At 40.3% G+C, this 144,179-nt stretch overlaps 4 protein-coding genes and 1 pseudogene across 9 annotated transcripts; 2 read left to right on the forward strand and 3 right to left on the reverse strand.

Moving 5' to 3' along the window:
- Positions 1–7,848: 7,848 nt before the first annotated feature.
- Positions 7,849–8,916, reverse strand: C11H6orf141 (chromosome 11 C6orf141 homolog). The gene has a single exon (XM_053914329.2). The coding sequence runs from the start codon at positions 8,422–8,424 to the stop codon at positions 7,849–7,851; it is 576 nt and encodes a 191-aa protein (XP_053770304.1). The 5' UTR covers positions 8,425–8,916.
- A 15,399-nt stretch (positions 8,917–24,315) lies between these two features.
- GLYATL3 (glycine-N-acyltransferase like 3) lies at positions 24,316–48,137 on the reverse strand. Of its 2 annotated transcripts, none has more exons than XM_024557587.3 (6): positions 48,053–48,137; positions 43,864–43,980; positions 38,973–39,080; positions 38,230–38,356; positions 29,364–29,490; positions 24,316–25,932 (listed from the first exon to the last, which is right to left on the reverse strand). In XM_024557587.3, the coding sequence occupies exons 2-6, from the start codon at positions 43,939–43,941 to the stop codon at positions 25,506–25,508; spliced, it is 867 nt and encodes a 288-aa protein (XP_024413355.2). In that variant the 5' UTR covers positions 43,942–43,980; positions 48,053–48,137; the 3' UTR covers positions 24,316–25,505. The 2 variants fall into 2 exon arrangements, with proteins under 2 accessions (XP_024413355.2, XP_045049111.2); XM_045193176.2 differs by lacking the exon at positions 48,053–48,137 and adding an exon at positions 47,457–47,548.
- On the forward strand, positions 46,828–50,420 carry LOC112302405 (tropomyosin alpha-3 chain pseudogene; annotated as a pseudogene).
- A 5,180-nt stretch (positions 50,421–55,600) lies between these two features.
- Positions 55,601–70,190, reverse strand: CENPQ (centromere protein Q). 4 transcript variants are annotated; one of them, XM_045193054.2, is made up of 10 exons: positions 70,094–70,190; positions 69,728–69,827; positions 68,574–68,716; positions 67,527–67,581; positions 66,375–66,501; positions 65,716–65,784; positions 62,797–62,926; positions 57,852–57,971; positions 57,636–57,713; positions 55,601–56,555 (listed from the first exon to the last, which is right to left on the reverse strand). In XM_045193054.2, the coding sequence occupies exons 3-10, from the start codon at positions 68,673–68,675 to the stop codon at positions 56,424–56,426; spliced, it is 813 nt and encodes a 270-aa protein (XP_045048989.2). In that variant the 5' UTR covers positions 68,676–68,716; positions 69,728–69,827; positions 70,094–70,190; the 3' UTR covers positions 55,601–56,423. The 4 variants fall into 4 exon arrangements, with proteins under 4 accessions (XP_045048989.2, XP_045048990.2, XP_024413701.2 ...); XM_045193055.2 differs by lacking the exon at positions 69,728–69,827 and having other exon boundaries at positions 70,094–70,170; XM_024557933.3 differs by lacking the exons at positions 69,728–69,827; positions 70,094–70,190 and adding an exon at positions 69,415–69,706.
- Positions 70,191–70,276: 86 nt separating this feature from the next.
- Positions 70,277–102,552, forward strand: MMUT (methylmalonyl-CoA mutase). Of its 2 annotated transcripts, none has more exons than XM_024557723.3 (13): positions 70,277–70,420; positions 73,462–73,887; positions 74,913–75,280; positions 79,414–79,571; positions 81,551–81,722; positions 82,863–83,111; positions 86,011–86,122; positions 87,677–87,792; positions 89,720–89,835; positions 91,393–91,524; positions 92,689–92,836; positions 97,553–97,720; positions 102,135–102,552. In XM_024557723.3, the coding sequence occupies exons 2-13, from the start codon at positions 73,503–73,505 to the stop codon at positions 102,261–102,263; spliced, it is 2,253 nt and encodes a 750-aa protein (XP_024413491.2). In that variant the 5' UTR covers positions 70,277–70,420; positions 73,462–73,502; the 3' UTR covers positions 102,264–102,552. The 2 variants fall into 2 exon arrangements, with proteins under 2 accessions (XP_024413491.2, XP_024413492.2); XM_024557724.4 differs by having other exon boundaries at positions 70,285–70,396.
- Positions 102,553–144,179: the final 41,627 nt, after the last annotated feature.

The raw sequence follows: 144,179 nt of genomic DNA on the forward strand, positions 1-144,179 counted from the left end.
TATAGCTACTTTTGAATATTTACTGTATGTCAGGCACTGTATTTTTAACTTACTCCTAGAGAAAAACTACGAGATTGATACTATTTATCATGTTGTAGAACTCTAACCTACAGCCTCTGGAGCAACTAGCCTGGGGAGCCAAACAGCAGCCTCTGAATCCGCCCAGGAAGATCGGGATTTGGTTCGTTACTGCCAGCTTCCCTACGGGTTTGCACCCTCCCCATTCAGGACCCACCAGAGAACCCCTAAGCCCCTCTATTAGAAGCCCCTCTAGACAGTTGACCTCTAGCTCTCCCATACTGATAACGTCCAGTCAGAGCACACATGGGGCCCTCCCTTTTTTGTTATTGTCGAAGAAAAATTGCACCAAAGTTAAACAGGTAGTAGACTTGGTCACGGTGATTGCAACAGGGGACAGAGATTGAACTCAACTCCTGCGAAACCAAAGGTGGGGAGGTTTGGGAAGCTCTGGGCTGAGCTGGTAGGAAAGCACTTGGGAAGACTCTAGGGCAGGCTGGTCACCGCCAGTACGAACGCCACCTGTTTACTAGCCGATGCTCAGGAGGCGGGGCTCGAGCCCTATCACAGAGACTGTGGGGTTAGGGGAAACTGTTTCTCCTGATTAGCTTTCCAAGGGATAGCTTCAGGAGCATAAAAGTTCCAAGAGGTTAGAAGATTTACATCTCCAAGTGCAGAGAAAGAATTTACATTTGCAAGTTTTCTCAAGTAAGTGCTCTAAGATAAGGCAGGTTGGGTGCCTGCCGGAAGAAACCCGTTTAAAGCTTAGTCAAGCTGAGGGTAGTGTGAAGGTCATTTTAATCACCATAGAGCTTTCCCACTGCCCTGCCCGCCTTTGCTTACCGCCAAGCACAGGTGATGCTGACTGACTCCCTTCCTACATCAAGCTCTGAGTATTTTTGTATCCTTTTTTGTGTGTGTGAAGGCTGCAGTCTCCTGAAAGCACTCATTCCATCTTATACTTAGAAATCTGAATTAGAATTTAAAGTAAATCCCTTGCTTTGAAGCTAACCAAATCTTATGTTTTGTTATCTACTCACTGCATGGTGCCTAAGAATTGATTATAATTTTAAAGTAAACTGAACTGTTTTCTTTTCTCCACCTAGAGACGTTACAAAGTTTTTTGCCCTAACTAAAGAGCAAAGTACAGACTAGAGTTATAAAGAGGTCCAGATACTCACCAGTCACAGCCTTTGTTTTCTTATCTGAATCAGTTGATTAAGATTCCAGCTCTGGGCTCCACCTCCCCCCACCCCACCCACATCCTAGCAATTTATCACAAGTGGCAGACAAGTCCTGACCCGTCTGCCCTTGGAACTGTTGCAATTCTGCTTTCATTAATGACTTCCTGCCCTCCTTCCCTTAAGGGGTGTTTCACATTCTTAGATAATAAAACAACCACATTTCCAAAACACAGTCATGCGCTGCATGAAAATACTGGGTCCAGAGGGGCCACATCTGAGATGGTGGTCCCATAGACTATTATGGGAGCAGAGAAATTCCCTTCGCCTTGTGATTCGGTAACCATCCGGAGTCACACTGCCAAGGGTCACCGACGTGTTCCGGGTGATGCTCGTGTGAACAAACCTCTTGCACTGCCAGTTGTCTAAAAGCACAAGCAATTATGCACGCTACATAACGCCTGACAACAATAAACGACCATATTACCGGTTTTTGTATTTACTATACTTTTGGTCATTATTTTGCAGCACAGTCTTCTACTTTATAAACAAAAAAGCTTGCTGTAAACCAGTCTGTTGTGTTACCCCGGAGGCAGCCTCACCGCACACCTTGTGTTTAGCTCGTCTTAACGGCATCATTTTCTCTTGTGCTTAACCTCGTGTTGTTTGATAAATTTAGTGCAGCCTAAGTGTGCCGTGTTTATAAAGCCCATGGTCATGTACAATGATGTCCCAGGCTTCCATATTCACTCAGCACTCACTGACTCGCCCAGGGCAAAGTCCAGTCCTGCAGGCTCCATTCGTGGGTAGTGCCCTGTACGGGTGTACAAATCATATTATCTCTTATACCACATCTTTATTGTACCTTTTCTACACTGAGACATACAAATACCTACCATTGTGTTACAACTGCCCACAGAATTCAGTACAGTAACATGCTGGACAGGTTTGGTGCACAGAAGCAACAGGCTGTACCATACAGCCTCCTGTGTCGTAAGCTGTCCCATGTATGTATGTTTGTGTGAGCGTGCTGTGTCGGGGATGGTCACACAAAGGTGAAAACGCCTCAAATGCAAAAACACATTTCTCAGAACGTATGTCTCTGTCTTTAAGCCACACATGACTCTAGTTTTAACTCCAATAATCAAGCGTTTTATTAGGAAAAACATGAGAATAATAGGCTTTTTAAAAAACTACAAAGCTTTTTAGATCTTTCTTTGCCAAGTCACTGATCAATATATACTAGACTTAACTTTTTTGTAATCTCTAAGTGTTTTCCTAATTCCACAAAGTATCATTTCTATGGCATTGTTAACAATTGAGCAGGAATCTATGAACAATAAAAAAGTTTTAGTTTTTGTAAGTGACAAAGTAGGATACAGAGCTACATACAGCAATTATGTCAGAGCTTCTCGAACTTTACCATGATCCTCCTTGGGACCTTGCAGCTGCAGACTCTGACTCAGTGGGTCTGGAGTGGGGCCTGACCTCCGCTTCTCCAAAAACGTTCTTGAAGATGCCTGTGCCACTGGCCCACAGACTGGGCCTTGAGTGGCATCAGCTTACATTAGTTTCGAATAAAGACAATACTCCAATTTTATACACAGTTTATGCTCAGAAGTGTACATGTTCATACATAAAAATAGAATGAAAGAAAAAAAAAACAGACTGGAAACATACCAAATATGAAGAGATGTGGGGTCACAAGTTTTTGTTTTCTTTTATTCCATTTTTCTTTTCTCTAGCAAAACAATATTTCCTCAAACTTTTCTACAGTGAATGTAACTTTTTGTTTTAATAGAAAGCTTTTTCTCTTTCTAAGCAAAAGGCCACAAAGTGCTGGGGAGAACCAACAAGAATAAGAGCAGCGAGTCCTATGTAATGAATCTCAAAAGCGGTGGATTTTGTGGACCAAGATTTTAAAAGAGGTTGACTTGCCTGATCCGTGGTGCTTATGTGACTGTGATATTTGTCTCAGGGTCTCCTGAGTGGCCAGGTGGCTTCTGGAAGTCCTTGCTGTGATGCAGACACCTGAGACAATTTTAGATGGCCACACTTTTTGGTGAGACAGAGGTGAGAGCAGAGAGCCAAGACCCAGCCATTCTCAGAGACATCTTAGTATTGAAGATGCCCACGGCTCCCTCAGGATTCATTCCCAGGACACTGCGAATGGGAGAAGATTCCTCAGGCTCCTCACAGGACAGGGTTCTGCTTGGATCGGGAAAATCTGTGAAGCAAATTCAATAGTACTTCAATTTATTTTCATATCAGGGAGCCCTCTGTCTAATGAAAATCTGTAAGTACATTGCAGGCATTTAACAGGGAGGTTGGTAAGTGCTTTAAAAAGTATTTGTACTTAAATTTTTAGAGGAGTTAAAAATAACCTCAACATATTTGGATGAAAGTATTGGGGTGAGGGTTCACTGTGGGGGTGCTTGCATTAGGCATGGGTGTCATTAGGTAGTTTTATTTACTTGCAGCGAGTAAAGGAGGTGGGATTCACACACATCCAAAGCTCTCTCTCCCTGGAAAGGAGGCTTAGCCATTGCTTAGATACGTCGTTTGGTTAACTCTGTGTTTTCTTCTTTGCAGCTAGTTATACTTATCAGGTGGGTTCCAGTCAAGCTAGTCCTATTTACAGCTCTTTTGGGAAATTACTGTGTTGCACATTCACGTGAGGCAAGAATGACATTTAGTAAAAGCTGGCCAGACCTTGAGACCCTTGCAACCTAACAAATGGAGTTAAGCTGACTTGAAATACATTTTAAAAGAAAGGAGATACAATGAAAACTAATTGTACCCATTCTTTTCTTCTCTTACAAAGAGAGCAGGTAGATTTAAAATCTTGGAGGGAAAACAAAACTAACAACCAGAGCATTAGATTTGAAGTCCCAGAGGGAAAATAAACCGACCTTGACGGGTCCTAAAAAGAAAGTATTCAAAGCTCCCACCAACCAACAGGCACCAATCAGTGTGTGAAACCCCCTCAGAGACTCCAGCATGGTGCATGGTAGGTTTTTGAACCCCAGGGTCAATCTTTATTACAAGATGTGGAGGTCATTTCTAAGGAATTTAAGGAATGTATTTACTACAGTGAGTGTTGGAAAAAGGTAGAAATAAGTCTTCTTTCAGCAATGGAGAGAAGAGTGAACGAAAATCACTGGCTTGAGTTCCACAGGACTTCTGGGGCTGTATGCCTTCAGCTATTTTATTAAATAAGAGACTCGAGCTAGTGAGGATGAAAGTGAACTAAAAATAATCACACTAATGATAGGGGACTCAAAAGTTGGAAAATTCTTAGTTTAAGGTAAACAGTTAATAAGCCTAGTAGGTAATGCATATGTTCAAGCTATTATTCCAGGAGCTGCAGGTACCGCCAACCACTCTCCTGAGACAGCTGACCTCCAGGGGCACAGCTGAAGATGTACGGAGTCATTCTGTTCCAGGGAGAGACGGATGCCTCTCCCCGGGACAGCTACCCCCCAGGGTGAGAATGCTGCAGTTCTTTAATTTAATTTTCCCGGAATTTCAAAACCCCTCACTGCACCTTGTTCTGTATAAAAAGGCTGGCGTGGAAGGAAATGGAAGATGGTCTGTTAGGGCACAAACCCATTCTGAGATCACCAGCCATCTGAATAAAGCGCCCATAAAGATTCGGTCCCTGTCTCTGCTTACGGAGTTTGGTATGTGACAGGCAGCATGAATACCAGCTTTTCTGGTTTCACTAGCAATGATAATAGCTAATTTTGAGCCCTGGCTGGTGTGGCTCAGTGGACTGAGCACCAGCCTGTGAACCAAAAGGTTGCTGGTTCAATTCCCAACCAGGGCACATGCCTGGGTTCCCAACCAGAGCACATGCCTGGGTTGCCAGCCAGGTCCCCAGTAGGGAGCATGTAAGAGGCGACCACACATTGATGTTTCTTGACTCTTCCTCCCTCCCTTCCCCTCTCTAAAAATAAACAAGTAGTTTTTTTTTTAAATAGCTAATTTCGAGCATTCACTTTATGCGAAGCCTTGTTCTAAGTGTTTTTCATTTAACTTAATCCTAGGGAAAAAATAATCCTATGAGATTGATAGCATTTATTATTTCACAAATGAGGACGCAGAGGCACCTAGAGATCAAGCACTTGCCCAAAGTCACAGTAAGAAGAGGTGGAGCAGTTTTAAACTCAAGAAGCTTGAATCTAGAGCTTGCCTCCATAGAGAAGGCAACCAGACGATGCTCCCGTTTTTGATCCACGTTGAAGAGGCTTTTCTCATTGGCTATAGTCAGTACTCTGTCATGTGGGGCATATGACTCATGACCAAAGTTATTACATCAGGTGTGAAATTAACCTCATAGGGGAGTCAGGCAGGGTTGTTGGGGAAAAAGAAAGGTTTACTTTATGGTGCCTTTATTACCTTTTCTACCCACCAAGCAGTTTTGGACACAGATCAGCTCAAGTGTCAGTCTCTTGGGCTGGAGCACTGACAGCGGAGACTCCTCAGCCCACACGCCTTGCAGGACTCGGGGACATGAAGGTGGCTGTGGTACTTTTCATAAACACAAGTCAGAAAACTCAGGATGCCCTCGGCATCTTTTGACTCCCTAGAAGTCCCTTGAAAGGCCCTTCCTATCTGTTACGCGAGAGGTGATCATGTCCTTGTCTAACTTGGTGCAGTTGGTTTTATCTGGAGTGATTGAAATAGGTAATTGTTTATGCTTTGGGGATGGTTAGCACCTAGATATAAGGAACAGGGCAAGCTAGTCTACATTTACATCATGTGTACAATGTCAGTACAAATCAACATGGACGTCCAGTCTCTGGTCTGATTTTTGCCCTGCACGCGCTGACCACAGGCCTGGGGCTCTGCTATGTGCCAAAGAGTGAAAGCCCTTTTTGCACTGGGGCTTCGTTTCAATGTTGTCACGAGGATAACTGTTGCCTTCAAATAGATTGCAACTGCGTTTTACATTAGAGACTGTATCTAACCTATTTTGCACCCAATTGGTTATACCGGTAGTCTGAATTTTATGATCGATCATAAAAGGTTCAGCAAACTACAGGCCATTGGCCAGATCAGGCCCATAACCAATTTCATGTGGCCTGTGTGCTAAGAATGTCTTTTACATGTTTACATAGCTGAAAAGAAATAAGAATAATAGTATTTCATGACATTGGGAAATTACATGAAATTCAAGTCTTAGTGCCCACAGATAGTTTTATTGGAACACAGCCACCTGTATTATTTGTTAAGCAGATACAGGACTAGCTGTGTGACCTCCACAAGCCACATGACCTCTGGGCCAAGGTTGGCTCATCTATAAAACAAGGACATAGTTTACCTGTCTTGCCTGCCAGGAGGCAAGAAGTGGATCAGAGTATGCTTGAGGGCACTTCAAGCTCTCACCTGAAGACAGAGGGCAAAGAGGAGGGGTGGGGTAGAGGATGGCTGAACAGCTTACTCCTCATAAGCCAAAGTCCCCCTTGTCTTGTTAATTCGTGCAGTAACCAAATACCCCCCTTGTCCAGATGGAGTAGTCCATCTCCAGAAGGAGTGCTTGGCTCCTCAGATTTCCAAACCAGGCCACACTGCTAACAGGTTAATAAAGGTGGTATTTAATAAATAGAGGAATAAGTTTGTTTTTTTAAAGTTCCTTTCATGGCGCCAGAAGGAATATTTTCCAACAGCATCAAGAGAGATGTCTTTTCAACAGGCCTTGACTACATATCTTACTACATAGGCAAGAATAAGATACAGTCGTTTTACGGCAAGCTATACATTTCTATCTGTGGATCAGATTCATCTGCAGTATTTGAACTCTACCATACTTAAAATTTTCAGATTAACAGTATTTTTACTGAACTAGTAGACACTTTGGGGTAAAGCCCTTTTCAATGGTATCTCGCTGTCGGAGCTCAGCCTGCTGTCCCCACTTTTCCTAGCCCTCTTTTTCCTTCCTAGCACTTAAACGGGGGCGGGGGAATATGTGCACAGCAGAAGGAAGTAAAAAAAAAAAAAAAAAATGTTTACTTGCTGCTGTTTTAATTTTCCCACGTATTGTTACTTTATTTTTCAGCTGTTAAAAAACAGGCCCCTCTCCCCATCTACCCCCATTCCCTTTGCAGAAAGCAGACCTCAAACTCATTTCTGCTTTTGTCTTAAAGAGCAAGTGGGGAGACAGAAAAGAGGTCAAGAGACAAGTATTGCAAAAGGAGAATTAACAACAGATTTTCATATTTCAAAATTCCCACGTTCTGTTAATTCCAAAATACCTTTTCTTCCCCTCTTGTGAACGAGGTAGGTCTCCGGCCCCTCACAGTATGTAAGCCACAAACGAGGTAATGTGTTGTTTACAGTTCTGTCTTCTTCGATGCGTGCGGGGTGCCATCAGCTGCCTCCCCACGCACCCCCGGCAGTCCCCAAAGGTCCCTGCTGCTTGTTAATTGCAGGTTGGGGCTGCAGGAGAGCATTTTCTTTTCTGGAGGATTACCGTTTGTCTGCCAGCCCAGAACTTTAATGGGCTCCTCCTTCCTGTTTAATCTCCTTGGAAATCAGGTGCCTGTGGCCCTGGAAAGATCGTCTCTCCGCCGCGTGGACTCGTGGCGCCTCTCTCCGCGCCGAGAGCGCGGGGTTCCCCAGGGGTCCGTGCGCCCCACAGCGCGCCTCACTCCTTGTTGGTGCGAAACGTGACCATGGTCATGGAGCGCTCCTCTGTCCGCGAGGCCATGCAGCCCCTCGTCCACGCGGTCCACAGGACTTCTTGTGTCACCTGGTAATCCACCACCCGCACGAGCACGGGCTTGGGTGGGGCTGCGCTGTCCCGCGGCGGGGCTCCGGCGGGACGGTCCGTGTGGCCGCAGGGACCCCGCTTGTCTCGTGGTAAGTGAGGAGCAGGGCTCTCCAGGACGTCTCCGCCCGTCTGGGAACCGTCCTCCCCACCAGCCGCCTCCTGCGGAGCAGGATCCGCCTGAGTCCCCAGCCCTCTCTCTGGGTGAAGAAGAAAGAGCACTTTGTCTCTTACCCAGGACAAGGAGTCCAGATTCTGCCCGGCCCCGCAGTCCTCGTGGCCGCTGGTCGGGCTTCCGCCTGCCCCGGGATTCGGGGTGCCCGCGGCCAGGGGGGGCCCGCGCCCCACCTCGGGCGGAAAGGACCCCGCTTGCCGCAGGCTGCGAGGGCAGCCCGTGAGATGCTTGGCTCCGCGGAGACCCGGGGCCCCCATGCTGGTGGGGGGGTCATTCATTGGTCGGTGCCTTCACTGGCTCACCCAGCAAAGTCCGCCCCGCTCGGGAAATTGCGGGACACGCAGCCCCAGGTGTGGTCGCGCGGCCCCCGGCGCCCCGCCCGCCGGAGCAGGGGCTGCGAGCCGCCCTCGGCCGCGGGGGGCGGGGGGGAGGCGGGCAGAACCCCGCCCCGCTCCGGGCCCTCGCCTCTCGCCTTGCACCCCGGCTTCTAGCCACGGCAGCCACGGCAGCACAGAAGGCCTGTCACCCTCGATCGCTGCTCCGCCCACTCCAGCCCCGGACGGTCACCCTGATGCCTCCGTCGTATTTCTGATTCTGTTTCCTCGTACTGCTCAGCTCGATCCGCTTCCCACTCTCCGTGTTTCTCCGCAGCCGAGAGGCACAGCCCCCTCCTACCGCGTGCCTTTGAATTGCCCAACAAAGGGCCAAAGAACGCGCGGGAAGGAATGAGGAAGCTTACTCTTTTTAATTACCTGCCTTCATCAAATTCTCCGGAAAAAGGGTTGCGTGTGCACTCCGCATCCACCCCCACGGTGCCGGCAGGATAATCGAATACAGATCAAAGGATCAGACTGGGGAAGGCTTCGGGAAAGGGGCTTTCGCTGGTTGTTCCTCCTTTGGAATGCAGTGGCCACACCCGTGTCCATTTGGGTTACCCTCCAAGATTACCCCAGGAAGGGGCTTAATGAGATCAAATGGAAACAAAACCAACACAAAACGCCCAGTGAACTGTAGGATTTAAAGTTTTGTGTTCACATCGTTTTTAAAATCCTGCCCCCCTCCCTCCAGGCCCTTTCTCTTTAACTCCGGGGGTTAAAAATGTACGTATCTGTGCGGAGGCTTTTGGAATCGACTCACTGCCAGGCGCTCTGTCTGCCGCACTCACCTGTGCCCGAGGTTAACGGGGGAAACAGGGAAAGGGGAGCTTGGTTTGTCATTTCCAGTCCGTTCATGGTGGCAGGTGCTTGTTTTATTAGAACCTGCTCGGTTTTCCTGTCTGCTTATAAAAATGACTGCAATAATAGAAATGTATGCTCATATATGAAGGATCAAGTGGGGTGCTGGAAGAGACATTTGGAAAGAGAGGACTTCCTGACGTCTGCCAAGTTATAGAACAACAACAGAAAGTGAGAAACCTTGGGTCAGGTCTGGCGGATGAGATGCCTGACCTTGGGCTGGCTTCTGCTAAGTCGCAACTCAGTAAAGTTTTTGAGTGTCTTAAACAAGGACTGTTCTAAGTCCTCGATACACTTAAACTCATTTATTCTTTACAACAAAGTAAGGAAGTAGTAGTCTCCTTAAGAACGTTGAAGAACAGGGAGGTTTAAGTATTCGTAAACCGTGGAGCCAGAATTCTAACGTTTAAATGCTTGCTCCTATTTTAAATTACTTTCTTGTTTTGGTCCTGGCTGGGTAGTTCAGTGGGGGTTAGAGCCTCGTCCAACACACCAAGGTTGAGGGTTTCATCTCAGATCAGGGCACATATAAGAATCAACCAGTGAACGCATAAAGAAGTGGAACAACAAATCAATGTTCCTCTCTCTCTCTAAAATCAGTTTAAATTTTTTTTCAATTTTTAAATTATTTTATTGTTCAATTACAGTTGTCTGCAAAACTTTTTTTAATTAAAAAAATTACCTTCCTATTTTAAGCCTATGACTTCATGTTCTTTCCTGTTTATTTATTTACGTAGCCAGCAATTACTGAGTGTGTGCTACATGTCAACACCTTCTTCTAGGCGAGGGGGACATCTGGGGGAGCAAAGCAAGTTGCTTGTCCTCTTGAAGTTTTCTTCTTTTTATGTAGGAACACATCAAATTCTCTGCCCCAAATTAGGAAACAACAAATTAACTTTAATATACATGAAAATCACCTGCAAATTAATGCCTGAACCTTCTTTCAGGGTATGTTCTTCTAGGTTTGGGGCAGGGCTTAGAATATGGAGTTTTATCAAGACCCTCAGTAACCCTGAAGCTACTAGTCCCTGGACAACATCATGAGAGACGTCACCAAATCTGAATGGATAATCTCTAGGCCTTTTTTTGCTGCTTTCCAATGTCACTAAGAACACTTTATGTTTCTTCCTTTCAGGAATATTGGGGCATTTCCAATGAAGAGGTCTGTTTTCTGAGGGAAGCCTAATATAAATCACAAGATTTATTGCTGCCAATATTTCAGTATTGAATATTTCACTATTGGAGGACGGGAAGCGTCTATTTGTTGAGAGACACATTCACCCATCATGCAGCATCTGAATTTCTAGACGTCAAGAAGTTGTGTGTGAATGCATGAAAAAACATGAAGAGGAAATGCTAAATGAACTAAACTTCAATGAGACAAAGTCTAAAAAGAATATAAGCCTGAGAAACAGGTAGCTTGCCTCCCGGGTGGTGGTGTCTGCCCGAAAGACTGCTGAACGGTGCTGACGCGACCCCATGTGCTTCCTCTCTGGATTGCCTATTATAGCTTCAGGCCAGTGAGGGGTAGTAAAACAATTCACGTCCCGGGAGTCTGAAAAGTCAAGGTAGACACCTTGCCTGGGTAGCGTCAAAAGAAGCCTGTCCTTGGCAGCACATCCTCCACCCTCCCCGGGACCTGGCCCTCTCTTTTCCTGTTTGGTCCAGACCTTAAGGTAAATGCCTCTACTGGACTATCGTGCTGTTATTTCAGTGCCTTTGCCTTTAGAAGGCTCGCCCTTCACTCGCATGCCTCTGGCTTTGTTTTATAGTTGGCCCGAAAAGCTGGCCTCCCGAACAGTGTTTTACTTGTGAAAAGGCAACAATAGAACAGCCCTGCTGGCAGCCAGGCCTAGTCGGTACCTACTGCACGGACTCAATGCACGTAATACAAACACTGTCCGTGTAAAGGGTCACTACAAAACCATAACAAGATCAGACCTCCCCCTCTTACGGCTAAGTGACCCTGGCTGCTTTGCTGGTGATACCGCTAATCTTTTCCTGCTTCAATTCCCTTGATAAATTCCTTTGATAGAAAAATGCCAAGGCACTGTTTTTCTGAGTTGTCCTGTTTCCTGACAAGATCTAATCAAGCACCAGCTCCTGCTTCCTTAGAATCATCTAATTTAAGTCTAAATCCTACGAGAAGCACCTCCCAACTCCACTTAGTGAAATGCCCCATAATTTCTCAAGGGTACATTTTTACTAGCTGAAGCAGGATAAAAAATCAAACCTAATTTTCAGTGCAGGTGTGTTCCTGCTGCCCCGGCTGCTGGGATTTAAAATTTGTTAATTTGGGAAGCATATAATGCCATGCCCTGAAATAAAATGGGAATATATGCCGGGGCAGGGGGAGGGTGGGGTGAAAAGTGAGGGGATAAACTGAGGCCAGGATAGATTTTTAGTTGTTTGGCTGCATACAAGTTGAGGGGACTCTGGCATTAAGAAATGAATCAATACATCTATTGAATCAATACATTAATCAAATAAATTAATACATTAACAAGGTTTCACTCTTAAAACTTAGGAAATGCAAAGAGTTGTGGCAAACGGAATGATAAAGGGCTTTTCTATTCATCACATTGGTGACAGTTCGCGTTCCTGCATCTGATTTGAAAGTTACCACGTCACTATTTTATAGAGTCCTTGGTACACTGGCAGATTAAGAGACTCTTTGTGCCTTTGGCAACAGAGTTGTCTTTCAGCAAAGGCTACTCTTAGGTTCACTCACTCTTATTGTGTCTGTTGGTGAATTAATTTGTTCAGATAATGTTTTCCATCTTTAGAAAGGAATGAGCTGGTCATATCATGACAGCTTGTGGTCACGCACACAGCATTTTTACAGGAAATAGGTCACTGGTGGTTCTCAGGGGTGGCTGTTCGTGAAGCTCAGCCCTCTACTGATTCAAATAAATCGTCTAGGGAGTGGAGAAGGTGCAGGCAGGAGTATTTTTTTTGAAGCCACCCTGCCTGAAAGGGTTAATGGATCACTAGATAATAGAGTTTATTTATTGTTTGCTAGATATGCATTCACCACAAACAACTCTGTTATTCTCGCTAAGTAAACGCAAGAATTTCTTTTTCTAGGAATTGAAAATCACATTGGGGAGACAAAACTAATAGACGGGAAACAGCCAAATTTTCTAATTTGAATGAATTGAATTGCCTCTTCACCTTTCACACTTGACTGCACATTGGAATCACCTGGAGAGTTTGTTTTTTTTTTTAAGTATTATCTGGCCCACTCTAAGAGATATTTTTTTCTATTAATTTTTTTTTAAGAAGCAGGGAGAGAAACATCATCTGGTTGTTCCACTTATTTATGCGTTCACTGGTTGACTCTTATATGTGCCCTGACAGAGCAGCGAATCAGGAGGACGCTCTCACCTACTGGGCTGCCCCGCCAGGGCCCTTCGAAGAGATTTCTGTTCAGCTGCCTTGGAGGGCAGCCTCGGGCACTGGCAAGTTTATAAATTGCTTCCTGGATGATTCTAACAGGCCACCAAGTAGGAGAACCATTGAAGTAGATTATGTTTAAGGCTATGACCCTAGGAAAGAAAAGTTAAGAATAATATGTGTATATTTTAAGCACCACAATTAGCAAAAAAGAAGTTAAAGTACAGAAAGCTAGTGAAGGGAAGAAAACAGGTGAGAGCTAGTGTAGTTAAGAAAGCTTCATGGAATAAGTGGAATTTTATCTGTATTGATTTGGGTAGGTACTCCCGTAGGGAGCTCTATGGTGTTGGGTTTAAAGACAAAGAATACTAAGTTTGCCAGTTAACTGTGACGGGGAACAGAGTTTGCCACCCCAAAATGTGCCTTTTGGGATATTAATTATTTTAAGTTGGTTATTTTTAAGAAATGAAGGACTCAGTAAGAAAGTTGCCTGCCTGAAGGAACACCTGCTTAAAGGAAGGGAGCTATTCGTGTTAGCATACTCACCTAGCAGATGGAAACCTAGCAATGCCTGTTTGTCGCCTGTTTGTTGGGTGCCTCTGAGTGCCCATTGTTTCTGAGTGGCCCAGCAGGAATTGGTTCGTCGGTGCACTTTGTCTGCACTTTCTCGCCTACCTGTGAACTGCCTACTTTCCCTTTGAAACCCTAGGCTCCTGCCTCCCTCTCCTTACTTCCGAATGGCATAGAAGCTTCAACTGCCCATGTGTCCTGGGGTCTCATATTCTTATGTACTCCATATGCACACACATAATAAATTGGGACATTTTCTCCTGTTAATCTGCCTCAGGTTAATTTGGTTATTATTCCAGCCAGAAGAACTTATAAAGATGGGAGAAAATTTTATATTTTTCCACTCCCAAACTGCAATGGATGACTCATGTAGCACTCTGAGAAGTAGCTGCTTAAATGAGGTTTTACAATTGTAATTCAGCCCTGGCTGGTGTGGCTCAGTGGATTGAGTGCCAGCCTGTGAACCAAACAGTCACCGGTTTGATTCCCAGTCTAGGACGCATGCCTGGGTCCCCAGTGGGGGATACTCATGAGGCAACCACACACTGATGTTTCTCTTCCTCTCTTTCTCCCTCACTTCCCCTCTTGAAAAATAAATAAATAAAATCTTTTTAAAAAATTTTAATTCAGTGCCAGCTGTCTGCATTATCCAAAGCTTTAAAGTATATTCATCATCCTTCTTTGCTGTCAGAGATTAGCATATAAGACCGAGCTCTCTCATTGTGTATGAGTAAGCAACTTACTAAACAGGAAATGGCTCATTAGTAATTGAGTCAGCATTTAGTGATAATAAAGAACCTGTTCTTTACCTTACATCCCTCCTGAGCATGAACAAAAGTTCAACAGCAGCATGTAATATTTTCCAGAGATAATTTTATCTTTGACTCAACAGGGGTGTATTCATATTTATTAAATATGTTAAATAAAATAATTACTTGGGTTAGTAAAATAAAGGTAATGATATTAATACCCAATCTTGATTAGGTCATACTGAAAACTTTTAAGGGGCAAGGCAATTTTTCTCCCCAATTCATTATTATTTTAATCAACGTACATGCGATCAGGTCAGGGGTATGCAGGTGTGGAAATCCTCAATAATACTTTACATCCAGAGAGACTTCAGTCCCAAGTAGCTAGTACGTTATATCAACCAAAAAGAGTGGGTGGAAAATACTGAGTCCCTTGTTTAGCAAGTTTGCCAACCAGTTGATCAGGAACGTCCATGACTCTCAAAGAAACTATTAGTAATGAATCTCTTTATCTCTTCCACATACTTCAACATTCACCCCTCAAGGGCAAGTCTTGGCCAACATGGTATAGTAGGTTGAGCTGGTCATTAGCAACCCCACTGCCTCTCTCGACATTCCCCTCTTTCTCAACTTTTATAGTAAGGACGATCTTATACTATTTTCTTGATTTCAATGCTAAAAATTCATTAAGAAATGTATGGAATTTAGCTCTTCTTTAGTTTAACACTCCTGATAGCTATCCTTTCCTCTGAGCATGCTTTGTGTCTCTTTTGCCGTTTCTCTTTCTCCTTTTTTTTTTTTTTTTTTTGCGGTTCCTGCCTTACTTTATGTGATACAGTGCAGAATTTAAGAGTACGGGTGGTGAAGCCAAATTCCCTGCATTTGATTTCTACCTCTGCCATATAGTAGCTGTGTGACTTTAGGCAGCATACTGGCCCTTTCCCTTAGTTTACGCATCTGAGACGTGGGGGTAAACGTAGCACCAATGCCATAGGTTGTTGGGGTGGAGTTAATTTGCGTGTATGTAACCTCCCTAGAGCAGTGCCTGCCACATAATAAATGCCATTTCCTCTAGAATAAATAAAGGCAGGGATTTTTGTTTATTTTGCTCACTGCAATGTAACATCACTGCTATATCTCCAATACCTAAAATAGTCCCTGACACCATTGTTGAATCAATCAATTTTCTATTTCTGCTGTATTTTCTTGCATGTTTTTCTAGATGAGAGCCCTGCTTTCTCTTTCTTTCCTCCTTGAGACCACTTCTGCATTCTTTGCCTCTCAGGGTTTCATAACCTGTTGCTGACCTAAACTGTCTCCTATGTCTGGGTTTAAGGTTTTTGAGTGGAGTAAAACATAACACTTCACTATTTATTAATAATTATTAGTCGTGAGGTTACCAATGAAGAGATAAAACAGAACTCCTTAGTGCAGGAAAAGTGAGAACAAAATAACATTTTAACTAAAATATTTTACATATATTTTATATATTTTACATACATATAAAATACATGTAAAATATATTAAATGACTTGTGTTGGTCATTTGCACACAGTTTGAGCTGAGCTGCCTGTACAATAGTTCTATTTGATTCAAACATAAAAATAGTTGAAAAAGAGTATAGCAAATAGCTGCTGTCTGCTTCACCTATATTTTCTTTTTTTAATCCTCACCTGAGGATATTTTTCATGGGTTTTACAGAGAGACAAAGGGGGTAGAGGGGGAGAGAGAGAGAGAGAGAGAGAGAAACATCCACCAGTTGCCTCCCATATGGGCCCCAACCAGGGATCACATCTGCAACCCAGGCATGTGCCCTGACCAGGGATCGAACCCACAACCTTCTGGTGTAGGCCAATGCTCCAGGCAACTGAGCCACCCAGCCAGGGCCTCTTCACCTCGATTCACTAATATTAATATTTTATCATATTTGGTCTCTCTCCACACACATACACTAGGAACCATTTGAAATGGTCTGCAAAATGTGTTTTAGATTTTATTTCTCAATCCAGAATTCAGTGAATGTTCTTGACTTGCAGTTGGTTAAGTCTCTTCGGTCTCTTATAATCTAGAGTGAAGCGCTCATCTCTGCTTTTTCCCCCCATGACATTGAATTTTTGAACAGTTCAGGCTAATTTTCTCATAGAATATTCCAAATTTGGATTCTTCTGACTGTTTCCTTATGATTAGATTCAGGATAAGTAGCTTTTGGCAAGAATTCCACATGGGTGACTCAGTGCGCTTCTCCCTGGCTCCTGTTGGAGGGCACAGTGCTAGGCTGCTCCACTGTTGCTTGTGCCAGGCTTGGCCACTGGGTTAAGATGGTGACCACTGACATCTCCACTCTAACGGTGCATTTTACTCTTTACAGTTAATATGTAAACCATGGAATGCAAATTATTACCCTGTTTCCCAACAAGCACTCATTCACTGACTTTATCATCCACTAATGATCCTTGCCTGAATCGGTTGTTAAATTGGCTATACTGCAAAAGAGCAATTTTCTTTTTTTCTTTATTTTTAAAGATCTTTATTTATTTATTTTCAGAGAGAGGAGAAGGGAGGGAGAAAGAGAGGGAGGGAAACTTCAGTTAGTTGCCTCTTGTTCACCCCCAAACAGGGACCAGGAGCTCACAGGGCATCAAACCAGCGACCCTTCTATTTTGCAGGCTGGCACTCAATCCACTGAGCCACACCAGCCAGGGCTGGGCTCAAGTATTTTTAACAGATCCATGTGTTACAATCCCCTGGCATTATTGTTACTTTTAATGCTGTTATGTCTGAAACCACATTTGGCAGGTAGGAGGTTGTTACACCAGTTCTGTCTCCTTTCGACAGGACCACGTTTAGTCTTGGGGCCTTTCCTTGCTTTCTTGCCCAAGATGTTCTTTCCCTGTCACAGACCTGGAATTAGCCTTTTCTCCTAGAGTCCTGTTTTCTTTGAAAGTTATTGGGAGACAAAGATCTGAGTATAGAAATGCTCATTGGCCCTGACCAGTGTGGCTCAGTTGGTTGGGTGTCGTCCCACAAGGTGAAAGGTCACTGGTTCAGTTTCTGGTCCGGGCACATGCTTAGGCTGCGGGTTCTGTCTGTGGATGGGCGTGTACAAGAGGGGATGCGTACGACAGGCAATCAATCGATGTTTCTCTCCCACTCTCTTCCTTCCTCTGTCTCTAAAAGTAAATACAATCTTTAAAAAGAAAAAGAAATGATCATTGGGTGCTGTTACTTGTAGGTGTTTTCAGTCAACAAAGCTAGGGACAAGATATTATTTTTTAACCCCAGGTTCATTGTTTAAAAGTCAAAACTATATAAACAGGATATCTCCAGAGAAGTTTTGCCTCCATCCCTATGTCCACTACTTAAAGGTCACTTAAAAACTAGTTTCTTTCATATCTTGGCTATTGTAAATAATGCTACAATGAACATAGGGGTGCATATATCTTTTCAAATTAGTGTTTTGGATTTCTTCAGATAGATATGAAGAAGTGGAATTGCTGGGTCATATGGTAGTTCTATTTTTAATTTTTTCAAGGACTTCTGTACTGTTTTCTATAGTGGCTGCACCAGTTTACAATCCCACCAACAGCCAAAATAAGAAGCAACCTAAGTGTCCATGGATAGACGAATGGTATAAAATTGTGGTGCATACATGCAGTGGAATATTACTCAGCCGTAAAAAATGAAATCTTACCATTTGTGACAACATGGATGGGCCTAAAGGGTATTATGTTAAGTGAAACAAGTCAGAGAACGACAAAAACCACACTATTTCACTTATAAGTGGAGTCTAAAGAACAAAGTAAATGAACAAAACAGAAACAAACTCATAGACACAGATGGTTACCAGATAGGAGGGGGTTTGGTGGGATGGATGAAAAAGGTGAAGGGATTAAGAAGCCAATTATAAAGATAGTCACAGGGATGTAAGTACATTGTAGAGAATATAGTCAATAATATTTTAATAACTGTGTGTGGCTTCAGAGGGGTACTAGCCTTATCAGGGTGATCACTTTGTAAGTTACATAAATGTCTAAATCACTATGTTGTACACCTGAAACTAATACAATATCGTGTATCATCGGTAATTGAAAAATGAACAATTTTAAAAATAATTGAGTTCTGGTTTAATTTTCCTGTGTTTGCAAAAGTAGAAATTTATGTTGATAGACACTACTCTTCTCCCTCTTTCTTACAAACACTTGTCACCTAGCTTTAAAAAAGAACTTTATATTGTGGAAGTTATTACAAATGATCTCATAGCAAACTTCCTTATTGCTTACTATAAGTCTTCCATTGTGTGAATGTATCCCAATTCATTCAAGCAGATTCTTTAGGGTGGGATTTTAGGTTGTTTCCCAGCGTTTGCTATTACAAATAATGTCAGAATGAGTAGCCTTGTGCAGACATTTGTTTTACGTTTATGGAGGAATATTTAGGTAAATTCCTGAACGTATAATTGCTTGAACAAGTGCGTATGTACTTTATTAGATTTCCCCTCATCGGAATTGGAACATTTCCTACTCACACTATCAGGGAGTGAGCGTGTCTGTTTTCCACAGCTCCACCAGCCTGGGTCCCGAAAATTTCTATGTTTGCCGGTCCGATAGGCGGGAAATGATATCACATAAGGGTTTAATGGAGTTTTTCTTTTGAGTGAAATTGAGCATCTTTTCATATATTTAAGGGCCATTTTGTTTTTCTGTGAACTAACCATGTCTTTTGCCCATTTTTTTCTATAGGGTTTAGGTATTTTTCTCTCTCAATTTTTAGGGCTTTTTATTTTTTATTTTTAATTATTTTATTGCTGTTCAAGTACAGTTGTCTGCATTTACCCCCCTCCTCTCCCCCCCAACCCCAACCATCCCCACCTCCCTCCCCTGCTCCCACCCCCTCTTGGTTTTGTCCATGTGTCCTTTATAGTTGTTGCTGTGGCTCTTTATATGTTATAGAAAATAGCCATTTATTTGTGATATAAATTGCAAGTAGTTTTTCTTAGTTTGTTATTTGTATTTTGACTCTAGATACGTTATTTTGTCCTTAAAAAATCACACACATGCACACACATTTATTTATCCAACTTAATTTTTTTCTTTAATTACTTCTGAATTTATTAGTTTCTGAATTTAGAAAGGTATTTCTTGTGTCCTGGTTATGAAGAAACTTGACTGTGTTTTCTTCTATTATTTGTATAACATCTTTTCTTTTTAAAAGTGTATGTATGTATTTATTTGTATCTTGGATCAGTTTGGAGGTTATTCCGGTATAAGGTAGAGTCCAATTTTATTTTTTTCAAATTGTTACCCAGTTGTCTCATTGTCATTTATTTAAAATGCCATCTTTACCCCAGGGATTTGAAATGTCACTTTGATTTCATTTTAAACTTTCCTAGGAAATTGTTGTTATTTGGGACCTTTTTTCTGTCTCATTGTTTGAGTAATCATGTAGTATTACTCGACTTTAAATGATGTAATCCTTATGTTATGTTTTAATATTGGTAGGGTTAATCTCTCCTTTTACCCTGTTTTTTCCTCCCAGAATTTGTATTGCTACCATTACATATCTATTTTTCTCAAAGGCCCTAGAATAAATTTGTCTAGGCTCAGGAATTTGCTGAAAAGAAATAGTGCAAAATGTAGCAAAAATTCTGATGAAACAAGAAACAATCCCAGTGCCCTCTCTTTGGAAAATAATCCAAAACGAAAACCTGACATCTGGTGTTCACTGCGGTAACTGCAGGCACTGGATGACGTCTGATAGACTTACTATGTAACTCATGCCTGCTAATAGTGTGTAAAACCTAGAGCGTATATTGCCTTGGAAAAACATCTGTTAATGGAAGAGAAAGCTACACATAATATAAGGAATGCCTAGATGTTAGCTGTTCTTATTTGTAATTATATGTGTGTGTGTATATATATATTTAAAAATCCTCACCTGAGGATAAATTTATATTGATTTGAGAGAGAGAGGAAGTGGGAGGGAGTGGCGGGAGAAACATCAATGAGAGAGAGAAACATTGACTAGTTGCCTCCTGTATGAGCCCCAACCAGGGATGGAACCCTCATCATAGGTGTGTGCCCTGACCAGAATGGATCATTGCTTTTAGACAGAGAGGAAGGGGGAGAGAGAAACATGGATTGGTTGCCCCCATACATGCTGAGCCTGGGGATGATACCCGGCCTGACCGGGGCTGGACCCACAAGCTAGGGATGTGCCCTGACCAGCAGCCTTCCGGTTACAGGGGTCAACACTCTAACCAACTGAGCCGCACTGGCCAGGGCCATAATTTTTTAAATCACAGGGGCAGGAATAAGGGGGAGTGGAAAAAAGGTCACTCCAGAAAGAAAAAGTTCACTCAACAAGTGAACAGAATTGGAACAGGGTGGGGAATACATATAGGTACCAGCACTGCTGAGGTAGGAGGGATAAAAGGAAGAGGAGAAGCTGGGAGAGGCTAGTCCCTCTTCTGTCTCATTCTTCCAGGTCAGTAAGTGTCAAAATCAGAAAAAGCAAAGAGTGTTAGAGTTGGGGCTAAGATTCCTACCAGAGACTGAGAAACTTGGGCTATTAGAAACTTGTTAAAAGGGAACTAGTATGTGAAGTGTAGCTCCTTCTTCTGTATTTTATACTTGTATTGTTTTCATTATCCCCATTGAAATAATTTTTAATGCAAACGTCCCGGGCTAGAAGGAGGAAGTAATCTTTGCAGTTAGTGCTCTGCTATTCCACCTGCTGTTTTACTTTCAGTTTTCATTTTGCTTGACGCCAGTGTTACTGAGGTGAGGGACAATAGATACAAAACTTCAGGTATCGTCATGGACAACTTAAGGAAATTTAATTCATAGTGATTTCATGTTCTTTCTCAGAATTCAAATCTCCAAACAAATTTGTGATTAAAAAGGCAAAGTGAAGAGAATCAAAACTTGTAATGTTAGATTAGATTCTGTTTTAGAGGATGTATAAATATCCCTCCAAATTGCACTGCCTTATCTTGCTCCCAAAGTTTGAGCAGGTTGAATTCTCAGTTGTTCCTGTATATTTCCCTTTAGTGGGCCTTACTATAGAAGACTGTTCCGCATGGCGTGGGAAAGGTAGCCAAGCCCCCACTAGGAAAGGCTGGGGGTGGAGGGGAGGTCCCATACACAGGACCCACACCCACGGATAGGTTCTCTCGTGGGGAATCAGGCCTGCATTGTACCCGGGCTACTTTGAGACTTGATTTTGCTAAAACTCCCTCCCCCTGAATTGAGGCAGCAAATGTTTACTGCATATCTTTAAAGTAACTTCCTACTATGCTAAACCTTTTAAGGACCAGTGTAACCAGTTCAACCACTTTTCCCTTTACATTTGCAAATATCCTTCTTTTTTGATGTAATTAGCAACATCCTCTCCTTTGTTTTCTGTAAAAGGTAATCACCTGAAGCGAACCTGTGCATAGTAAATGAGGACCACCCTCAATGTAATGTGCCCAGAAAAGCAATAAAAGCCTGTCCAGGAGGCTGGTCCTCTCTTTCACTGAGAGAGCTGCCGTGTCATCCCTTTTCCTCCATAGGATTTCTGTAGTCTGTGTGCATTTGTCTCGTCTCATCCATAATGCTGCAGACACTGCGGGCTGGTGTCCGCATCATCTTACAGTGAATAGCTGTTCTTGCTAAAATACACAGACACTTGCAAAACCTGGTCACCATCCACCCAGAGCTGAGCATGTTAACTGTATCGACTCCTTTCGTCACCTCACACCCAGCTGTGACCATACCATGAAATACTGTACTTACTCTGTCTTACCAAAGGCTCCTGCCTCGCTAGTAAAAGCCATTAGGCTGCTTTCAGAAGTATTTACCTCTTCACGGTTGAAGTTTAAATGGATGATGCGTAACTTTTCTGTAATTGCTTTGCAGCTAGTGTTACCACACACGTTTTCCGTATCAGCAATCATGGTTGTCTGGTGTCCCACACGGTTTCATTGAATGGATTAACTGTATTTAATCAGAGTTATTTAAAATATTTAGTTCATTTTCAATCTTTACAAACAATTTATATACTTGCTTTTATTCCAGTAGGATAAATTTTGGAATTGTTGGGTCAAAATTCAATCTCCCCCACTTCAGATTCCAGGCCTGTTTTCTGCTAATGGGTATTTCATATTGCAGTGTAGCTTACATGCCAAAAAGTGCATAAATCATAATTGTATAGCTTAATGAGCTTTCCCCAAATGAACACATGTAAAACCCACCCCAGTAAAGAATGAGAATACTACCAGAAAGCAGAAGCCACTTCTCATGGTCTCTCCTAGTTACTGCCTTTCTGAAGGGCAGCTACCTCAGGACTTCTCAGTCTGCGGATTAGTTTCGCCTGGTTTTGATCTTTATATAAACAAAACCAGACAGGGCGTATTCTTGTTTCTGGCTTCTTTTTGGTACATGTCTTTAAAATATTTGATAGCGCAATGGAAATGTTTTATTCCTTATATATTCTTGGCCTCAGTGTGAGTTGACACTATTGACCATCCCTGCCTTGAAGTTTTTCTCCTTTCTTTTTTGTGATGGTCACCTCCCCGCTTTCCTCTTTCTGCTGCTGCTCCTTTTCCTATTCCAGAGCCTTCCCCTTCACTCCGCCTTAAAGCTTGTCTACTCAAGTTCCAGTCCTAGGCAGTTTCAGCCAAATACATGCATGCTTTGCTACCACCTATAAGCCTATGATGACCCCTAAATTTACATCTCTATACCATCTGTGAGACTCAAATATCCTACTTGATCTTATTATTTGTATAATTCAAAACTCAGTGACCCCAAACCAAAGAATTTCCTCTGCTCCCAGTTGCCCCAGACCTGCCACTGCCCCAGGGTGTCCTATCTCAGTGAAAAATGCCACCAGCCCCGAGTTTCACAACATAGAGACCTAAAGGCCATTGTCAGCATTTCCCTCATCACACCCTACAGGCAGTAAGTTCTGACTCCTTTTCTCCTGGTTGCTCCAGTAAAGGATTCACTTCTCGTCATCGTCATTGTCAGCATTCAAAACCAAGCTGAACTTGTATCGTCTCTTGCTTAGACTATTGCAATAGTCTTCCAAAACTCATTTCCAAACCGATTAATACGTTGCTTAAAACTCTTCGCCGGTTTGTATATTATATTGAAGAAGTTACTCAAGTCACCACTGAATCAGACCCTGTGTTGATCTACAGCCCCTTTCTTCTCCTTGACCTTCTCCTTATTCAGAAATTGCTCCATGCGTTCCTTAAAAGGGTCAGAAACAGAGTTGAAACAGAGCAATTATAGCTAACATAGTTATCTGGAAGAGTAAAGAAACAAAGTTATAGGTGCCATTTGGTAGGAAAAAAACCTTTCAAAACATGGAGTACATTGCTGGGGTGGGCAGAGGTGAAAAACTCAGAAAACAATGAGCTAAAGGAATAATTGCTGCCAAAGAGTTCCAAGCTGCTTAAGAGGCCAATTAGCCTAATGACTAACAGAACAGGCTTCCGAGGCTGACAAACCCAGGTTCCGATCATGACTTGGCCACCTTTAAAACCTGCATAGCTTTTGGTGAGTCATAATACCTCTGAGCCAGACTTCCCACAATAAGGCAGTACCTTCTCTTTCACGGGGATTAAATTATTTATCGCTACTACTTGGCAAAGTTATCAGCACATAGTTAAACATTAAACAAAAGGTAGGCATATTATTATTAGGAGGAAAATAAGGCTAGAATATTGTTGCCATATATCAAGTAGGAGTAACTCATGCTTAATTAATGCCAAAGATAATGAGCATCCTTGGGGCAGAAACTAGACCGGATTCTCCCAAGAGCTTTACGGACTCCAGTTCCTTGGTGCTCTTCCCTCTGGCACCAAGGAGACGTTTCCAGGTAACCAGTGGCTCACGGTGACCTAAGCACAGATTCCCTCCCAAAGAGTCTTATTTTGTATTAAAATGATGCTCTCCTTCAGCCAGTTTTACTTTTCTCAGAATAAACACCTAAAATTTGGATTTCCCCTTGTCTCTGTAGGTGGAATTTTGTGAACCTCTGCGGGATAAGAAACCAGTATTTTCTACATGGCTAAGTCAACGTTACCCAGACCAGATAAATGCACCCAATTGCGCGGTACCTGCTTTTACTGCAGATGGAAGGACACAGCCTGAGGCCGTTGACCTCTGCCCTTGGAAGAGACATATACACAAACAACTGGAACCCAAATTTTAAAAAAAATACAAGGATATAAGACTAATGAATGTATTGATTTAATTATTGAAGCATTTAAATTTCCACAAAATAAATATGATTTAGTGAAAACAAAAAAGATTGACATCAAAACGACAACCTTCCGGCTCTGCCCCCAGCACTGATTATCTGTATACTCTCGAAGTCATTTATTTTCCTTGGGCCTCAAATTCTTCCTATGTAATGTGAGAATTAAAGTTTATTATCTTACCAAATTCTGAGTTTACATACGTGTAGAAAATATGAAAGAAAACTACTTATATATGTGATGATATGTATGTGTATCTAATCATGTATCTAATCATGTATACCCACATTCACATCTGTGTACGCATCTTAGCATCCTACGAGAAACCCAATTATAGACAAGTAGGCCGGAGTAGGTGGTGGGTAAGATCCAGTCCTACGCTGACATCATCTATTTCTAGCATGCAAACTCCCCTATCTTCATTCCTCCATCCAAGGCAATTAGGCAGTGGGAATTTGTTAGAAATGCAAATTCTCAGGCCCTACCCCAGACTCTACTGAGTGAAGGACTGTGGGGGAGAGACTCAGCTGTCTGTGTTGAGTCTCTGGCCCTGCTGGCGATTCTGAAATGCACCCAAAGGGAGAACCACTGCATCTGAATATTCTCAGGGAAGAAGTATAGGCTAGAGTCATTGGCAGATGTGAAGAGCCAGTAATTAAAGAAGAAAAAAACAGGAATGTCTGCAGGGAGGTTGGGTCAGAAGCAGTAGGAGCTGGGCTCCGGGAGACAGCAGTGTGGGCACAGGTGGATGCTACTGAGGGTAGCAGGGATCTAGAGTGGTGGTAGGAATACAGAGCAGAAGGCCAGGCAGCAGGAATGACGCCGTAGCCACATGCTCCTGTGGTTCGCTCTCACGCTGTCATTTCTGCCTCTATGCTGAGAACTGCTGGCCTCTCAGTACCTTTGCTCTGCAGTGCATCCCTAAGGAGGCTAATTCCCTGTGTTAAAGCCACAGCAATCCCTGTCCCCCAGTTCTGTGCTGCGGAAACCTGAGACATAGAGAGGTAAGGCCTCTCAGGCTGGTCCTGCATGTTTCCTCCCGGCTTTTTCAACAACTAAGATTCTCCTGATCCCAGTTTTAATGTTCTCTTTGTTGGCAGTTAAGGTGTATGTGTATCTTCAGAGAAAGGAAGAAAACTCCCGGCGGTTGTTTCCCTGGGCTAGAGGTGGCCTTGGCCAGAGAAAGCCACAGGGGTGAGAATGAGCCGGTGGAAACGACAAGGCAAGAACTCAGCACGGACACCCTTCAGGAGACCGATGGAGGCCGTGTTGTCATCGCGGACGTTGCCCTGCGAGGGGAAGCCCCGGCTTTGCAGCTTCCGAGCCAGGGTGAGGGCCACCAGCCGGCTGTAGCCTTTCCTGCGATGCTCTGGCAGGGTGTAGCCGTGGCACATGGTGGCGAACTGGTCTGTGAGAGACCAGGAAACTGCGTTTCCCTCCTCGTCCCGGACACACACGCTGGGGAAGCAGGAGATGAGGTCGGCCACGTACCGGAGACACTGGTCATTGCCGCCCCGCGACCACGTCCGGTTGAGCAGGTCAGCCTCGGAGACACTCAGGTGGGTCAGTCGCGGGGGAGAACTCATTCTAGAAGAAAAGGACACGAGAAGAAATGTGGGCTCAGGACCATGGTGTCTGCCAGTAACAACTGCTCTTTTTAGGCGGATTTAGACGGAGAGACCATCCAGAGATAGGGCCCGGAGAGATAGGATTTCATCTCTCCCCGTTTACAAACAAGCTTTCCGAATTCATTTCTGATAGGACGAAATACCCATTTCGAATTTGAGTCTTTCCTAATGTCATGCCCGTTTCTTATTGTCCTTAGTGTAGACGAAGGCAAGTAAAACAATTCTCAGACTTCTTCTAAGTCTTGATTCTATTGACACCTTCTCTGAAGCCTTGAAAAGACCAGATTCCTGGGCCCTTAGTCTTTTTCTTGGTTAGAGAGAGGGGCGGAGAGAGAGAGAGGGAAAAGATTGAGATTTTAGGATACCCCTTCTATCTTCATGCATCCGTGCCCAGAGAATGAATTGCCTAACATCACAGTCATATGCCCCTGCTCAAAAAATGCTGGTTCTTCCAGACCTTCCCCTAAAAGGTTTGGAAAAAGGTCTAACATCCTACGGCATTAAGATAAAGAAAAAGACAAGAATTGGTGCAGTTTCTAAGAACCGAAGTGGGCTACTTGGTTGAAGTCTGTGGTGCTGGTTTAGTTCTTGAAGTTATTGATGTGGTAAGACCATCGCCAGTGACTGCTAAGAGACCGGTAAGATCGTTTTGGCTCGGATCTTGTTTATAAAGCACAAGCCTGTGTTTTCTTTTCATTAGTGGTTCTGCAGGGTGAGCCCACATTCCAGGCACCCTGTGCGTTCTGGCACTGGGACAGAACCTAATCACTAAGCCGGGTTTAAAAACACACACACACACACAAGCAATAACTGGCTTAATAGAATTTTTAATTTAATTTTTGAAAATGAACTTTAAACCAGGCAAAGAAGCCTCAGGCAGAAATTTCAGTGCAAATAAAAACATCGCTAAGGCAAAAAGAAAAGGGACTCATGGACATGGACAACAGTGTGGTGCTTGTGTGGGGCGCGTGGGGAGGAGGGAATAAGGGGACTAAATTTTACTGCAAAAAATACAATAAACATTTTTAAGAAAAATAAAAGATAGAAACATTGTTAAAGCAAGCCAAGTGTTTCAGTAGTTACACTAGAGAGTACAACCTTGTACCCGAAGGGCAAGGTACCCCAAATAAAGAGTGTACACATTTGGGTAATGACTTGGTTAAAGGCAATTGTCTAACTTCCTATGCAGAAGGGAGCAATTCAAGTTAAAAACTGATTTTAAAATGCCTGACTGGGGAGAGAGGAAATTTTAAGATAACATCTCAGATATGACAGTAAACGGACTGTGGAAAACTCTACAATTCTAAAGGACAAATAGCCTGGTTTCTTTAACAAGAGTAATGTAAGAAATCGAAAAGAAAGAAACTTAATAGTGATATTAACCAGTTGCAATGTATGAGCCTTATTTAGATACTTAAAATAAACTGCTAACATATTATGATAATTTGGGAAATGGGACCACTACCTGTGTTTCACTTTAAGGAAATACTGTTAACAGAATTTTAAGGGGTTGTGCAGAAAAGAGTTAACACAGCAGGCCTGAGGCCACTATCTTTACAAAAGCCTGTTTGCCAGGTTGGCCCTTGGGTGGTGTCTGGGAATTTGAATGGGGGAGCCAGGGACGGTCCTGCCATTCTCAGAAGGGATATGAGTGGCTCACTGTGCCTGCCTATTTGTATGATCAATGTTGTTTATGCTGAATGCCTGCTTTCCTTCTGAGAGTCTAGGAAATTGGTGTATGCTAAGCAGGGGGTGCCACAAACCCCCCCCAACACATGTTGTCACAACTCACTGCAGGGGAAATTAAGCTGTCCTGTGGGACTCCATTAGGAGAGGACTCTGGGAAGCTTGTGCCCGATTTCTGCTGGACCTTACCAGCACACCTTCTCCCTTTGCTGGTTTTGATTTGTATCCTGTCACTGGAATAAATCACAGCATGGCTGTAGATGCTGAGTCCTGCGAGTCTTCCTAGCCCGTCACTGAGCCTGCAGGTGGTCTCGGGGACCCCCATCACAGAAGCGGTAGTAGTAATTTTTTAAAAGAATTTATGTATGTATGTATGTATGTATGTATGTATTTAGAGGGGAAAGGAAGGAGAAAGAGAGGGAAAGAAACATTAATGTGTGCTTGCCCTTAACATGTCCCCAACTGGGGTCCTGCCCTGCAACCCAGGCAGGTGCCCTGACTGGGAATCAAACTGGCAACCCTTTGGTTCACAGCTCATGCTCAGTCCACTGAGCTACACCAACCAGGGCGGCAGTAGTAATTTTTTCAGAATTCTTATGTTTTGGAGATACATATTAGAATGTTTAAGAATAATGGGATAAAATCTGGTAAATTTCCTTCAGAATAATTTAGGGGGTGGAAGGGTAGTGAGGATATGGATGAAACAGGATAACCCATATGCTGATGGGAAGGTTCATTATAATCCTCTCCCAGCCTTTTGTATGTGTTTGAAAACCTTCACAACAAAAAGTAAAATAAAAAGTCCAGTTGCTTTATGTAACTTAAAGTGTCCATTATTCTCTAGGTTTAGTCTTCTTTTTTTCAATAATTCCTTCAACATATTCCATAGAAGTGAAGACAACTAACATTCACCAAGGTGGATACTTTTCATCTATCATGTTTCATTTGCTTATGAAAAACAGGTAAGGAAGATAATTATAGATTAATTTTTAAGAAGAAGAAATTGATCGAGGCTCAGAAAGATTAAGCAGAAGGGAAGGTAATTAGTAAAGGGCAGAACAGGGATTCCAAAGTAAGAAGAAAAGAATGCAGACATGAACCAACAAATGTTTTGAAGGACTGAATTCTGGAATCAGACTTTGTGGGATTTATTTCCTGGCTGTACAATTTACTCCTGTGTGTTACTTCGACTGTTCAAAAAGGGAATGATAATGGTGCCACTTCAGAGGGTTGTAGAAAGGGTGCAAATGGTAATATAGTTAAGGCATTTCGAGTCTGGCTTGTAAGAGCTCCACAGGAATCAGTCACATACCTTCCTCCCTGAGACAACGAAACAACCCTAACAACACCTTGGGCTCAGACAACAGAGGTTATTTGGAATTATTTGGGGAAGGAGGATACCAAGGAATGATTTTGCTATGCATGCTGTGGAAATACAGGACTCCTGAGTTCATTTATTACTATGGACAAAGACACTGATTTGATTTTGCAGGAAATTATGAGCAGACAGACATGGCAGAAAGGAAAAGAGTGAACACACACATCCACACACAGAGACAAACACACAGACTCAAATTCAGACTCAATAGCCCGAATTCAAGGTACTTGAAATATTCCTTAGTGATACTAAGTACTCCAGGTACTGCTCTTTGTGCTTCTATAGCAGTAAGTGCTACTTTAAATACAGAACCGAGATTTACATACAGGAGACTGGTGTCTGGCAGAGTTGACACAGGAGAAAAACGAACAGCCTTGAAGGAAGCGAGCTGCACATCCAGCTGCTTCGAGTTGGCAACGGCTTTGGTAGCATCATATAACTCACTCTGCAGCCCTGTACATGCAAAGACAGAAGGAAACCTGTGGGCATTTTATTGGAAAACACAAAGATGAAATTTGTTGCAGTAGTTTAAAACTTACTATCGTTAACATTGCCAGTTTGCCACCTCGTATTATCCTAACCAACGTGTATTTACATATGAAGTATTATAACCACTCCCTATTTGATTTTCAAACTTAGTGTGGGATTTTCAAATCCCCACCAGGTTGTCCATCCAGATCATGTCCCATGGAATGTTCCGATGGGAATATCCCTTAGGGTTTTGGAATTTCTTGTGGGAATTTTGATTTTTCTGACTTCTCAGACTGATTAGGTAAGATATTTTATAGCTCTAAAAGTCTATATTCTACCATACAGCTGGAAGAGTAAAAGCTTAAATTTTTTCAGCATGGAATTCTGTCTTTACGGACTCTGTCTCTCTCTTTTAAAGGATTTTATTTATTTATTTTTAGAGAGAAGGAAAAGGAGGGAGATAGAGAGGAAGAGAAACGTCAATGTGTGTCTGCCTCTTGCGCACCCCCTCCTGGGGTCCTGGCCTGCAAGCCAGGCATATGCCCTGACTGGGAATTGAACTGGCGATTCTTTGGTTTGCAGATTGGCACTCAGTCCACCGAGCCACACCAGCCATAAAGACTCTCTTCCAGCCTCTTGGCTTAATGCTCATTATAGAAATACCAAGGTGTAAATTTAGTGTTGGTGATATTTATCCTGAGCTTAACTCACCCAGATCCCACTCACTTATTACAGCTGTCCTATGTCATCTATAAATCTTTATTCGGTCTTTGTATATGAAGCACCATCCTGGGCACTGCACCACAGTGGGACACAGGAATGGTAGTCTGTTCTGACAGAGCTTACAGTGGGGCAGGTTAGCTTCTGTGTACTTAGAACTGACTTGCTCTGCTTCTCCCAATTCCCACCTACTCCATCCTTCCCAGTCTGGGTCCTGATGGATTGAATCCTCAGGAAATTGACTTTCTTTCTTCCTTCCATGTCTAATGGCTTGTTCCCTCCTCCCAGTAAGTCACTTCCTCTTGAGGAATATGCGAGTGGAAAGTCATGTTGAACTCAGTCTTGTAACAGGGTGCAGTCAAGAAGAGGGCCCCAAATAGGGATTTAATTAGTTACCGTGCCTGCGTGAGAGCTTGGAGAAGATTGGCTCCATGCCATGGGGCCACACCTGCCCAGACTTACTATGGCATCCCGATAAAGCTGGAAGAATGCGGGAATGCTGGCAGGTGTAACTGATTGTGGGAGGAGTCAGAAATGAGGCTGCAGAGGAAGACTGGTGCTGGGATTTAAACCCAGGCGTGGCAGCCATGCGAAGAGAGGACCACACGGTTTTGGGGGAGTAGGGGGAGAGAACCACGAGGCTTTGGCCGAGTGGGGACCCTGTGGTGGCAACACAGCTGACGGTGCTGGGAGCCTGAACCACAGACTTCTACTTCTTTTCCTGAGATACGGTACCCCGGACTGGGCAGAGGGAGAAGGAAGGACTGTGTGTATCTGTGGGCATTCTAAAGGACTTTAGCATTTTAATGAAGACATTAAGTCATTACTCTAAGTCTGTGTAACTTTTAAATAAATAATTCCTTTCCTTTTCACCAGTCTCTGGCATTGAGAGATGTCTTTCCTCTGGAGGCAGGCAAGGTGAACCTAGTAGGTGGGGACTGACCCCCCTCAGGTGTGGGAGAGGGAGACTGCGGAATTTTCCCAGTCTCTGAGAATTTCTCTGCACCCCTCCTGAGGGCATTGGCTGCCTGATCACGCCCGGAAATGTGAAAAGGAAACGAAATGGGGAACAGAGCAGAGAAGTGAAATGTTTTGGTTGAAAACTTGTTTCTGAACATGGCTTTGGAATAATGGAGTTGTGGATGATGGGTTGGCTGGTATGCTGCTTCCAGGCTGCCCCTGTCTGCTCACTTACAGTTTTGGTGAGCCCAGGTGACACTAAGGGAACCTGCACTCAGGTTTGGGGAGGAAGCAAACCCCTAGGCTCTGTAAGCTGAGCCTGCCTGTGTGTTGGGGATTGGACAGCAAGCCATGTGGGTGCACCACCATTTTGGGTAAAATGGAGGATGAGCCACATGAGTGCCCCACCATGGAGGACGGGTCGTGCATGGGCGTCACCATCTGGGATGACCCAGTGTGCATGGGCGCTGCCGTCTTGGGTGATGGGTCACGTGAGAGTTCCGCCGTCTTGGAACTGGGCAATGTGGTCGGCTAAGGGTTGTCTTCAGATTATGGGCTGTGTGTTGCGGCTGAGGGGGCACTGCACCAGTCAGGTTCTCTGTGCGACTGGTTCCGATAGGGATTGCTCTGGTTCTGAAGGTTGTGAACTGGGGTCCAAGGATTTATAGGGTGTTTGCAAGGTCTAAGCTTCAGAAAGCTGCGGGATGTCCGTGCGAATCTGGGACTTTTAGTGGAAGGTGCCTGTAATGCTAGGGACTCTTGGCTGCCACATACTGAGTTTAAGTGCTGAGTTTAAGTATTGCCCTTCCCAGTGTGGGAAAGGAGCAGGGATTAAAGAAGATTGTGGTTAAATCTGAATGGGAAAAAAATATGTAGAAAGGTTGTGAAAGTTTTAAACCTGGAGGAAAGGAAACCTCAACTGCTGGTTTTCTGGTTTTATGGGAATGTGGTTTCAATTTGCTTTTGTTTCTGATCAGAAATCCTCTGTACCTGAACACCTAGTTAAGGTCACCTGAAGACCTATTTAGGGTCACCTGTAAGACCTAGTGAAGGTCGACTGTAACCGTTTGGGGAGAATTCTTTTGCCACTCAGGACTCAGGAAGGGTCATTCAGGCCTGATGAGTGTTTCAGCGTGAGGCAAAGGAACATGTCTCTGCCAAGAGACTGGACCTGAAGGGCATGTCTGTGCCATTGGTTTTGTTTCTGATCAGAAATCCTCTGTACCTAAAGACCTAGTTAAGGTCACCTGAAGACCTGTTTAGGGTCACCTGTAAGACCTAGTGAAGGTTGCCTGTAACCGGTTGGGGAGAATGCCTTTGCCACTTGGGACCCAGGAAGGGTCATTCGGGCCCAATGAGTGTTTCAGCCTGAGGCAAAGGAGCATGTCTCTGACAAAAGACCGGCCTGGAAGAGCATGTCTGTGCGGAGGTGCCAGTGGACACACTGGTGCAAGAGAATGCCTCTACTTGTGTACTGTTGTTAAGGAACTCTGTCTGTGTTTTGGATTTTGCTCTTTATCTGCTCTGAAAAGGAAACTGAGGATTCCAGGGAAGGTTAAAACTTCACACTCTGTAGGAAAGTGAGCAAGGAAAAGTATAAGATATGTAAATGAAGAAGGTATAAAAAGGATATCAGAAGGAAAAGGATTTTCCTTCACACTTGATAGTTTTCTCCCTACCTGATCCCTCCAGAATTTGGCATTCTGAAGGAGTGAGTGATGACATCAGGTCTCTTTGCATAAATCCATTAAGACAAGTCATTAATGGTGGTTAGTGAACGAGATTTTGACTGGAATGTCACACCTGAAGGAGGCATGCTCTGGGTGCTGGTCATAACGAGAAAGCCCTGAGGAACTGGGATTGACTTGCAGAGCTAGTGAAAGCCCATGAGAAAAAGCCTGGTACCTTGGTTGGTTGTGTGGTTCGTGGCAGTCTTTCCAAGGAAGGAGTGAAGGTTGCTTCCCTAAAAAATGGCTAAAAAGGAACCTGTAGGCACAATGGAAGCCTCAAGGACCTGAGTGAAACAACTGGTATAGGCAAAGCCAGATGGCAGATGTGTGGCTCTGCTTCTGTGCCCCGAGGGGCAGGCTGAGAAGTCCATCTAAAGGCTCCCTGTGTGAGTTCCAGCAAAGCGGACTTAAAGATCATAGGCGATCCAGGCTGCTCTTGGTGTGTTTATGCAAACGAACAGGCAAAATTAAAAGCTGGACTCAAAGTAGTCCCTTTAATAACGATGAGGGTGATCTTAAGGAGAAAAATTGTGGTTCAAGGAAAATCACATTGCTCAGTATTGGACATCAGAATTGTGCAGCTCACTGTTTTGAAAGTTTGTTTTCATTTGAAAGTTGAAACTGGGTTTGTAGTATCACCAAAAATGTTCAATTTACAGGCACGAGGGACCTGTCAAATTGCCACTGTTAGATGTCCTTGCAACTGAATGTCTTCCCAAAAAACAGTCTCGCAGGCACAGAGACTGGTTTGGGGATTGTTGTGTGAATTAACCTGTGTGTTCTTCCTTTTGTTTTCATAGGGCGTATGCCTATGACCTCATTACCTGAGCCATTGGTTGCAATATAGGCCTCACTTAAGGAGCCCACCTTCATCATTGCCCCCTGAGACTCAATGGTTTTGTTAAACTAAGTGGTTGGGTTGGTGAAGGGTTCAGGCAGTCTGTGTGCTTCACTTCAGAGCTGATTTTCCCTTTTCTGTCCTAATGGCCTGGAGAGAAAGGGCCCAGAGATCTGAAAGGAGGGCAATCCTAATATATTCCCCTCAGCCCGAGTGAAGTGTAGTGAACCAGGAGGGTTTGGGATAGGTGTAGCATGCTTGTACACCTTCCTCCAGATAATCCATTCTTTACCTAAGTCCCTGCCTTCGTCACACAGTGGTTATGATTTATTGTGCCTTCCAACTCTCTTGCCAAATCTGTCACCTCCAGAATATGACAAGGATGCTAACTGTCCAGTAATGCCAGCCTTTGGACACCGAGCCTGCAACTTCCTGGTGACAGCCAGCTGACTTGGATTCTGTGAGGCCCTTCCCCTTACAGGAAGGACTCCCTCTGTGCTGCACCCCCCGTTCAGGGCACTCCTGACCCAAGGTTAGGTGGACGACCTCCATGTCCAGCCATAAGTAGTTACAAGAAGATGAGACCTTCGTCCATTGTCCTTTATATGATTATAAAGGGGTTGTATATCTGAAAGGAGGGATTGTAACAGGGTGCAGCCAAGGGGAAGGCCCCAAACAGGGATTTGTAATGGGGTCCAGAACTCAAGGTGTCCAGGAAATATTAGAAAAATATAGATAGGATGTCCTCATCCTCACAAACCTCAGCTGGGGAAAGGGACACAGGGAGCAGGGCCATTCAGAGCTGTTTTGTACAGGCTGTGCAGCTAACCTCTGGCATGGTCATTTAACATATCTATAACCTTTAACTGGTTTCATAGATATGTTAAATAGCTGTGGCCATGCTTTGAGCCAGGGAGATGGGAGTGACTTCCACCCCAGATGTGACTGGGAAGCAACTCCCCTGGTTACAGCGCCTGCATGAGAGCTTGGAGATGATTGGCTCCATGCCATGGGGACACACCTGCCCAGACTTACTATGGCAGCCCAGTAAAGCTGAAAGAATACGGGAATGCTGGCAGGTGTAACTGGTTGTGGGAGGAGTCAGAAATGGGGCTGCAGAGGAAGATGGGCGCTGGGATTTAAACCCAGGTGCAGCAGCCATGAGAAGAGAGGACCATGCAGTTTTAGGGGAATAGGGAGAAAGAACCATGAGGCTTTGGCAGAGTGAGGACCCCGTGGTGGTGACACAGCTGATGGTGCTGGGAGCCTGAATCACAGACTTCTAGTTTTCCTGAGACACGGTACCCCGGACTGGGCAGAGGGAGAAGGAAGGACTGTGTGCATCTGTGGGCATTCTAAAGTACTTTAGCATTTTAATGAAGACATTAAGTCATTACTCTAAGTCTGTGTAACTTTTAAATAAATAATTCCTTTCCTTTTCACCAGTCTCCGGCATTGAGAGATGTCTTTCCTCTGGTGGCGGGCAAGGTGAACCTAGTAGGTGGGGGGGACCCCCAGAGCGAAAGGGGAGGTCCTTTTGGTAATAGTATAGTGTTCACCAACCCCCCCCATCTCTTCTGTAACAGTCTGATATCTGAGCCTTGGCTCTTCCCTCAGGAAGTTAAGTCTAAGAAAAGATAAGTAGGTCTCCATGTCAACATTATTATAATTATTGATGCTGTGGCTAGCATCCCATATTATCACACTGAATTAGATCTAAGTAATTCAAAAGACTACCTATAGGGAAAAAAATAGGTAGTGCAAACTTAAGGTATGGATGATAGGAGAAAGAGATTCTGTTTGAACTCAGACTGAACCAATTCTTTCTAAAAGTTACATTAATATTTCTTCAAAAACACTTAAATTATAAGATGAAACAGATACAGACAACTGCATAAAACAGATACCCAGCTTAATCAATTATTATATACTTTAACTATATGCCACTAATACCTCAAAATAGAAATTTGTTACCACCTTCTATTTACCACTGTCTCAGCCACAACTCCTTCTCTCTCCTCCACAAATAATCAGTCATTTTTATCACAATCACTTTCTTGTTTTCTTTTTGGTTTTATTATTCAAGTGCATCCTTAAAACACTGTAGTTTGATTCTACCTATTTTTTGCCATGCAGATCTTTTGATCTACAGGTTATCTTTTAATCCCCTTCCTTCTTTCAATTTAATTGTTGAAGAATCCAGTTTTGTCCTGGCCAGTGGCCAGTTGTAGCATAGTCCTGTACACCTAAAGGTTCAATCCCCGGTTGGGGTGCATATGGGAGGCAACTGATTGATGTTTCTCTTTCACACTGATGTTTCTCTCTCTCTCTCTGCTAAAAAACCAATAAACTTATCCTCAGGTGAGGATAAGTAAATGCATAATCAAGTTGTTTGCTGGGGAGCGCTTCCATAGTCTGGATTCTGCTGATTATCTCTCCAGTGTTGTTGACCTTGTTCTTCTGTCCATTGTATATGTTACCACTTTAACAAATCATTTTCTTTCTCACAGAAGAAAGGAGTTTCCACTTACAGTTCTGCCTTTGTCCACCCTACCTCTTTAGAAGGGGAGGAACTGCTAATTGCATAAGCCAGATTCAGGACAGTTATTGGACCACGGTTAGCAGTTGGCAGGCTGCTGAAACTTTCAGGTCAATGCTCAAATAGACAAGCTCTGTCCTGTCTGTGCAGCTAACAGTGAGCAACAGAGCCTGGCCTTTCAGGCGAGCTGCGTACTTTTTCATTTCTTGTTCCCGCGTGGCAAACACAAGGGGTTTGGCTCCTCTGAGTGGGTTAGTGGGTTAACCCTGAGTTAATATTGTTTATGGATGGCTCTTAGATAACAAGTGGAAAAGGCATTTCTATGCAGGGGGCGCTGTTGCTCTAGATACTCAGCACTGAAGCAGCTCCACTACCTAGTGCTTGATGGATCCAGGCAGCCCAATCAGTATCTCCGACTAGAGCCTGTGCTGCGGGAAAAGATGGAACACATACGGCGGTCAATAGACTTTTGTTCCAATGATCGAACGCTTACATGGCAGTAGATAGGCTTTTGGATAGGCTTTGGGAATGAAACAGCACTTTTTGAGGTGCTCTGATTACGAATAGTGAAGATATTGATGACCTCTTAGAATTTATTCAATAGTCTAAGCAGATAATAGCTATTACCAGAGAAGCCTATAGTCAAGAGACCACCTCAGAAGCCATGGGTAATGCCTGCCCTGACTTACATGCTCAGTGAGGGCCTGTACCGCTCCAGCTATAGTAGGTGCTACTAACTCACATCTGTCACCACCAACCTTCAGTGACACTCAATGAGTCCATTTAAATGACTATAATGGCTTGTGGCTGTCAGCTTAGACTTTTGGAAAAAAAGAGTCTTGGTAATTACAGGGATGTTCTCTCCGTAAACATGGATCCAGGTGATTGGAAGGTGGTGCGCCTATGGCACCACCCAATTACTGCCATGATTTTTCACATCAAGGAAAAGGTTTATTTGTTTCTACAGTAAAATAATACTGGTTGAGAAAATTTTTCTGAATTGTCTCGCTTCTACCCAGCACAACTGGGGTGAATCTGTGAAGGTGAGGGGTAGTTTAGAACATCCTCTGCCAGGTCTTTCTGAGCGTTTGCAAATGGATTTTATACAACATCCCGAGTCTTCAGGGTATGAATGTGCATTGGTCATTGCAGATGGACACAAGGTTTCCTTGTGAGAAGGCTTTAGCTATTTGTGGCTGAAAAAATTACTAAACTTTATATTTCTAACATGCAAATTCCTGCCTTCATGTCAAAGATTAAGAACGTATTTCACTGGAACGGCTGTAAACAGTAACTTCATTGCCTGGATTAACCCTCCAAACGTTATAAAAAGTTGAAAGAGTACATAGCACACCGAGGCTGAAACTATCCATCTGAACTACCCCAATATCAGAAACCCTTAATCTGCTTCTAGCTTGGCCTAAAGTTCTTCCACTGGCATTGTCAGCCATGCGATTGTCTCCTTGGAGTTCGCATATGTTCTTTTCTTATTAAATCATTTCAGGATATACTATGCAAATCAGCTAGCTGATTATCTCTTTCTAGAATTATTTGCTTCAGAAAGAAGAAAAGCTTACCTACTGACTTAGAGTTATTTTAAAAGAGTGTAATAGCAAAGGGTTAAGAGTAATAAGAAAAATATGCTGATACTCACTGATATCCATATTAGAGTAACAGTAAAAAAAAATCACTTAAAATCAGCCCTATTTAAATGGTCTCTACCTACCCAAAAAGTCAAGCCTATTAGGAATAAAAATAAGTGTTCTTACAAAATTGTAATACATAAATTCTAAATATATAAAATGTATGATATATATTTGTGTATATGTGTATATATATCTCATACATGTAAAAATATATGTAATATGTATCTGATATATATACATGACAGAAAGGAGTTAATGATGACCTCACAGTCTTGCACTTGACCTCACCTTGTATTTGAAACACTTGGTCCCAGTTGATAACATCACGTTCTTCCAACAGCTGTCGGTAAGCTCTGACATCCTTGTAGAACACAGCGTAAGCATTAGTATAGTGGTCCAGGTCATCTGTCTCAGCCTAGGTCAGAAGACACCATCATAAAAACATTAACCTATCCTCTAGATAACTGAAATCCTAGACAGCTTAATACCATTAACTGTGCATGTCTAGATGATTCCATTAGCAAAATTAGACACCTATTAACAATGACTAAGTGACAACGTGGTTAATATACTGTAGTGAGGGAAAGCAAGAAATTTTGGTGTCTTTGCTTATTTCTTCTAGTATTAGGGAGATTTGAAGACATTTATTTCACATATTTCTAGGATTTTATTTATTTATAAAAACAGAAAGGGTACAATTCAATGGACCCACTTGTAAGAATTAAACAGAACTCTCAGCTTTCCTAGTGTGGTCAGGGCAGCACATCTTCAATCCCTTGAGCCTCTCCTTGGTCTCTGCTTTATGCTCCTAGAGAGTATTAGACACTAAAGATACACTTTATTCAGCACATTCAGACTGGAGGATTTTCATATGTCTGATCCTCCAAAGCCAGTCAGATTAGAAGCTCAAGGTGAAATATGCAGCTTTGTAAGCTACAGTGTATGGCTACTGTGGTTATACTATCCCCTTTACCTACTCTTTTCTTTCTAGTTGGTGCCAACTGTTATTTTTTTGCTTTTCAAAACTGTACCTCTTTCTGCCGCCGAGTGATGACAGCTTTGAAGTCTGGCCATGAATCCAATACCACTTCCTTTTGAAAGGGATTCCCACGATTCATGTTCATCACTGCTCCGTACACCTGAGTCAGAGAACCCGAGAGACAAGCTATGGCATCGCCAGCTTTGCAGTTGCATATGCCCCGTTCACCTCTTGTTCTACCGCAGAGTTACGACCGCCAGAGGGGAAACTGTAAATCTATCCCCAATACACACAGACACACTCCCCTTTGGTTATTTCATCAGTGCACAGGAAAACTGGTAAAAAATCTGTGAAAGCCTAGGAAAACTCTCCTTTAACTTAGTTTCCCACAGTACCAAGTAAGAAGTACTAAATCAGTAGGCTTACCAGGTGGGTGCTGGGTACGTAAGCCAGCAATAAATACTATTGAGTAAATCAGAATCTCTTGTATGGATTTAGGGCTTATACATCTTTTAAAAGTTCCATAGATAATTGTGATGCTCAGCTGGTTTTGAAATTAATTTTTTTTAAAGATTTTATTTATTTTTAGAGAGAGGGGAAGGGAAAGAGAAAGAGAGGGAGAGAAACATCAATGTGTGGCTTTCTCTCACATGCCTCCCACTGAAGACCTGGCCCGCAACCCAGGCATGTGCCCTAGACTGGGAATAGAACCGGTGATCCTTTGATTCACAGGCTGGCACTCAACCACTGAGCCACACCAGCCAGGGCTGAAGTTTATTATACTATCTAAAAATAACCTGTAAAATCCACCTACTACTTCAGCCCTGAATTACAATTAAACCTCACTAGATGGTGAAATAACACTCCCTCCCAGTGAAGCCCCAAACACCTGCATTTCGGATTTGATGATATCAAGACTCTGTAAATATCCTCTGAGGGTGGTAACTATGTCTCGTTCATTATATACACAGAGCCTGCCATAGCCGATCAATGCTTTTTGACTAAGTAACACTAAAGTAATACCAGAATTTTCTGTGGCCTATACAATTTTTTCTCTACTAAGATTCAAAGATGTCTATCCTACAAAACAACTTTTGTACATTATATGTGTATTTCTAGAAAAGAAAAAGTGGCAACGAGGAGAGCTGAGCTGTAGGCCAATGTTTGTAGCAGCATTTTCATAATAGACAAAAACTGGAAACAATCTAAATGTCCATAAAAAGTGGAAAAATGAATCAGTTGTGGCACAGTCATACTCTGGATTATAAAATAGCACACAGTGTTGAGCAAAATAAGCTAGACACAGAAAGATGCTTCTGTGATTCAAAACCACGTAAAATGAAATGACGGCTTTAGAAGTCAGGACGGTGGTTACTTTGGGGAGCAGGGAAAGCTCGTGGCTGGCAAGGGAACAGCCTCTGAAGCAATGGTCTGTCTTGGAGTGGAGGTTACACAGGTAATTGCTTTGTGAAAATCCACTGAGCTGTGTAAGTATGTTGTGTGCACTTTTAGTATGTGTCTTACTGCAATGAAAACATTTGAATTATAAGGGCATCACTACCTCTGTTTTATCTCCTTCACCATTTCATTCATATCACTCACCTCAATGCTTAGATCATTTTCCATCTCTTTTGTTTTATCCAATCTGGGACCCCACTCAAATCTGCTCAAAAAGGCACTTTTCCCTATTTGATCTGGCTGACACCGACATGGACCACACTCAGTGAAAATCCAAGAATTAAAGTTAACTGGCTTGTTCCGCTAATCATTGTTTAACATGGCTTGTTTGTTAATTATTAAAAGCTGGGGTTGTTGATCTTACATATATTACAGAGTAATAAGTTTATCAAAATGATTTCACACAAGGAAACCAAATGTCCTTATTCAAGAATGGAGCTTAAATATGATTGGAAGGTTTAAAAGGGTAAAAAGAAAAACTCTTTTCAATATTCAGATTGGAACCAACTGAAAGATTTTTGCATTGATTGAAAACAAACAAACCCTTCTAATAGTTATTTATTCAAAGGGTGAGTGTTGGAAGGAGATGGGAAGTGGCTGGGGGAAGGAAAGTAAAGATGCTGAGGAATGAGCAGTTAGAGCTTGTGAACGAAATTTGGAGAGGTATTTAATTATCACTGAGGTGAGATTATAACATGCATAGTCATAAACGCCAAAGAATGGAGGTAAACAACAAAACTATCATTTTGTTAGCATTTTTACTTTCTAAGGGACAGAGTCTAACTGAAGGTGTACTTTGAAAGTATTGTTATGTAACCAAACCCCCGCGTTATACAACAACGCAGTAATTGCAGAAGGATAAGGAGATCCAGGGATAAAGAGACTCTGTAAGGAAAATGAGAAATTGGGAGTACCAAGCTAAGGAGCTATTAAAGAGAAGATCATTCAAAAAAGGCATGCGTGTATGCCTGTTTTATTTCTTTAATTCTTATTTCAACTAGTGTTACGAGAAGCACACATTTCAACGAACACTCAATTTGGAATCTGAAAACCTGGATTTAAATCTGGACTCTAGCATGCAGAGACGGGAAACTGACTTAGTACCATCATCTATAAAATTATAAATATCTGTCTATTCAGAGGTATTAACATTACAGAGGTATCAGTATTAGTTGTGATGAAGGTCAAATGAGATAGTATGAAAGGTATTTTAAAAAATGATACATGCTATTCAGATCAAGTCAACTAATCTGAATTTAGAAGGCTTTAAAAATAAGATTTGAACAGATAGGGAATTAATAAGTAATTATGTTATAAAGCATCCAGTGACCAATCAACAACAGTTTACTGAGTAGGTATTATGGGCAAGACCACACACCAAGCACTGTAGGCGGGAAAAAGAAAAAAAAAATTCAACACCCACATCTAGGCACCTGGTAGCAGAGTTGCTGTGGGAAAAGCAATAGAAGTGAAATCAAAGGAACTAAGATTTGACTCTGTTTCACTTGCTGTGTCACCTTCTTTGAGCTTCAGTTTATTAATTTATAAAATGGGTTAATAAAAATCTTACGTAGTTGTTGGAAGGATAAAAAAATGGAAATTCTCTGTATGCTAAAGGACTATGTAAATATAACAATTACAATTCAAGGGTCCATCATTTGTCTTTTTTAAAAATCTGTATTACATTACAGAAAATCTTTGGTGTATTTACTTAAAAATATGTTTATTGATTTTAGAGAGATAGGAAGGGGCACAGAAAAACAGAAATACTGATATGAGAAACATCCACTGGCTGCCTTCCTTATGTCATCTGACCAGGGATCAAACCTGCAACCCAGGTACGTGCCCTGACCAGAATTGAATCCCCAGCCTTTTGGTGTGTGGGATGATGCTCCAATCAACTGAGCCATACTGGCCAGGGCCCATCATTTGTCTTGATGATAGTGATATCTTTCGTGACCCTGTTAAGGTCACTGAAACCTTTTTAGTTCTTTCTGGTAAAAGAGGCAAACATGTCGGAGAAATGTGGCTGATCATCTCATTGCATTTGTTGAAGGAAAGGGGCCGCATGTTAATCCAACAAGCTCAGGGGAGGTCTGCATGGAAGTCTTATAAATTCAGAGACTGAAATGAACCACAGAGGACGGTCTGCAGTTAAAACTTACTAACTAAAAGCCGTTTATGGCTGGTAGTTATGTCCTGGGCTGGTAGTTTTCCCTAACACAGGTCAGTCTTCACCTTAACTAAGCCTGTCCTCTCTTTGCGTCTAGGATAACAGGCCTGATAACCATGCCTTGGCAATGACAAAGTACTGATAATTTCCCTTTTTCCAGCCCCTCAGAGCATAAGCACCAGTCACCGCACCAGAGGCCACGAATCCCCCCATTGTTATTATTATTGTGTTCATTGTTGACTGAACAATGAACATTTGTATCCCGTACCCACCTGTGTAAAAGAAATGTTTCTATCACTTTACTTTTTATCCAATCCCAGAGGTCTCCCCACTTTGCTTTCTCCTGCTTCCGTAATCTATCACCTACGGATTTCATGTAATCCCCTTGTGCCTTCTTCACTGTAATGTACAAAATAAGGTGCGAAATTGCCATTTGCTGGAGCATTTTCTCAACTCATTGAGGTTTTGCTTCCTGGCAATTGTCAGTTTGGTTAAAAAAAACTCACAAAAATTCTCTATAGGTTTGAATGATTCTTACATTGACATATTTATTCACCTGGTTGCCAGCATTTAAAATGGGAAAATTTAGGTCAGATTGTCCATTTGGCACTTTGTCAGCCGCATGATTCCGAGTTATCACCCTCAGTTTCCCTACCACATATAGTTGAAGCACAATCAATACAGCAAGATGACTACATTTAATGAATCCAGTACAGAGCACTAGGACTTTGTTTAGATCATTTCTGTTCAAATTTTAGTGTAAATAACGATTATCCAAGGTGTTAAAAACACAGGTCTCTGGTCTCCGTCTTTAGCAGCTGATTCATCACATGTCTTGTGGGGTATGAGCAGCTGCCCACTTTGGCAAAGTGTCATTGACGGGCTGTCTCTTTGCTCAAGAACCTCAGCCCAACAAAGCCACTGAAAATGCTTCAAAAATAAAGATTTTGAAATAAACATAAAAAATGATAACCCCTGAACTTCAGTTCCATTATGTACATAGGCCATGTTCTTACCAGCAATGCCACCATTTAAAAACATTTACATCTCGAATTTACCTTAAAAAATAATCTAATCCAGCATTACCTGCATTTTCCTAGGAGTCACCTAGAGTGACTGTCAAGAAAGTAATTCTCAGGGCCACATCCACAGTGCCTCGAGTCAGCAGTCTCCAGCGGGTGGGGACCAGAAAGCTGTGTGTTCAACAAGTGCCCCAGAGTCTTGTTATCAGAAACCTCTTGGAAACAGCCACCAGTCTGACATGACTTTCACAGATTAATATAATAAAGAAATGAAACTTTAAATTTAGTACCTTGAGTGATTCAGGAAAGTGACTCTTCAGCATTTTTTCCAGGGTCAGTAATTTGGTAGAACAGTTGAGTACCAACATCCTCTCCAGAGCTCCAGCAGTTCCAAACCTAACTAGAGACTTGAAGATAGATATTTAACTGTTGCCAGTTAATACTTCACCTAGGAAAACCTTTGAAGTCCTATTTTCATGGGCTGTAATTCTGAATGCCATCGCTCCCTCTGAAGAGGGAAGGAGGAGGAAGATAGGGAAGCACTGGGATGAGTAAATCAGAGGACACACAGAAGTGGAAAGTGTTAGTGACCTACTCCAGGAAAGACCTTGAGTATCTCTACTGGGTTAAGTCTTCCTCTTAGACACACTCATTGTACTCTAAGCTCTTCCTGCAGGATCCAATAGCAGCTGTAAACGTACATTTATTTGTCTTTTCTTCGACTGAAGTCTTTCTCAACTAGACTGTGACAGGCACGAAGGAAGGACTCATGTCTGCTTTGTGCTCCACTGTCTCCCCAGCATCTCCCACAGGGCCTGGCCTATAGTAAGGGACATTCTCAGTTGTTGCAGGGCTGCTATGAAGGTTGGAGTAAGAATCTTCACAATGCAGGACAGATGAAAGACTTGAGCGGCGTAGGTATCTGGTCATTATGAGGAACAGTTTGGAGAGAAACAGCAATGGATACATCGAAGATGAAGAATCATGTGTGAGCAAAGGCTGAGGCTCGTTTTAGTCAGATGAAATTAAGGAACAACAACAAAATCCTACATATAGTATGCAACTTCATCCATTTTGATGCAATTATGTTTCTGGATATGTGGGCGCCATCTCCTCTGCTCTTTTTTCCCCAAGAAAACATTCCCCCCAACATTCCAGTCAGGTCTTGACTAAATTAAAGAAAAAACACATTTTTCCCTTATATTCAGTGTCTCAGAGCTTTTCCACCTAATCTTCCCGGCCAGGCACTAGGATGACAAAGATAACGCAGCTGGACACGAGAATCTGGTGCTTCTGGATTGCGGTGGATTTCTCCTTTACAACACATTTTCCAGACAGAGAGAGGTACTCAGTTTCCCTGTGTGGAATCTCTGTATGGCTATAATACTCTGTGTTTGATTGCGATTTACTTAAAACCCACTGTAAAGCTTTATCGTATATTTTATGTGAGTCTGAACTTATGATTCTGGTGACCAAGCCGTATAGGCTCCAGTTCAATGAGGGGGACCCTTGAGGTGTTTGCATCCTCAGCAGGAGTCGGAAAAGAACTAAGGATTAAGGCGGCACCAGAAAATCAGGCTCCTGGACCCTGGTACTCAGAGTCTGGGCTGCGTTAGATGCTTTGAGAAGATCCAGTTTTCAGAGTTCAGGTTGAACAAAGAAAGGTGCAGTGTAGCCATGATCCCTTGCGTCTGCTGAAAACTTCACTAGCTCACATCACTGCTAAAGAAAACTTTAATTTCTTGTAGATCCTCATGTTAAACACATTAATTTATTCTAATTCAATAACTTTTAGGAGAAAATGAACTAAAAGTAATTCAAAGGGAAGTTGATCATGTATTAGGTTGGCCAAAAAGTCCTTTTGGTTTTTTCCATAAAATAAAAGATACAGTTTTCATTTTCACCAATAACTTTATTGATTGGGATATTTTGAGTATATTGGCTCCCATTCGGGAGAACATTGACTGCTCTCAATTAATGTCTCGATTTGATTGCTATCAACTTCAACTGGTCTACCTGACCGTGGAACACTGTCCAGTGAGAAATCACAGCATGAGATTTTGCAAAGCACTCCTGGCACGTTCTGTCAGTCACAGTGTCTTCTCCACACACTGCACAGTTCTTTTTGTTTTTTTCATTTCAGTTGCGTTTTTACCTTTCTTGAAGTAATAAAGCATAATACGCTGAAAATGTTACTTATTTTCTTCCATCTTCACTGCCAAAAAATAGCTACCCCCAAATTCACCAATTTTCCTAAGCTTTTAAAAAATGCTTGTTGATATGACAGCTGTCAGAATACAATGTAACAACATCATTTCAAATGAAGTTAAAGACAACTAAGTGCTACTAGAGCCATCTTATAGAAAAAAAAAAAATGAACTTTTGGGCCAATCCAGTATCTAGAGATCTTTTCACGTCTCAAAACACAGCACACTAGCTAGTACAAAGAGGAGGAATTCTGAGTATGTGTTGATGATTTCTTATTTATTGCCTGGTTTGTTCCCGAAAGGACCTAAAACCACTTATAAACATAGATATGTCAAGAAAAATTCAGTTTAAATTAAAATTCAGGCAGGGGCGAAAGCAACATGGAGGCAAGGATGAGGTCAGCAGGCAGCGTGTATAGAGAACATCCCTACACACAGTTGGTCCTCTTTATATGTCGATTCCATGTTTGTAAATTCGCCTGCTTGATAACGTATCTGTATCCTCCCAAATCAGTAGGGACAGTGCTTTTGCAGTCATTTGTGGCCATGTGCAGGACAGTGAAAAATTTGAGTCTCTCATTAGCCCAAGTTGAAAAAGGTGACTTTTTGTTCCAGTTCTCACACTGTAAAGAGGTAGATTTAGTGCTAAGGATTTTTTTTTGTTGTATTTTTTGCTTTCTGTTGGTGACTTTGCTGTTTAAAATGGCCCCCAAGCATAGTGCTAAAGGACTGGTTAGTGTTCCTAACTCTACAAAAAAGCTATAATGTATCTTATGGAGAAGATACGTGTATTACTTAAGCTTCCTTCAGGCATGAGTTATAATGCATTTGACTGTGAGTTCAATGATACTAAATAAACAATATGTATTAAATCACATGTCCTTAAACAGCTATACATGCAACAAGGTATATGTGTATCTGCTGATAACAATGCTGTGGCCAGAGGCTTGTATGAACCTCATAGCCCTGCCTACATTTTCCTGGGAGCAACGGTCCCAGATTCACTGAGAGAGTGTTGTTCCCGAGAGTTTATTCAGTATAAGGACCATGAATAATGGAAAGGAACTACTTGCAGGAGGCGAGAGCCCATTTTTCACTCTAAGCTTTCTAGCAGCTAACATGAAGAGGCATAAACATGGTTAGTTACATGATTCCGTGTCCCACGTCCTTGTGGTCTTCACTGTAGTGTTTGCTGGACTTCTCACTGTGCCATCTGTAAATGAAGCCCACTTCTCTAGCTTCTAAATATTCAAAATCCTCCTTGCCCTGGCTTTAATACACCTGTTGAGGCTAAGCAGTTATTTCAACTCACAAATGACTCAGGGTGACATGTTGATGATACCAAAATCAGGGCTATTTCTGCTAGGGGTTCATACAGAGAGAAGATACTATGATTAATAAACAACACTGGAGAATCCACTTGGCAAACAGTGATGAATTTCATAAGGATTTTCTTTTATTAAATGAAACCATAATTTTTAAAGGCCACAAACAGAATACAGAAATTCTCACAGGTGAGGAAAATATTTTTTACACACTATTGTATTATATTAGAAAGTCAGAATATCATATCCTCACCATCCAGTTATAAATTCCCTGTAATTAATTGTGTTCTAGAATTGGAAGGTAAATGTTTGTAAATCCTTTAGCCAAAATGTTATCAAAACACTCACTACCTGAAGTCTTTGTGAAGGAAAATTATGTGCTCATGTAACTTTCAGAAACCGAAGTTTCTTTGGAGAGGTGTCCATCAGCACACAGCAAGCACCTAAAATATTTTATTAATATTAAGTAGACAATGAAAGCACGAAGTATCCTGAGAGACTCTTCTTATAAATAAATAAAACAGAAGGTCTCTGTTTTTATGTTGTAATACACCATTTGCAATACAGTGGTAGATGTTTTTTAATGAGGAAAGAAAGTTTATTTTTTTAAGCACTGCAATCCAATGCTAGTAATTATTTTTTCAGATGATAGATGATTTTCTACTTAGAAAGATTCCTATCTTCTCTGTTTCTCTAGTTGTGCCCATACCATAATGCAAAGACTTTTATATTTTATTATGCTTATTTTCCCCATATCAAAATCTAAGGGTAAAAAACCAAAAACACCAAAAAAAGTCACCCTAAAACCAAACTCCTTTTCCTCTGCACCTAATTAAATTTATTCTTCCTATACAATGTTGAATTTCATCTCTTCTCTATCTCCCCAATTTGTTCTTGCATTGTAACCGATGATTAGAAATTTATTATTTTAATGAAGAAATGCTTACCTGCCCTTGAGAGTCTAGCCTGAAACTGAGGTCTTTTCACTGTGTACACAGTGGCTCTTTCTTCCAAAATGGTGAATTTATTCCTCAAGCCTACTTCCCTAATTGGTCCTTAGTGGAAAGAGGAGGGAGGGGGAAAAATACCCACACCTGTAGAAAGGGAGGAGTTTCTGACGTCAGGGGAAATGTATCACAAATACAGCACAAGAATTTCTACTCCATCTCTTCCTTTCTGTTACATTTAGTCCCACAGTGTAAACGCCGGTGAGTACTAATCTTGATCTGTAGATGAACATTTTCTAGACACAAATCTATCTGTCTGTCAGGATCTCATGGAAGAGAATAAAAAGAAAGGGGACCCAGGCAAATGGGGTGCAGTAAAATAACACAGGTATTGACTCTTTATGTACTTTTATCTATTCCAAAGAGGATGATTTTGCTGCTCTGAACTTCCAAAAGAGGGTAATGTCTAAGGAGGAGGCTTGTAAAATTGAGAGTGTTTTTTGAGAGTTTTAATTCTTTTGCCTATTCTTTTAAGTGAGAAGGCATTCAGAGTTCACTTGCTTCTGTCAACGGCGGCAAGCTCAAGCATCATGTGCGTATTTACATGGGATTTGCAGCACACACCACAGTGCCTGAATCTGCCCACGGTAAACATACCTCTGTCTCAAAGGCACATGGAGAGTGCTTCGATGTGCATGTGGTCACATGGGAGGGTACTCTTTACCGCTGCTGTATGTCCCATAAAGTCAAGTTCAACTGAAGGGCAGGTTAGGACACTTTTTAAAAAGATTTTATAAATTTATTTTCAGAGAGATGAAAATAAGAGAGATGGGAAAGAGAAGGGGAGAAACATCAATCAGTTGCCTCTCCTACCACCCTGACTGGGGACCAAACCCACAACCCACGCAGGTGCCCTGACCGAGAATCAAACCAGTGGCCTTTTGTTGTGCTTTGTGGCCCAAGGAACTGAGCCGTACAGCTCAGAGGAGGGTAGGGCATTGTTTACCTGAAGATGCTGGTTTTAGGTAATATAGTGGGTGAGCGCCGAGCGGAGGAGGCAGGAAGCTGAGTGGGACCAGGAGCTGGGTAGGCACCGTGGCCGGGATCACCACCATCGAGGCGGCGAAACCCAAGATTCAGGTTCTGCAGCAACAGGCCGATGACGCAGAGGAGAGGGCCGAGCGACTCCTGCGGGAAGTGGAGGGAGAAAGGCGGGCCGGGAACAGGCTGAGGCTGAGGTGGCCTCCTTCAACCGTAGGATCCAGCTGGTTGAAGAGGAGCTGGACTGTGCTCAGGAGCGCCTGGCCTCTGCCCTGCAAAAGCTGGAGGAAGCTGAGAAAGCTGCTGATGAAAGCGAGAGAGGTATGAAGGTCATTCACTGAAAACCGAGTTTTAAAAGATGAAAAGAGGGAACTCCTAAGCACATCGCAGAAGAGGCAGATAGAAGTGTGAAGAGGTGGCCCGTACGTTGCTGATTGTTGAGGGAGGTTTGGAGCGCACAGAGGAGCACGCTGAGCAGCTGGCAGAGCCCCGTTGCCTAGAGAGGGATGGGCAGATCCGACTGATGGACCAGACCGGGAAGTGTCTCAGGGCTGCTGAAGAAAAGGACTCTCAAAAAGAAAACAAATGTGAGGAAGAGATAAAGATTCTTCCTGATAAACTCAAGGAGGCAGAGCCCCGTGCTGAGTTTGCTGAGAGATTGGTAGCCAGGCTGGAAAAGACAGTGGATGACTTGGAAGAGAACCTGACATGCACCAAGCAGGAACACCTCTGTACACAAAGGATGCTGGACCAGACTCTGCTTGGCCTGAATGAGATGTGGAGCACCCCAGTCCTGCCCGGCCACCGCTCTTCCCTCTGACCCTGGCTCCTCCTGAGGCCAGCCTGCTAGAAGCTAACCTTTAAACTGAGGGCTGATCTTTAACTGGAAGGTTGCGTTCTGCTTTTGCTTCCCCCCATCCCCACCCAATGTCTTTTTCGCCAAACTGTCTCTGCCTCTCCCAGAGATTCTGGTTGGGCTAGAGGCTGAGCACCTTTGGGAACAACATTTAAGGGAATATGAGTACAATGCAAAGTGTCTTTAAAAGCATGTTGTGATGTGCACGTTTTGTAATTACCTTTTTTGTTGTTGTTGTAGCAACCATTTGTTAAACATTCCAAATAATCCCCCAGTTCTCAAGCAGCAGTCTAATCCCTTTCTCACTTTTAAAACATAATTTTTCAACTTCATCCATATTGCCCTCTCCATAGAGGAGGGAAAGAGGGAAGGGCCTGCCTTATTGAGAGTCAAACAGAGCCCAGAGAATGACTCCACTATGGGGGGGTCATTGCTTTGTGCAGAGTACCTGCCAAACCGGAAAGGTGATTCCAGGAGGAGTTGGGGGGGGGGGGGGAAAGATGTTCAGGTTTCAGCTTTAAGGTATTTTTGGGCTTTTTTTTTTTTTTTAAATCAGAAGTGACCAAACAAATTAAAATAGTGATACCTCTCTGAGACCAAATCCTTGTCCCATCTCTATCCCCTTCTCAATGGTTCACAAAATGGATCATGTTAGAGTGACCAGTTACTTGTCTCCTTGAAAGAAAGAAAATCATGTTTTTGCCAGTGGTTTAGCCATCTGAAATCATCTCATCACCCTTTTCTGAAGCTGCTGTGTCTAAAAGTGCCGTCTCATTGTGCTTCGCGTCAGTTAGTGCTGGAGAAATCTTGAACAGTTTATGTACAAAACAGTTTTTAAATTTTATAGTATTTTGAAACTTTGCTTCTTTGGGGTTGGGGCACACCGGCCATCCCATCTGGCTGTGAAAGCTCTGGGCTGGCAGTGTGCTGATCTTGAAGTTCCTCTCCCTACCCAGTGCCCCCTTGCGGGTGAGGTTTCTGTGAGGCCTGTTAGGTGCCCATCCTGCACTTCCTGGCTTAAAATGTGCTCTCCGTTGGTGTGGTCTCTTTGGGGCCGATCGAGAGAAAGAGAAACCAATAGTGCAACTATTTTGATACTGAAAATTGACAAATGTCTTTTTAAAATAAAGAACCACTCCCTCCAACAACAACAAAAAGTAATAGTGTGGGTAATTGGTAGTTGAAAGTGACTGGAAAAATTCTATTAGATGACAGCTACTAGATGTCAAAATAAGAATGTTTTTGATTTTGGTATATTGACAGCTTTTTAAAAAAGATGTTACTGAGGGCAACATATACCTGTGGCACATCCTAAGGACCTAAATAAATCCAGTCTTTTGTAAATATTATTTGAGGAAAATTGATTTGAAAAGTGAACAGAAGCAGTTATTCGTAGAACAGAATCTGTTTTGGATATGAAGTACCATACCAGAAAACCTTAAATGTAGGAGTCTAGTTATTTATGGACTCAGAGAGACTTACAAATGTCTTCCCAGGTTTAGGCTACATTGTCTTCCCAGGTGCATCTTCTATTCTTTTTTTTTTGAAGTTCTTTGCTGTCTGTAAAACATCTGAGCTAATTAAAATAGTTGCTTTTTGCCCTTAAGAAAAGTAACCAATAAGGCAAAGCATATTACTTTTCCAGGAAAACTACATTAGTTGAAGATAATTAAATGTGAAATATCTCCATTAAGCTAAACTGAACTTTTAATTCTGAGGTTTAAAGGAAAAAGAAGTTGGGGGGTAGGGAAGAAGGAGGTTACTACAACAAAATAAACTTAAAGAGATTTTCTTCTATGAACCCAAGTGAACAAATACATAGTATGTATTACCATTATACCTAGAAAAATAGATGGATTTGTATATCGTTCTAATAGGATTTACTCATCAGCTCCAGGAGCCCCTTGTATTTGTAGCTTACCAGCAAATTCCTAAGAAGTCAACTACAACATCTTTTCACCTCCCAGTTCTATCACTTATTATTTGAGGATATTGAGACAGTTATATTGAGACAATGTCTCAGATTCTTCATCTGCAAGATGGTGAAATAGTGTGGGGCCCTGGCTGGGAAGCTCAGCTGGTTGGAACATCGCCCTGTACACCAGAAGGTTGTGGGTTTGATTCCCGTCGGGGCTCATACCGAGGTTGTGTGTTTGACTCCCGGTTGGGGAGCGTATAGGAGGCAACTGATGGATGTTTTCCTCTCACATCAATGTTTCTCTCTCTCTTCCTCTCTCTTTCAGATCAATAAACATATCCCCTGATGAGGATTAAAAAAATAATAAAAAACAATAGTTACTGCCATGGGGTTTAATCCCCATGAGGTTGTTACTAGGATTAAACATGGGCATGGTGCCTGGCATACGGCACACATCAATAAATGTCAGGCATTTTTATCATTGTTGCTGTTATATAGTTCTATTGTTCCATTTGAAAACCACATTCAGTTTAAGGACTTCCTTGGGGGTATGAAACGGTGAAATTGGCTAAGATACATTTGTTTCTAATATGAACAGGTTTTTTTTTTTTGCCCCGGATGACCCTCAAAGCCCACTGCCCTCCTGGTCCTGGAAAATGGTCAGAGCAGCCCCTTCCAATGTGGCCAAGGGGCTCCCAATGCAGAGGCACCCAGTGCAATGCCTCTGTTTTTCAGGGACAAAGGGTGCAAGGTATAGCAACTCTTTTTTAAAAATATATTTTGTTTATTATGCTGTTACAGTTGTCCCATTTCCCTCCCTTTATTCCCTTCCACCCTGCACACTACCTCCCACCCTCATTCTCCCCACTTTAGTTCATGTCCATGGGTCATACATGTAAGTTCTTTGGCTTCTCCATTTCCCATACTGTTCTTACCCTCCCCTTGTCTATTTTCTATCTACCATTTGCTACTTATTCCCTGTACCTTTCCCCCCTCTCTCCCCCTCCCACCCCCCCGCTGAAAATCCTCCATGTGATCCCCATTTCTGTGCTTCTGTTCCTGTTCTAGTTGTTTGCTTAGCTTTGTTTTTGTTTTTTAGGTTCAGTTGTTGATAGTTGTGAGTTTGTTGTCATTTTAGAATGGAAGGGCAGATAAAGTGCTTCCCAGATAAGGTCAAGTTAAAGGAGCCTTTATTATATGAAATGTTAAAGGGACTTATCTAGGAAAAACAAGATCAAAACTATGAACAGTGAACAACTTTATTTTTTAAAAGTAGCCTGTAGTAGTTTTCTTGAATTTGGAAAACATCCCCCCTTCCTCTTTGTCCAAGTTTGATAACTATAACCAATCTTTAGATATGGCTGCTGCCATATCTCATAATTTCTTAGCCTTGATAACAGCAGAGGGACTTTAATGAGAGCAAAACACTGAAGCCAACAGAAAGCATTTCTCCGGTGGTTTAGTAGCGAAGGCCTACATTCAGTGGCAACTCTTAACAAGGAAAGCTAGTTATAACATAAAAAAGGCCCAGTCACTTTTGACATGATGAAGTCTAAATGGGAAATTTATATTTCTCTGCTTTTGCTTGCTTTCTTTTTCTTCCCCCTTTCTTCCTCAAAGCTGAATATTTCTTGACAATGAATGAAACATGAGAGGATTTAGAAGACTTATGTTTGGAAACTAAGCCACCTGCATGATTCAAATACTAATTTTGACAGGTGCACCTGCTTTGAGTTTTGGTAAATAGAGAATGCCAGGAAATTCTATCCAACCAAACAGAAGAAAGTAAATCCTTTAATTGTAGGTTCCAGCGCACGTCATATTTAAACAAAACCTGTTTGTAAAACATGCCCATCTGAGATTTGGGGGAAATGGGAGGGCTCAGATAAAATAAGATTTTTATTTTTTTAATTGCCAAGAATATTTAATAAAATGTACAATCAGAATCAACACAAAACTTTTCAAATAATTTTATATGAGGCTACATTGGTGAAGATATGTTTAATCCAGAGTAGATTTTTATGTGCCTGAAGTTAGTGTAAATTATTTCTCTTGAATAGTTAGCTTGCTTCTTTCGAGTGCGGTAACAATTTGCTGACCAGAGAGATTTCCCCATTACTCATTACTAGTCTTCTCTGGAATTCTGAATTTCTGCAGGACTCCGGAAAGTAAGAATTTTAAACGACTGACAGTACACTAAGGTTCTGCCACATGTTCAGGCTGCCTCTCCCAGAGCTCCTCCGCACACACAGGGCACCACCAGCTTACCTTCCTTCCTCCAGCAGCATTATTGCGGACCCATTCTCCTGTATGCCCAGCAACCTTCCCTTCTAGCATTTTTCAGCCGGATAGGTGAACACATTTTATTTTGCATGTAAGTGATTATTGTAAAGTTGAACATCTTTCAAATACTTATTGGCCATTTATATATCTTCGAGAATTGACTAGTCGTATTTAATCTGTTACTGATAACTTAAGTTTGTATTTTTATATTTAACTTTATGTGGAATCTGTTTTGGCCTAAAGGGGGAATATTAACTACTGGCCCTCTGACCCCATCTCCGGTGTGGTTAGCAGTTTTCTCAAGACCATTTACTGGATAATGTTTTCCTGCAGTTTATTTGAAATGCTGTTTATCAGGTGCTCCATTCTTGCACTCTCTTCCACTCCAGAGTAGTTTTAGAATGTGAAGTCTCTGGCACTGGCGCTTACCCTCTCCTCACCGGAGGGCTGTGTCGTCGTTGGCATGGAGCGTGCCCGTGACAAGTCAGATGGGTGTGGATGCCACATAGGAAGGTGGTCGTTTGAATTACTGGGACTGTGTGCAGAATTTTAATTTTACTTGGGTCTGCAATTAACTGTTCAATAAATTACTCATACACAGTGCACCAAAGTGCAGCCTTCGGAGAAAATGCTGTGTGTGTTTGGAGTTGCCTGCTATCTGCCAGGAGATCCTGCAGATCTCAAAGATCGTGTACTGTTCAAAGCGAGGAGTAGCATGACCAGTTGGCGCATGAAGAACTGTCACTCAGCAGCAACGGTAAGTAAACATTCTAGCTGGTGTCCAATAACCTGTCAAACAGCCGTTCCGGGAGAACCGGCAGACTTTTTAATGCGCCTCCCCTCCCCCCCCAAAGAGCTATTATAGATGTCATGATTGATGCATGAGGGTTGGGGCTCCAGTAGTCACTTTAAAACCACGAAGCTGTCAGTTTCCAAGTAAAGATTTTTAAGTTTTAAGATTTTATAAAATCTTTTTTAAAAAAATTAATTTATTTTTAGACAGAAGGGAACAGAAATGTCAATGTGTGGTTGCCACTCACACCCCACTGCTGGGGACCTGGCCCACAACCCAGGCAAGTGCCCTGATGGGAATCAAACCCATGATCTTTGGTTCGCAAGCCAGCGCTCAATCCACTGAGCCACACCACCCAGGGCTGTAAAATCTTTTTGTTGCTTCAACTTAACGTGGCAGTCCAGTGCTACAGTACAGGTTCCCTATGCTGAAGACTTTCTTTTGCTCTAAAATCCATTAATGTCCTCTCTGACCATTACTTCCGAAGAGGAAACTGCTTTTGACCCTTTCACTGAGCGGCCCAGGGTTTCCTATGGCGTGTGGTCTCCCTCACTTCAATAAGTTTGCTTAATGGAAGCTGTGCTCCCGGTGGTCTCTGCCTGGGGGACCTTAACAGAATTGTGGCACCACCTGAATTAACTGACAAACAATTCTAGGTCAGATGGGAAATGATTACAGTTATTTTATTTTACAAATAGATAAAAGCAATCCAGGTAATATATGGCAGTTGGTTAGAAATGATTTTTGATATATTTTAGTGATCATTTATTCACATGTATATACATATCACATTGAGGAAAGGCTTAGGAAGTTTTCTTGGTTTGGTTTTTGTTTTAAGGGAATAAATGTTTCTTTTGAATAATTTTATAAAATAAAAGTATGACTTTGATGACAGGGGATAATAAGTGTTCAGCATTTATTCACTAAACCAACCTAAGAAATAAAATGTTCCTGCTACCTCCAAAGTTAAAGACACTTGGCAAATCTTAATTACACCACAAAGTCTAGAGAATTATGTAAAAATGTAAAGGCATTTGGGGATTTCTCAACTTCCAGACAACCAGACAGAAGATGCAAGTCATCGGCTGAAGAATAATGATGACAGCAAACAGCGTTTTATGAACTAGGTACTGTAACACTTTACGTATATTAAGCCGCAGCATCAAATTTCCTCTGCACTAATCAATAAACGAGCTCTATCTGGCTATTATAAATCAGTAGATTGTCACTGTTCTTGTAGGGTTTCAGGTAAATAACTGAAATACAGCAACATAAATGAGTCCCTAGACTTGGCGACTACTAGAAACAGTTCTCAGGGCTACATTAGATGCTAGTGGTAGATCTAAGAGGCTAATTTTAAACTCTGTATTAGGAAATAATAAATCCTGAAGAAGCCTTAGCCTCTGAAATATCATCATAGTCAACAGTTTTACAAATTTTAAACATTAACTCAATGTGGAAATAATCTAAAAAGCATTCTTTAAGAGGCATCCAGTCTCTTATAGGCTTCTTCGATGAAAGTGAACATGTTCTTCGTTTGAGATGAATTATGGAGAACATCCAAGTCCTTCAGAACAGCATTCTGGTTGGGAATTTGTGCCAAAATTTCTTTCTGTGGGTACAATCCATGATTAGTTAAAAAAATTTTTTTATTGAGACATAATCAACATATAACATTATGTTAGTTTTAGGGATATTACATAATGATTCAATATTTGTATATATTGTGAAATGCACCACAATAAATCTAGTTAACCTCCATTACCCTACATAGTTAAAATATTTTTACATGATGATGTATCTTTTAAGATTTACTCTTTTAGCAACTTTCAAAAATACAATGTTGTTATTAACTAATTACCATACTGTATGTTACATCCCTATGACTTATTTATCTTACAAATGGAAGATGAGTAAGTCAAAGGTTTGTGCCTTTTAGCCACCTTCACCCATACAATTGGTTTTTAATCTTATTATGAAAATTATCAAATATATGTTATTTAGAGAATGATATAATAAATCTCATGTACCTATCACTCAACTTCAATAACTATTAACTCACTGCTGCTTTTCTTCCAAATCTGTATTATTCTGTTTCGCTCTGCCCATTTCTGCTACTTATATCCTAAGTGAGTTATAGACAGGGAAATTTCAAACTATTTTTTGAGAAAACGTAAAAACTTCCTACCGCTATAAACATTTACACTATAATATCTACTAGGGTCCTTCGAAGAAAGACAAGTTACCAGTGTGTATAATCTATTACAAATAAGACTTAATACTATTTTATGAAGCATTATATGCTACTGTTAGAAACATAAACAAAAGTAACTGTCAGAACTTACTGCCAGAAGTCTATCCTATAGTTATATGACCACACAAATGTGTAAAAATAGATGTACGAGTATACTCAGCATTATCTGTAGTTGCAAAACTTATTTAATTCCATCAGTAATTCACAAATTCTATTTGGTACATCCATACAATGGAATTCTATACAGCTATTGACAAGAACGAGATACATCTACATAAACTGGCAAAGAAAGATGCTCAAACTTTAGTGTGAAATGAGAAATAATTGAGTATTTGTCATGAATTCCATGTTTTTTTTAAAAAAAAACAGGATATATAATGCTTTTAAATATCCAATTCATAACTAGTGATACAGTCAATACAGTAAATCGGTACTTACCTGAAGTATGGGTGCTTTGAGACTCTTCTGAGAAAGTTCTGGAAGGGAGAGTGCCCTGTTACTACCTATGTGAGACACCTAAAGTAGAAAAAGAAAGCTATAGATTATTTCAAAGGACTAACTCCTCTCAGCTCCTTACACGTAAAAGTTGTGTTGGTAAAATGTAAGCATTAAACATCACACCCAGGGTCTAGCAATACACTGTTACACAGTTACCTGTTTTAACCTCTCCTCCTCTTCTTCCACCTCACTTGTCAGAACTTGAATTTTGTTCTTCAGGCTCTGAATATTTCCAGTCACTGACTCTGTGGTCTCTACTATTTTATCTATTTCTTCCTGAGTCAGAAAGAGAAAGTTAATGTTTCAAATAAGATATTTTATTAAATGAAATGAAAAGAGATATTAATATACATATTTTTAAACATCTTATATATTAAAACACTGCTAGAAGAAACTGGTAAATATATTTTTTTCTTTAAAAAACATACTTCCTGGAAACTAATTTGCCAAGGTAATAATGTATTACAAGGAAACAATTCCCTGGAGCACAAAGATACAGCCCACGTACAAGAACGTTTCCTCAGAAACTTACCAAAGCTGCCAGCGTCAGAGCCGGGAAGACCCGTGTAAATCCAGCACTGCCCACAGACCGATGGCCTAAAAGTACTCTGTGTTCTGCCCGTTCATCTTTACCCCGTCGCACACCCGACAACCACTGACCCTTTTAATGTCTCCAAGTTTTGCCTTGTCCAGAACGTCATACAGCTGCAATCCCACAGACATAGCCTTCTCAGACTGGCTTATTTCACTTAACTCCATGGCTTTTCAGGGCTTAAAAGCACCTTTCTTTTTAATGCTGAATAATATTCCGTTGTTTAGATGTGCCACAGTTTATTTATCCATTCGCCTACTGAAGGACATCTTGTTCTTTCCCTAAATGTTGGCAACTATGAATGATGTTGCTGCTAAGATCCGTATGCAGTATGCCCCCGGTTCACACGGCAAAATGTTTAGTTTTGTGCCAAACTATCTTCCAAAGTACCACTTTCACTTGCTCCTCAGTCCTAATTTCCTATGAATTGGTTGTTGGATTAAGAGACCACTGCCAAATACAACTATGATGTAAACCACATGTGTTAGTTTCCATGTCTGCTATAACAAATCACAACAAACCTGGTGGCTTAAAACAGAAGTTTATTCCCTCACAGTCCTGGAGGGCAGATGTCTCAAATCAAGGCGTGAGCAGGGTGGTGCTCCCTCTGAAGGCTCTAGGGGAGATTCCCTGCTTGCCTCTCCCAGCTTCTGAGGCTGCCAGCGCTCCTTGTCACTGCATCACTCCGATTTCAGCACGTTTGCACGTGGCCTTTTCCTTCACGTCGGAGTCTCTTATAAGGACACTTCACTCTCCTGAAGGACACTTGTTACTGTATTTAGGTCTCGCCCAAGATAACCAAGATGATCTCACCTTGAGATCGTGAACTTAATCACATCTGGGAGATTCCCTTTCCAAGTATGGCCACATTCCAGGAGTTCAGATTTAGACTGTCATCTGGGGTCCTCCATTCAACTCAGATAGAAAGGAATGAATAAGAGCACTGAGTGAAGAATTAATAATAAAGACTAAAATTTTTCATTAAAAATTTTTAAAAGTTAATTTTGTTCCATTGCTTTATTTTCTTTGGGTATTCCTACCATACCCATGTTGCATCTTCTTTGCCAAACGTCTGTATCTGCCACTTTTTTCTAGAAACCTTTAAAAGCCAATGTTTCTTTTTGATTCTTAAAATTTTCTCATTTTACCTTCTATTTATTGCAAGAATTACCTGTTGTGTTTCTTTGCTTTAGTACTTCTAATTTAGTCTGCATATCCGAAAGGCTTTTTCTCTTATTTCTAATTCTTTCCTGAATTCTGTAACTTCATTTTTTAGTACAGCTGGTCCTCGAATAGTGTTTTTACATTCAGCTTCATTCTGTTATAATGTTGACAAGGAAAAAAAAATCGATTCCCTGCGGGGGCCCACCTGTGTGGAGATTGCACGTATTCCCCATGTCTGTGTGAGTTGTTTCCACGTTTTGGAAAGTCAACACCAACCAACAGTAACTCTAGGCCGCAGCAGAAAAAAGTAGTGGTTCTAAGTAATGCACATAGGAGAAAACTAAATAATACAATTCTACAAACTCCTAATTCAGACACCCTCTTATGCTAATGAAGAGCTCTTATGTTCACAATGCCAACATTCTTCCATTGAGTAGTGACTATAGAGCATCCACAAACCGCTGTGATAGAAGAAATATACATTTGGTCTCGTCCCTGGTTCTTGGCACAGAGCTTCTAAGACCTTTGTAACTTCCTAAGTAATGGGAGCAGGAATAAGAGCATATTTAGTTATATAGCATTTGTTTTTTTGTCCTGGTTCTTGGCACAGAGCTTCCAAAACCCTTGCAATTTTCTGAGTGATTGGAGTGAGAGGAGCATCTTTTGTTATTCCTAAGTCCTTTTCAACCTTACCTGAATTTATGATAATGAATGACTCACAGAGGACGAAGGCTGGTTGTTCCAAAAATTGAAAGTCACAATTCCCTAATCACAGGTTGGTTGTTGGGACAACCAGCCTGTGATTAGGGAATTGTGACTTTCAGCCCTACTCCTTGATCTCTGAGTAGGGGAAGAGGGCTGGAGATTCAGTTAACAATTAACATGCCAACATGATGAAGCTTGCATGAAAACTCTCAACAGTGTGGCTCAGGGAGCTTCCAGGCTGGTGATCACATCAAGGTACTGGGAGCATAATGGGCTGGAAGAGGCATGGAAACTCCGCACCCCTTCCTTTTGGCTGTTCCTGAGTTGAGTCCTTTATAATAAACTGGTAATAGTAAGTAGAGTGCTTTCTTAAGTTCTATGAGCTGTTTTAGCAAGTTGTTGAACCTAAGAAGGGGGTCACAGGAACCCCCGATTCATATACTTGGTTTGTGAGAAGTACAGGAGGCTTGGACATGCAACTGGGACCTGGGATCTGAAGTGGGAGGGCAGTCTTATGGGACTCAGCCCTTAAGCCTAAGTGGGGTCAGTGCTACCGCTGGACAGTGCCAGAACTGAATTAAAATGTAGGGCGCCCAGCTAGTGTCTGCAGAGAATTGGAGGACTGCTTGGTATGGAAAAGTCACACGTTTGGCGTCTTAACTGTTGGGTATAGGAAAAAAGATTTTTTCCATTTAATTATATTTATGCTTTTGGCATATGGAGGTCTAATTTTAGCTGTAAAACAAATGCCTCCTACTATTACAAAAATCACATTATCATTTACTATCTCTGATAATTTTCAAGTGATTTATGGAAATACTAACCATTAATGGTAACATTTACCATTATCATACTTTAAGACCTTTTAAAATAACCTTAAATGTTAGACCCGAAAGCATAAAAATCCTAGAATAAAACACAGGCAGTAAAATCTGGGACATTGCTTGTTGTAATTTTTATCGGATGTATCTCCTCAGGCAAGGGAAACAAAAGAGAAAATAAACAAATGGGACTATGAAATGAAAAAGTTTTTGCACAGCAAAGGAAACCATCAACAACAAAAAAAAGACAACCCAGAGAATGGGAGAACATATTTGCTGATACATCTGATAAGGGGTTAATATCAAAAATTTACAAAACTCAACACCAAAAAACAAACAACCCAATTAAAAAATGAGCGAAGGACCTGAATAGACACGTCTTCAAAGAGGACATACAGATGGCCAAGAGACGTGAAAAGATGCTCAATGTCACTAATTATCAGAGAAACGCAAATTAAAACTACAATGAGATATTGTCTCACACTTGTCAGAATGGCCATCATCAATAAATTGACAAATAACAAGTGCTGGTGAGCATGTGGGGAAAGGGGAACCCTTTTGCAGTAGTGGTGGGAATGCAAACTGGTACAGTCACTGTGAAAAGCAGTATAGAGATACCTCAAAAAATTAAAAATGAATCTGCCTTTGACCCAGCAATCCCACTTCTGGGAATATATCTGAAGGAACCCAAAACACTAATTTGAAAGAACATAAGCACCTCTATGTTCATTGTAGTGTTATTTACAACTGCCAAGATATGGAAGCAGCCCAGTGTCTCTCAGTAGATGAGTGGGTAAAACAACTATGGAACATTTACACAACGGAATACTACTCAGCTATAAAGAAGTTTACCCTTTGCGAGAGAATGGATGGACCTGGAGAACATTATGCTAAGTGAAATACGCCAGTCACAGAAAGAGAAATACCATATGATTTCACTCGTATGTGGAGTCTAATGAACTGAACAAGGAAAATGGGGACATTCATAGATGAAGAGCAGGATGACAGCTAGTTGAGGGGGGAAGGTTAGGGGGTGGAGGAATTGAGCAAAAACGAAAAAGGACTCATGGACACGGACAACAGTGTGGTGACTGCTGGGAGGAGGGGGGTATAAGGGGACAAAAAGGTAATGTAAAAAAATATATAATAAAGATTAAATTAAAAAAAAAATCACACATAGAAACTGTAGGAGAGTGATTGCCAAAGGCTGCGGGAAGGGTTGGTAAAGGAAATAGGGAAGGGATGTTAAAAGGGTATAAGCTTTTAGGTGTAAGATCGTAAGGTCTAATGATCTAATGGAATACATGGTGATTATAACTGGTAACGTCATATTGTGTAACTGAAATCTACTAAGAGTAGAACTTAAACAAGTTTATCCACATCTCTCCCCCAAATATACGTGAGATAATGGATGTGTTGATTAACTAGATGGGGGAATCCTTTCACATACAACCCATACATATATAAAATCATCATGATGCACATTTTAAATATCTTATAATTTTATTTGTCAATTATTCCTCAATAAAGCTGAAATTAGGCCTGGACTGGCATGGCTCAGTTGGTTGAGCACTGTCCTGCAAAGCAAAAAGTTAGGGGTTTGATTCCCGGTCAGGGCACATGCCTAGGTGGCAGGTTTGTTCCCCAGGTGGGGGAGTGCAAGAGGCAATCAACTGATGTTTCTCTCACACATGCATGTTTCTCCCGCTCTCTACCTCTCTCCCTTCCCTCTCTCTAAAAAATAAATAAAATCTGAAAAAAGAAAGCTGAAATTGAAAAAAAAACATATTAATGTCATCCAACTGTTCAAATCTCATACCTGCAATGATGCCAGACCTTCCTCATTAGCTCTGTGATGCACCTTTTCCATTTTTAGTAGACTTGACACATTAGTTAAATCTTTCAGCTTTTGGGAAGGGACTTTTAGGGTTTTACACAGTTGAAGCAATCTTAGGGATAGAATAAAAACATAATTATTAGTTTACACTTTGAGTACCATTAGTATTATTTTTATTTTGTTTTGAAATACTGTTGTCACTTTTTTTGCCTGCATATTGCCAAGGGCTATAATCTTTTATTAACAGTGGCTGACCTTAGCAGGAAGTCTCCCCAAAAAAGACCTGACAAATAAATCATCATTTAACCTTTCATTTCATTAAGATTTACTTCACGTCACGGGAGCACTCAGGCTGCTTCATAAAGGAAAATGTCCTATTTTACACATTTAACAATTACATGTTTCAGAATAAAAATTTCCTTGTGTTTGCTACATGTTTCCTAGACTATTTCAGCTTATAAGCCTACCACCTATTGTGAGTTATTGGGTAAGAGATGAGCACTACTCTAAGTCTTAACTAAGAGCCTGTATTCCAAATCTCAGTTGTTTTAGAGAATGTGACCAGGACTTCATTAATTAATCTAATTTGATGACATTAAAGAAAACCGGGCCCCATACACTTTAAGGCAAATAAAACACTAAGATTAAAGTGCTTTGTTCTGAAGTACTATCAACATGAATAGTATTCAATACTAAAGTTAAAAAATCCTCCTTTGAATTGGGTTGATTAGAGCATCAATAGAAAGGGATGTATCACTACCCTCACTTCTAGTAATAATATACTTTCCACAATTTAACTCTTGAATTCCATAACAGATTCCATGATTTTAGATTTGCTTCTACCTAATAGAAGCACTTTGGGGTGCTTTGTTCTGTTACCTAATTTGAACACTGGAATCCGAGACATCTTCCTGGATCTTATTCAAATTATTAATTTTTGTAAAAAAACAGTAGGCAGCATAAACCCCACCAATCGTAATTTTCATTAAGGTGTTAGGATGGACTTCAGTTTTCTGAAAATCATCATTAGGACATCACATTTAAGCATAAAAACCTGTCTGCATAAATCTTCCCAAGAGAGAGAAGCTTTTGATTTAACTAAAATAAAGTTTCCAACGATGACCAGTTTTTTCTAAAAGTTTATTAAGTCAATTCTGTGGAAGGGTTATCCACTGTTGCAAGTGTTCTAAAGAGGGGTCAGATTTCCAGGATTCTTTTAAGATCTAGTAAAACTAAAGGTATAACATGAAAACCAACCCTGCTATAGCACCAACACCTAATCACCATGTATAATACTGTTTTTATAGACAACTTTCCCAAAGCTGTTCCTCTAGAAACTGTAAGCGCTAACCAATTAAAATCAATTTGCTACGGCTGTACACACGGCTGTATTAGTAAAAGGGGAAGTATTTGAGTATTGTTATTCTGGGAATGGAGAGTGAGATGTGAAAGCAGAAATGAAGAGAAAACAGGCAGTCTTTGAACCGTATGTCTCCATGGTTGCTACATGATGAAGAGACAGCCTATACGTTGGAGAGAATTTAATCTTTTCTGATGACCCAGGGTGATTACAGCGGACAGCAGCTACTATGTACTGATTTATATTCTCATTTACACACCAAACATGATTATTTGTCCTGTATGAAAAGGACTATAAATAGCTATACCTTTATTATATATTATCTTACTTATTAGCTTTTTTAGTGCATTCCTTCTTCAATATTAGGCTGTCATTCCTATAAGCCATTTACAGGCTTGCTTCCAGCAGTCTTTCTTTAGTCTTCTACCTCTCTGCATGAACTCCCGCCCATACCCACCCAATCCCACCCTTTACTTTGCTGCTATCCTTCAGAGATTACAATTCAAGTAAGCAGAATTTGTGTTTAGTCTTCCCAAGAATAAAGTACTAGATCACAAACATTTCCAGGCACACCAGTAACTAAGACAGAGAACATTCTTCTGTGAAAATGTACAAAATACTAGAAAACCATAGTTGCTGAAAATCATTGATAGTGGTGTGACTTTTTAAAAAAAGTTTTATTGTTACTTTAAATGGCTATTGTTTTCAGGTTTCAAAAAAGCACACTACTAAAAGCACAGTTAATAAAAAGCAAAACAGAGGAATATATAAGTAGCAAAGAGTGCAATGGTTTTGTTTGAATTATTATTAAATTAGAACAAAAGCTACTACTGTGAAAAAAAAATTTTTTTTAAGATTTTATTTATTTTTAGAGAGAGGGGGAGGAAGAAAGAGAAGGAGAGAAACATCGACACTGATTGGCTGCCTCTCCCACATGCCCCAACTGGGGACCAGCCCGCAACCCAGGCATGTGCCCTGACCGGGAACTGATTGTGGGATGATCCCCATTCAACTGAGAGCCACACTGGTGAGGGCTGGTGTGACGTTTTAAAAATATATGAAAAGAAACCTCCATTTGTAACTTGCCACAAGATGAAGAACAGTAATAATCTGGAAAGAGACTCTTGCTGCTTGTGCAAATAAAGTATATGATATAAAGTTAAGGAAAAACACAGCAATAGTACAAATATTCTATAGGATAAATAAGAGTGGTGAACTCTTAACTTCAAATTGCTCAAAACGAAACTGAAGGGAGTTCAAGTTGACAAAATGTTTTTCAAATCCCAAACAGAAATGTGAATTATGGAAGCATTTTGTCATTTTCAGATTCTTCATTAAAAATTCTCTTAAAGAACTCAGACTTGCAGATAGCAGCAGTTTAGGAGAGAATATACATTCCCAAATTGTTCCTCTTTTTAAAACAACAAAAACTCCAAATGAAAAACTTTTATATTCTACAGATGTCTGTTCTGGAAACACACAGACCGATCAGATTTTTACTAAATATGTTTTAATCATTTCCTACTGCATAGTTATATTACCTTTTCTTCAGGCAGTTGAGATGATATTGTATTTGTTCATTTTCTCTACTTTTCTTGCTCAAAATTGCTCTAGAAAAGAAAAAAAAAAAAGGACTGAATAAATGTTAGTTTGTAACACAACTAATAAAATCTGTTTAGTTTTTCTCTCTGATTTCTTTCAAGTGCCTTTCCTTCCTAGCCAGGTTGAATTAATCACTTTTCCTTCTATATAAATTTTAAGCAGAGGTATAATCAAAGTTTTTAAAATCATATAATATGTTGTATTTGATTTGTATGTCTGACTCTTCTGATGTATTTCAGCTCCTTGATGGCAGAATCCTGATTTCCTTTGTATTGTATCTGCTCTGGCACACGGTAAGTTCCATATAAAGGGTCAATTTAAACTCAACTTCTTCTTGAAGTGGCTCCTATTGATAGAACATGTTAAAGTTAACAGGTCGGGCCACACAGTCTTCATTTTTATTTCCCTGATGGAATTCTGAGTTTCTGAAATTAACAAAGACTTTTTTACTAAGGTTAATGCCATTGAAAGAAAATAAATATATCTTCCTCTGCAAGACAAAAATCCCCTATCACCATAAAATAGATAACATTTAAAAGACTGTCTATAGAATATGTAAGTAGAAATCAAACGTTAAGTGGAAAAATGTCATACTCACATTATTACTGTCTCTATCACAGTTTGCAAATGCTTTCTGCTAGTCTCTGAAAGAGGTTGCCAGGTTTTTCTCCTGCTGAGTGCTATCTTTACCTGTTTTAGACTAGTTTGCTCTGATTGTCCTGTTTCTGGTGAAAGAAGAGACTCTGGTCAATCTAGAAGGCTGCATGTTTCTACTTAAAAAGTGATTAAAGTATAAATTTATCTAAAAAAGCTAATGGAATTATGAGGACCAAAATATTATAGAGCTATATAAATTGTTTAATTTCCTTTTTATTGCACAGCCGTAAATGCCAGGTATTGAATATGAATGTGCTATCTACTATTATCTTAACTAAAATAATATTAACTGATACTACAGATACAAACCCAAGATAATTTTAAATGAAGAACCAAGCTACAATTAGGAGTCAACATAAGAGTATGCGTCTCAGAAATGGCCTTAATTAAAGAGTTTGTTAAGACTAGAAAACTATTCTACTAAATGCTGGATGGCAACCAGAACAAAAGAGATTAACCAAACCAGACAGTCAGTGTTTAGTAGACTGTTAATTGTTCTACTTACAAGGGATAAACAGAGGAATTATACTATCGGCTCACGGGAAGACTTATTTTGGAGAGAAGGGAGATTAAATAATTATAAGATGCAAAGCATTATAAAAGCAAAAGTACTGTGCTCTCTGGAAATATAAAACCAGATGATGTAATGTGGTCTTGGATGAAAAAAGGTAGGGAATTCTTCTAGGAAAAGGTGAAATTTAAGTAAAGTGAATACTTCAAAATAATTTACTGTGAATAAAATTAGATAGTTGTTCCAAATTAATCTATACAGTGATGGCAGAAGCATATTTGTCTTGAAAAGAAATCGGGATGTGTTTCTATATATCACAGATCAGTAATAATTTGGGTTATGATATACTTTTTTCCTAGTTCCTATCAATTTTATAACCCTACAGAGTATTTTTCTATGTACGGTAAATAAAATTTCAGTTGACCAAAATAACTGACTAACCAGTAAAACATAGTCTTGCAAAATGAGAATATTGCTATTTATTACCATCTTTTGCAGAACTCATAAACAAGATGCTGATAACTTTTTCATGAATATAGGTAGCTTGAGAAAGAGTCTAAATAAGATACAGAAGAGAAATACCTTCAGAAGGCAGACGCTTTGGATGACTTTTATTTTTTTTCACTGAGTTTCTAACCTAGAGGGAAAAACGTGCACATACACAGAGAGAATTAAACATCAAATAAAAAGCCATTACTTTGGTAATAGAGTGGTCATGTATATTGAAGGAAATTCATATAACTTCTGGTTAGGTAGAAAAAAAGTATATTGCCACGTCTACAGAAAAAGGTTGTACTTGTCACAGTACAAGTACAAAATAAATATATACTCAGCTAAAAATATACTGAAGCAATTTCTGGACAATGGTGATAATGTATAATAGAATTTCAAATCGTATCAAACAATGTCTTAAAGAAATTATTACTCATTTTACCAGTGAAATAGTGTTACATACTTCACCTGCAAAACAAATAGAGGCTTTCTTTTAGAAGAGATGGGTAAAATCACGGTAGGAAAAAGCTAATTCCCACTAAACTAATTTTTCTCGGTAACAATAGAATTCTCCACCAACTGCCAAATTCCCTTGTTTTTTAACATATGAATGTCATAGATTTAGTACACTCTATTCCCAGTCTCTCATTTAAAGACCTTAGCAATGCCCTAGGATCCACTCCTCATCAGAGAAGTCTTGGATCAATACCTTCAGAATGGAAGTAAATAATTTTTATCTGAGAATTTTTACCAATTATGCTCTATCAGCTCCCACAAAACAATAAGAATTACTATAACTTGCAGTAAAAGTAACCTTTAGTCCTCAGATACTCCTTTGCAGAGAATGAATGATATTTCTAATAGAGTTCTGGATGAGCCCTGACTGGTGTGGCTCAATGGGTTGGGCATCATCCTGCAGACTGAAAGGCTGCCCATTTGATTCACAACTGGGGCGCATGCCTTGGTTGCGGGCCAGGTCCCTGGTTGGGGGCATGCGAGAGGCAACCGACACACACACACTGATGTTTCTCTCCCTCTCTCTCTCCCTCCTCCCTCTCTAAAATAAATAAATAAATAAATTTTAAAAATCTTAAAAAAAAAAAGAGTTCTGGATGATGAGCTGGGTATTTTCATTACCTCTTTCTTTGATAACGCCACTTCCTCACCACTAGTTTTTCTTTTGGGATTTCTTTTTAACTGTTGAGACCTTTTCTTGGAAGTGTGTGCTTTGCTAGACATCTTGATCTAAATGGAACAATTGTAAGAGTGCTTCAAAAAATCTGTAAAGATGAAAAGGACATAGAAAAATGCTTAATATTTGCACAGTATTCTGTTCAAAAGACTACCTATAAATGTTCCAAATTGGCCTTTTAAGCATATTTTAAAAACAATAACATTGGTTCTTATTAAAGTAAGGATATCTAATTCAATTTCATTCCTAGAAATTTTCCATTTGTATGGCTTTTAAAAATCGTTTAAAAATTCTTTTGCATCTCTAACTCCCCCATACAATTACATTATCTCCATGTTTACATGCAAGAAAATGAATACACAAAGTGTTGAATTGTCTTACTTAGGTCACAAATAATTTTGATATCTATTATCTCACAGATATTACTCAGGTCTCCTTGTTTTAAGCCTAATGGACTTATCATTCAACTTATGCCAAAAACAGGAGATACCTTTTAAAACGACAGTCACAAATTCATGCATAAAATTCATGTGTAAAATTTTGTATACAATACATAAAATGCCTAGAACAATATCTGGGACATACTTTATACAAAAAAGAATAGAAATTTTAGATCCACAGGAAACCATAGCCTAGTGGTAGTGGACACAGACAGACATAAAAACAATTATTATGTACAATTATATATAATGGCACATATGTTATACAAATCAGTGAATGACTCAGAATGGCGCGAGTCAATATACAGTATTCAGAGAAAAATTATTTGCATTACGTTTTAAATACCGAGCCTGAAGGAAGGAGAATGAAGTATTGGAGAGAAAACAGCAAAAGCCTGATGGCAGGACCGGAAAAGTCCAGCGAGACTTTCACCGCGCACGAGAGCACCGGACAGAAAACAACTGGAAGGGTAGTTCGCGGACAGACTTCGCACTGCAAAAAGAATTCTTTTTTTCCACCGCGTAGGAAACCGGGAGGCTCCTAGGTTGTCCTGTTTCCTCACCAGCTGGAACTCGTGGAAACCAAGTGTCTCCACCTAAGCCTCTGTGTGGGCAGAAGAGGTGAGCACGACACGCAGCCAAACACAAGTAATGTTTACCTCTCGACGGGTGACGCCACTGGAGGGCGCCGCCGCCGCCCGCAGTAACCTCAAGGCCAAAGACACCAATCTCTAAGGCTGCACTGGGTCCCACGACTGGCTGCGGGAGAGATGAAGGAAGGAGGACGAGGGTGAGGAAGACTCAGGGAAAGGTGAGGGGAACCTGCCTGGCTTCACGGCCACCTAGAGAGTCCAATTAAGTCATCCGTTGGCGCGCAGGGCAGACCAATTCGGATTTCCCTCCCTTTGCAAAAGTCATCTCACGCTTCTCAAATGCAAAACGCGGAGCTCGCCACAAATGTGTTGGTCACGACACTCGTTCCCCAACCTGGACCCACGAGCAGGGTAAGCGCTTTCACTACTCACCAACGCCTCCCCCCGAACCCCGGGGAAGCCGCGCTCAGCGCAATTCGCGCCCAAACAATCGAAAGCCCACGAGACCCGGAAGTGAACTTGTAGAAGCCGGAAACGCCTGCAGTAAGGCTGGCGGCACTGCACCACTCTGACGTCATCAGGAGCGCGCCCACGAGAGCGCGGTGAGATTGGCTGGAAGGAGGGCGTTGTCGACTACGCCCCCGACTCCGGTTGGCTCCTGCACCTGCTCGCTGCACCGCCCCCCTCTGCTTCGCGGCGCCGGGGACGCGGAGGGTCGGGGGCGCTCTGTCAAAGGTGAAGTCCGAGACTGGCAGGGCGGTGAGTAGGGTTGTGTGCCTTGGGGCACGTCATCCTTTAAAAATCCCTTCTTTCTTCTGGCTCCTCTGCCCCTTACCCTTGTCCTCTAAGCCTCTGTTCTTTCCACTCTCCCACCTTTCTCCTTCTTTACCTTCCTACTGTGAAGGGACCCCTCTCTCCTCTCCCTTATCCTTGGGTTAGATTCTCCACCGACCTCTCACTTTCGTGAAAGGTGTTTTTAACGCCTGGGGTCCATGTCGCCATTTTTCCTGGCCACCCAAGCACCCTGAGGTTCTTCTGGGCAGAGATCCCTTGTACGATTCTAGAAGGGTGCGTTGGTTCCACATGTTACCGTGAGGTTTTTTTGGTAAGAGGTGGCGGTACTCAGAGTGGCTTTTCATATACAGGTGGAGGTAACGGTGAGAGGTGGAATAAGAAAGACAAGTCTAAACTAACACAAAATTGTTAAGTTACTAGCTTGTTCTCAGTTCTATTTAGAAAGAGAGTAGTCTCTCTCAGAAGCTGGAACCGTGGATAGTGTATGTGTGTAAAGTTTTAGATCACTTGATGATTTTCTCCCAATATGTTTAATGATTTATTTATTTTAACATTTAACTTAATTTGCATGCTATTGTTGTAGGTTGTATGTTATCTCCAACCCAAGTTGGCTGAACATTAGAGGTGGCTAGTTCTTGAAGTATTAATGTGGACCTACATGAGAACAGCCAAAACTTGAAAGTTACTTGCTTTTACATGTTGGTTCTTTAAATGTTTGAAGTCTTTCTTGATGGATCTTATGAGAAAATTTAATTCTGTTACTATCAGCAATAGCTGTGTTCTTATGTAAAAACGATGTCTATTTCCAGCCTGTACCAATTTGCTGTGGGATTTTCATGAGTTCACTTAGGTAGGGCTTTTCCCAGTCATTTGTCCAGGTTTAGGAAAGCCCCATGAATATTTTGTGTGAAATAAGAATGATATTCCCTGTCTACAATCTGGTCTCAGACAGTTTTCAAATTATCTTTTATGTCATTACTACCCTACTGGTTCAGTTATAACTTAATTATTTTTCTTGCTTGCCTTTGAAGCTAGAACTTGTAGTATATGGCTTGCAAGAAGATGGATGACAAGGACCCCATGTATTTAATAGAATAAAAAGCATAATAGCTTTTAAAAAATAGTGGGAATTGTTTTTATTGTATTTCTATTAGACTTTATTCTATGCATTTTCTACCCAGTTGAACATATGGTATTGACAACTTTTTATCCTGATTCTCTCACTTAGTATTTTTTTAGCCCATCTCCTTTTTAAACGAACTGTATAACATATTTAAAATTTTGACTTATGTATAATATACTTACATGTAAGTACACAGACAATAATTATACAACATGACTAGTTTCCAGAAACTGAGTGCATCCGTGTAATCAGCATTCAGATCGTGACCACCCCGAAGCTCCTCTCTTGCTCCCTTTTGTACTAGCCACCATACGTATTCTCCTGGCTTCTAATATCGAAGATCAGTTTTGCCGATTTTTAAAATACATTTTAATAGCTATGCTATAATTTACTTATTCATTCTACATTGCCGATGATGTTTCTAAGTTTTATTACAAGTAAAACTACAGGGAACGTGTATCTCATGTAGTAACTTTCCCAGGAGTGATGTTCCTCAGTGGAATGGCATAATCATCTCTGACACTTCCTGTACATATTGGCAACTGTTTTTCCAAAGTAGTTAAAGCAGTGAATACTCCAACCAGTGGTTTATGCCTTTTGTTTCGCAACCCTCTAACAAAAGTTGAGTATTCTTATTTTCTTTTAAGTTTTACTAAATCGATAGGTAAGAAATGGTATGGAAAACAGAAATTTAAGTTCACATTACTTGTTGACTTACCCGCTATAAAGCAATATGGCATGATGACTATGTTAATAAAATTTACATCTCAAAATCTCTTAAAATGCTAAGTTCTAACAAGTAGTAGTTCAGGTGAACAGTATACTGCTTTGCTGTGTGGAATTTTGATCAAGCTATTTTATTTCTTTATTTTTCTGGACTTTAATTTGTACATGTGTAAAATGATGAAATTGGACTTAGAGGGACTCAGACACCTAGTGTAAGACTGTGTGCTAGTTATAGGGAATATATATAGACAATGTCAGAGCAGCGTATGGACTAGCAGAGAAGAGATATATACATATACATACAAGAGTGGGAAAAAGTAGGTTTCCAGTTCGTATGGAAAATAACACAATAACTAATAAATATAATAAAGAATAATCTATTTTTGTACTTACCACTATAAACCTATTTTTGCCCACTCCTGTATATAGAGATGTATATATGATTTTATATGAATATCAAATTTATCACATAAATAAATGTATTTTATATAAAGATAAAAAATTGTGTTCTAATACCTTGTCATATGGGAGATGACAGATGTATAAATAGGGATGCAGAGTTCTTTAGATTACCAAAGAGGCCATTTAGCCCAGCTTGTGGATTCAGAGAGAGGCTGTGACTTAAATTCAAGGACATTGAAATGGGACTGCCTAGGTTCAAATGGTGACTCTTTTGTGTCTCAGTTTCCTTGTCTGTAAATGGGATAACATTAGTAGCTATCTCTTGGTCTTGTGAAAATTCAAGTTGCTACTGTACGTATAAAGTTCTTAGAGTAGTACTGGGTGCATAGAAAATCCCGCATGTTTGAGATGAAGCCTTAGCTGAATTAGCCGAAGAAGAACATTGTAGGCAGGTGGAAGAGCAAGAACAACTCAGAGAACTTTGGGATATGAAGGGGACTGCAGGTAATCCAGTATTTATTGAACACAGAAAGTGTAGAGGACAAAGGCAGAGATGAGTGTGAGAGGTAAGCAAGTCAGCGAGGGCTTGACGTGCCTGTTTGTCTTCCTTACCGTATTTTTATCCAGCAGCCAACAGAAAAGGAGAAAAGGAGAAGAGATGAAATAATACTAATATACCCTCTTCCTTTTCTTTCTCCAAATGCTCCCATTTTGCCTCTCCTGTAAATAAATACATACTGTGCTTTTTTCCTAGGTCGGTTTTTTGTTTCTGTTGGGTATTTTCCACGCTCCATCATGTTGAGGGCTAAGACTCGACTTTTTTCGCTTTCACCACATCACCTGAAGCAACTAAAAGACTCATCCGGCTCCTGGCTTTTATGTCGGCGACTTCTGCACCAGCAACAACCGCTTCACCCAGAATGGGCTTCCCTGGCTAAAAAGCAGCTGAAAGGCAAAAATCCAGAAGAGCTAATATGGCGCACCCCAGAAGGGATCTCTGTAAAGCCCTTATATTCCAGCAGGGACACCAAGGACTTACCTGAAGAGCTTCCAGGAATGAAGCCATTCACACGTGGACCATATCCCACCATGTACACTTTTAGGCCCTGGACCATCCGCCAGTATGCTGGCTTTAGTACTGTGGAAGAGAGCAATAAGTTCTATAAGGACAATATTAAGGGTGAGATTTTAATGTGAGATATAATATTTATGATCAAACATATACTTTCTAATCTTGGTTTTTTTTTTGAGGGGAGGCTGGTTAATCTTTTAAAGTAATAGTCATTTTATAATTTTGTAGTTTAGAATATAACTCTGAAAAAATGAATGGTTTTCAACTTCCATGGTCAAAAGATAGGTGAGCCGGAACAAAATACTAAATTCTTGAAAGTAAACAACGGTTGTATGCACATCGTGTAAAGGTAATTTGGTGAAGTGAAGTTGTAAGAAGACAAGAGACATTGGCTTTGCCTTTGAAAAGCTTTTAATAAACATTAGGAGTTGGAGGAGAAAATGGTTTAAGTGATGCCCAAAGAAACAATAAAGAAATAATAATGTGGTACAAACATATTCAGTGCTATCCGGCATTAATTCTCTGAAAATCGTATTGACTATTTCTTCTTTCTGATCTACAATAAAATCATATCGTTTGTATGATAAACTTGATATTTGTATTGGCCATGGAGGACAGAACTTAGTTTTAGTGTAGAATATTTTTGTTTTTCACATAATTTTCCCAGAAAATTTGAATAGTCAAGACACCCTATAATGACCATATTAAATAAAAGAGCAAAAATAAGTGAACACACAAATACTAAATATTGTTAACTATATAAACAGCCAGATCTTTACATGAATCTTAAAACTATTTCTATAAAAAATTGTTAAGAAAACAAATCCTCAGATGGACATGGATAAGTGAGATCTTTTGTTTCTTTCATTCTTTTTTTTTTTTTCTTAAAAATTTTTTTTTGTTTCATTCATATAGTGAGGTCTGAAACTTCAATTTGTACATTTTAGCACATGGGAAACAACTGACTACCTCAGGAAATAAAATATCTATTTAAATTTTTTGTCATTTATGAGCATAACAATTCATAGAAGTATACTATGATGAAATTAATCAACAGTAGAGATAGGCAAATCAGTTTATTTTATACCCCACACTCTTTAATCCTACATTATTTTTTTTCTTTATATATGTAGCTGGTCAACAGGGATTATCAGTTGCCTTTGATCTGGCAACACATCGTGGCTATGATTCAGACAACCCTCGAGTTCGTGGTGACGTTGGAATGGCTGGAGTTGCGATTGACACTGTGGAAGACACCAACATTCTTTTTGATGGAATTCCTTTAGAAAAAATGTCGGTTTCCATGACCATGAATGGAGCAGTTATTCCAGTCCTTGCAAATTTTATAGTAACCGGAGAAGAGCAAGGTGTACCTAAAGAGAAACTTACTGGCACAATCCAAAATGATATACTAAAGGAGTTTATGGTCAGAAATACGTATATTTTCCCTCCACAACCATCCATGAAAATTATTGCTGACATCTTCCAGTACACAGCAAAGGTATCCTTTGTGGCTGTTGTAGGCTTTGCAGTAGTTCTTTGTAGGGATTTGTATAAGATACCATAACCTAATTTGAATTCGGTAACTGAGTCTGAGTAATAGTTGTAGCATTAAGTCAGGTGTGGGTTGGTTTTTGTTTTGTTTTGTGTATGTGTGTTGTTAGGGGTTTCTCTCTCTCTCTCTCTCTTTTTTTTTTTTTTTTTATCTTTAATGTACTAATTACATGGCCTCTCAGTACCTGTAGGAATCTGGACACTAGACATTTACTGTATTTTCTTTATTGTTAAAATTTTTGTTCTCTGATAATTGTTATAATCCCAGAGGGCTCATAATTTACACTTCTGCATTTTCCTCCAGAGCTCAGATTTGGCTGTGAATAGGCACTAGTGTCAGACTGAGAGGGACCAGAATATAAGCTTTATTTCTGTTAAAAATTGGATTAGAAGATATCACTTAAATCTGCAACCACAATGAGGTTCCTAGTATTTCACCCCGAATTAGGTTCATCTTTCCCAGTCAGAATGGTGGGAAAAGAAGGGTCTCGTAGTGTCCTTATATTAACGGCAGTCCTTCACAGGAAACCCCGTTTCTTCATTTCCTCTGAGTAGTTCATGCATATTTGCCCCATCATTCACACTGCTTCCTCTTGGCAATGCTCCCCTCTCCTTACCAGTCTTAAAGTTGGACCATTGTTTCACAGCAAAGGGCAAATCTCTCCTCTACCATCACGCCTTGATCTTTCTCACCTCTTACAATTGCTGTTCTCGCAGAACTCTTGCAAGCATTGCATCCTCTCCTCTTTTGATATTTAGCTTTTACACTTTGTTTTATTTTTTCATAGATTCCATCTGCCCACATGAAATGTATTGAATAGAAATGTACATTTCTATCACCCTTTTCTATTTTAAGAATGTATGGCCAGGAGGATGGCATTTAGCAGCATATGACAAACGCAGGATACAGATAGCAGAGCTGAAAGTAAGTGGGAGGCAGTTCTCTTTGCTGGGAAAGAAGTTGTGAGGTGGGCTATCAGGAACCACCATAGGCATCGGGGTTCCAGGCTCCTTTCATCTGGCTTTTCCTTTATTGTTAGTGTGCCAGCTCGTGGTTAAGGAACTAGGTAGGCCAGGTGTGTTTATGTGAAGAGGGGGACCCCACTCCTTTGATAAAAGGTGGTACCAGAAGGAAGAAACCAAACTTCTACTTGTGTACCTCAGTGGACACACCCAGTAGTGAGAGAAGATTGGAAATGTCGTCCTTTCCATTGGCACACTGGGTTTATGGTTTTGGTGTTACGGGAGAGTGGAGGATGTAGCAGTCCGTGCTGTCACATACTTGGACATTTCACTTTGTACAAGATCCTAAAGTCATCTACAGGTTCAAAATTGCTTTATATAGTCCTCCATATAAGTGATAAAAGTGCCAGTTTCAGATATCGATCAAATAATGTTACTTAGAGTCCTTTGTAAACTGCAAACTTTCACTTTTTAGTTGTGGCAAAATATGCATAACATAATATTTACCATCTTAGATTTTCTAAGTGTGTAGTCAGTGGCATTAAGAACATTCACACTGTTGTGTGACCATCCCCACCACTGACCTCCAGAACTCTCCATCTTGCAGACTGAAACTCTGTACCTACTAAATAACAACTTCCCACTCTCCCCTCCTTCCCCACCTTCTCCCACAGCCACCATTCTACTTTCTATCTCTGTGAATTTGAAAACTTTAAGAACCTCGTATTAATGGAATCATACAGTATTCGTCTTTTTATGACTGGCTTATTTCACTTAGCATGATGTCCTCAAGGTGGATCGTGTTGTAGCATGTGTCAGAATAGCCTTCCTTTTTAAGGCTGAATAATATTTCAAAATTCCAGTATTTTTATCATTCTTAAAGAAATTTCGCTACTAAACTCCTCTTAGTAGAGAAGCATCTGTTTCGTTGCTTATTTGTCAACTCCAAATATGCTCAAGCAGTATTTCAATTCCATGTACTGTGATCTCCTTATTGTTTTTGTGATGGAACATTTAAAAAATTTTTGGTTAGTTATAAATAAAATACTTGCAAAGTGAAACACAGATAGCCCATACCATATGCCAGAACAACTGCTTTTTTTTAGTGCTTGCTGTGTACTGACAATACCAGCTGGTGTAGATGAATCATTGTTTTAGTCCTACAACAACTCCATGAAGAAGGTGTGATTATTATCTGTATTTTATACTCTAGGAAATCCAGGAACAAAGGTTGAGAAACTTGCCGGCAGTCAGTCTCATGGCTGGTCAAGTGACAGCTGGAATTTGAGCACCCTGACTGCAGAGCCCGTGTTCTTAATCACTGCATTGAATTTCTCTCCTTGAGTTGTTGTTGTTATTATTTTAAAAACATTGTTACTGTATTACAGTTGTCCCTTTTCCTCCCTTTGCCCTCCTCTGCCAAGCCCACCCCTTGCTCCCACAGTCAATCCCCACCCTTTGTTTTTATTATCTTATGTTTGGTTAATTCTTGGGGGGGATATCAATTTTTGGCTCATTAGAATATGTACCCTACCTAACATGACATTTTGGGGAATTGTGGAAATACTGTTTTAGTGATTTTGGTAGAAAGAATCTGTCTAAAAAAAAGAATCTGTCTGAGATATGCCTAGCATTAAATGTCTCAGTAAATGAAACTGAAATCTTTGATTTTTAAGCCATTCATTTTGTCCTGTTTTGTTTTAATATATGAGGTCTGTCCACAAAGTATCCAGCCATGTACTATGAAAGAGAGACATTCAATGAAGAAGATACAAGATACAAGAAATATTGTCCATAGGAAAATGATGCCTCAGTCCCTTTCAAAGTAGGCACCTTGGGACCTCACACAGTTCTTTCAAACTGCCGTCAACTTTCCCATCATATTTTCCTGAAGCTCATTGACAGTCTGAAATCTCTTCCCTTTCAAATGTGACTTTAGTTTTGGGAAAAGCCAGAAGTTGCAGGGCACCAAATCTGGGCTCTAGAGGGGCTGAGTCACCTGGGTGATTTGATGTTTCACCAAAAACCTCTGCATGAGACATAATGCATGAGCTGTCAGGTTGTTGATGAAGCTGCCAATTACCGGTTGCCCATAGCTGCAGCCTTCTGAATCACCCGAACAGTTTCCATGGAAGAATGTTCAAGCTTAAAGCAAAATTTGATGCAGATTCCTTGCTGTACTCGCTCAGTCATTTTGAATGCGTTGGCCACACAGTACACATGCTCCCTCAACAGTGTCTACTGTCCCCACTGACTAGTACAGTGAAGTCATCATTGTTCTAACTTGGGCATTCCAGTCCACTCTCCTTGGCTGTCAGGTTACGTCAGTGTTGTACAAAGTGTTCTTGTTATATTAACAATGGCTGGACTTTTTCCAGACAGACCTTGTGCAGTACTTAGGATTGAATCATTTTCCTAGTTTTTCCTGCATTGTGTACTTATTTGTGTTCAATGACTTCATTCAAATAAGATAATAATAATTAAATTTATACATCTTCGGCAGATTAGCCCAAAGTCATGAGGTGTTTGGACCTCTTATGAGGTCAAAGTCATTGGTTTTAAATTAAAGGTGTCTTTATTCAGTTCTTGGGGTAAAGGTTACATTCCTGACCTCAGCCAGCTAATTTTGAAGTTTAAACTTTTGGTAATAAAGGTTGGTTGGTTTCCTTTTCACTGGAAAAATAGAGCAGGTACAGTCCTTATAATGGTTCATTGGATTGGCAATTTTAATTGGAAAGTAAATTAAATGTAACAAAGTAAGCATTAAATATTTTCAGTTAATATTATAAACTACTTTGTGTATTTGAGTCGAACATGATTTTATTTACTTATTTATTATTTTTTTAGTGAGAGGAGAAGGGAGGGATGGGAGAGGAAGAGAAACATCCTTTAGTTGTCTCTCATGCATCCTGCCAGGGACTGGACCTGCAACCCAGGCATGTGCCCTGACTGGGAATTGAACCTGCGACTTTCTGGTTTGCAGGATGACGCCCAGCCAGTTGAGCCAAACTGGCTAGGGCTGAACATCATTTTAAAATAATTCTGGTTTTTAGAAAATAGGTTTAATAGAACCTTTTTATATTTTTATTTACTGTTGTGTTTTTTTTTTTTATCTAGCACATGCCAAAATTTAATTCAATTTCAATTAGTGGATACCATATGCAGGAAGCAGGAGCTGATGCCATTCTGGAACTGGCCTATACCATAGCAGATGGACTGGAGTACTGTAGAACGGGACTCCAGGCTGGCCTGACAATTGACGAATTTGCCCCAAGGTGAGTGGTTTAACATCGGAGATTGCCTCAACATTAAGAAAATGCATAGGACCATATTATGAACATACAGCGAAATACACTGGTAAAATGAATTCGTGTATGTGAGTGTTATACTAGGTTCTGTTATGTTTATGTGGGAGTTAATGAGGGAATGACCCCATACTTACTTAATTTAGTGTTTATAATTAAAAATTAGAATTAAATTTGACTGTACTTCTTGGTAAATAAGAGGAGTCTTGTCCACTGATAATCAGAGAACACAAATAACTGGCACATTTTGACAAATAATATTAAAATGTAAACATAATGTTTAAGACAGATATGCTTTTGTTTTTTAAATATTTTTTGTTTTAAAATATAGAAGTTACCTGTTACATTTCATTTTTTCATGTGTTGCACTTATAAATGTTTTGGAATGCACAGTACTATTGAAAATATTTTTGTTTCAAACAGCTTGTTAATCAAGTGTGAAAAAACTTAAAGTGAAATTTATGAAGTATTTTAATTTGGAGGTTGGAATCAATCTGATGAACAATAACTTGCTGAGCTTTGCTCGGGGCCAAGCATTAGGCATAGAGCACGTAAAAACATGGTTTCCGTCGCCGGAGAGCTTAGAGGCTAGTGGATGCTCCGTATCCCAGGGACTGTTGCTGCTTACCATGACGGCCGTTCTCAAACGTGTGGGCCAAGGCCTCCCAAGAGTCACTAAGACACTTTCCTGGGTCTTAAACGTCAAAACAGTTTTCACAATTATATTGAGACTTTGCCGTGTCCACTTTCATTCTCTCACGGATGTGCAGTGATATTTTTCAGAGATTACATGATATGTGGTGTAACATTGAATGCAGAAGCAGATATGTGACTCCAGCTCCCTTCCTTAAGCCGCACTTTAAAGAGATTTGCAAGATTGTAAAACAGTTACTCTTACAATGTTTTTGTTTTAGAAAAGTATTATTTTTTATAAAAATGTTACTTATGTTAATATATTGTACATTTATTATTTCTAAGTGAATTAATACATAAAATAATGAGATATTATTCAAATAAAAAAGTTTTCTTTAGTAATTTTTAAGAGTGAAAAGGAGCCTGAGAGCAAAATATTTGAGAACTGCTGTTTTTAGAACTTCCAAGTGCATATCAAGAATTTTTATTATGTTTCAGTTTCTTTACTTAAGGCTCACCTTGTTTTAGATGGGGATTCACAACCTTTGTGCCTTTAGACTCAGGCAAGTAACCTAAAGTGTATAGGATGTAAGGTAAAAGGGAGTAAGTAGATTGAGAACAATTGGAAAAATATAAGCTTTGGAAAATACACAGTGAGTTTTTTAAAAAAACAACAACTTAACTTAATTGCTATTTGAAGCAAATTTGTGGTTTTATTCCCTTTGTAGGTGACCCTTGCCTTTGGGTATTCTTTAAAAAAACATAAAAATAATAAAAAGAAAGAAAATTCTTTAAGAACACAAGAGGACCTTTTTTCTTAAAAAAAAAGCAATTATAAAGTAAATTAATTCTTTTTTAAAAAAAGATTTTATTTATTTTTAGAGAGAGTGGAAGGGAGGGAGAAAGAGAGGGAGAGACACATCAACATTTGAGAGATACATTGATTGGTTGCCTCTTGCACGCCCCCAACTGGGGATCTGGCCCACAACCCAGGCATGTGCCCTGACTGGGAACTGAACCAGCAGCCTTTTGGTCTGTAGATCGGAGCTTAATCCACTGAGCCACAGCAGCCGGGGCAGAGTAAATTATTTCTTACCTGAAGCGAATAATCACAGTTATTTTTTCTATATGCTTAAAACTGTTCTTTTATATATTAGGTTTAAACTTACTGAAGTATATATGCTTGATTTGAATTTAAATTAAGTTGTTTGAAATTAAAATCTGACATTATTTTTAGTGTGTGACACAATTAGTTTTATTTTTCATTTTATATTGTTAACTATAACCAAATTCTGGACTTAACATTACTATTCTAGGTTATCTTTCTTCTGGGGAATTGGGATGAACTTCTATATGGAAATAGCAAAAATGAGAGCTGGGAGAAGACTCTGGGCTCACTTAATAGAGAAGTTCTTTCAGCCCAAAAACTCTAAATCCCTTCTTCTAAGAGCACATTGTCAGACATCAGGATGGTCACTTACAGAACAGGTATGTATATAATTTAAAGTGTGCAATTTTAACAAAGTGAAGTATTTTCTTGTAAGCAACATGACATAGTCAGGAAATACACTTAAGAACCTATGTGTTAATATTTGAAAATCATAATTATTCCAAAGGATAATTTATACTTGTTTGTTTTTACACATAGTAAATAAAATTGTCTCCCTCTAGTGGTTAAAAATATAAAATCATTAAAATCTTAACTAGTGCTGTTTTTTACTTATAAAAGGGAAAAAATATAGTGAAAAGCCAGTACAAATCATAATTTAATAACTATTGTCTTAATTAATTTTAAGAGTTAAAATTCATAACAAAACTAAGTTTGATTATATATATTTTTGTTATAGTTATATGTTTAGATAAGCATGCATGCAAATGGACCATTTAAAAACTATCATCATTTGGGTAATTTATTTTAATTTAATTTCTTTCTATAAAAATTTTTATTGTGATCTCTTTTTACATGCATTCTCTTTATATATTAAATTATTTTGATAGTTTAAAATTTATAATTTTAAAGTTAGATTTCTTTTATACATATTAAACTGAATATAACATATACTCCATATTAAATATAACTTCATGTACTTATAAATGGAGAAATACGGATTTCAGAGTTGAAGGAACTTTAATAATTGTTTTTTTCTTAACCTCCACATTTTTACAGCTAAGGAAATTGAACTTCAGAAAGGTCTGATGACTTGGCCAAATCACAGTTAAGAACGTAATGAATCATGTATTGAGCACCTGTTTTGTGTGCGTCTTGTGATAGATACTTCAAGTATACAAAATAATTAGGAGACAGTGAGTTATGAGGTGAAGGATGTTGTAATCTAAGTAGACAAAGTATACATTTATGATACAGTTACAGAAGAGTAAGGAATACAAAAGTAAAAACAGTAAATATTTAGTATTTCAGGGATTATAAAAGGCAATATTTAATGCCTAAGCACAGACTAGACACTTTGACTCTAAGTCTGGATTGTTTACTAACTCGTGTAAATTTATTTGACGTTCTGAAACCAAAGTTAGACAGTGACAGAAAAGCAGGCAATAGCCTCTGCTTAATCATACCACCTTTTATAGCCCATATATATCTCAACTGTTTTTTTTAATCAAATATTTTAGGATCCTTACAATAACATTATTCGTACCACAATAGAAGCAATGGCAGCAGTCTTTGGAGGGACTCAGTCATTACACACAAATTCTTTTGACGAAGCCTTGGGTTTGCCGACGGTGAAAAGTGCTCGAATTGCTAGAAACACACAAATCATCATTCAGGAAGAATCTGGGATTCCCAAAGTGGCTGATCCTTGGGGAGGTTCATATATGATGGAATCTCTCACAAATGATGTTTATGATGCTGCTCTGAAGGTCAGTTTCTTCTCTTTGAAACTTTGCTTTCATGCTTTACAGGTTTGTAAAGATTTATAGGTGTTTTGATTTATATGTCAAATCACTTATAGATTTATATCAAGATTAATACAATGTTTGATGGGAAAGGGGAATTTTAGATTTGACTTTCTAGTATTTGAACTGAAACCTCATTTCAAAGTACATGTGTGTTTGTATTAAAGTATTTTATTCAAAGAATTAAAAAGACAATTAGTTTTAAAAGCCTTATAAAAAAAATGAAGGCAGTAGTCTTTTGTCTTCTGCTTGCATTTTTTCTGCTTCCTTGAGTTGGTTACATCTTTGTTTTTGTTTTTATTTCCATATTTTAGAATTTCAGTAGACCCTTGAACAACATGGATTTGAACCACACGGGTCCATTCAAACATGGATTTTTAAAAATAAATATACAGTTGGTCCTCCATATTTCTGGTTTTGCATTTGCGGTGGGGACTCCCATGCAGAGGGTTGGCTGTATGCATTGTTCTATGCCAGCTTATATAAGGGACTTGGATATCTGAGGACTTTGGTGTCCTTGGGGACTCCTGGAATGATGCCTGGCCCGCGGATACCAAGGGATGACTATAATTATTAAGTTTTGGGGGAGGCAAAAGTTATACACAGATTTTCAACTGAATGGGGTTGGCATCCCTATCCCCCACATTATTCATGGGTCAGCTGTACATGTATATAGTGTTTAATTCCATCAGTGTTAGACATTATGTATTGTTTTGCTACTCTGGTACTTTAGTATTTTAGCTGACTCATACTGTTTTTTTCCCTTGTCCCACACTACCAATACAATTATGTTTCAATATCCACTTTTCCTGAAGTCCTCTGATGTTCCTATTTGTTTTAGACTGGTTTCTCTCTGGACAGTTGCTGTTATTTCACTTTCCTTTGCCATCATCCTGGGGATTGCTTTCATCCCTGCCTTGTTCAGTCTGCATGCTGAGTCCCGTGTCCATCTCTGTTGATCTGTCCCTTGTTATTAAATCACATCTCATAGTAAACTCTTAAAAATGGTGCATGGGAGATGAATTATTTGAAAGTTTGGATGTTTGAAAAAGTATTTATTCAACGCTTGTACTTGATTCATGTTCTGATTATGTCCAAATTATTTTCGTTTGAGAATTGGTAAGCAAATTTATAAACATTGATTTTTTTTTTTTTAGTGTTTTACTCTAGCTCCCAATATTTCCATTTGGAAATCGAATGCCATTCTCATTCAGCGTCTTTCTCTCTGAAAGTTTGAGTCAGTGTACCTTGCTGTGTGTGTAGTTCCTCACTGGGCTAGACCTTGGGTGGGCCTTTTTCCTCTTGCCCTCTTTTTCATGTTCTCTTAGCTCTGGGAAATTGCCTTGTATTATTTTTCTGATTATTTTCTCCCTGCCATATTTCTGTAACTTCTCTTTCTAGAACTCCTAATTAGCAGGTAAAGACCCTTTTAGGTGATAATCTGGTGTTCTTATTTGTTCTGTAAGCCATCTTTGAATTTTTGTTTTGTTTTCTTGGAGAGTTGTCAACATTACCTTTCTACTTAAGTGATTTCCAAGAGCTTATTTTTATTTTCTAATTTTCCTTTTTGTCCCTCATAGTGTTTAATTTCATTAATGCAGAATCTCTCTCTTTTTGGTTTTCTTTGACATCCTGTATTGTGTTTCCTCTGTGTGCCTCTTGTCTTTAGTCTTATTATTGAGAATGCAGGGTTTTATTTTTGTTGGTCATCTTACCCTAGCCGCTCTGTGTCCTTGACGTTTGATAGCGCATCGCCTCTCTAGTTCATTTTCTGAACCACAGTGAAGTGCTTCTCCTGACAGAATGCGAGCAGATAGTTGCAGATTCTCCACTAGTTCCCCACCTTTTAGCTTCCTGTCTTACCTTTGGCTTCTGTTGAATCCAATACAAATTCCTCTTTCTTGACTTCAGAAGAAAGCAAGTTTGACCTTGCTCCTTTCTGCTAAGTCCTGTGCTGGCTGTTCCACCACCCATTCTCCATCATTCCATTTATGTATGAGGCTGTCATGGAAGGTGGATGGTTCCTGGTGTCAGTGAAGATGAAGTTATGTCATTACTGAACCGCTCAAACCAAAAGTAAAACTGCATTTTTAAAGAGTCTTTATTTAAATAACTTTGAAAACTTTATGTAGTTAAAAATAAAGATTAAAGAACTGATGTTGTTTTTAGTTCTTCCAAGACCTGTCTGAGAGGTTTTATTTTTCCAGAATATACGTGTTAGTTTTTCTGTTGACTTCTAAGCAACTTTAAACACAGGATTTCTTTTTTTTAAATTGAGATATATTTGACATATAACATTGTATTAGTTTTAGGTGTACAACACGATGATTCAATATATGTATATATTGTGAAGTGATTACCAGAAGAAATTTAGTCAATGTACATAATTACACAGGGTTACATATTTTTTGTGTGTGAGAACTTTTAAGATCTACTCTCTTAGCAATTTTCAAATATAAATACACAGCATTATTAGCTCTGCAGAATTTCTGATTTGTGCTCTTGATGTTACCTTAATTCTTTTATGAATCATTAAATTTATCACTAAAATTTTTTTTAAAGAGATTTTATTTTTTTTTAGAGAGAGGGGAAGGGTGGGCAAAGAGAGGGAGAGAAACATCAGTGTGTGGTGGTGTCTCGTGTGCCCCCCACTGGGGACCTGGCCAGCAACCCAGGCATGTGTCCTGACTGGGAATCGAACCGGTGACCTTTTGGTTCATAAGCTAGAGCTCAATCCACTGAGCCACACCAGCCAGGGCTTACTAAAATAATTTAATATTAGTAATTATGTAACAGAAATTTGAATAGTTTATAAAAATATTTTTATATTCTCTTTTCATTTTATTAATCTGTTTCTTGTTAGCTCATTAATGAAATTGAAGAAATGGGTGGAATGGCCAAAGCTGTGGCAGAGGGAATACCTAAACTTCGAATTGAAGAGTGTGCTGCCCGAAGGCAAGCTAGAATAGATTCTGGTAAGATAAAGTAGAAAAGTTCATATGTGAAATCCAGTATTTAAAGAGAAATGCTAGTTTCCCTTTGAAAACAACATACATAGTTACTAAAACAAAAGTAATGGAGAAATGAAGACTTGGGTGAAATGTTTCTCATCTACATCTGTCCATCTATCTGTCTATCTCAGTGTTGGTATGTGGCATGCACGGTGCACATGGACAAGCACATGGGCAGAGTGTACGGAGCGTGACTGGCGGTGTGCCTGTTGTGCGCATGTCCACGTGTGTGGGTGGGTGTCTCCAGCATTTGGAAGGTGACGTGATTATTGGTCATTGTGCTGTGCATTGGAGCATTCATTCATTCATTCATTCACAATCAGTCATTCACAATCAGTCAACACTTGTTTAGTCTTAAGTACCTGTGGCACTGTGCTATTTCTGGGCATAAAACTGTAAATAGGACAGACATGCTCTGCACCCATAGAGTTTACGTTATATTAAGAGAGAGAGAAAATTAACAAGTAAACAAGTAAATAAAAAAGTAATTACAGATTGTGATGAGTTCAGTGAAGGAAATAAGGGATATAACCTTGGGTAGAGGTGGCAGGATATATTTTCACAGACTAATAATCTGGTAGTTTGAGGCAAAATACATTCTTTTTTTAAAAGATTTTATATATTTATTTTTAGAGAGGGGGGAAGGCAGGGAGAAAGAGAGGGAGAGAAACATCAATGTATGAGAAATACATCAATTGGTTGCTTCTTGCAAGCCCCCAACTGGGGTCCTGGCCTGCAGCCCAGGCATGTGCTGTGCCTGGGAATTGAACTGGTGACCTTTGGTTTCACAGACCAGCACTCAGTCCACTGAGCCAGACCAGCCAGGGTGAAAATATATTCTCTATCATGTTAAAGAAATGTCTTCTTAATTCTAAGTTATCATTTATTGATTTAAAAGTATATTTTGGTTTAATGCGATTAGCCATAAGAGAATTCATGAAAATATTAGAAAACCTATTGGGTGTTAATTCTCTACCTTATAAAATCTTAGATGGTAGCTGCTATCACTGCTTTGATTTTGTAAAAGTGTTAGAAGAGGGTTTATCAGAAACTCAGGAAAGCATATCATTTGGGAGAATAATAAAAATTGTCCTTTACAGAGTTTCTGACATATACCTGTTCTTTCTCCTCCCGCTCGCATCCCATGTTGGGATTTGCTTATCTGTATTTAAGTTTCATTACTAGTTAAGAAGACTACTTAAAAATATTAAACTTAGAAGGGGCCCTGGCTGGGTGCCAAGTGGTTGGAGCATCATCCCCATACACCAAGGTTGTGGGGTTGATCCCTGTTCAGGGTACCTGCAAGAATCAACCAGTGAATGAATGAATAAGTGAAACAACAAACCAATGTCTCTCTCTCTCCCCCTCCCTCCCTCCCTCCCTTTCTCTCTAAAATCAATTTAAAAAAATTAAAAAATATTAAACTTATACAGGAAATACATGATGATGAGGTTATTACTGTTAGGCACATATTTGTGAATGGAATCTACAAATTATTTTCCTCTGGGAAATTAACAGGTTCTGAAGTAATTGTTGGAGTAAATAAGTACCAGCTGGAAAAAGAAGAACCCGTGGATGTTTTATCAATCGATAACACTTCAGTGCGTAACAAGCAGATTGAAAAACTTGAGAAGGTAATAATAGCTGTCATGTTTGGAGTGCTTTCTGTGTTCGGGACACTGGCTGAGCCCTTACATTGTTCTGCTTAAGCCTTGCAACCACCTCATGAGGTGGGTATTATTTCCCAACATTTTAAAGATAAGGAAAACTGAAGATAAGGGAGGTTGAGAAACTTGGATAAATAACTGAACAGCCAAGATTCAAATCTAAGTCTGTTGACATCAAAAATCCATGTTTTAAATCATGATATCTGCTTCTGAGAAACTTATATGTTAGTATTAAAAATCACACCATAATAATACCTCTTATCATTTACAGATTAGAACTAGGGCACAGATGATTATGTAACTCACTCTAAGTTAAAAACAAAATAAAGTTCACAGTCGGTGTTTGCACCCAGGGCTTCTCACTGTAATTTATTTCCACTAGACCATGGCTCCTGATGCTATTCTGAATCATATAATCTGTCTTGTTTGTAAAATTAAATTGTATTTAGTAGTGCTTTTTAGTAAACTACAGTTTATAAGGAACTATATTTATTTTAATTGAAACTAAAGTACTTTCTATTCATTTATTCCTACTTTTTCACTGAGATGATCCAAAATATATGAGATACTAAACTAGATAAAACATACTAGTTTTTACTGTTGTAACCTATATATTTCTATTGTATGAAGCCTCTTAATCTCTGGCTGTTGTGATTACTGCTGTTTCTAAGGCAGGATACTTGAAATTCCTTAGTGACTTTTCTCTGTTCACTTTCCCTGTGATTGTTTAATATAGAACCTTTTCCACCTTCCAATGGTCTTTAAGAATCTCCCAGGCTTTGTCTAGTTAGATTGAATGCATAACTACCATCTTTTTTTTCTTTTAGGAGGGAATGGTGGATGTTTAATGATACTTCCTCTTTCACCTTTCATCAGAGGATAATGACTCCTCTCTCACATTGTCATTTTTAAGAGACCGTTTTAGGATGTAGCATTTTATTTCCAGTGATCCCAAACGTCTCAATATTTATTACATTTGGGAAACCCTTTTTCTCTTCTGTTATACCTGAGGCTCTTATTAACTCTATTCCCTCAAACTTGAGGGGTTCCATTTACAATAAATGATAAACCTTATTTTGGGCAAGAGAGAGAAATTTAATAATGGAGTTTGTTTTTTCCTTACCTTTAATATAAATTTTCTGGCACCTCTGCTTATAGAGACTAAATAATTTTAGTGACATATTGAGTAGTATAATGTTTTAGACTCGTACAGGTGACAAAAACTTGTAAAAAATTGGGTTTTAGGTAACTTTGATTAGACAGGTGCTGATGGAGCACAGTATATGTAGGACCCGAAGAAAAAAGTTTTTGACCATGCTGTTCATTGTCCTTCTTTATCACAGTATTTCTCATGGTCTCCGTCTCTCTTTGTCTCCCTGGGATTACTTTTAAATACAAAAAAAAGAAAAACCCAACGTATATACATATTATTACTGATATATTGTTAATTAGCTCAGGGAAACAAAATGTAACTAAACTATTCTTTAAGTTGTAACCTGTTGTTTTTTTCTTCCTTGTCACTATAAGCCTTTAGTGCCTTTGAAATTCCTCATGTAAAAGAGCCACTCGTTTTCAGTATCTTGCTAAATTAGAAAAGCCTAAGTAGCATGTGCTACTTGGAAGGGTCAGCACTGTTATTTATTATTTCCTGCTTATTTCTGATTTGTCAGGGTTATACAGAATTTAGTATTATTTTTGGAGTCCTTAAATGTTTGTTGAAGGAGTAAATCAGTAAATTAAAGGAATGTCAATCCTAGGGTACATATTATTCTCTTTATATTTTTCTTTTGTTTTGGGGTTAGGGTTATGAAACAATTTCTGTATGATGTATAGCAGGGTCTGGTTTTCTGATCTATTCACTTAACTCCTCCCTTTCCTTGACCTTTGCGATAAGGTCAAATGTAGCAGGGATCCTGCTTTGGCCGAGCGGTGTCTCGCTGCGCTGACTGAATGTGCTGCCAGTGGAGATGGGAATATCCTGGCTCTGGCAGTGGATGCAGCTCGTGCAAGGTGATGAGAGTAACTGGTGATTTCCCAACAGTAAAAGTTGACTAGTTAGCTTTTCAGAGTACACTGCAACAAAAGGTCGATCCCATAAACCATGTGAGCCTGAAAGAAAATATTGGAGACCGAAATAAAGCTAATTGTTATTTTTCTTAAACATTTGTGCATTTAAAGCATTCATATATTTTGAATGGAGAGTATTAATACTTGTGTATTTCCCTGTGACTCAGGACATCTGACACTATTGTAATGAATCCATGTCACTGATTTGCAAGTTAAAGTTTGATGTACTTTCGTGTATATGGAGACGTTAACATGTTGGACAATAAGAACTTGCCCTGGGTCCAGGGGTAGACAATATGTCTGTCTTCCAAGGCTGTTCACTATAGAGACACCTTTGGAAAGGTGGTGCAGAGTACAGGGCAGTCAGTGCTTTGCCTCGCAGTACATGGAGAAAAGCGAGTGACTCACGGAAGCTCTTCTCCCAATATGTGATGATGTCACTAAGTATATTATTTTTGCTTTTATTATTTATTGCATAAGATAATGAACTTTTTAAAAACGTGTTTTAAGTACTTAAGGGATAGAGTAAATAGTATGTGGGTTGGGTTTTTGTTTTTTTCAGTTTTAATTTCTTAAGAGAAGATGATTTTTCTGCCTAAAATCCCTCCAATGGACTACCATTACTTCTAATTTAAAACCTAATCAGCCCATGGCCTGCCAGGTCGTGCTAGATGTGACTCTTGCCTGCCTCTATGACCTTTTCTTATCCTACTTCCTTCCCTGGGCTGTGTCCTTGATGTCCTTCTCTCTATTTTTAGAATACCAAACATGTTTTCCTGCTTCTCAGAACCTTTGTATGTAGTGTTTCCTTTTTTCAAATACTCTTCCCCTATGTTCTCTTTCTCATCATTTAGGGCCTAGTTCAAAAATCATATCTTCATATTTTCAATACCCTTAAAATTGCTTTCCCAGCCAACCCATTCCATTTTGCCTATTTCAGTGTCTTTATAGTACTTGTTACTGCATGAAATTATTGTATTATTCGTTTGCCTAGTGTATTGTCTGTGTCCTCTGACTAGATGTTAAGCTCTGTAAGAACAGAAGAGGCACTTTCATTTACTTTTTTCAGTCTTATGTATTAATCTATTTCTAGCACTTAGCAGTGGTTGGCCTGTATTAGGTACTCGGTACATGTAGAATGAATTAATAAACAAATGGATGGGATATGCCAAAAGATTGACTTTTTATTAAAATACATCTTATTCTTTGTACATTTATATTGCTGTGGTGAATTACTCAGTAACCTTCAGCTGCCTATCTATTTACAGTTTTTAGACCAGTCATTTTTTCTTTTTGTTGACAAATGTTGAAAAGAATTTACTATGTACAAAGGCATCCAAAATCATTTTTTAGGAGTATTCTGAAGAAAGATACTTTCATGATGCAGTAAAAAAATTCTTTAGATTTTTTACACCCTGTTTTTTACTTAGGTAATAAACATGTCTCATTATGTTAAATATTGAGGTAACTAAATATTTTTACTTCCCTGTGATATTTTAGATGTACAGTTGGAGAAATCACAGACGCCATGAAGAAAGTATTTGGTGAACATAAAGCTAATGATCGTATGGTGAGCGGAGCCTATCGCCAGGAATTTGGGGAAAGTAAAGAGATATCATTTGCCATCAAGAGGTAATATGTGCGGTTTCTTAAAGCAGCATATTAGTTAGTTAATACAATCCCCAGTTAATTCAATTGTGTTGAATACAATACAATTTATTAGTTAATGAATCTACTGTGGGTTTAATTTTTTCACATACTCATTGGAAAATATTTAATTTGGCTTTCTTGTTAGTCTGTAGTTTTACTAAAATAATATTTTTAACTTTCACCATAGTCCCCTTTAGTGGTTTCTCATTTCAAACAGATGTTTGTTTAACTGACATTGATATTGGTTTATATTCTCCAGGTACTTAAATTTCATTCTTTTATTTTCCTATTTTCTTAAGTTTATTTACATTGTTTAATTTTAAAATAATTATAAAATCGTAATTTTCCTATTTGAAAGTAAATATTTGGTTGCCATCTGAATGCATTAATTAAAACCAGCCTTCATGGAACTGGCAGTAATGACACAAACATGACTTGGAAAAACGCAAAAATAAATTGATCATGCGTCACAAGTGTAAGAAGTAGCTTCCTGATGATCGGTTTTCTCACACTTTGTAAGAAGCTTCCCATTAAAATTTTTATGTGACTACTTACACATGAGGTAGATACCAAAACAGCCAAGGTGAAAGTCATCAAAATGGAGTATTTTTTCTTTTGTCAGAAATAAATATAGCGCTTTTTCATGTGGAGTGTCAATTTACTGGTTTAAGTAAGCAAGTATTTTGATTACATGTCATTATTAGACACCACATTGCAGTCCACTTGAAGGAGTTCATACTTGTGGAGGGAGGTATATGGACAGTTCAAAACAGCTAGTGAGTCACATCTGGGTATAAATAACTCTGAAAGCCATTTTTAGTTTATATTTAAATATCTCCGTGTACTTTGGAGACTGGCTTAAAAAGCTGAAAAGTAGTCATTTTTTCATCTTGCCGCACTGCGATGCTCTCAGAGTTACGGGCTCACAGGCTGTGCCATCTTTCTAACTTTCTTCTAAGGAGGAGACGATAAACATTCAGGCTTTAATGGAGTTTTCAATGTAAAATGGAGATGTTAACAAAATTTCAGTAAACAAATTTGGTGTTTTTAAATAAGCTTGAAAGATTAGCATGAATAAATTACAGTTTTTATATCCTATCTTTGGACAATTAATATATAACTGTTGTGTTTTAAAATGTTGCTTAGGGTTCATCAATTCATGGAACGCGAAGGTCGCAGACCTCGTCTTCTTGTGGCAAAAATGGGGCAGGACGGGCATGACAGAGGAGCAAAGGTTATAGCTACGGGATTTGCTGATCTTGGTTTCGATGTGGACATTGGTCCTCTTTTTCAGGTACTTAAGGTGGTTGGGGGGAATTTCAAAAAGTATGTCATAAATCACATTTAGGAAAATAAAATCAATAGAGCATGATGATGTTTTAAAGTTGTAAAAGAACAATTTGAATTCAGAAAATTTCCTAATTTATTTTTGAATGCACTAATCTAATAATTAGGCCAGAAATAAGAATACAGTATAACTCATGCTAATGTACTAGTTAATCAGACTTCGTAAAAATCATTTGTCAGTTCCAAACTGTGGCTTTTATTAGGCTTCTGAAACTTTGAAGATTACTTCCAAATACCTCATTGTACTGCTTGTGAAGGTGACTAATATTTTGTGGGAAGGATGATCCACATTGGATTGGCGGAAAGTGTTTTGAAAGGGAAATCAAGCATGAGAGTGAGATTGATTCATAATTAGATTTTCTCTTTTTTTACTCTCTAGCAGTATTTTATTTGATCACAGAATATTAGACCTAGCAGGAAAATAATTTTTTTGGAAGTAAATGAAGCTGAAATTCTCTGTAGAGTGATAAGTCATTATAAGCCATTAATTGTTCACTCCAAAACCAAAAAATCTTTGGTTTGAAGGGTAAATTGCAATAACTTTTATATTAAAAGCTTTATCTACTGCATATTTATCGATCATCTGTCAGGTGCTAGGTTCTGAGTTCTATAAGCTCCATGTTTTTTTTTTTTTTGTCTTCAGGGAGGTTACAGGCTTGTAACAGAGACTCACTTACCAACAATCACAGCATAGTAATAATTACTGCAGTGAAGTTGGGGTGAGGAACTTGTCCAAGAATCTCAGGACCTTATGTTGAACTGTGCCTTTCAGAAGTCTGGAGAACAAATCAGGGAAGGGCATGCTAAGAAGGGTTGGCTTGAGCAGGGGTGCAGAGTATGATGCCTTCAGGTAACTGCAAAGGTTCAGTCGAAGTAGAATACGGTGCTTGGGATGGTGGGTAGATGATGATGAATGCCCTTGTATGCTATGCTAAGCAGTTTGAGCTTTATCCCAAATGTGTTTGGGTGGAGTGTCACAATCAACTGTATACCTGAGGAAGCTGACTTGTGGTAAAATCACTTACAGAAGTGGAGTGAGAGGAGCTGTGACTAGATGCAAGGAGCCCAGTGAGATGTTCAGTAATCTGAGTGAGGAACAGTGAAGGCCTTAACCAAGGCAGTATCAGTGTCTTTGCACAAACAAAAAGTCAGCTAGGATTTTGAAGAAAACTTAACGAAGGGTCTGTTTACCGGCAGGCAGGTAGGCAGGCTTGAGAGAAGCAGCCAAAGACCATTTGCATGAAGATGACTGTGTAAGTTGCATATACACGTCTGGAGCAAAACAGAGAGGCCTCAATTAGAGCCAAGATTTTGAGATTCATCACTATATAAATGTTGTTTAAAACCATGAACATGGATGTAATTTTCCATGCAGATTATATGTAGCAATATGAGAAAACTTGAACATTGAAGGGACACAGAAGAGAAGGAAGCAGCAAAGGAGTGAAAGGAAATGGGATGAGTAGTAGGATAAAAACTGAAGAAGCAGCTTTTCAAGAAGAGGGAAGTACTACTGTTACATAATGTAGATACGACAACTTAGATGAGACTAAAAGAGTACTCACTGAATTTTTACCAAGAAAGAAGTAAACCTTTGAAGAGGCTCACTCTTTGTAGAATCTCCCGTGTGAGTTTTCCCTTTTTGAATTTCTAAATATTACTCTAGAGAATCTAGAAGAAGCTGTTACTATAAAGAGCCCAAGTTTCTGGAGATAATGTCTTTCTACTGTGTTGTGAGTTAAATTTTATAAATGTGTTTAGAATCTTATACCTGTAAGGTTGGTTTTTATTAAGAATGTCAACTATATTTTGTATACTTTTATATATATATTTTGCTTGCTTTGTTCTTTAAGGTGAATACTTTTCTATTTTTAAAATTATGTTCTACTACCATTTTACTTTAGTTTTTTGTTTTTTTAAATAGGGAACAAATATAGAGCATTTCCAATATTTAGTTATTAGCTTTTAGGAAATATTGCTTTAAATAAAAGTAATTTTATTTTATTTTATTTTTTGTTAAAAGTATCATTTATTTTTATTTTTTTATTAAAAATTTTTTGTTGTTGTTCAATTACAGTTGTCCCCATTTTCCCCCCATTGCTCTCCCCTGCCCTGCCTACCCTCCCCCAACATTCAATCCTCCCCCCTGCCATCCTTGTCCATGGGTCCTTCATACATGTTCCTTGGCTTGACCCTTCCCCTTCTTTCCCCATTATCTCTCTCCCACCTCCCCTCTGGTCTCTGTCAGTTTGTTCTTTATTTCCATGTCTCTGGTTCTATTGTGCTTGCTTGTTTTGTTGATTAGATTCCACTTATAGGTGAGATCAATGTCTTTCACCACGTGGCATACTTCACTTAGCATAATGCTCTCCAGTTCCATCCATGCTGTTGCGAAGGGTAGGAGCTCCTTCTTTCTTTCTGCTGCATAGTATCCCATTGGGTAAATGTACTATAGTTTTTTGATCCACTCATTTACTGATGGGCACTTAGGTTGTTTCTAGCACTGGGCTATTGTAAATTGTGTTGCTATGAACATTGGGGTGCATAAGTTCTTTTGGATTGGTGTTTCAGGATTCATAGGGTACAATCCCAGCAGTGGAATTGCTGGGTCAAATGTCAGTTCCATTTTTAGTTTTCTGAGGAAATTCCATACTGTTTTCTACAGTGGCTGCACCAGTCTGCATTCCCACCAACAGTGCACTAGGGTTCCTTTTCTCCACAACCTCTCCAACACTTGCTGTTTGTTGATTCGTTAATGATGGCCATCCTGACCTGAGTAAACTGGCATCTCATTGTGGTTTTAATTTGCATCTCTCTGATGGTTAGTGATGCTGAACATCCTTTCATATGTCTCTGGGCCCTCTTTGTCCTCCTTGGAGAAGTGTTTGTTCAGGTCCTTTGCCTATTTTTTAATTGGATTGTTTGTCTTCCTGGAGTGGAGTCTTGTGAGTTCTTTATATATTTTGGGAGATCAAACCCTTGTCTGAGGTATCACTGGCAAATATATTTTCCCATACAGTTGGTTCCCTTTTCATTTTGCTGATGTTTTCTTTAGCCATGAAGAAGCTTTTTAATTTGATGTAGCCCCCTTTGTTTATTCTTTCCTTTATATCCCTTGCTCTAGGGGACATATCAGTGAAAATATTGCTACATGGGATTTCTGAAATTTTCCTGCCTACATTCTCCTCTAGAACTTTTATGGTGTTATAACTTATATTTAAATCTTTTATGCATCTTGAGTTTATTTTTGTATACAGTGTAAGTTGGTATCTAGTTTCATTAAATAAAAGTAACTTTTAAAATTTTCTTCAGCCTTCTGCACCTAAAAGAACTTTTCAAAGAACTGTATGTTTATTTCCAATTAAATCCCATCTATAACAATGTAATTGGCCTTTTAGTACCCACCAATTTTGTTAACATAAATAATGTGTCATTTAAAAAAAATTATCTGTGGTTGAAGGTACTGTTCCACAGTTGTTTGATGACTGATTTGATCAAAATTAGATGTGAAGTTTTAAAATTTTCAACATTCGATAATCCAAAGTACAGTTTAATTTATATAGCATAAAGCATGGAATTGAATTGTTTAAATGGAATTTTTTAATCTGATAAATTTTGGTGGCATGGATAATGTGAATGATAAATCATACTTAAATCAATGAATTTCTTATCTTTAAGAGATCAATGGCAATAGTTGCACATTTTCTTTAAAGGTTTTAATTTTGTATGTTAACATACTTTCACAGATTCAGAATTTGATCTATATGCTGTGTGACTTACCTAGAGATCTTTTTTAATGTGGCTCCATTACTGAGCGTGTAAATCTTTTGTTTCCACATTAAATTTATAAGCCTTAAAATCCTGCCAAACTTAGAAAATTCACAGGTTTTGATAACTTTTTTGCACTAATAATTGTGCTGTGGTTTCTGAGATGGCCTTTTCCTTCCCAAATTTCTCCGTTTACGTTATATTTGCAATGAGAAACACTTAGGTGTCTTTTCCATGAAAAGCTTTAAATACACGTAAATTATGCAAGCAGTGTCACAGACTCGTTACAGAAAGTGGATATGATCTTGGGTAACTCAGCTAATACACGAATACTTGAAAATGTCCTTTATGATTTTTGTATCCTAAACTGGTTAAAACTAGAGTTCTTACAACATTATTTTGGTCCACATATTGCTGTTAATTTGGTGTCTCCATGGGGGAACCAGGTTCTGGAGCTCCCTAGTGTGCCATCTTGCTAACATCACTCTTGCCCATTCTGTTTGAAAATCTGAGACTCACTTTTAACGTTGCATTTCATATTTAGTTTTTCACTTCCTCATAGATACTATAACAGGTTGCCTTGTACTGCACAACAACCCAGTACATATTGATAATGAAGACAGCAGATAGGTTTTTTAAAAGTTATAGTGAGGAGATAATATATTTTAGTGTAACTTGAATCTGATAAATTCTAGCATGAGAAGCAATTATGACAATGGTATTTATTGGCTCAGTTGGATGAGTCAGTATTTATGATTTGAGAATGATGAAATATGAAATTATATTATTTCAACATTTTTAACAAGTAAAATCTTGGAAGGTAGAGTAAGTAGATAACCCTTAAAACTCTTTTTGGAATGAATGATGATTTCTCCCTTTCTTTCTAATTGCTTAGACTCCCCTTGAAGTGGCCCAGCAGGCTGTGGACGCAGATGTGCACGCTGTGGGTGTGAGCACGCTCGCTGCTGGTCACAGAACCCTTGTCCCCGAGCTCATCAAACAGCTAAACGCCCTCGGACGGCCAGACATCCTTGTTATGTGTGGAGGGGTGATACCACCGCAGGTATTGCAGCTCCTGTGTTTTTCTAGCATTATGATGGGAATCCTGAGCACCAATAGCTCGTATGCAGTTCTTTAATTTACTGTCCACCTTTGCTGAAGATAAATTTGTTGTTGATTTTGAGCTAAATTATTTTCTGGTGATTTTACTAAGTTCTACAAAGTCCAAAAATGGGCAATGGTATTTTCTATTCCAGCTATGTGTAACTCATTATGTGTAATTTAACAATTTAACTCCTTGTAAACTAGTAACTCAAATAGAGATCTACTTTCTTTACATCCAATAAACAGGATAAAGTAATGAAATTTCACAGCTGGAATAGAGAATAATCCTAAACACACTGTGCGTATATTAACCAGGGATACAGTAAGCACTCCTCGTCCTGGTAGGTAAGGGAGTCCTTTAGCTAGCTAGTCGGCAGCGTTTGCTTATGTGGTTTCAGAGTAGCTACTTTGTCCACTTCCTCCATGTTCCCATCCCTAAATGTAGCCCTAAATCAGAGCTGTAGCGCTAACACGGTCTGATAAAACCCTGTTTTTACTAAAGCTGATTTGCTTAGGGTATAATTTGATTTGAGCCCAAAATATAATATTTCATATATAAATGGAATCAATCAGCCCGTCCTGAAAATTTTTGGCTGAGTAGGGAAGAGATGAACTCTTGAACAGAAATACAGAGTGTGTGGGGAAGGAGAATTGGATGCTTGGTAATAATCAGTGATGTCAGTTAATTTACTAGCAGGGTGGGGGACACCTTCCACGTGTTACCTTACCTATCAGTTAAAGTAATTAGTTAAGACATAAATTGGATCTGTTTATAATCCAGTTTTTAATTATCAAGTTCTCCTTTTTTTTTCTGAGAATGGGAAAAATATTAAGATAGAAGAACTATATATGAGATTGCTCTAAGTAAATGGTTTATAATTTTTAAAATTATTTATTGATTTTGAGAGAGAGGGAGAAAATCATTGATCTGTTGTTCTACCTGTCCCTGCATTCGTTGGTTGATTCCTGTGTGTGCTCTGACTGGGGATTGAATGTGCAACCTTGGCATATCGGGATGATGCTCTAGCCAATTTAGCTGCCCTGCCAGGGCAGTAAATGACTTATAAATGCTACGAAGGCCCCAACACTATAGCAGGAGTCTATCACTGAAATGTGATTTTTTGTTCAGGTTTACAGTTTTCTTTTTTTCTCCATTACAACTCAGAATATAAAATAGTGACCTTATATACTTATGAAATGAGCAAATACATATGTGTGAAAATACATAGGTGATTGGTAATAATGTGGGGCTAGTAAACAAACCATATTATTTATTCTTTCTAGCAACACAGTACTTGCAGGTGATATAGTCCACATGAAATTGCTTTTGTTAGCATACGTGCCTATTTTTTTCATAAATGTAGTTTACTACTTGGGAACATGAAGGGCTTTCATTCTTTATTGCTATCTATCAATGGAATACTTCTATCTATATTGCAGTTTTAGAGACTATAATATCTAAGCTCTTGGGCATGATATTAAAATTTAAGAACCAAAATAATTAGGCAGCACAAAATAATGGAATTGAAATATGAGTTGAGAATAAAACAGGCCTATTATATGAGTAAGCTGCCATTTTCAAGAAATATATGTCACACAAATTGTATTAACTCTCTGGATATTTGAATCACATAGAACATCTGTGGGTGTTTACTGTGTTTTTCCCCCCATGAGTTTGAAACCTAAGGATCATTTTCTGTAATGACACACTTGAGTGTTAATATGGATATCCTTTATAATATAATTATAGCAGTCAACACCCAAGCATTTTTCTTGTTATTTGTTTGCAGTAAATATATAAAATACTGTTTGACTGGAAGACATTTAGATTTTAAATTAGATGGCACTAATATATGGTGTTTAGTCAAACAGACTCAGCCACTGCCGTTGTGCAGCTTGTTCTGCAGGCTGACTAAATAAGTGTGGTTTGCCCTCACTAGCACGTGTGACTACCGTCAGGGTCTTCTAGCCCGTTAGGTGACAGCGGCATCCAAGTATTGTGTTTCAGGCAAGGTTGGCAGCCTCGTGATGCCTGCTGCCGTCATCAGGCAGGCAGCGTGACAGGCCTGGCCCAGCTCGGTGCAGGAAATTTTACCGTAATGACCTTTTGTTTAGAAATGATTTCAAACTAATAGGTGAGGTACAAAATGCAGATCGTACAGAGAACACGCCATACCCTTTACACTGATTCACTCGTTTGTACCATTTTATCCTCTCATCAAAATACATTTGACAGGGCTTATGTGAGGCTGAGATAAGCCAAGGACCCTTTCTCCAGTTGCAGCGTTTTGCAGGCCTCTCCTAGTTGAGTCCTCTATCCCAAATCCATAACTCAGATGTCAGAACAAGTGGTATACAGCATTATTAGGAAAAACAGAAGAAGATAACGTATCAATTTGGCCATCCCCAGTTTGGAGATAATTGTTATTACGTGTTTTATCAACTTTTCTTAGGAACTTTTAAATCTATAGCACCTGCCCCAAAACAGTGACATATTTTGAGCGCCCTTATGTGCCCTATACTGAGGATGTAAAGATGAGTAGACATTATCTCTGTCCGCAGAAGTTCATAGACTGGAAGGAGGAAAGTTCAGTAAGATGTGTTAAATGCCATTGCAGAATTATAGTATTATGAGAATATTATAAGGAAATAATAGAAATAGAGAAGAAATAGTTGGGGGATAATTAGCATTATGATGTAATTTATCACCCAAATATGATCACTTTTTAGAATAAAAATGGGTGCTATTAAAAAGGGCACTGTAAAAACCAAAAAGTCTGATTAAAAAGTGGTTAGAGTATCTGAATAGACATGCTTCCAAAGAAAACATACAAATGGCCAGCAGGTACCTGAAAAGACACTCAGCATCACTAATCATCAATTAAATGCAAATCAAAACCGCGAGATATCACCTCACACCTGTTAGAATGGCTGTTATGAAAAAGACAAGAAATGACAAGTGTTGGCAAGGATGTAGGGAAAAGGGAGCCCTTGTGCACTTTGGTGGGAATGTATATTGGTACAGCCACTACGGAATCAGAATGGAAGTTCCTCAAAAATAATAAAAATAGGACTACCATATGATCTAGTAATTCCACTTCTGGGCATTTATCTGAAGAAAATGAAGACATGCACCTCCATGAAAATGGGGTACATACACCCAGTGGAATATTACTCAGCCGTGAAAAGAACGAAACCTTGCTATTTGTGACAACACTTGAGGGTATTGCGCTAAGTGAAATAACTCAGACAGAGAGAGACAGATACAGTATGATCTCACTGACATGTGGAAGAACAGACTGTTGAGTGACAGAGGTGGAGGGTGGGGAAATGGGTGAAGGGACTCAGAAGGTACAAGAAGCTTCCAGTTACAAAATAAATAAGTCATGGAGGTGCAAGGTGTGGCATGGCGACCACAGCTAATAATACTGTACTGCATGTTTGTTACCAAGAGGTTACTAAGAGAATGAATCTTAAAAGTTCTCAACGCACACGATTCTTTAACTCTGTGTAGTGAAGGGTGTTAGCTGGACATATTGTGGTGGTGGTTTTGTAATGTATACAAATACCTTTATGTTAAGTACCTGAAACTGATACAATGTTATATGTCTGTTTTCCTCAATAAAAGAAAAAGCTCACGAGAAAAGAAAAAAGCTGCTGCAACAGTAAGCACAAACCAGGATGTCCCGGAATGTGCAACTGCCCAGTGGTCGAGGGTCAGGGCTTTACAGCATGTCCTGCACTCGCTATCATAGCTATAAATATTCCAACACTGAAACAGCCTAAAGCCTGGAGGTGTGTTTGTGTCCTGGGAATATGTTCACTCAGACTTGGACTGTGTTTAAAATAAACCGATAAGCAGCAGCATCAACAACAGAGAATTTAAAAAAATGAGCTAATCTTCATTTATAAAAAGTCTAACTCCATCATGAAGCCAAATTCAAAGTACGACTACTCACTAGCTGCAGATAAAATACCTTGGAGAAAGTAAATGGCCTTGTAAACTCAAGTTTAGCACAGATGATGGTACGGAGGGAGAAGTTAGATGAGAGACAATGTCGGTTTAGGGCTCAGATGTTCTCCAGCTGTGGGGCTTACGGCTCTCACCACAAATAACACACCGGGGTGTTTGGGAAATGGGCAGAATGTGTTTCGTTCTTTTAATGACTTGGAGGGTCAGGGTGGTGCTGGTGGCTCTTAGCAGTGTCAGTCAAGGAAGAATTTTTCAGCCCAAATGCCAATAGTGGGCCAGTTGAGAAAGTTTGGGGCATTGGGGACGAAGAAGAAAGAGAAGCAATTATTGTTCGTTTGTTTCATTTTCTTGAAGTTAAAAATATTGTTGTTTCTATTAATTAAACTAATTCTTTCAACAGGATTATGAATTTCTGTTTGAAGTTGGTGTTTCCAATGTGTTTGGTCCTGGGACTCGAATTCCAAAGGCTGCTGTTCAAGTGCTTGATGACATCGAGAAGTGTTTGGAAAAGAAGCAGCAATCTATGTAACATCCTGTTTTCATTTTAGCTTTTTCCTAAAATATTCTTTCAGTGGTGGTCTAAGAAGATATTTTCACTTTAATTCAGCACCTGATACACGCTTTCCTGAAAGCTTTATGTTAAAATACCTGACTTAAAGCTATAAGTGTGTGTGTACAGTTTCGCTTAGAAAAATTGCCCTCGTGCATTTTTAAAACTGGAATAAAGTCTTCATGGTAAAATTTAAAAAAATCATTAAAAACACCTCAAATCAACATCATGTTTTGAGGGGGCAGATTGTTTTATGTATTTTTAAAACTGAAATAAAAAGTCTTCATGTTAAAATTAAAAACAAAAAATTATCCTCAAAAACTCAGTAACACATGCTCAATACTTTACCAGAAACTCTAGACAAAGGTATTATTTTCAAAAACATGATTTTTTTTGAAATACTGCTTGTAAATCTATTTACTTTCTATTTTAAGAATTAAATTGTACCTTAAAAAAATCTGTGTAGTCCCATTTTCAATTTAGCATTATATTGACCTGAGCACCAGAAAATAAAATCCATATTAATGTAGAGAAATACGTTGTGGTTATGTTTCTCAGCCAAATTCCGTCAGGATTACTTTGGTAAGAGTATTAAATCGGACCCAAAGGTTGGAACAGGAGGGAAACAGCAGGATACTTTTTCTGATCTGACTCTACTTTCTTTGTGGGCATGGATGTGTGACTGTGTTAGTGCTGGGCTTGGCTCCAGATCCAGGGGAGTGGCCACTGATGAATAGTCCCTAAGCTGAAAGTGTTTTGGTTGTGAGTACGGCTTCCCCCAGAGTGACGAGGAAGCTGGGAGTGTAGAAGGGCTACAGTATATGTATCTGGAAAAGGCAGTGGTATAATTCAGTCTAAGTCCGAAGGCCTGAGAACGACAGGAGACTGTGGTATAAGTCCCAGTGAGGCTGGAAATGGGGGTGAATTCCTCCTTCCTCTGCCTTTGTTCTACTCAGCCCTCAACAGATTGGATCATGCCTGCCCACACTGGGGTGGGCAGGCTACTTTACTAAGTCCACTAAGTCAAGTGCTGGTTGCGTCCAGAAACGCCCTAATGGACACACCTAGAAGTGGTATTTAATGTAGACACCCTGTGACCACTCAGGCTGACACACAAAATGACCTATCACAGAGCCCTTCCGCCTTGCTGGTGAGAATGTACGATGATGCTGCTGCTGTGGAAAATGATACGATTTTTCAAAAAAACCAATTACCAAATGGCCCAGCAATTCCACTTTGGGGTGTATATGCAAAAGAATCGAGAGCAGGGACACGAACAGATATTTGTACATCTCTTTCCACAGCAGTGTAGGGCCTGTTGACAGATGAATAGATAAATAAAATGTGGTTTATACTTACAATATGAATACTATTCAGTCTCACTAAGGAAGGGAGTTCTTCCTTGTCTGGCACATAAACAACATCATAGATGAACCCTGAAGACATTCAGATGAAATAAGCCAATCACAAAAGGCCAAATATGATTTCAGTTACACGAGGTACCTACAATAGTCATATTCATAGAGACAGCAAGCGGGATGGTGGCTGCCATGGCCGGGGGAGAGGAAGGAATGAGGAATTAGTGTTCAGCGGGGGTGGAGTTCCGGTTGGCAAAGAAGAAGTTCCAAGATGAATGGTGGTGATGGCTGTCCAGCAATGCAACTGCCTAAAGCACAGAACTGTTCCCTTAAAAATGGTTAATAAGGTAAGTGTTATGTATATTTGATGACAGTAAGAAGTATTTAGGACAGTCTTGACATGGTGCATGTTTTGTGTTAATTGCTAATATTACTATTGTTACTATTACTATTATTATTTAGAAAGAATGAATGGTAAGGCATGAAACCGGGAAGGTAGATGGGCCAGATCACATAGGCTTGTACAGTTAAGGGATTTGGACTTTATCCTGTAGATGAAGACAGAGAATCACAGAAGGGTTTTAACCACAGAAATAATCCGATAAGATTTGTGTTTTTAGCACAGGAGCTGTGTGAGAGATGCCTTTGAATGGGGGCAAGACGAGACGAGAGTTACGAGACTGTTACAGTAATGCAGTAGAGAAATTCTAAGCATAATACTACACTTACTGCTTAGGTGCTGTCCAGAGATGGCTGAGATGGAGAGGATATGATCTTATTTTGGAAGATTGAATTGACAGAATCCAGATTTAATTTTTAACAGTAAAAGGGCACTTGATTTTGAGGTATTTGCTGTGTGGAATCTGCTATGTTCCCTCACCTATTTTGGTGGTTCTTTTGTGGGCTTTTTTTTCTTTCTGGTTTTCACATTTTTATTGGGGACACTGGGAAGGGGACCTTCTCCCAGTCAATGGAGGTGTTCAGTTTTCTCAGCCACTCCAAGCTTGGACCGTGGGGGTCCTGGGGGTGGCTGGGCACGTCAGGCATGTTCCCAGCATCCGGGACGGGCACTGGGTAGTTGTCGGGTGTGACCTGGTTGATCATGGCTCCATACTTCCTGTGGGAACTGAAGGGGGGCGGAACTATAGCGAGGCCCCAGTGGTGAAGGACGTGACCAGCACTGGCTCCTTGGCCCAGGCATCTGAGGAAGGCGGCGAGGCTCCTGGCCATGCTGGCCTCGGTGGCGGCAGCAGCCTGTGGACCTTCTCGGATGTGCAGTGATTTTATGACGGGATACACAGGAATACAGTCAAAAGCAGGAAAAGGTAAAGTTGCAGGATTTGTTTCCAATGACCTTTTGACAATACTAGAGCTTTGGAAACTTCTGGCTTTGGAAGTACACTGGAATGATATCTTTAGGGTTCTCTGAAGACATCAAAATCCTTTCCCTGAAACTTACTGGAATGTAAGTGTTAGCAAATGTAATAGCAGTATAGGAAGTGGAGGAGAAGTTTGATGAGGCATCCTTTCTGAGCAAAATCTACACAGAAGTAGGAGAGATAGAGTAATGAAGTCTTCTGATTTCCACTTCAGGGAGGGGGTGCATGTGGTGGAGAGGACAGGTGAGGGGTAAAGAACCCTGGCTCTATCCACACATCTGATCATGCCCTGTGTCACTATCGCCCTCCTCCAGCACCTTTGCATTCCTACCCACTTCACACTACTCAAGAAAGCCTTAAAAAAAGATTAATCTTATTTCTACTAATAGGTTAATTCTGCCTTGTTTTAAAAAAAGATTTTATTTTTAGTAGGAGGGGAAGGGGGGGAGAAAGAGGGAGAGAAACATTGATAGGCCAGACATACATCGATCAGTTGCCTCTCGCACACTCCCAACTGGGGACCTGGCCCACAACTCAGGTCCACGACCCAGGCATATGCCCTGACTGGGAATTGAACCAGCAACCCCTTGGTTCGCAGGCTGGTACTCAGTCCACTGAACCACACCATCCAGGGCATTTCTGCCTCTTTTTAAAAGAATAATGGACCGTCCTTTAGGCCATTAGACAAAGTTTGATTTTATAAGTAGGTGAAAGGTGATAGATAAAATTTTAAAAATTATATAATTACACCTACATGTTTATTATTAAGATATTGTCTAATTTGCTTACACTGTGGAAAATTCTCTGAGCCTTTAAAAATACTTTTGAAGAAAAATCATTTTGATTTTCCTGATTAAACATAATGCTAAGTTTTTCTCTTTCTCAGATTCTTGTTTTAGTTTTTTCTATTGTACCTGTAGGTGTCTCCCTAAGTCCAGGATTATTCCATACCCTTGAAACGCTATTTGAAAAGATGCCCATCCTAGAGACTCGTAGGTGCTATAAACGCTCTCAGAAAAAGCACATCTCTTTAAGAATCTGCTAGATGCACCCAATGGCATCCTTTGTGATGAAGATGGATGGTCAGTGTTGATCACTGCTCAGGAGCCAAGCTGCATTTGCGTTAAAATGGTTAGTTCATTAACAATGAAGCTGGAATATGACCTTGGATATGATGTTGTTATTGAATATTATTCAGTAAGTTCATCGGCAATTCAAATTGACTCATTTTTGTAGTAATTCTTCATGGCCTCTTTCCTCCCTCCGCATTCAAACCTCTTACCGCTACAGTGACCTTCTCGTCCATTTGCCATGAGGTCAGGCGTGATAAAAGTGATTTACACGGAAGAGTACACACACGTTCCCCTGAAATCCTTTAAAAAAGAGAAATGCATCCTGGCTTGTGTGGCTCGGTTGGTTGGAGCGCCGTCCTATGACTAAAGGGTTGCGGGCTTGGTTGCCAGTCAGTTCACACGCCGAAATTGCAGGTTCGATCCCCCATCCCGGCGCATACAGGAGGCAACCAATCGATGCTTCTCCCTCACATTGGTGTTTCTCTCCAATTCCTCTCTCTCTCCCTTCCTGTCTAAGAGCAATGAGAAAATGTCCTTGGTGAGGATAAAAATACATAAAAATAAAAAAGACATGCAGAATTTAATAACTTCTTTCAGGATGACTCTAATAATTTGATTCTGAGGTCATGGACAAAATATTAACTTAGATAAATGCCATGAAATGATGTTATATTTTTATTGGCTGAATATCATTTGTTAAATTCTAACACGCTATTACTTTTGGAAAATGAAAACATACAAGACTTTATTGTTTTAGCAAAGCCTCACACGGCCAATAAGCATTGCACATGTCTACGGCAAAAAAGACCTTTTCTTACTCAATTCTTCCTGTGACTGGAAAGCTGAGACCGGGGCTTGTTAGGGGGTAGAAGAGTAGAGTAACAGCGGTGACATTCTTCTGTTTCCAGACTGTCTTTAGCAAGACCTCCGTCTGTCCTATTTTCTCCTTTAGTTTTGTCATTCTCATGAGACCGCACGGTCATCAGACCAATTTTAATGACAATTTTCTGTCAGAATAAATGCTTATCTAGACAGTAAGTTTTGAAGGACACTGGGCAGATGGCCCTTTTTTGCCCCTAACATGTTTTCTTTTGGTTTAAGGCATCAAGACCTGTAAAAATACTCTTTAAAATTGCAAGTATGTCTGCTAAAAGCCTGATGTCAAATGGAACATTTAAGTTTATTCTGAAAGCCATGACCGAGAGGCCACTGGTAAGAGGTTGTGCACCGCGCAGCCCGGAGAGCCGCTGCCTCTGAAGTCACGCGCTGTCGCGGCTTTGCTGGCTCTGTGCCGCAGCTCCGCATCTTCACGGAGGGTGATGGCAGAGCCCACACAGAGTGTTTGTTTTGAGGATTAAGTCATACAGTGCACGGAAACCTGCTTTGAGCTGTGCAACTACAGTAGAAGACCAGTAAATGTTTTCTATCACAATCACTATTATATTTTATGCTATGGACCTAAAAATAATGCACGCATACAACATGGTTCTTCTCAAGGAGCTGGTAGCCAGTTTGCAGAAGATGAATTCCTAAGAAGACCGTGACATGTTGTAAAGGAGGTCTCCACGTAGCGCTGTGGGAACCCACGGAGTTGCTGATGTTCTCCCGTGGGAGAAATGACCGGCACAAAGAGGAGCCAACACCTGGGGCCTAATATGATGAGAGAGTGTAAAGGGGCAGAGGTAAGATTATGTGTAACAGAGGCATCAGCCAACAGCATCGGGGAAATGGGAGCAGTAGATGAGCAAGAAGCATGAAATTCATGATAAGCTTGAAATGGGGCCTATGGATTTTATCATTTATTAACATCTTCATGTGAATTCTTTTTACAATCGATTTTCTCCAGGTAGCTTGCTGATTTCAACTAGGAGATATTTGTCTATTACAGAAGTAGAAAAATAATTCTCTATTATCGCCTTTAAAAATACTCTGAGGTATAAGACTTTTTCCCCCTCACATGCTTCCCATAACTAAGGCCTTTGTGATACCTAATAGCTTTCTCGAATGCCAATGAAAGCAAGGACACAGAGAAATTTTGCCATTTCCTTTTTTCTTGCCTAAGGTTGGCCAAGGCTTCCAAGATTAGGGAGGGATTTCTCAAATTGTGGCTGATGGTCCACTTTATGATTGCTTACCAAAAATGCAGTGTAGCTCAGAATAGACCCCTTACTTTCAATCCATTGCAAACCCCAAACTAAAACCTAGGGTCATTGTACCAAGTATATTATTGGTTACATAGGAATCTGCTAATGGATTACTGGAAAATCATTCCATTGTTTGGGGGGAAAACAAAATTTTTAGGCATGTGCCTTGCATATACAGTAAAACCTCATTTAACATTCTCAAAAAATTCTTGGAAACTGCGACTTGAAGCAGAACAATATACGACGAAACCAATTTTAGCACAGGCTCATTGATACAAACTACAGTTAAGTTCTTGTGTCGTATTTCCGGTTCCTAAAACATCACCAAACTTCTAAATAAAGACCCAAAACACATCTAATATTAAACATTGAAATAAATGTTCAACGTACACCCATTTAAGAAAGGTTAATAAAAACAATGTGATTATTTTCCAACCTACTATTCCAGCTCAGGGCTGTGGGTGGCGGAGCCCAAACCGGCAGCTCAGGGTGCAAGGCTGGACACCCTGGACAGGACGCCCTTCCACCACAGGGCCGCTCACACACCCCTCCCCGTCTCATATTCAGTCCGCCGGGACAAACAGGACATGCCATTCCACCTAGTTTGCACACCTCTGGAATGTGGGAGGAAATCGGACTATGTGGAGAAAAGACATGGGAAGTGTGGAAACTCCACATGAACGGTGGCCACGGCCAGGAATTGATTTTTTCCCCTCATCTACTTATAATGAAACAAGATTGAGTGAAAGAGTGTTATTTAAGGACCTGCTGTAATTGAATTGGCGGCAATCATTCATAAAATGGCTCAGAGATGGAGTCTGCAAATAGGCCAAAAAACTAAGGCAAGCTGTGTTCACTGCCTTTTCAGGTGAGAGAATTCAACACTTGCTATTTTGGCTTACCCAAACAAAGAGGCATTTCTCCCAAAACCTAGGGGACCAGAGGATTTGAGAATTTATTATGATCATCAAGCAAAGAACCAGGAGCAGATAGGGATTTTTTTGTTTGTTTGTTTCAAGAGTCAAAGTGACCTTTCTGTTCTCCAAAATGCCAGACCTTATTATAGCAGGCACTTGAGATAATTCTAGACTTCTATTTGCTAGGAATCCAGCTAAGGGTTCTTTAAACATCTAATTGTCAGCCGATTGGGGAGTATGAATCACTCTTCAGTGGACTAAAAATGGTTCTGTGAAACGTCTTTCCTCCATCATTTTTATGAGCATGTGGCGTTTTCTTCAGTCAAATTTTCTGACTCATCAATGTCTCTATTCAGTTAGACCACAGATTTGTAGATCAAGAGGAAAATAATCCACAAGTACAATTTCAAAGATTCTGTCCCAAAATATACTTTCTTACACGGTGGGGCCGGAACTTCTGTGAACAGTAGACAGCATCTTTAATTCCAGTTAGAACTGAGAGTAAACCATAAATAACTCTGAGAGAGGTGTTGACAATCCTTACTGCTCTTTTCACACACACACATTTTAATCTGGGAGAGATTATAAAGGAGCTACGGGTGTGAGAGGGTATGTAGTAAACCGTAAATAGAAGATAAATAATAGCACTAGTGGAAGGGGCAGAGAAGAAGGGAAGATTATGGCACGGAAAAACGGGATTTTTCTGAACTATGTAAAATCAGCAGCAAAGTTTTTGTTTAATCATCTGTGCACAGCTTATGTTTTCATTGCCCCAGTGTGGCTTCACAGAGCCCAGGTTCGGTTTGAGAACAAGGAGAGCCCAACACATGCGTTGTGGACACTTTCTGAAGAGAATGGCGACAGGAACTGTGCTCTCCACAGGGGACTGAGAGTGGACAGAAACTAGGAAGCTAAGGAATGCTGTATGTATATGCTTCTCTGTATAGACATAGTCCTGCTGTCAAAATCTCCGTTTCCACTAAGTACAATAATGCGAGTATTCTAACAGGTGTGTATTTTTGTGTGTGTGCACACAAGCAGGCATGCAGGGCTTAAAGAAAACATTTTCACTCTCTCTCTTTGCTGTGGCTCCTATAAATGGTAGTGAGGATGTGCAAGTGATGCAGAAGCAACCTAGTGATGGGTATCGACGGGCATAAGGCTTTCTATTTCTAGGATTCTGCTTCTGCTTTGGGAATACATCTCCCTTTTCGGCCGTCTGTCCACCTGATCAAGCTTCCACTCTGGGCTTTTATGGTTGTGCACGCCGGAGGTAGCATCTCATCTCAATCCCAGCGAACTGTGGAAAGGGCCAGGCCTTAGACATGAGACTGATCCAGGGGCTGGTTCTGTTTTGGCCCTTTACCAGATGTTGGATGCTGGGCAAGTTATCTATTTGTCCTGCTACGTCTCAGATTTCTTAATCCTTTAATTCCCTCCTTGAATGTTTTTTTGTTTGAACTGTGTGTCAGAGTAAACACTGAAGAATATTAGTTTTACTTCCCTTAGGGAGAGGGGAAAAAATGTGTGAGTTACCCAATCAGACAGTGAACAAAATTTTTCACTCAGCTAAGATAAAGTAAAAAACATGATTGTCTGTTTTACCTTGACTACTACAGGTATCAGAGGACACTAGGACATAAGGTATGATATTTATTTAGTCTGTTTCCAAGGTGTGGATTTGTGATACAGAAATCTATAGCAGCACATTCAAAATAAGTTCTGCAAATGGATTTGATTTGAGTCACCTTGTCAGTTTAAAAACAATGTCATAAATATAAATGACAAAGTCCCAAGGAAAGGCAACAGACATGCCACTTTGCTAGCTTTCAGAAAACTTAATTTCCCATGCAATCTCTAGTGCATTAAAAAAATGAAAGGTACCATCAGTGTTGAAGGGTGTCTCCAGATGGCCTTTTATTAGCTGCTGAGGAGGCTGCTTCTATTCTCCATCAGCTGCACACATGGCGGGAATTTTCACCTTTATATGCAACGGGCTATCAGTGTTGCCTGGGATACTAAATGGTGCTTGGAGGGCTGTTCCTTGAAACATCTGCTGAAATGCCATGTGTGCCGCATACTTCATGTGGCCACAAACCTGGATTTGCTCTATTTATCTGAAGGTTAGAAAATGTTGGTTTGAAATCTTGGGAACTTCACAGGTGAAATCTGGAATAGGACCCCATACATGGAGGTCAGGGAGAGATGGAAGAAAGAGCCAGACCAGTCCCGATTGGTAGGTAGCAGTTGTAATAAGCAAGGAAACTTACATGACTAGCTTTTCCTTGAGCAGCCACAAGACAGGTTAGATCTGCAGACCTGCCCACTAGAATCTCAATGGTGTCAACAACATCTTACTCTCTGAAGGCCGAGCCCTTGAGACAACTCCAGCTGTGGGACAGTGGGCAGAATGTACATTCCAAGGACAGGAGGTGGTGGGGGGAGCCTCCGATCACCAGAATTGGATTCTCGGGTCAACTGGTGGTCACGTTCTCTGAATAACCTCCTCCAACAGGGGGACAGTCCAGAAGATACAAGGAACTGACTGGAGCAACAGTGCAGAAGGCCCGGGACACTCGAGTATCCCTAGAATACAGGCAACTCTAGTTGCTCACTCGGGTTGCTGTGGATGGGGCTGCAGTGGCAGCTGGAGCCACGGACCTGAGATGGACGGACAAGCATAGCTCCCTCATGTCCAACTCTACCAAGGACTGTGACGTTTCCATAGGTGATCCTCTCCCCTCTCCTTTCCTCACTGATGAGAAAACTGACACTTAGAAGCAACTGTCTGAAAGTTTCACAGGCGAGTTGCGGTGATTAAGCCCTCAGCTGCCTGTATTGAGCTGACAGTGGAGGACAGAATAAATTGTCGACAGCCTCTGTTCTGCCCTGGGGCCAGAACTCACCTGTGTCTTCTATTTATCCGAGGAAATTCTCCATTAGCTGTCTTCCATCTCTCCCTAGTCTTCCCGCTCAGGCTGCCCTACCTGTTTTCAGATAAGCAACGTCTGGACACGGCCCTCTGGGTCAGTCCTGCCACATCACCACTTAGGTACAGACACGAAACCTTTCTCTCAAGTCACACAGTAGGGAAATGTGTACCAAAAATGTGAAAAAATCCTTTTTTATCCCAGCCTTCAGATATATCCACTACTCAACATTATAAGTGAATAAGTTATATATGTTTTTGCATTGTTTTTATATAAATGAGGCAATTCTATACGTATGGTTCTTTAAATTGTATTTTATAAAAGTTTAATACGTGTTGTTCCAGTACAAACGGATCTATCCCATTCTTTTAAATTCTCCATGGCATTCGGGACTGCGGTTATAGAGCAACCTTTTTATCGACGACCATTTGGGTTGCGCCAGCGCGTCCCCTACCTTCCTGTTCATTTCAAATTGACTCCCAGAGCTGGGATTGTCGGTTCAACGTTTTCAGCATTAATACTCATTGCTCTATGAAGTAATAGAAGCCGCCTCTCAGTGCTCAAGATTAGAAGGGGAAAGCTGTCATACTAAGCCGGCCTGGTCATTCATCTTGGTCATAAAAGAGTGAGTGAGGTGGCCTTGCTGCAGGTGAGCAGTCACCAGGCGAAGTGCCTCCTGGAGCCTCCCCTCAGATGGCGTTATCTGTGTCCTCCTCTCCTAAGATAGAGTCTTTACTGTCCAGACTCTAGAGTATAAGAGAAACCTCACTTATGGAGCCCCCCCAGACAATGCAAGTCAAACATAATTATTCCTTAAGGTTACCTTGAGTTGGGAAAAAAAGAGGGATTATTTTGGAAACACACTTCGGTTGGCTATTTGTCTTTTGGAGTCCTGCCACTTTCATTCTCTGCCTAATTGAGACAATCAGTAAATCAGCAAGACTGACAAAAAGGAAAGAGTCTAGCGGTGCTGATATTTGGTCAAGAATTTCCCAAAACACCAAGATGATTTATTTACTCCTGCCATTTGGGGCTCGTTCCGGAGCTGTTATTTCGTAGGAGACAGCAGAGCTCTACAGTCAGAGGCATCTTTCAGAAGGGAAATGCAAGCCGCGAGGCACGTGGTTTGAGCAGATTGACGGGTCCCGCAGGGCAGGGTCGCCCACAGCCCGGCAGAGTCCAACTCCTTGGCGTCAGTTCTCAGGGGCCACAGGGTCAGGTAGGTTGAAAAGCCCCACTCCTGTGTTGTGCCACGCAAGTGCTCCCCTCGGCCAAAGGTGTCTTAATTTCTAATCAGTTACTAACTGATGTTTATGACGACACACGCAAGATGCCATTCTCCACCCACCCTCGCCCATCAAGTCCAACCTGTTCTACCTGTTCTGCCGGTGCCCCTGTTCTACTCTTCCGTACACCCTGGTCTCTATTGCTGTATCTCTGCTCTTGCGTTGCCTCCGCGGGCAGCACCCATTTTCTTGTTCGCCATCCTCTCTTCAAGGAGAAGGGGAGATGCTGCCTCCTCCCTACAGTCTGTCTATATGCTTGATCTTCCCCCTTATTCTACGAAATGTTAAAGGGCCTTGTCTAAGAAAAAGAAGATCAAAACTATGAACAGTAAAATGACAACAAACTCACAACTGTCAACAATGGAACCTAAAAAGAAACACAAAAAGGAACTAAGCAAACAACTAGAACAGGAACAGAATCACAGAAATGGAGATCACATGGAGGGTTATCAGCAGGGAGGGGGCAGGGGGAGAATGGGGGAAAAGGTACAGGGAATACGGAGCATAAATTGTAGGTAGAAAATAGACAGGGGGAGGTTAAGAGTAGTGTAGGAAATGGAGAAGCCAAAGAACTTATATATATGACCCATGGACATGAACTAAGGGGGTGGGGAATGCTGGTGGCCGGGGGGTGCAGGGTGGAGAGAGGAATAAAGGGAAGAAAAAAAATGGGACAACTGTAATACAATAATCAATAAAATATACTTAAAAATGCCTAAATACTCATTTGGCCTCATCTCTGGTAGCTGGGACTTGGGCAGTGAGCCCAATTCTAGCCACCGAGACTTGAATGGAAGCAGATTCTGTGGTTTCTGGGAAATTTAACTCCCTGATTTAAAAAAATGCACGAAAATAACCCCCCTGTTCTGTGCCTTGCTGCGTTTGCTGGGGGCTATGATGGCTGTCTTGCCGCCCAAGTGAAAAAAGCCGAAAATGAGAGCTGGGAACCTGGGAGTGGCTGAGTGGAAGGCTGGGAGGAGCGTGGTCTCTGATCCTGTTGTTGAGTGACTATGTACACCCTGGAACGGCCTCGCCTCCGGAACTTTGTTATGGGGGAGGAGAACTGTCTCACCCATTAAGCCAGTTTTAGCTGCATAGAATATGTTCCCTGCACCAGGGAATTCTAACTAATACAGGGTGGGGCAAACGTAGGTTTGCAGTTGTGAATACGTGAAACAGAGTTCATTCTTGGGTTATTATTTATTAATTATCATATTATTTTCCATATGAGCAACTGTAAACCTACTTTCGCCCTACACTATACATAATTCTGTTGTATCTGTCAGTGTCAAGACCAAGTTAGGTTCTTCAATACTTACTGTTTGATTGCAATTATATTTATCTTCATTGCATATTTGTGTGAAGTGGGTGCTCATGTTCTTCGACTCCTTGCAAAAGCAAAGAAACTGAACCCAGGAAAATAGAGACTAATTGTTCAGATTATATGGCCACGTCATTAGCAGGACTCCACAAGGCCCAAGGCCTAAAATAACTAGACTTAAATCGAAAGCAGACATGCTGTCGACAATACACAAAGATTCAGTGAAAACAAAAACTGATCCAGCACAGTGCTTCTGATTGTGGCTCTGCAGACTGGAAATGGCTAAGCTTCTCAGCCTCTTGCTTGGACGGCCCCAGCCCTTGCTTTAATGTGGTAACTGCTCAGTTCTTCTCTACTTCTTTCTTCTCTTTCTCATTCCTGTAGTCAGATTTCAGGCTACATAATAACTTAAATTCGGAGAGACGCACTACACATATGCTCAGAAATACTCAGAGTATATGCTTTCTAAGGGAACTGTCCTTTGAAAACCCCAAGGCTATTATTGAAAACCTGTGTCACCTAAAATAATTCATGTAAAAAAACTTTTAAAAATCAAGCTACAACCATAATATAAATTGCATCAAATACGTTTTACCAGCTGAATAATCGTCATTGTTAAAGTTTTGCTTTCTAATTCTATCCTAGCCAGTGCTCCGCGCTCAGCATGGAGAGAAAATATTGCTTCAGTGACTGACAAACGCCCTTATCAAGTGACTGTACTGGGCTGGCTGCACTGATGGCAGGAGACCTAGCTGGTCATTAGTGGCTACAACAGTTTTATGACCCTTGAAATTGCTTAGTAGTGTTGTGTTTGGCCACAGGAACTGCCCAAAATGAAGGCTGTGTTTTCAACCACAACAGGAACCTCTGGAGCCTCCTTTCTGATATTAGAACAGAGCCTCTAACATTGAAAGCTCCCCAAAGTGACAGATGGAACTTCAGATGTCCAAAGGCCCAGCTTTCCCTCCCTCATAATTAATATTGCTGCCAAATTCAGTAGTTCTATTGTCTTTGTGGAGACCCGTAACTATTAAAGTGAGTCATACTGTTCAGTGAGGCAGAGGGAGGACACAGGTGTGAGCAGAAGGGTGTGGAACCAGGGAACACAGATGGTAACACACACATTTGTGATGGAATCCCAGTCTGCTGGAACTGCGTGACTCAGAGTCATGTCCGTGGTTGAGAAATCTCCAGTGCCCCGGGGTTGGGTGGGGAGAGAGCTCTTAAGAATGCCCTCCCACTGTGCACTTGGAGGATTTGGATAATGGAAAGACTGACATCAAGGGGAGACTGTGGGCAGTGGGTCCCAAGCACTGTTAGCCTCTCAGGCATATCTGTCATTTCAGTTCATCTTGTAACAGTGAAAAGCTGCCTCCGTGTTAAACGTGCTACAGTTGGAGTAGTTGTAATACCAGAAATGGCCAGGGGAGGGCAGCACTCGGGAAGATTTGCAGCCAGAGAGGGAAAGGTAGGGTGGAGCTAGGTGCAGGTGAGCAAAGGGGATGAGCGGGGATGGAGAAGAACTTTGCTTTGAGCCTGGTGGGTGCACGGTGCAATTTACAGAGGATATTTTGTTGAGTTGTACACTTGAAACAGGCATGGTTTTGTGAACCAATGTCACCCCAATGAATTCAATTAAAAAAAAAGAAAGTTATAGGAATCTCTGACACAGGAAGGAAAAATGGTTTTCTCTCAGGTAGTTGAGAATGCAATAGGCTTTTGGTGAATATGTACGGTAGGATTTCCGTGGGCCCTGTCTTTTCCCTCGTGGCCAAGACTAGAGCTACATATTTTCTCTATGACTGCCTGTCTCTTACGATCCCTATTTCTCCTTGAAATTTATATGATTTTCCATCCTTAGCTTTCTGTTGTTAATGATTAGCAATTTACACAATATTTATGTCTGTCTGTCTGATACACACACACACAAGACAGATTCACACATAACATGATTAGATTTGTTTCTGTTCATCCTAAAATTTCCAACTAATATTATGCACTTTGTAATTAAACGCTTTTGGAAAGCAGAACTGTTAAGACTGTTTCCTATTCCATTAACTCGGTATAAGTAATTCAGGAGTAATTGTTGAGCTTTTAATATTGTTTGGAGTGGTGTCTACTTGACCTCAAGCCCTTCCTCTGCAGGCAGAGGCAAGCAAGCCTGCTTTCTGTGTTTTGAGGACAGAAAATCAAGGAAGCAGCTCAGTCTGGTAGAAGTTGCCTAGGATCTGTGCTCTGCTGATCTGATTTCCATCAGCAGGCTACCCTGTCCTATTTTCCCACATATAAAAATAAGATTAGTACGACATTCTTAAGTTAGAAGGTTATCGAGGAAATAAATTAAACGTTGGGGAAACAATGGTGCTTAGAAAGTTCTAAAAAGTGTACTATCAGAGTTAAAAGAAATTTTCCTTTTTATACCCAAATCATTAGAATTGGAGGGAAACTAGGCAGTAATACCTGCCCCAGGTAGGGTTCTTGCGTACGAAAAATAGAAACCAATTCTGACTAAATGGAATTTACTGAGAGGACACTACATAGATCTCTGAGTTTAAGGGAGGGCTGAGGAAATAGACTCGGTGAGTGGATGAAAATCTGGAGCTACGACACGGCCAGAATTCTACCCTACACAGAGTTTGCTGTAATGTCTCTTGCTCCATTGTCATTGGAAGCCGGGCTCCAGGATGTTGGTCCTTATTACCACCAGCATTTCCATCCTCAGACACTCTGCTATGGCTTAGCTCTCAACTTCACTACAGCTGCTCTGAGCAAACACTAGGGCCTTGAGTCCTTTCCGTGATGTGTTATAACTCTTAGAGGCTACATTTTACACTTACGTTAAATTTATTCTTAAATATTTTATTTTTATGATGCTATCATCAATGTTTGGTTTTCTTAACGTCACTGTTCTGCTAGAAATGCAGTTGGTTTTTGTATACTAATCTCGTACCTTGCAAATCTGGTGGATGCATTTATTAGATTTTAGTGGATTCCTGAGGATTTCCTATCTGTAAGATCATGTTATCTGAAACTGGAGAAAGGTTTACTTATTCTTTTACAATCTGGTTTATTTTTATTCCGTTTGCTTGCCGAATCGCCCTGACTGGAACCTCTAATACGTTGTTCAATAACAGTGGCCAGAGTGGGCCTATTCATCTTCTTCCCGCTCTTAGGGCAAAAGCGTTAAGTCTTTCACCACGAATACGATATTAGTTTGGTTTTTCCATTGGTGCTGTTTCTTTTCGGCTTGAGAAAGTTTCTTTGCATTCTAGTTTGTCGAGTGTTTCTATCATGAAGGGGTATTGAGTTTTGTGAAATGTTTTCTTCTATGTCTGTTGGGATGGTCGTGTGGGTTGGGGCCTTTCTTCTACTGATATGGTGTATCACGTTGACTTTCAGATGCTAACGTACTTGGTTTACAATTCTTTTTATTTTTTCTGGATTCTGTTTGCTAGTATTTTATTGAGGTCTTAATTTTCTCTTTAATTTTTTTGCATTAGTCCTTCAAGGTTCAAAGACTCAAATTCTCAATCAGGGTATCTATTGGCTGATACTATGCCTGACAGACATGCCCCAAAAGCTTGGAAAGATGATCTCTCTCTCTCTCTTTTAGGTTGTAAGAGATGGGACCCCTTGTCTACTTTGAGAGAGCCCTCAAATAGAAACAGGTTTGCACACTGGATATTCGAGAGTCGGCAATGTTCGCTATGACACCCCATACAAATGTGTGCGTTTTGGAAGTCATTATTTTGTGTTATGTATTTGTGTTCATGTTTATAAGCATACACGAAAGGGCGGGTCTATTTTATTTCGTGGGGTAAATGAATCGTGCCCAGTTTTACATTTTCACTTTGCCCTGTAGCCTCTTCAGTGCGGCTGGGCTAACAATGTAGGCATGGGAGAGGCATCGTATCTAAAGTGCAGATGCTATTCCACTCCCATGTGGAATCGAATGAGCAAACCGAACTAACAGGCAAAATAGAGACAGACTCAGAGATAGAGAGCAGGCTGGCAGCTCTGGGGGCGGGGCTAAGAGGTGGTGAGATGGAGCAGAAAGGAAAGAGGACTCGTGGGCATGGACACAGTGTGGTGATTGCTGGGGGAAGGGGAGAATAAGAAGGATAAGTGGTAATGGAAAAAATACAATAAAAAAAAGAAAAACAAAAAAAATGCAGATTCCAGCAGTAGACTGTAAGGTGATTTTTGGTAAAATGAGTACATTTCAAGTACTAAAGAGTCTTTCTCTCTACTTTAATTCTCAAAGCCATTGCTATCTTCTGGGTGAATAGGGTAACACCCCATCTCAGGAATGTCAGTGGTCCGCTTTTATTCCCACTCAGTTTGCATGCTTCTGTATTAATTCTTCCCCTCCACACTGTCCCACCCCTCCACCCCATCCTCCCCCTCCACACCGTCCTTCCCCTCTCAACACACAGACCCAAGGGTATTGGCGAAGCAGGTGCGGAGACCCAGCAACCCTGGCTTGGGGTTGGGAGACGAGTCAGAGAGGGACGCACCAAACCCAAGCTCTTCCTACACAGTGAGAAATCACCCATTGGGCTGCCTAATGAATGCTTTTGAATTGCCTATCTTAAGCCCTGTGCTTGTCTTCAGCTCCAAGATCCCCCGCACACTCGGGGGAAAAAGCAGGACATTCATACCGTGCTGAGCAGAATTCACTTTGGAGTTGAGGTTACAGAACCGCCAGCCCTGGCACTGTCCCTTCTGTTTAACTCTACCGAGGGCAAGACATCGCTGATAATTGGACGCATTAATCCTTTGGTGACAGCATGATGTTACTTAACACCCAGCCCGGCTCCCAGTGTGCTATTCGGAGGGAATGAGCTCATTCTCTGATTACAGAGGGATGCGAGATGAACGTGCTCTTACATTTTAAATTAAATCCTGCAATTTTTTTCCCTTGGAAATTAACTTAAAATGATAGGATAATTGTTTATCTGACAGAGGAAACGCTTCTGAACCTTGCTGGAGGGACATCAGACAAGGATTTCATCATCAAGATGGACCAGGGAAGGGGCCCTGACAGAGCCGGGACGCTGCTTTTGGCAGCTGGGAGATGTTGATCAAGACACGTCCCTCTGGGGACCAGTGGAGGGGTCTGTGGGCGTCATCTCATTCTGCGGTGAGGAGTAGGGAGGTGGGAGACTGTGAAAACGCCTAAGGGGCCATTTACAGGTCTTTTTACTTTGTTTTTGTTGTTGACACGACTACCCTTGTCCCCATTTCCCCCGCCCCCTTTGCCCACCCCCACGCAGCCCCCGCCCCCACAGCTGTTCTTGTCTGTGGGTCAAGCAAGTATGTTCTTTGGCCGATACCTTCCCCGCCTTTCATCCAGTCCCTCCTCCTCTCTCCCTTTCGCAAATACAGCCACATCCGCTTCTAGGCCGGTAGGAACCTATTTATGGAATGGGATTTGAAAAAAGTGAAAGATGGTTTCTGCACTCCGTGAAACCCTGCTAGTTTATCATCAGTGATTCTAATACAGCATTTGGGGCCATTTTGCGGGTTTCAGGCATAGCTCTTCAGTAATGCTCTTTTAAAGTTCAAATAGTGCTGGAGAAGGGGACACGTGAAACCGCAGACAGCTTTCTTCCGCTTAACTTAAAAAGCGTACTTTCCCTCACTTACCATCTGCATTTGGCATCTACCATACGGGATTTTCTTGGGGGGTGTGTGTGTGTGTATGTGTGCGTGTGAAATAGAGGACACATAGGAAAATCACAGAACTGTTCCACTTTATAGCTGAACATCTAGTTCAGAAAATAACGCATGTGCATAAATAACTTTCATATAAGGCACACACGTAGTAACCTATTCCTTGAAAAAAGTAAAGTAATTTCAGGAAGGAAAACCTTTCCTTTATTATTATACCTTTTTATTAATTTAAAAACTATATTCAATAAATATTTATTGAGCCGTATGTGCCGGACACTGTGCTATGCACATGTGAAAAAAATGATCATGGGCTCTTTCTTCATGGCACTGGCAGTCCAGCTCAGGGGCAGAAGTGAAGTGAATAAGGCGTGGCTGCAAACATAGTTCCAACGCACGAGTCTACCCCCACTAAAGAAAACAGGCTGCTTTAAATAGGGTGATAAGGTGGCCCTGTTTAGCCTGGGCTGTTGGGAAAGGCCTGTCCTTCAGATGTAAGCAAAGGTCCGATATGGAGGAGGAGTTAGCTGAACATAGCCGGGAAGCTCAGAGCCCACAGTACTTGCTAAAGCTTAGAGGAGAGGAGAACACAAAAAGAGGCAAACAAAACCCCCTTGGCATGTGGACACTTGACCTTTGGCCAGGGGGATACAAAAACCAGGGAGACTAGAACAAGATGACATAGAGAGCTAGCAAGTAGGGGGAGGAGACAGGGGAGGCTAGCACAGATGGGGCGAGGGGTGAGCCGTGTATAATGGAATATTGTGAAGGTGATAAAAAGGAAGAACTTTCCCCTCTATGACAGCTGAGGTGAGAGCACTGAGTAACCATGAGCCTAAAAATGGAAATTACATTCTTATGAAGATACTGTGAGGGGTTAAGTAAGTAAAGTGAGTAAAGTACCTACTAAGTGCTTGGTGTATAGCAGCTGCTCAACAAAGCTTTCTTTCTGCCTTCTCATTTCCCTCACACTCTCTTGCTATCATTTTTCTTTCTGGAGCAAGGAAGAGGCAGAGCTGGATGGCTTAGTGGGCAAGAGAGATTACTGGACACCTGGAGAGAAGGACGTGTACAAAACGGGAGAGGGAGGTCCCCAAAGGCAAGCTGATCATATTGCTGTGGCCTTGGAGGACAGTGTGTGCAGCAGTTAAGGCCAGGGGATTTGGAGTGTGGAGCCGAACTCTGGTTCCTGTGAGCTGTGGGATCATGCACCGTCAGCTAAGCCTCCTCTGCAAAGTGGTATGAGTATCTATATCAATACTGTTACTCTGACAACAAGTATACAAAGATAATGTATGTGATACCTAGCACAGTACCCAGCACACAGTATGGTAACTATTTACAGCTTTGCTGGGAATTGCTTCTCCCTAATGGATACCATGTTTCTTCTTGTGCATGAACTTGGCATGCTCTTCCTTTCTGGATCTGTCTTGATGGACTTCAGGAAACTCGTCCTAGCCTTATGGCTTATAAGGGGCAATAGTCTCAGCAATTAAATTTGGAGGAACAGAGAGAAGGGAAGAAGGAAGAAAGAGAGAGAAAGCTTATTTCAGGAAATTGTTTAACATTCCCGTTTCAAAATTACAGGTGTTTTCTTTAAATGTACCTTTTAAATAATTTTTTTAACTTTATGAGATATACATGACCTACTGTGCTGATGAGTCACCTAACTTTTTTTAGTTTTAGAGCAGTTTTAGATTTATAGAAAAATCTGAAAGGATAAAACAAAGCTTTCCCATAGTTTCTCTATTGTTAATCACCTTCCAAGGTACATTTGTTACTCCTGATGAACCCACATGGATACAGAATTATTAACTAAAATCCGTATTTGCTCGTATTTCATTAGTTTTTACTGAATGCCTTTTTTCTTTTCTGGGGTCCCATCGGGACAGCACATTGTGTCATTATCAGGTCTCCTTCGACTCCTCGTGACTGTGACAGTTTCTCACTGTCCCTCTTTTTGATATGCTTGACACTTTTGAGGGCTACAGGAAATGTCTCTCAACTGGGATTTGTCTGATATTTCTCTCATGATGGCCCTGGGGTTATATGTTTTTGGGAGGAACACTACAGAAGTAAAGTGTCATTGTCATCATATCCTATCAAGAGCACGTATTACCAGCATGACGTCACTGTTGATGTCGAGGACAGCAAGTGCCCGAACGAGGGGACTGCAAGGGAGTCAGCATTCAGTCAGCGTCTAGCCGACCCATTCTACTTTTTACCTTGTTCAATGCTGGCGATCCCTGTGAGAGGTGCGTTTTAATCATCGCCCGTCTGTAGGTGATGACATTGATGCTGGGAGGAGTTGAACACTTTCCCAGGCCTGCATGCAAAAGGCAGATGTAGGCGGAAGACTCAGGTCTGTCTGCTGTGAAAACCCACTTCCCTTCTACCACACCATTTTGTCTCCCTTGTAATTGGGCAGGGTCTGCAGTGCCGCTTGGACTTGAGATTGACCTGCATAGAATTACCGGTGTTGTGTGATACGCCCTTTGATAAATTGAGCAGGAAAAATGTGCTTCCTTGATACCGGATTCAGATGCTTATGTTACCTGGAGATACTTGCGGGTGATAAGGGTGCACCTCACACTAATTTGGTGCCAGTGAGCGCTCCTTTCTGAGTCGAAGCTGGTGAGCACAGACGAGATGTGAGCAGGCTGAGGTGAGTCAATAGTGTGTTTAGATTTCACGCGCGGTTCCCATAAACAGATGGAATTCCTTACATTTGATCCAGAATTTTGATAAGCAGTTGAAATATTCGGAGGAAAATCACACTATGATTTGCTCATTCCTTTGGGTGAGGGATTTTACGGCGCTGGGAGCGAGAGTGGGAAGACTGACCGTGAGCCAATATTTAAGTGCTCTGGACACGGTGTCCTGTCTCCCCGGAGGTATTAGTTTGACCAACGAGGCAGTGCTATCCAGAAACACCTGTACTAAAGAGCTGCTGAACCTCATTTCTTTCTCAGCCAGGTACGCCTGCCTTTAACAAATTTTAAAGTATTGGCTACAAAATGGAAAGAGGTCTCATCACTCCTAGGTACAAACTTTACGTAGGAATTTAACAATAACCTAGAGTAGTGATGATATTAGGGATCTAGGAATTTAACTGACCTCAGACTGGATTATATATTCAGCCATTTACATTTATTTATTTGTCTGCACCTGAAAAATCCTTAAGTGTTGTAGACTCCAAATTCAGCCACCACAGAAAGACGAATTATGGGGAAAATGAGAAAAAAAGTCACCATACAAGTTCCTATGAGTGCCCTGGCTGTGTGGCTCAGTTGGTTGGAGTGCACCAATAAAGAGTCTGTGGATTTGATTCCTGGTCAGGGAACGTACCTAAGTTGCAGGTTCAATCCCTGGTTGTGGCATGTACGGAAGGCAGCTAACTGACCCATGTGTCTTTCTCACATCGATATTTCTCTCCTCTCTCTCTCTCTCCCTTCTTCTCGCTCTGAAATCAATAAACGTTATCGGGTGAGCATTTAAAAAAGTCACTCTAAGTAAGAACAAAGCCTGGCACACGCGGCATGCACTGCCGTGGCGACAGGTTGAGCGTATTCGAAGCTCCAACATCTAGTGTGCTTTGGGCATCGTCTCCCCCTCCCCATGGGAGGAGGAGGGGAGCCCAATTCAGTTCCTATGTCAGAAGATAGAGAGATAGAAACAGAGAGAGAGAGAGAGAGAGGAAACCAGAGAACTGGACTCAGGACGAGGGTCCATAGCCAACGACTATTGCTATGGAGACAGCCAGGCCCTGAGAAGACAGCAGAGCAACGGCTGATGCTGGCGCAGCGCCGATTCTGTGGGAAAACACACACCGAGGAGTCTGGGAAGGAAGTTACCATAAGAAATAACCAAGGCTGTCGAGGCATTTGTATTCTCCAGGTTAGATGTGTTGGCATTCCGGAGGTGACTGAAAATATTTTGAAGTGAAACCCTAGCAAGGGAAAGGATTTGCATTTTCAGCAGGGTGGGCATGGTATTTACTTATCAGCAAGAGGGCAGGGGTAGTGCAGCGTTGGGCATAATCGCTCGGGTTCATCAGACACCCTCGGTGTTTGGTCATTTTCACGTTGGCGCTCGTTCAGTCTCCAGAGAAGCAAGAGAGTTTGTTGTCAGTATGGAAAATGTTGGTTTTAATCAATGCCAAGGATGCTCTTTGGAGATTTAAAATTTGTAAGTCTATCGAGGGATTGGATATTCGAACCCTTTGTTGCTGATGGTGTAACAGGGTGCAGCCAGGAGGGGGGCCCCAAATAGGGATTTGTAATGGGGTCCAGAAGAGCTTGGAGATAATTGGCTCCACACCACAGAGCCACACCTGCCTGGAATGCTGGCAGCTGTGGCCAATGGTGGGAGGAGCTGGAAATGGGGCTGCAGAGGAAGATTGGCACTGGGATTTAAACCCAGGGGTGGCAGCCACTTGGTGTCTGTTTTTGGGACCACGCATCCTTTTGGGGACCACACGGCATTGGGAGTCTTCTTGGCACCAGGTGGCTTGGGTGAGATTCAGGACCACGCGGCTTTGGAAGTGCTCCCTTTTTGCCATGTGGATGGTGCTGGGAGCCTGAGTCATGGACTTCTACTTCTTTCCTAAGATGAGGTACCCCAGACTGGGCAGAGGGAGAAGGAAGGACTGTGTGCGTTTGTGGATATTCTAAAGAACTTTAGTCTGTATAATTTCAAATAAATAATAATTCCTTTCCCCTTCCCCAATCTCTGGCATTGAGAGACGTCTTTCCTTTGGCGGCAGGCAAAGTGAACCTAGTATGGGGGAGGAACCCCCCAGAGAAAAAAGGGGGGTCTTTTATATCGTTCAGCACCCCCCACCCCGGTCTGTTCTGTAACAATGGTAGTGGCACTATTCCCTGAGACAGGAACTCGAGTTTTGTGTTTGGTTCTGCCTTTAATTAGCTGGTCACTTGGACTCCTTGGATCTCCACTGCCTCTAGTTACAGATACTTGGGTAAAGATGTAAACCTGCCTGTTTCATTTCTCTCCAGAGTGTGACTAATAACAAACACATCACAGTTCTGTTGTGAGAATTGAATGTAAATCCTTTAGGACAGTGCTTGTAATCCAGAAAAAAAAAGACCTCAACTGAGTCTACAGATCTCCCCAAGGTTGTGGTATTGGGGTAGGAAAAAAGATATGTGAACATTGCTTATTACTAGACTTCTTAGGAGGGAAGAATCCAACATCCAATGATCTTCAGCCTCCCCGGTGTGTCCCTGAAGATGACCCTGGGCCACTGCAAAGTGAACTGGTGTTGAATTGTCTTCCTGAGGAGGATTAACAGTCAGAGTCCACAGCACTGCTCCAGGCAGAGAAGTGGGAGGCTGGGACATCTGTGGAGAGAACGTTTAAATATAGAAACGGCCCATTTCATCACATGTAATTTAGGGCCATTTGTGTTCTCTGTCTCCATGCTGTGTGTTTGTTGCTAGCCTTACCCTGGAACTGAGCGAAGGTGTGAGGTGTCTGGTGGGCATGCAGCAGAGCTAAGGATGCAACAATTTTGTCTAAATGCTGAGGGGTGAGTGTGACATGATATATGGATCTATCAGTTGGAGAGACTCGACTTTAGGAATGACACTACCCTTTCACCCTTATTATCAATTGGATATTACTTATCAATGTTTTCTGTTAATGAGAAAGATATTCATATCTAAACAAAAAATGAATAAGATATATACAAGGAGCAAAGTCTTCAGTTAACAGAAGATATCAGAAAGAGTGGTCCTTTTACAAAGCTCACCAAATGAAGTGTTTTTTCATCTCAAGCCATTAAGTATTATGACTTGAGAGTAACAGTTAGTTTCGAGGAAATGAGTGCTCATTCAACAAGAACAGACTGTTCTTTCTAACACTGCCCTTGAGGAGGGAACACCTGACATGCCCTTTGTCACAGCCTTGCTGACGGTGTCAGGCCTTCATACAGGGGACGACTGCACAGGGGGTCAAGCGTTCACAAAGGTCCGGTGGCCAAGGGCGTGTACTTGTACTGAACCGGGTGAGTACGTTTCCTTAGAGAAGGAGCGTATTCAGAGCTTTCAGATAAAGGTATGTTACGTTAGCAGTAAGAAGCTGATGCTCTTTGAAACTGTTAACAACATTTTCTTGTGCCAGCCTATTATTTTGTTTTATAAAGATAAACAACACAGACAAACCAAGGTGATCTTGGACATCAGGTCACTTCTTTTATTTGTGTCACCTCTTCTGTTTTTTCAGATCTCATCTTCTCATCCCTCCCCCAGGGCATGACCTTTTAAGTCATCTCTTCTTCCTTCTGTATCTTCCACTTTTCCCTCTCTCCCGGCTTGCTTCACTTGGCCTGTATTCATGCCTTTGCTGACAGATCCATTCTCTGTCCTCCCCTAGTTCTTCCCCTCTGACACAAACTTCTCCAAATCTTATTCACCCTCTCTTACCTGTTGTTCCTCTCCTTTCACGTGCACCTCAACCCATGACTCAGCTGCTGCCCTGACTACTCAAGCGAACTGCTCTTATTAAAGGAGTCACTGGTTCCCTGATTAGAGTCCCACTGGACACTTTTCAGTAATCGCCTTCTGGGGTTGCGGTGTTTCCTTCACTACTATTGATCTTCTTCAGTTTTCAAAACAACATTCTACTTCTTTGATGGTCGTAACCACTGTCTGCAGTTTTTCTTGATACTTCCCTGCCTATCCCCATTGCCTTTCTTGTGGGTTCTTCTTTTTGCATTTCTTTAAGCATATTCCTCCTTCCCAAAGTTTCCCACTCACCCTGCGACTCTTAGCCTGTACGTACATTCTCCATGTGGCTACCAAAGGGATCAGTCTGAAATTCGTTTGAAAATACCTCTTGATTACTTTAAATCTTTCAGTAACTCTCCAAGGAAAAACTCCTTTATGTGCAAATATTCTAATCTATGATCTGTTCCTTGACTAACTCTATAGCTCTGTATCTCTTCCATCTCTGCATTATATTTTACAGTCTGGCAACTTAGAGCTATTCATAGTTCCCCACGGTACTTTCTCTCCGCTTTGCCCTTCTCTGGGTTACCACTTCTGGCTGGCGTGTCCTTCCCTACTCCACTTCACTAAGCCCCTGCCCTGTTGCCTGGGCAACACCGACACATCTTGATCTCAGCCCAAGTCCGTGTTCAGGAAGCCTGAGTTAGGGGTGACTTCCCACTGCACCCATAACACCCTGTGTGTTTCCCTCAGTATACCTACTGCAAAGTTTTACTTATGTGTACGGAACTTACCTATTTATGAGTCTCTCCTCTCCATCAATGATAAGTTCCTTGTGATCAGAGCTATTTATTCATCTTTGTGTACAGAGTGCCTGGAATATCAGTTTAATCAATCCTTTTTACTGTTTCCCAAAAGACTTCTCAGGAGAAAAGCACCTCTCTGCCTCATTTTGGCAGAGTTTTTTGAATCTGATAACTGTTAAATTCTGTCAGACATATTTGTTATGTGCTACTTGTAGGATTAAAGGCTTTAAGAATCTAGGTAAGAAAGGGGAGAATAAGTAAAAAATAGGTGAAAAGAAATGCTAGTTTTTATAGATTTATATTATGAGAATCCAAGATCTTTGTTTTACTCTGGAATGCCAAAACTTACTGTCATCCCATCCATCTCCTTGTTAAATACTATAAGTAATGTTTCATTTTTTTAAAGATTTTATTTATTTATTTTTAGAGAGGGGGAAAGGAAGGAGAAAGAGAGGGTGAGAAACATCAATGTGTGGTTGCCTCTCATGCGCCCCCTACTGGGGACCTGGCCTGCAACCCAGGCATGTGCCCTGACTGGTAATCGAACCGGCAACCCTTTCCTTCACAGGCCTGCGCTCAATCCCCTGAGCTACACCAGCCAGGTATAAGTAGTATTTCTAATGTTAGTTCCCATGTGACTCCAGGGTAGGAAAAAAGATCAAGTTTCATTCTTTGAATGAAATCGTTTTCTTTAGCCGTATGCCTGAGAAATATTCAAAGAATGAACAACCTGGACTCTCACTTTTTATTCCAACCTTCATATCTTAGGACTTAACTCAAAGTCAGGGCAAAGACGACTGTGTACTTAGACAACTGGTAGCTCTAAATTGCAGTAGTTGTTAGATCTCTCTAATTCATACCCACATTCTTGAGTTACGTGGTAACTGGTTTTATCCAAGTTATTCTAAATATAAGTCCCAGAGAATAAATCAACTCCTTCATCCACATTTTGGATAACCTGAGCCTGTTCTAGCCTGTTCTACTTTCTTAATATGCCCCAGCATTTACCTGTGGGTATATCTTCTTTAATTAGAGATATCATACATGTCAAGCATAATGCCCCACAGGTATTACTAATGGCATGGCTTTTAAGTATTAAAACATTCCACAATGCCTGTGGGACTGCATTCCCACCACGGTTTTTGTTAATGCGCTGCAACAGAGGGCATCTCCAGTGATTCGTCCGCTCTTGCACCACTGCCGAGTCTCCTCCTACTGCTGTTTTATTCATGCACCACTGCGATGCGTTGCTGCCAGATGCAAGAGGGTGTCGAAGGAAAGAAACGAGGCTCTGTCCCTAAAAATCACCTGGACCTTCATTTAAAAAATCAGGAAACTGGCCCTGATAAAATGGAGTGGGAAACAAAGCTGGACAGGCCGTGATATCACCTAAGAACATCTTCCCCAGGACAGAAATGTCTTCTGCAACTTTCTCAAGAGCTAGTGACTCAGCTCTCACCTGGGTATACTGGCGAGGGAGAACATACTTGTGGCAGGCATATTTTCCATCCATATTGAACATAATTGCTTATTATATATTTTATGCTATGTTCTGTTTATTTGATGTACATTATAGTTTTAAGCTTTTCTCAAGTCTACATGGCTTGTCCCTCTTCCTTCCTCTCCTCCATCTGACATCAGATTTTGACACCAACATTAGTTTTGTGGGACACAGATATGCCCCTGAACCTTAGCACCAGCCCTTCTTAGCCGAAGGTCATTCATTAGCTGTGTTAACATCTCTAAGCTTCAGTTTCTTATCTGCAACATTGGGGGTGTTAATGATCACAGAGTTGTTATAACAATTAAGTTTGGTAAGTACACACACATTAATTGTATCCCTTCTCTTATTTTTGGAATTGGGTATCCAGAAATACAAGATCCTGTTCCTGACTTCAGGTCGCTCTGTTTACTGAAGAAAAGCGATGACCAGCCCTGACTCGTGTGATGTTGAGTGTGTTAGGGAGCTGCACACACATATCTGTAAAATACGTACACGGAAGTTTCGGCAGACTAGCCTTAATTATCAAGCAGAGGCAAGAGAAAATCACAGTCCACTCTAAGCACCGTTGACATCTTATGGTATTTATTTTCAGCTATATTTCTTCTTTGTGCTATACTTACACATTATGTCCATATCTATATATCATATATTTGTAAATAAAAGGGCTCATATTAAATACTGCATTTTATAACCTTACTCTCTCCTTTAACAATGGACCATGACTTGCTTTCCAGAGCCACAGTTTTGTTTTGTTTTTTAAAGATTTTTATTTCTGTATTCTTAGAGAGAGGGGAAGGGAGGGAGAGAAGCATCGATGTGCGATTGGGTGCCTCTTGCACACCCCCAGCCAAGGACTGGCCAACAACCCAGGCATGTGCCCTTACCTGGAACTGAGCCGGTGACCTTTCGGTTTCCAGGTCCACACTTGGTCCACTGAGCCACACCAGTCAGGGCCAGAGCCACAGTTTTTACACACCTCTTTTTTGGGCATGTAACACCCCAAATTTTAGATATTCTCATCCTCAACTTTAGTGTTTCTGTTTCCTTTTTCAAGACATCCCAGGGGGAAGTCACTGTTTTCTTTACAGAGGTAATCCCTGCCAGTGTTTACAATAGAGCACTATGGCACCATGGTACCATCCAGTTTGGTTCCCAGAATTCTAAATGTTACTTTTAACTTCTGCTGTGTAGTTGGACCTTTGCCATGAAAACCCTAAATATTGGACAAGATTATTCTTTATTCCACCACTTCCCCACTTTCCTTTGTACTAAAGCACTTAAGACAGAACAAAGCGAAAAGAACATGTGACCTTTTTAAGCGACCACTTAAAATAAGTCTTTTGAACTGACTCCACTGGCTTATATTCTAAACTAATCAGACAGAAACGGGCCTGGCATTCTCTTTTTCATAGTCTGTGCAAAATGTTTTTTACAGAGAAAATTAATAATATAAACATGCCCCGAGAGAGTTTAGATTCCTGTAAAGAAGATTATTTCCCTATCTTTTGGGTACATTATGTACCCAAACGTCATTTATATACATATATTTGGATACCCCAGTTTCCCACCTCATGTGTCTACTTCCAATAAAGTCACTCTGATTCCCGTGCAGAGTGAACTGGAGAGAGGGTGTGAAGTGCAAAGGTCTTTGGTGGAGCTGTGTGTTCCCGATGCTGCTTTTCTAGATGCCTCAGGGATTGCTTCTCTTTCAAGGTCAAAGCAGATGGAGCCAGTGGGGATGAAGGATTAGGGCTGTCCTTCCCATTAGGGCTCTTCTCTCCTTGCTGGTGAGCTTGAGGTCTGCTAGACGTAATAGATAGGAAACACGCGATCAAGATCTGAGGTGCTAAGTTTATCCATGAGACCTGGGCTGTTGTTCAATGGATATGAAGTTTCAGTTGTGCAAGATGAATGAATTCTAGAAATCTGCTGTACAACAGAGAGCCTATAGTTAACAATAAAGGCTGTGTTTAAGTGGGCGGATCTTCTACCAAGTGTTCTTATCACAACAAAGGAAGGAAGGAAGGAAGGAAGGAAGGAAGGAAGGAAGGAAGGAAGGAAAGAAGGAAGGAAGGAAGGAAGGAAGGGAAAAGCTTGGAGAAAGTGGGATTTAGGGCTAAAGGTAGATAATTCCCTTTCCTGACTTTGATTAACAGGGATATTTCAGACACTGAATTTGAATAGCTTATTTTCTAATCTTTTTTTTTCCAGTTATTTTACAGAGCTGTTCAACTAATTGATAAACTTGCTTCAAATTGTCCCTCTTTCCTTAAGTAACCTTATTGTCATATCACTTTTATTTTTATTGGCAAATGCAACCATTCTTTCTGTCTCCCTAGTAGTGGGAGGTGGAAGAGGGTCTTTCCTAGTTTGTTTTGTCTCTTCTCTCCTGGGATTCTCTTTGCTTGCCATTGTCTTGTTAATGCCATTATCTTATTCCAGGCCTGTCTGTGCTTAGAATAGGAGGCTCTCTGAAAGCCAGGATCTAATCCTTTGATCTTTTTTTATTTGGTTTCTCTTAACTGTGCCTTTTACTCAGGGGAGTTCAATATACTTTGGTTGAAAGTGCTGATTGACAGCCCAAAGTTTTCAATGTCAAAGAGAATATTCTGTTGTACAGTACATAACTCTAAAGGCAACTGAAGACCAGATAGCAAACAAGGAAAGTCACTGAAGTCCCTTTGATTCCCACATAGGTAGAACAAGTGAATAAAATATACAATAAGCAATCATTTAAAATATATAGAGAGAATAATGCATATCATTAGCAAGTATGTTCTCCCTTGCTGATATATCCTTGCTAGTTACTCAGGTGAGAACTCCCTTGCTAGTTACTCAGGTGAGAACTGAGTAACTAGCTCTTGAGCAAGTTGTAGCAAGTTGAGCAAGTTGTAGAAGAGATTTCCGTTATGGGGAGGTGCTCTAGGTAATATAGAGGCAGTCCAATTTGGTTCTTCTATAACGTTTTATCAGGGCCAGCTTCCTGATTTTTTAAATGAAGGTCCAGGTGATTTTTAGGGACACAGCCTCCTTTCTTTCCTTCAACACCCTCTTGCATCTGGCAGCAACGCATCGCAGTGGTGCATGAATAAAACAGCAGTAGGAGGAGACTCGGCAGCGGTGCAAGAGCGGACGAATCACTGGAGAGGCCCTCTGTTGCAGCGCATTAACCAAATCCGTGGTGTGAATGCAGTCCCACAGGCGTTGTGGAATAATTAAAATTATGCCATTAGTATTATCTGTAAAAGTGTGCCATTAGTATTGTCTTTAAGCATAAAGTCAGGAGTTATGCTTGATTTTAATGATACCTTAACTAAAGAAGAAGGAGATTACTCAATCTGATAAGAGAAGTCTATAAAAACCCTACAGCTAATGTTATATTCTATATAGAAATAATTTTCCTTAGGATCGGGAATAAGACAAGGGTGTCTACTTTTACCACTTTTATTCAATACTGTGTTGGAGGTCTTGGTCAATTCAGTAAGAAAAAAAGAAAATAAAGAATTCAAAAGAAAAAGAAATAGTAGAAATAAAATAAGACATAAAAATTGGAAATAAAAATCCCAGAGGGACTGCTACTAGAAATCTTCAAGCTGACTGTAAAATTTATTATCAGAAGCATAGGGCCCAGAATACTCAAAACAAATTTTTTGGGGGAAAAACACTTGAAGGACTCAAATTTCTGCATTTCAAGGTTTAATATAATGTTACAGTATTCAATAGAGTGTGGTTTTAACAAAAACAATTTAACAAATCAATCGTCTTACCCAAATCTTCTGTCTTGCTCAGACGTTCATAACACAAGGTGAAGAATCCCGAAATACAACTATTCACATAGGGCCAGTTAATGGTTGACAGCAGGGCCAAGGCAATTCAATGGAGAAAGAGTAACCTTTTAAGCAAGTGATGCTGGAACCACTGGGTACTGTGTGTAAAAATGAAACCCCCAAAATAGCCCTCACCAGTGTGGCTCAGTTGTTTGGATGTTGTCCCACAAAGCTAAAGGTCGCTGTTTGATTCCTGGTCAGGGCACTTGCCTGAGTTGCAGGTTTGGTCCCAGCAACCAATCTATGTTTCTCTCTCTCTCTCTCTCTCTTTCTCCTTCCCTTCCCCTCTCTCTAAAAATCAATCAATAAACAAACAAACAAATAAATAAATTTTTTAAAAGAACCTCAAAATAAACAAGGCAAAAACACAACAAACAAAAACCAAAACTCAATTCATATCTTATACCACATAAAAAATTACCCTAAATAGATCATAAACCTAAATGTAATATCCTAAAGTAGCAAACTTGTAGAAGAAAGCCCACAAAAAATTATGACCATATATTAAGGAAAGGTTTATTATTGTCAGATAGAATACCAAAAGCTAGAACCATAAAAAAAAAGTAAATTCGCTCTCCAACATCTTGAATAAAATTGATGAAAATAGACATTCTTGTCTTATCTTTGATTCTAGGGAGAATTATTTCAGTATTTCTATATTTAGTTGGCATTAGCTCTCAGTTATTTGAGGATTTTTTTTTTTTACCAGATTGAGGAATCTTCCATTTCTAGCTTTTTGAAGACTTTTTTTTTTTATATCTATTGAGACAAAGGTAGTATTCTTATCCTTTGTTCTGTTAATATGGTGATTTACATAGATTAACATTTTCAAATGTTAAACCAGCTCTCCCTTCTTGGGATTAACCTAACTTTATTTAGTCATTATTTAAATAAATATTGCTGGAGTTTACTACTAATATTTTGTTATGAGGGATATTGCTGTTCATTTTCTTTTCTTGTAATACCCATTTTTAAAGTGTTGATATCAGGATTATTCTGGCTTCACAAAATGAGTTTGTAAGTATTTTTTTCTTCTCTGTTTTTTGTAAGCACTTGTTTAGGATTGAAATAATTTTTTCCTAAATATTAGATATAAAATTTATTAGTGAAGCATCAGGACTGAAATCATTTCTGTGGAAAGTTTTTATTTACATATTCAATTTCTTTAACAGATATAGGATTGTTAGAATTTTTCTATTTTTTTCTTTTTCTTTTAAGATTTATTTATTTATTTAATTTGAAAAAGAGGGGAAGGGAAGGAGAAAGAGAGGGAGAGAAACATCAGTGTGTGGTTGCCTCTTATGCACCTCCTACTGGGGACCTGGCCTGCAACCCAGGCATGTGCCCTGACTGGGAATCAAACCTGCGACCCTTTGGTTCACAGGCCTGTGCTCAATACACTGAGCCACACCAGCCAGGGCTTTTTTTTTTTTTTTGTATAAATTTAATTAAGTTGGGTCTTTTAATAAATACACTTTATTGGTAATTTCTTAAATTTGGTATATGTTTTTGATAATAATTTCTTGTTATTTTTTAAGTTTGTAGGATATATATGTATGTATAGTGTTTCCTCTTTCATTCATAATAAGTCATGCTTTCTTTTTTCTTGTTTCAAGCCAGAGGGGCCATATATTTTATCTTTTTAAACAACCAAATTTAGTTTCATTAACATTTTTCTCTATTATTTGTTTTCTTTCATTCATTTAAAACCTTTTTCTTCCTTCAACTTTGTGTTAATTTGCTCCTTTTTCCACATTCATAAGATGAAAGGTTATATAACTGATGTTTTTAATTGTAATTCTTTTCTAATATAAGCATTTTAGGACTATCGATTTTCCTCTAAGCACTTCTTTAGCTGCATCCTACAAAATTTGATATGTTGTGTTTTCATTATCACTTATTTTGAGTTATTTTAAAGTTTCCATTGTGACTATTTTCTTTGAACCATTAACCATAGTTTCAAATTGTGTTAATATTTTTTATTATTAATATCTAACTTAAATTTATTGTGATTAGAGAGCATATTATGGAATGAATTTAATTCTTTGACATTTATTGATTTTTTAAGAAAAGCCCACTTTACATCTTGGTGAATATTTCATGACTACTTCAAAATGTGTACATTCTGCATTTATTAGTTGTAACATTCTATACATTTCAATTAGGATAATTTGGTCAAGTTGTTTTTTAATTTTTCATACTTTGTGTTGATAAGGAATGATTATTCCCTAGAAAAATATTACCAGCATTGCATTTGTGCTATATTATTCTGCACATCACACATCAAGCATTAAGAGCCAAGTAAGAAATTTGGGATTTAGATATGAAAGGGAGATACTAAAATTGATATCATGGCCCAAGCTAGTGAGTGTGTTCAAGTGGAAGCAGAACATTGGGCAAGAATTAAGTGCAACAATTACAAATATAATTCAAGAAAATAGCAGGGGCTACAGCTAAAAGACAAGATAGTCACATTCATTTGGTTAGCCTTTACTGTTAATTCCAGCCAAACATAAATCTGTCCTTCATAATCGCCTTTGGCACAGAATATCAACATCAGAGTTTTGCTTCCTTACACTGTTGTAGTATCTTGTATTTTGATAACAGTTTCTCTTTGTTTCAAATGACCAGTCTCAAGTTTCTAAGGGTTTGCAAGTGAAGAGACTGTGTCTCATTATTGTAAGGGTTGATGTGGGGCTTAAATCTAGGAGTTCCCCATCACATGATTGCTTTATGTAACTGAACTATCAAACTAAATCGGAGGTCAAAGGTTATGACACAAGTCAGAAGTTAAAGTATTTTATGAATCATAAGGAGCTTTGTAAGTATGAGATACTTGCATAACCAGTTCAGCAATTGTAAAACAAAAGATTACTATTGGCAAAGAATCTACATACAAAGTAATAGAAAACGAGAATTTACCATTTACCATGTTCCTAAAGAATTAAAAGAGCAGGATAACTCAGAACATTGGGCACAAACTAATTTTCTGAAAACAGGACCCTTGGGCCACATCCTCTCTAATAAGGAGAGCTATTCAACATTCCAGATGTGTGGGTGAGCTCTACTTGGGAGGTGGGCGTAGTGGGGGATTCTGACTGAGAAGAATCTGGCGGCCTTGCCTGAGTTCATGCACTGACCTGAGTGACATGAGATGTAGCAATTGTAAAATGGTGCCACATTTCCTAAGATTGACCAGGAAAATAGGTAAGAATTTAACCATTATCTATTGACACAAACTTCTTAAATCCTCAGACAGACCTGAGGCCAGGAAAATAGTAATAAAAAGTCAGTTTGAAAATAGATAAACAAAATCTTGGAGTAAACAGCTTTGAAAAGGATAAAATTGGGCAAATGAAATCAGAGATGTGCTGAGTAAAACACCTTTTGGATTGAGCAGAGTGATTAGTGGGACAACCCCACAAGATGAGAGTGTAAATGAGGCTCATAAGAACTGGAATGTGCAGTTTTAAAGGCTGAGGGGAAAAAAGAGGCTTTTTTTCTGTGTACGCAGCTGATGATGAACTAAAGAGGAAATGCTTCAACGATTTTAAGACTGCTTGAATGATTTTCTCTGAAAAGACTGAAAGCTTAACAAATGAGTATTAATGAATGAAATGAGTGAATAAATTAATGCCAAGCCTCTATACACAGAGATAATTTTGAATATCTATAAGGGTTAGATTATCAAAGCCTGTGGAATTTCAAACTAGTTGAAATTTTTAGGCTTTCTATCCCCCCCCCCCCCCCATCTTATTTTCTTCTCATGTGTTTCATGTGGCTTTTAAAATCAGATTTATCCTGCCCTGGCCAGTGTAGCTCAGTTGGTTGGAACATTGTCTCATAAACAGAAAAGTCGTGGGTTCAATTCCCAGTCATGGCACATACCTAGGTTTCCAGTTCGGTTCCCAGTGCGGGTGTGTATGAGAGGCAGCCAATTGATGTTTCTCTCCCTCTTTCTCTCTCTCCCTCCCTTCTCCTCTCTAAAATCAATAAGTTTGTCCTTGGTGAGGATAAAAAAATTAGATTTATACTGTTTTCATATGATAGTAGCTAAACAATAAATTCCTCATGATTTATTTATACTTTATGTATAAATAAAACATACATATATTTTTAGTATAGACCACATAACTGACATTGTCCTTGGTGTTAGACATATATTGGTGAGCCAAACAAATATGGTCCCTGATCTTGTGGACTTCACAGTTTAGTTGAAGATATGGATATAAAACACTTAATTTTCCAAATGAAAATATAATTATCAATGAAATGAACTATGGGTGAATATGATTTTTCTGAAAGCATATGATTGGGTTGGCTAGAGAATTCCTTTGTGAAAGATGGTATTTGACTAAGACCTAAAACAATAGCAAATAATAATTAGATAGGGAGGCAGGCATGGGGTAATGATTTAAGGAATGTGTTTCAGGGGGAGGGAACAAATAGTGTGGGCTGAGAAACATGTTAAAAAACTTATGGACTTTGGTCATGAGAACATTCTATGAATTTGACCCCAAAGGAAAAGGAAGTAAAGGCAAAAATAAATGAAAGGGACTATAGCAAACTAAAAAGCTTCTGCACAGCAAAAGAAACTGCCAACAAAAAACAAAAAGGCAACCACCTGAATGGGAGAAGATAATTGCAAATAACAGGGGGTTATCATGTGACAAGGGGTTCATATCCAAAATATATGAAGAGCTCATATAATTCACACCAAACAAACAATCCAGTCAATAAAGGGGCAGAGGACCTGAACAGACACTTCTCCCAAGAAGGCATACAGATGACCAACAGATATATGAAAAGATGTTCAATTTCACTGTTAGGGAAAAGCAAACCAAAACTACAATGAGACACCACCTCACGTGCTAGAATAGCTACTTTCAACAAGACTTGTAGTAAGTGTTGGAGAGGTTGTGGAGAAAAGGAAACCCTCATTTACTGCTGTTGGGAATGCAGACTGGTACAGCCACTATGGAAATCAGTCTGGCAGTTCCTGAATATATTAAGAATAGAGTTACCATATGGCCCAGCAACCCCGCTTTTCTGGGAATCTACCCATGAAACTTGAAAACATTAATTATGCAAAGATATATGTACCCCTGTCTGTAGTCATTGCAGCATTATTTATGGTGGCCGAGACATTGAGACAACCAAAGCATCCCTTAAGAGAGGATTGGATAAAGAAAATACACATACATACTACGGAATGCTCCTCAGCCATAAGAAGAGATGAAATACTGCCATTTGCGACAACATCGATGGACCTTGAGAATATTATGATAAGCAAAATAAGTCAGCCAGAACAAGCAAAGAACCATACGGTTTCACTCATATGTGGGATATAAAACTGAAACTCAGACGCAGAAAGACAAAACCATAGTGGTTACCAGAGGAAAGGGGGCCAAATGTTTGGTGATGGAAGAGGACTTGACTGTTGGTGGTGGCCACACAATGGAATATGCAGATCTGGTATCATAGAAATGTACACTTGAAATCTATGTGATCCTGTTAACTATGGTCACCCCAATAAATATAATAAAAAATGATATTGGTGGTCAATGGGTAGTGTATTCCTTCAAGGATTTTCTTTCTTCTTTCTTTCTTTCTTCCTTCCTTCTTTTCTTTCTTTCTTTCTTTGTTTCTTTGTTTCTTTCTTTGTTTCTTTCTTTTTTACTTTTATATATTTATTTATTGTTTAAAATTACATTTTATTGATTGTGCTATTACAGTTGTCCCATTTTTCCCCCTTTGCTCCCCCTCTACCCAGCACCCCCCACTCCCTCAGGCAATCCCCACACCATTGTTCATGTCCATGGGTCTTGCGTATAAGTTCTTAGGCTACTCCATTTCCTATTCTGTACTTTACATCCCCCATGGCTATTCTGTAACTACCTGTTTGTAATTCTGAATCCCCTCACCTCTTCACCACTCTCTCACAATCCCCTCTCATCTGGTAACCATCAAAGTCTCTCTGTAACCACAACTCTGTCTCTTTTCTTCTTGTTTGCTTAGTTTGTTTTTTAGACTCAATTGTTGATACATATGTATCTATTGCCATTTTATTGTTCATAGTTTTGATCTTCTTTTTCTTAAATAAGTCCCTTTATTTTTTATTTTATTTTATTTTTCAAAAAATAAGTCCCTTTAACATTTCATATAATAATGGTTTGGTGATGATGAACTCCTTCAGTTTTTTCTTGTCTGGGGAGCTCTCTATCTGCCCTTTCATTCTAAATGACAGCTTTGCTGGGTAGAGCAATCTTGGCTGTAGGCTCCTCCTTTTCATGAATTTGAATATTTCTTGCCAGTCCCTTCTGGCCTGCAAAGTTTCTTTTAAAAAAATCATCTGGCTGTCTTATGGAAACTCCCCTATAGGTAATTAATTGATTCTCTCTTGCTGCTTTTAAGATTCTCTCTTTGTCTTTAACCTTTGCCATTTTAATTATGATGTGTCTTGGAGTGGGCCTCTTTGCATCTGTCTGGTTTGGGACTCTCTGTGCTTCCTGGACTTGCATGTCTATTTCCTTCACCAAATTAGGGAAGTTTTCTTTTATTATTTTTCAAATAGATTTCCAATTTCCTGCTCTTTCTCTTCACCTTCTGATCCTCCTATGAGGTGAACATAGACCTATTGAAGTTATCCCAGAGGCTGCTTGCACTATCCTCATTTTTTTGGATTCTTTTTTTCTTCTTGTTGTTCTGATTGTTTGTTTTTTGTTTTTTGTTTCCTTATGTTCCAAATCATTGATTTGATTCTTGGCTTCGTTCACCCTACTGTTGTTTCCCTGTACATTGTCCTTCATTTCAATTAGTGCATCCTTCATTTCTGACTGGATCTTTTTTATGCTGTTGAGGTCCTCACTAAATTCCTTGAGCATCCAAATAACCAGTGTTTTGATTTCTTTGTCTGATCGATTGCTTATCTCCATTGTATTTAGTTCTTTTTTCTGGAGTTTTGATCTATTTTTCATTTGGGCCATGTTTCTTTGTCTCCTCATTTTGGCAGCCTCCCTGGTTTTGTTTCTCTGTATTAGGTTGAGCTGCTATGACTCCCTGCCTTGGTAGCATGGCCTACAGGTGTCCTATAGGGTCCAGTGGCACAGCCACCCCTATCACCCAACCTGGGTACTCAAGTTGCTCCATTCATGGGGGCTGAGTAAACCCTCCTCTTGTAGTTGAGCCTTGGCAGCTGTTGACAGATCAATGGGAGGGATTTACCCAGGCCAGTTATCTGCAAGGATTGGCTGTGACCACTGACCACCAAACCCTGCCCTCTGTGGAGGGTGAGTTGTTCAGGGGAAGGGTGGTGGTGCTCTAACATGGTCTGTAGTTGTCCGCTGGGTGCACAGGCCCTTGGGTTTCCCAGGTGGTGGAGGCCAAGGTCAGCCCTCTCCAGTGTTTTGTCTGGGGCCATCCTGCCTGAGCTATAGGGCAATGTGAGATGGCTGCTACTGTGCTGGGCTTGGAGATTTCCAGGTGAGGGCAACCTGTGAATCTAGGTTGGCTGCTGCTAGTGCCATGCCTGGGGCCACTTAGCAAGAGGTACAGGGGCCAGGGACTCACTGAGACCAGCTGTTGCTTGTTTGAAAGGACTTAGGAAGTTGTGAAGCATGAGCTAAGACCAGCCATTCATATGGAAGAGCCACTGTTAACAGCTGTTGGTTGGGGGGGATGGAGCCTCAGGGTATCTCCAGGGTGGGGTAAACAGTGTTAGCTAGGTTGATGAAGTCTCAAATATGGCACACACCCGCTGGCTCTGTGATTCTTGCTGCCTTTCTCTCTGGGAGAAAGCTGTCTCCCAGCTTTTGCCTTGATGCAGACACTTGTGATTCTCCCTGTATGCCACTGGTGCCTTTGAAGCTGCTACCCTGTTGCTGGAGCTCAGAGAGAGTGACTCGGAGTAGGTTTGTGTGTGGGTTCTTTAAGAGGAACTGCTTGGGACCCCTGGAGTTTCCTTCCACTGACTCAATCCCTGTTTTTTTGCAGCCAGAAGTTATGAGGACTTATCTTCCTGGCACTGGAACCCTGGGCTGTGGTGTCTGGTATGGGGCTGGGCCTCCTGGATCCTGAGATATCCCTGCTGAATTATTATCTACCACATGTGGATGTGGGACCAGACTGTTTTGTCTCCGCCCCTCCTACAAATCTAGATGGATGTGGTTTCTTTAATTCTGTAGTTGTTTGACTTCCAATCAACTCAATTTCTGATGGCTCTGAGTGATGGTTACTCTATAATTTAGTTGTAATTTTGATGTGGTTGTGCAAGGAGGCCAGCCATGGTTACCTACGCTGCCATCTTAACCAGAAGTCTATGACTATTTTCAGATTTTCTTTATTTTACCAGAGGTACCCCATTATCTTTATTATTATGATAATATAGAGATTTATTAATTTTTTCTAATTATAAGTAATTCAAGCAACTTAGAATTATATATATTAAAATTCAGAAAATCACTCTCTTATTTTCCCAGATGTAATTATTATTAAGTGTTTATTAATTGGACTTGTGGTCAAGATGGAGGCATAGGTGAAAGCAGCCGGCCTCCTCGCACAACTACAGCAATATTACAACTAAAATATAGAACAGCTTTCACTCAGAACTATCAGAAAATCGAGCTGTATGGAAGTCCAACAACTAAGGAATTAAAGTAACCCATTTATCCAGACAGATAGGAGGGACTGAGGCGTGGAGACACAGAGTTGCAAAAGACCAGCTGGTCCCAAACGTATGTGTGGTGGATATAAAATGGAGGTGTATCTCAGGAGTGAGCCAGCCCAGCCCCACACCAGACCACTCAGCCCAGGGTTCCAGTTCCAGGAAGATAAGTCCCTATAACGTCTGGCAATAAAAACCAGTGGGGGTTGGGTTGGCAGAAGAAACTGCAGGATTCTCAGCTCTCTCCTCTTAAAGGTCCTCACACTGCACATGGGGTTACTCAGCCTCACACCCTTTGGGCTCAAGCACTAGGGCAGTAGCTGGAAGGGTGGCAGTGGCACACAGGGAGGAACTGAAGTGTCTGGCATCAGGGTGAGAGCTGGGGGACAGCTTCCTCCCAGACAGAACTGCAGACAGTGGCCATTGCACCATTTCTGAGCCCTCCCCCACACAGAGCCACAGTGCTGTGGCACCATATCTGAATCTCCATCAACATAGCTCACATAGTAAGCCAGCCCTGATGATTACCCAAGGGTTCATCCCATCCAACTTACTGTCCCACACAAGCAACCCCCCCTCCCGGTAACAGTGGCTTTTCCATATGAAGGGCTGAGCTAGGAGCAGGCTTCAGACCTTCCTAAATCCACTCAAAGAAGCAACAGCTGAGCCCAGCTCCTATACCTGTCACTGAGTGACCCCAGGACTGGCACTAGCAGCAGCTGTTTTCAGAACACTTTATACATATACCAAGTAGCCTGAGACAGAACACAGGTGGAGGCTGACTTTGGCCTGCATCACCTAGGAAACCCCAGAGCCTATGCACTCACTGGAGAGTTACAGACCACATCAGAGTACCACCCAACCACTTCCACAAGCCATGGAGGGACGTGGTTGCTGGCCAGGGGTCCATCCAATCCTACCAACTATCTGGATTGGGTAAATCCCTCTCATTGACCTGCTGACAATAGTCAAGACTCATCTACAAGAGGAGGGAGTACTCAGCACACATGGGGGAAGTACCCAGCTTGGGTGATAGGGGATGCTGTGCCACTGTACCCTACAGGACACCTGCTACATTAGGCCATGCTACCAAGACAGGGAGTCAAAGCAGCTCTACCTAATACATAGAAACAAACACAGGGTGCCAAAATGAGGAGACAAAGAACTATGGCCCAAATGAAAGAATGGAACAAAACTCCAGAAAAAAAGAACTAAACAAAATGGAGGTAAACAATCTATCAGATGCAGAGTTCAAAATATTGGTTGTAAGGATGCTCAAGGAACTCATTGGGTACTTCAACAGCATAAAAAAGACCCAGGTAGATATGAAGGAAATACTAACTGAAATAAATTACGATTTACAGGGAATAGACAGTAAAGTAGATGAAGCCAAGAATCAAATTAATGATTTGGAATATAAGGAAGAAGGACTTCCAATCAGTGCAGCAAGAAGAAAAAAGATTCCAAAATATCAAGGATAGTGTAAAGAGTCTCTGGGACAACTTCAAATGTTCCAACATTTGCATCATAGGGGTGACGGAAGGAGAATAGAAAGAGCAAGAAATTAGAAACCTATTTGAAAAAATAATGAAAAAAAATTCCCTAATTTAGTGAAGGAAATAGACATGCAAGTTCAGGAAGCACAGAGAATCCCAAACAAGATGTATGTAAAGAGGACCACACCAAGACACATCATAATTAAAATGCCAAAGATTAAAAATAAAGAGAGAATCTTAAAAGCATCAAAAGAAAAACAGTTACCTACAAAGGAGTTCCCAAAAGACTTTCAGCTGATTTCTCAAAAGAAATTTTGCAGGCTAGAAGGGATTGGCAACAAGTATTCCAAGTGATGAAAGGCAGGGATGTACCGCCTAGATTCCTCTATCCAGCAGAGCTACCATTTAGAATCAAAGGGCAAATAAAGTTCTTCCCAGACAAGATAAAACTAAAGGAGTTCCTCATTACCAAACCATTATTATACGATATGTTAAAGGGACTTATTTAAGAAAAAGAAGATCAAAATTATGAACGGTAAAATGGCAATTAAGTACATAACAATCACAAAATTTTTTAATGAATTTTTCACATGTACTTTATACATGTGCCAATGCGCTCTTGCTTTCAGTTTGTACAGAAAGGGCTCATACTGTACACATTCAGCTGTGGCTTGTTTCTTTCACTGAACAGTGTGCCTTGAGAGCTTTTCCTGCCCGTAGATACAGTCCATAAACTCATCTATTTCATGTATTCATTATGTTCATGTATATGACACATGACATGATATGTACATATACAGGTATAAGGACTAAACCATAATTTTTACAACTCTTCTCCTATTAATGCACATCTAGATTATTTTTAAGATTTTGCTACATTGAATAGTGTAGCCAAATACACGGTTGCACATCAAAGTTTTGTACTTAATGTATTTAGAAAAAAACATCTTTTGGCCTTAGAATGAAAAAGTCCATTGTATAAAGTTTTAACATTTGATAGTTATTAATAGCCAATCTGCATTTGTCTCCAAAAAGGCTTTCTCTTAGCTAAA

This window comes from Desmodus rotundus, chromosome 11, assembly GCF_022682495.2.
Source record: "Desmodus rotundus isolate HL8 chromosome 11, HLdesRot8A.1, whole genome shotgun sequence".
Lineage (NCBI taxonomy): Eukaryota > Metazoa > Chordata > Mammalia > Chiroptera > Phyllostomidae > Desmodus > Desmodus rotundus.

Bases quoted from the DNA above. Each gene is read 5' to 3' on its own strand.
- C11H6orf141 (XM_053914329.2), bottom strand. From the start codon at position 8,424: ATGAATGACCCCCCCACCAGCATGGGGGCCCCGGGTCTCCGCGGAGCC.
- GLYATL3 (XM_024557587.3), bottom strand. From the start codon at position 43,941: ATGTTGGTACTCAACTGTTCTACCAAATTACTGACCCTGGAAAAAATG. The intron at 39,081-43,863 runs GTACTAAATTTA...TCTCTGACTCAG, and splicing joins ACTTTCCTGAATCACTCAAG to GTGTACGGAGCAGTGATGAA. The intron at 29,491-38,229 runs GTGAGGTCAAGT...TTGCATGTACAG, and splicing joins CCAAGTGTTTCAAATACAAG to GGCTGCAGAGTGAGTTATAT.
- CENPQ (XM_045193054.2), bottom strand. From the start codon at position 68,675: ATGTCTAGCAAAGCACACACTTCCAAGAAAAGGTCTCAACAGTTAAAA. The intron at 62,927-65,715 runs GTAATATAACTA...TCTATCCCTAAG, and splicing joins CTCAACTGCCTGAAGAAAAG to ATTGCTTCAACTGTGTAAAA. The intron at 57,972-62,796 runs GTATGAGATTTG...TTTCTGACTCAG, and splicing joins AAGGTCTGGCATCATTGCAG to GAAGAAATAGATAAAATAGT.
- MMUT (XM_024557723.3), top strand. From the start codon at position 73,503: ATGTTGAGGGCTAAGACTCGACTTTTTTCGCTTTCACCACATCACCTG. The intron at 73,888-74,912 runs GTGAGATTTTAA...TTATATATGTAG, and splicing joins CTATAAGGACAATATTAAGG to CTGGTCAACAGGGATTATCA. The intron at 86,123-87,676 runs GTAAGATAAAGT...GGAAATTAACAG, and splicing joins GCAAGCTAGAATAGATTCTG to GTTCTGAAGTAATTGTTGGA.